This window comes from Dipteris shenzhenensis, chromosome 27 (genome assembly GCF_047967505.1).
Source record: "Dipteris shenzhenensis isolate YYH24624 ecotype China chromosome 27, Dip_SZ_1.0, whole genome shotgun sequence".
Taxonomy (NCBI): Eukaryota; Viridiplantae; Streptophyta; class Polypodiopsida; order Gleicheniales; family Dipteridaceae; genus Dipteris; species Dipteris shenzhenensis.
Genome location: NC_141622.1, coordinates 49,259,318 through 49,403,496, shown reverse-complemented (window position 1 = coordinate 49,403,496; position 144,179 = coordinate 49,259,318). Strand labels below are relative to the sequence as shown.

At 41.4% G+C, this 144,179-nt stretch overlaps 1 protein-coding gene and 2 pseudogenes across 3 annotated transcripts; all 3 read right to left on the bottom strand.

The window, feature by feature from the left end:
- Positions 1 to 30,695: 30,695 nt before the first annotated feature.
- On the bottom strand, positions 30,696 to 31,412 carry LOC147884428 (uncharacterized; annotated as a pseudogene). Its single transcript, XR_015543630.1, has 2 exons — positions 31,264 to 31,412; positions 30,696 to 31,157 (listed from the first exon to the last, which is right to left on the bottom strand). The product of XR_015543630.1 is annotated as an uncharacterized LOC147884428 (transcript).
- Positions 31,413 to 31,888: 476 nt separating this feature from the next.
- On the bottom strand, positions 31,889 to 71,403 carry LOC147884427 (uncharacterized; annotated as a pseudogene).
- A 40,097-nt stretch (positions 71,404 to 111,500) lies between these two features.
- On the bottom strand, positions 111,501 to 114,219 carry LOC147884426 (6-phosphogluconate dehydrogenase, decarboxylating 3, chloroplastic-like). 2 transcript variants are annotated; one of them, XM_087398390.1, is made up of 2 exons: positions 114,054 to 114,219; positions 111,501 to 113,464 (listed from the first exon to the last, which is right to left on the bottom strand). In XM_087398390.1, exon 2 carries the CDS (start codon positions 113,414 to 113,416, stop codon positions 111,935 to 111,937), a length of 1,482 nt encoding a protein of 493 aa, XP_087254516.1. In that variant the 5' UTR covers positions 113,417 to 113,464; positions 114,054 to 114,219; the 3' UTR covers positions 111,501 to 111,934. The 2 variants fall into 2 exon arrangements, with proteins under 2 accessions (XP_087254516.1, XP_087254517.1); XM_087398391.1 differs by having other exon boundaries at positions 111,501 to 113,450.
- Between the last annotated feature and the right edge of the window lie 29,960 nt (positions 114,220 to 144,179).

Genomic DNA, 144,179 nt, shown 5'->3' with positions numbered 1-144,179 from the left:
CAAATCTTGGCGCCCTTTTCGGTATTTCTTTAATTAAGTTAGAGGCCATGAAATCCAGGCTATATAAAGGATACACTCCTTCTTACAACTAGCAACCACATACCCTGCATAGCCCTTACTGTTCACCGCTCTCACTACTCCTGCAGTAGGTCTCCATCCCTAGTCCAGGAAGCTTGCACAGAGCTCGGAACTGTCACTAGAAACCACACTTGGCCATACAATTCCCCTTAGCTGTTACCAGTGCCCAATTAGTCATCCATCTACTCAAAGCAGAGAGAGAAAGCATAGAGGAGCTTTCTCCACTGTCCAAGACTGCCATGACCAATAGTCTCTCACCCTATGGGTCGCACATGTCCTGATACAATAACTTGTTTCCCAAAAGAGATCTAGCATCACAACACAGTAAACAATATGCAGTCACACATGTACCATCCCTCTCGTGGTTCCAGGGATACTTCCCATTCCAAGCATGGATTCCCGACCCCTGCCTACTTAGCAATGAGGTTGTAACAAAGATATGCCGTTTGCCTAGCAACCACTGCATGCATGTGACCCATCTCTTAAACATATTCCCACACGGAACATGTTTCCAGCCAAAGCCTGCAATATGATACACAATGAATTCAAACCCACTTGCATTTAGTGCTCTTCCCACTCACAGTAGGCATCAGTATCACAAACCATTAGCCCTGCGGGGCTCTACTCTCACACCCATGTAACCATAGGCATCCATACTCAGTGCAAACACCTGCATTTAATATATATTTACAGCCCAAGCAAGGCCACTCGCTCCCTGGTCAATCACAAGTGTTCACTGATCCACTGGAATACCCAAACAATGGGTGAAAGCATAACTGAGCTGCCCTCGGTGCTTAGAAGCACAAACAATATGTGCAAGCATACATTGTGATCACCGTGCCAAGCAATTCTCTTGAGAACACTTGTACTCAGCTTAGGACCACTCCCAACAACCAATACTTGGTCACATAATCCCCCACAGTTGCCTCAAGTGACGCTCTAGGCACAAGCCTAGAAATACTTCCCCATGGGTGGGAGTGGTAGGAGGTGGGGAGTAGTCGATAGGGAATAGAGAGGGGGGGGAGGAACAAGGGAGGACATTGAGTCCGAGGGTGCAAGGGAAGGGGGACAAGGCTAGGGGGTACTGGTGCTGAGATGTTTTTACCTTCTACTGGGGATCCTGCTCCCACAATTTAAGGACATCCTTAGGTCTTCAGGCCTTCCATGATTGGTTTTATATTCTAAGGCGAAGCCTTTGATGATCCCAAATCCTTTGCTTCCTTAAAGCTGCCTCACACTTTTGCTCATTGTGTATCCAAATGGTCTTTCGACTTAATATCTGACCCATTCCTCCCTTAGGTGCTTGATTATATTGTCGAGGTTTAGAGGGTCGTCTTGCATTGCACTGGGTTGAAGCCTCAAGTTGTGCTTGGGGGCTGGGGGCAAAAGTGATTAACAGGGGGATGTTCACTAAACTCCCATGCCACGTGGCCACCACAAATGGCACCAATTTCGAACCAATCTTCAATCCCCATTCAATTTTTATTGATGCTGGAGATATGGAGGCTTACATAGGAAGAGATTTCAGAGGGAAGTCAAGAAGTGACATTGTTCTACTATCTATGGCGTTAAGCTAACACGTTCTAGTATATGTTAGGGCCCCCATATCTCTCTCATATTGAGTAGGAAGGCAAGGGTGGTTAACAAAGGATGTTCGCTGACACTCCCTTGCCACATCTAGAGTGTTGCCACTACAAATGACACCAAATTCAAACCAATCTTCAATCCCCGTTCAATATTTACTGCCAATGAAGGAATGGGGGCTTACATAGGAGGAGATTGCAAAGGCAAGCCAAGAAGAGACAATGTTTTACTATATATGGCATGAAGCGAGTGTATATCGGGGCTGTCATATCATCAGTTTTTGCAAGTGCTCTAGGCCATTCAAGTGGGGGTAATTGTCTAGAATACGATCTTCAGAAGATGCAATCTCAGAAAGTGTGAGGCATTTCACGCCTCAGATGGTGAGAACAAGAGGATACCATGCCTTTCGATTGATATTCAGCCTGAGTTGCTCTGCAAAGAGTATAACCGACTTCAAGACTCTGGTTTTTATATGCTGTTCTTGGGTAAAATACCAACTGAAGAAGAGTTCCCATGATGGTTCCTGGCTACTTATCAGGATAAATGTACATTGGTTAACATCTGTTTTGTTGGTAGGGGTTTTTTCCAAGCTTCGGTCAAGTCTATCGGAGAAAGCGAATGTTTGGTGTCTAGTGCAGTTGTTTTTAGAGGTAACCCTGTCTATGCATTTCCATGGATTGCATCTTTCACTTCTGAGGAGGTGTTGCAGCATGAATGTCCTGTCTGGGTCCATTTCCCTATTATCAATGAGCTGTTGGTCAATGAGCTTGAGAAGATTGCTTCTCTGCTCGGGAGAGTTCTGTATATTCCACCTATTCAACCAAAAAAGTCCTCACCTAAAGTCGGTAATATGTATCCTCTGGGATAGAAGAAAAGATCCTCCCGATGGGCTCAAAGTTGGTGCTTCCAAATGATTGGAATCTGTTTGTTGAGGTTCGCTATGGGGTGTTTCCTGATGCATGTTATCTTTGTAGGTCCTGTGGTCATTTTGCAAGAAATCGTCCGTCCAAATTTATGTCAGATGGCGATTTGGCGAAAGTTTCATCGGTTCTGTACGAGGCTGGGGACAGTGATTAAGCCAAAAATGTCTCAAGTTCTGTGGCTATAATCATCAATGAAGGTCTTGGAAGGAAGAAGGCGCAAAGGCGAGGAAAGATCAAACAGAGGTTGTTCCACAACAGGAGAAACTGGTTGTTGACATCAACCGAATGGACAAAGATAGTCCAAAAAGCAGTGGATCAGAGCACAAAGCGCTCAAGCTTAGTGACGAGGCCGTGGAGCCAGTGCAGACCAGAACCCAAAACAAGAAAGCTGACGTGGAGCTCATGCAGAGGGAGTCTTCGGGAACTGCCAGTTCAAAGAGAGAATCCCTTAGAACCGCCAAAGGGAAAGCATGGAGTGTGGTGGTCTCATTAATGTATTTGCACCACTTGCAGAAGAAATGGGGCATGAGGTTTTGGTCACTAATGAATAAACGTGTTGTAACGAGGCCTGAAATCACAATGATGTCGTGGAACATATGTGGCATGTGTGCCAAATGGAAACAAACCATGGTCAGGAGTCTGATTAGGAAGCTTAAAACACACATTTTAGCATTACAGGAACTTAAAACAGGGGTTGATAGTCTAGTTGGATTGCAGTTTGATGGGTATCAATTGTTCTTTAATTGTCCAGTGGCTGGCAGAGGCGGAGTGGCTGTTTTGGCAAGAACAGAGCTCATGGTTTCATCCTCGCACAAAGATAATAGTGATCAGTTCCTTCGGATGGAAATCCTTTATCGTGATTCCCCGTTTCTAGTGGTTTCTGTATATGCGCCGAATAACCCTGCTCAGAGGACTACGCTTTGGGAGAATCTGAGGATATTGATTGAAGGCAAGCATGTGATACTCTTGGGTGACTGGAATAGTGTTATTGACCCTGTCGATTTGATCCCACCCTGGTTTGGAGATGTCTACGATGGAGTCTAATGTTTGGGAAAGTTTTGCTACTGCTTGCAATCTTGCTGACAGGGTATCCTTTGATACCTTGCAGGAGCTGACCTGGCACAACAAGCATGGAGATGATTCATGGAGAGCTGCCTGTCTAGACAGAATTTACGTTTCTGAAAATGGTTGGTGGCTAAAGCCTTTGATGCAAGGTACAAGCTTTACGGAATACTTCCCATTTCCCTCTTCTGGTACATGTGGATGTAGCGTCAATCGAATCAACGAATAAGGGTCCCATACCTTTCAAGTTTAATACATCCTTTCTTGGGTATAAGGATTTTGATGATACAGCGAGGGATGCCTGGGGACGTGCTTCAAGGAAAACTACCTGTCCACTGATTGGATGGAATGCATGCATGTTTGCTATTACTTGAACTGCGAAGCCGTTTGGTGAGGCTAAAGCTAGAGAACAAAGATCTGACGTAGGGGCTGCATCATGGGCCCGTGAATGCCTTATGGAGCGCAGAGAGAGTCGCCTAATGGTTTTGTCCTTCCTGCTTTGTTAAAAGCAACAGAACTTTTTCTGAGAGCTGCCAAACATGCAAGGCTTGCTGCAGCCAAAATTCAGGTGGGGCTTAAGTGGCTTGATGAAGGCGATGGGCCTTCTCCTTTCTTGTTTAGAGCAGATCGTGACAAGAAGCTGAAAGAGCATATTTCTATGGTTGTACATAAAGATGGGATCCCCGTGCACAGTGCAGAAGATTGTAAAAATTTTGGGGGGCTTTGGCGTGGGCTTCTGCAGGATGACACGTATGTTATTCACGAATGCCTTAGATAAAGTTTCACTTAATGGGAATCACTATCATAGTTTTGTTCTTTAATCTCAAAAGGTCTATTCGGCAAGGTTGTCCACTGTTGCCATTATTATTGGTGGCAATTGTAACGGAACCATTATTATGCCAATTAGATTATCACCTGAATCAGGGGCTGATCAAAGGGCTCTTGATGCCTGATTGCTCAACCTGTTGTTCCAAGTTTTTTGCTGATGACAACACGAGTCTATTGGTTGCCACTGAAGCCAACATTAAAAGTCTTCTTAAAATTTTCGAAGAATTTGCTTCTCTGTCCGGTTCTAAGATTAATGAGGACAAGACCACAGCTCTTGACTCCATTGGAGCGACACACCAGATTGGTCGAGATGCTTTAGGTTCAAATGGATTCAATATGGGCATATCTCCAGATATCTTGGCTGTCCAGGTGGGGTTGGAGTGTCATTGAATGCCAAGTTTGAATGGTGTCCAGAGAGATTGGTAGAGAAATTTCAGAGATGAGAGAGCAAAAAGTTAATCTTTTGCTAGCAGACTAGGAATTGCCAAACACATTATGTCATTCTTTGCAGTTTATGTAATGTCAATATTCCCATTTTCAGCAAATGCACTTAAAATATTAGATGGATGCATTCGGAATTTCATCTAACAAGGCCAATGGCATGCTATACCATGGGAACTGTTTATTATGCCGAAAGCGGCGGGTGGTATTGGTCCGGAATCTATGCAGGACAAATTCAGAAATTTGGTAGCCGTGGGCTAGAATAGCCCGTCATTGGATTTGCAGTAATGGCCTGCACGGAATTGCTCTTGGCAAGATTTAATTCTTTCATATTGCTGTATTAAGATTTCTCAGTCACAACTTCTTTCTTAGGCTTTCAAATGTGAATGGAAAGGGCTGAGCATTTCATGGAGATGCATCGTTAGGCATGTCACTTTGGTTGTCCAGCTGGGCATTTGAGGAAGGACCGTCTTTTATTAGTAATCATCCAAGATTGGTAAGAGGATTATTAGTAATCCTATGGGACCCTGGTGGAAATTGATGGATGACAATCCAATCTCTGATTGATAGATACCATCTCATGGGTGGAGAATGTAGACATATGGCTGAGCGGATTAGTAGAATCAAAGAGAACTGGCCAATCAGTAGTCTATGTAAACATGCTGATGATTACCAGGGCTTGTGTTCACTATCAGGTAAACCTCTGTTGAAGTGCTTGCCCAAAGATTTTAAACGAGTGGACTCTATATTACCTGCTATCCTAGCTCGAGCTCACTGGCAGTTGTATGCTCCTAAGTAAGAACATGGAAGGGCACCCCGTCCTTCAAATCAAATCTAATCTTATGGAGAGTATCATGGGAAAGATGCCAGTTAGATCTGGATTATTGAAATGGTGTGATAGAATATCCCTTTTTGCCCAATGTGTAATCTGAAGAAAGAAAATCACATGCACATTCTATGGGAATGTTGGAATAGAGATCTTGAGACACCCCTCCTCAAGTGATATCCTCATATGGGTCCACAAGGGTAGGGACAAGATGGATCTAAAACACAGTCAGATTGATAGACAAATAGACAGACAGACAAGACTAGATAGACAGAAGATTGATTGTAGACAAATAGAAAGACCAAGACACTAGAACCCCTTGACCTACATCATCGGTGGTCAAGGTGGTAGACAAGACATAGAAGTATTCAGAAAGCCCACTTCTCATCATGTGAGGAAGGAACAGCAGGATGAGCTGATGGAGATGTTGCAGCAACATGGGCTGAGGTAGATGCAGGAACTGATGTAGAGGTTTTCGAGTAGCAGTCCTTCTCCTGGTGATTATCACGGCCACAAATGGTGCATGGATTATTATTGGTGGCAATTGTAACGGAACCATTATTATGCCAATTAGATTATCACCTGAATCAGGGGCTGATCAAAGGGCTCTTGATGCCTGATTGCTCAACCTGTTGTTCCAAGTTTTTTGCTGATGACAACACGAGTCTATTGGTTGCCACTGAAGCCAACATTAAAAGTCTTCTTAAAATTTTCGAAGAATTTGCTTCTCTGTCCGGTTCTAAGATTAATGAGGACAAGACCACAGCTCTTGACTCCATTGGAGCGACACACCAGATTGGTCGAGATGCTTTAGGTTCAAATGGATTCAATATGGGCATATCTCCAGATATCTTGGCTGTCCAGGTGGGGTTGGAGTGTCATTGAATGCCAAGTTTGAATGGTGTCCAGAGAGATTGGTAGAGAAATTTCAGAGATGAGAGAGCAAAAAGTTAATCTTTTGCTAGCAGACTAGGAATTGCCAAACACATTATGTCATTCTTTGCAGTTTATGTAATGTCAATATTCCCATTTTCAGCAAATGCACTTAAAATATTAGATGGATGCATTCGGAATTTCATCTAACAAGACCAATGGCATGCTATACCATGGGAACTGTTTATTATGCCGAAAGCGGCGGGTGGTATTGGTCTGGAATCTATGCAGGACAAATTCAGAAATTTGGTAGCCGTGGGCTAGAATAGCCCGTCATTGGATTTGCAGTAATGGCCTGCACGGAATTGCTCTTGGCAAGATTTAATTCTTTCATATTGCTGTATTAAGATTTCTCAGTCACAACTTCTTTCTTAGGCTTTCAAATGTGAATGGAAAGGGCTGAGCATTTCATGGAGATGCATCGTTAGGCATGTCACTTTGGTTGTCCAGCTGGGCATTTGAGGAAGGACCGTCTTTTATTAGTAATCATCCAAGATTGGTAAGAGGATTATTAGTAATCCTATGGGACCCTGGTGGAAATTGATGGATGACAATCCAATCTCTGATTGATAGATACCATCTCATGGGTGGAGAATGTAGACATATGGCTGAGCGGATTAGTAGAATCAAAGAGAACTGGCCAATCAGTAGTCTATGTAAACATGCTGATGATTACCAGGGCTTGTGTTCACTATCAGGTAAACCTCTGTTGAAGTGCTTGCCCAAAGATTTTAAACGAGTGGACTCTATATTACCTGCTATCCTAGCTCGAGCTCACTGGCAGTTGTATGCTCCTAAGTAAGAACATGGAAGGGCACCCCGTCCTTCAAATCAAATCTAATCTTATGGAGAGTATCATGGGAAAGATGCCAGTTAGATCTGGATTATTGAAATGGTGTGATAGAATATCCCTTTTTGCCCAATGTGTAATCTGAAGAAAGAAAATCACATGCACATTCTATGGGAATGTTGGAATAGAGATCTTGAGACACCCCTCCTCAAGTGATATCCTCATATGGGTCCACAAGGGTAGGGACAAGATGGATCTAAAACACAGTCAGATTGATAGACAAATAGACAGACAGACAAGACTAGATAGACAGAAGATTGATTGTAGACAAATAGAAAGACCAAGACACTAGAACCCCTTGACCTACATCATCGGTGGTCAAGGTGGTAGACAAGACATAGAAGTATTCAGAAAGCCCACTTCTCATCATGTGAGGAAGGAACAGCAGGATGAGCTGATGGAGATGTTGCAGCAACATGGGCTGAGGTAGATGCAGGAACTGATGTAGAGGTTTTCGAGTAGCAGTCCTTCTCCTGGTGATTATCACGGCCACAAATGGTGCATGGATTATTATTGGTGGCAATTGTAACGGAACCATTATTATGCCAATTAGATTATCACCTGAATCAGGGGCTGATCAAAGGGCTCTTGATGCCTGATTGCTCAACCTGTTGTTCCAAGTTTTTTGCTGATGACAACACGAGTCTATTGGTTGCCACTGAAGCCAACATTAAAAGTCTTCTTAAAATTTTCGAAGAATTTGCTTCTCTGTCCGGTTCTAAGATTAATGAGGACAAGACCACAGCTCTTGACTCCATTGGAGCGACACACCAGATTGGTCGAGATGCTTTAGGTTCAAATGGATTCAATATGGGCATATCTCCAGATATCTTGGCTGTCCAGGTGGGGTTGGAGTGTCATTGAATGCCAAGTTTGAATGGTGTCCAGAGAGATTGGTAGAGAAATTTCAGAGATGAGAGAGCAAAAAGTTAATCTTTTGCTAGCAGACTAGGAATTGCCAAACACATTATGTCATTCTTTGCAGTTTATGTAATGTCAATATTCCCATTTTCAGCAAATGCACTTAAAATATTAGATGGATGCATTCGGAATTTCATCTAACAAGGCCAATGGCATGCTATACCATGGGAACTGTTTATTATGCCGAAAGCGGCGGGTGGTATTGGTCCGGAATCTATGCAGGACAAATTCAGAAATTTGGTAGCCGTGGGCTAGAATAGCCCGTCATTGGATTTGCAGTAATGGCCTGCACGGAATTGCTCTTGGCAAGATTTAATTCTTTCATATTGCTGTATTAAGATTTCTCAGTCAACTTCTTTCTTAGGCTTTCAAATGTGAATGGAAAGGGCTGAGCATTTCATGGAGATGCATCGTTAGGCATGTCACTTTGGTTGTCCAGCTGGGCATTTGAGGAAGGACCGTCTTTTATTAGTAATCATCCAAGATTGGTAAGAGGATTATTAGTAATCCTATGGGACCCTGGTGGAAATTGATGGATGACAATCCAATCTCTGATTGATAGATACCATCTCATGGGTGGAGAATGTAGACATATGGCTGAGCGGATTAGTAGAATCAAAGAGAACTGGCCAATCAGTAGTCTATGTAAACATGCTGATGATTACCAGGGCTTGTGTTCACTATCAGGTAAACCTATCAGGTAAACCTCTGTTGAAGTTCTTGCCCAAAGATTTTAAACGAGTGGACTCTATATTACCTGCTATCCTAGCTCGAGCTCACTGGCAGTTGTATGCTCCTAAGTAAGAACATGGAAGGGCACCCCGTCCTTCAAATCAAATCTAATCTTATGGAGAGTATCATGGGAAAGATGCCAGTTAGATCTGGATTATTGAAATGGTGTGATAGAATATCCCTTTTTGCCCAATGTGTAATCTGAAGAAAGAAAATCACATGCACATTCTATGGGAATGTTGGAATAGAGATCTTGAGACACCCCTCCTCAAGTGATATCCTCATATGGGTCCACAAGGGTAGGGACAAGATGGATCTAAAACACAGTCAGATTGATAGACAAATAGACAGACAGACAAGACTAGATAGACAGAAGATTGATTGTAGACAAATAGAAAGACCAAGACACTAGAACCCCTTGACCTACATCATCGGTGGTCAAGGTGGTAGACAAGACATAGAAGTATTCAGAAAGCCCACTTCTCATCATGTGAGGAAGGAACAGCAGGATGAGCTCATGGAGATGTTGCAGCAACATGGGCTGAGGTAGATGCAGGAACTGATGTAGAGGTTTTCGAGTAGCAGTCCTTCTCCTGGTGATTATCACGGCCACAAATGGTGCATGGATGAGCCTTGAAACAGTCCTTTTCCACATGATTAGTTTTGCCACAATGGGTGCAAGGCTTTCTTACCTTAGAACTTCCTTTCTTTGCTAAAAATGCAGTGTCAGTTACCTTTCGTTGTTGAGTTCTTTATTCCTCTTGGAGAGCATTGATGATACCCTCAAGAGAAGGATTATTATGATACTTGAAGGTAGTGACAAGAGTATCATAGGAGTCAGGTAAGCTTTTGAGAAGCACAGCAATAGCAATATCTTCGGAGATGGAAGACTTGACTGACGCATGCTGAACCATAAGACTGCGAAGATAATTGACATGAGAGGCTATAGTAGCTCCTTCCTGCATATGTAGATCAAAGAATGAGATCATAAGTGCAATCTTAGAGTTTTTAGATCGGGCTCCAAAAAGAGTATCTAGAGTGATCCATGCTTGAGAAGCACACTGTATGTCGGAGATGTGATGAATGTAATCATCTCCAAGGCCGAGCAATATGATAGCATAGGCTTTGTCGTTCTTGGCAGCGACAACTTGCTCAGATGGACCTTCGGGAGCATCACGGTGAACAATGTCCCAAAGGCCTTCTTTCATAAGATGGCACTTGATTTTGATCTGCCAAGTATGAAAGTTGGACCCATTGAATTTGTCGATAGATATGAGAGAGTGAGAGGAAGAGGCCATGTGGGAAGGTCTTACCTCTTGCTAGGATGCAAGGGCAGTGTCTATTCCCTTACAAAATTGCAGAAATAAATGAGAGTAAGAGATCCCAGAAGCTGGTTCTCTCACCACTTTGTCAAGGCCATAGCATATGACAGCCCATCGAAGCAGGAGGAATCAACAAAAAAAGGAGAGACTGTTCAACACACTGAAAGAGGCAAAAGCTCAGTACCTTAATTCCGGGCAGAAGTAGAAGTGTAAAAATGATGTAGATCTCCGTGAAGATGAAGCTGGAGAAGTCGTCAGTCTGTGCAAGTACAGATTTTGTACAGTCGTACGGATTGTACAGACAGCTGTACGGACGACGGCGAGCAGAGTACGGACGACGGCGCAGAGTACGGACGTACGGACGACGGCAAGCAGAGTACGGACGACGTACGGTCGACGGCGCAGAGCTGTACGGATAGCAGATTTACGTAGATCTGGCGCTCAGATCTGTGGCTGAGCTGCACAGATCTGAAGTGCAGAGACTTGGAGCAGGTGGAGCAGGCATACACGCAGTAGAATCGCGTAGATCTGGAGCGCAATGGCAGGGCAGATCTCGGAGAAGAGGCGGTCAGCAGAAGTGTAGAAGAGGGCGGTGCAGAGGTAGAGGTGCCACGAGAGGCTGAAGAGAGAGATGCCGGAGGGAGAGGTAAACTGAAAGGAGAAGACGAAGCTATGGCTACAGCAGAGTGAGAGGAGAGGAGAGGGGATCTACATGCTCTGATACCATGTTGGAATATGGAAGAAAGAACTAGAACTAGAAACTAGAAATGAGATGACAAGACTGAAAGATAAGAAATACCTTGAGAAGAGTGTAGACAAGACACAAGCTAGACTGACATCTTACAATGATGTGACTTATTGAATATATGGGCCAAAGTACAAGACATAAAGCAAGAGTGCTTATGGGATAATTGTAGAAGTGCCACATGGCACACACTCAAGACATAAAGACTAGACTTAGACTTAGACAAATGTAGACTAGGAAATAGTACACTTAGTGTGCACTTATCTCCAACAGGGAATGCTTGGTGATCTGCCCAATATGGAGAAAGGCCGATACATGGCTTGAGGACATTTCTATTTTTGTCAAACCATCATGGAAACAAGCGCTTCTGGGAGACAAAGGGAAGTTGAATGATTTTATCTATGGGGTATGGCAGCTGGTGAGAGCTCGTGTTATTCAACATATATGGAAGTGTAGGAATAGATTAGTCTTCAAAAGAATTGTTGAGCTATCGCAGGAGGTTATCATCGCTGATATTAAAAGAGCACTAAAGTTTTTTGGCAAGAGATACTCTTTGTATCAGGCTACTTCGGCGTGTATGCTTTCACCTTCCTGTAGCAAGAGGCTGAAATTTTTCCTTTTATACTCCTTTTATAATAAATATTTCCGCCAAAAAAAACAAAAAACCTCGAAATTATTGCATATGGAATATTGAACAAGCCTATGGAGAGAGATATTTTATCTAGGTATACTAGTTGCACATTAAAAGGACATTTAGGATCTACCTCCTCTAATGAGAAGTCACCAGTGATCCCAAAGATGATCCCAAAGAGAAGGGCAACTAAGAAAAAGAAGGCCAAGGTCAAGAATGATAAATCTATTGAAGGATCCAACACAAGTTCGTCCTCATCAGTTTCATCATTGCCATCTCCACACAAGTCTCAAAGAATGTAGAGAAAAGAGTATATGGCACGACCTTCTTTTCTAGGTAGATGAAGAGCACAAGAGAGAAAAATCTCTTTGAAAATTAGATGATCTAGAACGATCAAACATTAAGCTGATCATAGAAGGTTTGAAATCTCCTATGTGCCCTTAAATTTGTAGGAGTGGGATGACAAATGGACATCAATAGAATATGCATGCTAGCATCCCTACCCAAAATGGAGCAAGCTATTTAGAAATATGTTCAAGTCATGAACTATTAAGAAGTAGGCTAGCAATAATGTTTTTTTTGGGGCAAAAATTTGGCACCCCTAAGGAATCTTGGGCGAAGTCATCATGTTTTTGGGCCCTAATAAAAATGTATCTTCCGAAGTTTGAGAAAAATGAGCTTTTAAAGTCATTTCATTATTGAAAATTGTTTGAGACTACACTACATTGCATCATCTTGAGGCATATGGAAAATAGATTAAAACATCTCTAGAAAATATATATGGGTTGTCACCAAATGTTTGAAATTTCGCTAAGGGAAACCTTGAAAATATGACATTGGTTGGCGAATAAGTGTCAAGTAGCACATACCCCTTAGATATTGTGGAGGCTATTGATTAAATAAACTCAAATGAATCGAGTTGCTTAAGGTCCTAACAAATTCTACAATGGCAAGGCACAAAGCCATCTATTGCAACAACCAAAGGTTTATCATGGCAAGGAAAGAAGGGCTCAAGTGTGGGCATACACTAGTCATTTCTAAAGCACAATCACCTACATGCATCTACATGCATAATTGGTTAAGTTAAAAGGGAGAGTTGACTTCCTAATGTTGGATGAGAAGACCATGTTCATTAGAATAGCCAAATCTCTCATGCAAAGTGCTATCTTTCCCAATCTCAAACTCTGTCATACCACAGTAGGAGAGTCTAATTAATTTCAGCTCCCATGGAATAGGGATTCCATAATACCTCAAGCCAATTCTAGATGCATATTTCCCACTGCATTTTTTATGATGTCCATCTTCAAAAATCATCTCATGGGGTCCTCAACGCTCTTGTAGTATACACCCTTCAGGGATCCAAGGGTACTAAGTCAAACCACTTCCCTTCAATGTGGCTATTGGGAACACTTGATAATCATTATTGCACTTTGTCAAGCATGAGACACCTTGACTCCCTCTGGTTTGATTCCTCAATGGGAGAAAACAAAATTTGGCATTGATGCAATTTGTGCTACATAGTTTAGTAATGATCATACATCTAGCTGTTGAAACTAGAATGTTGGTAGTTAATTCATGCTAATTGTATCTCTACTCTTGTGCAATAATGCTAAGATATCCTTATTTAGGATACGCAGATGGCCATGCCTACTAACGTTGGGTTAGCTAGACCTTATCATTTTCAATTAGAAAAAATGCCCAACTAATGTGCCTAATAGCACAAAAACAATGCTTTCTAATACCTAAACCATAAGCTCATAAAGTACGAGTGACCTTAGTCCTAAAGATGTTTTAAAATTCAAGCTATAACCTTATGTAGGATGTCATAAAAGCTCTTTTCTAGTCAATAATCAAGATTGAAAATTTTGCTACTAATTTTATTAATTCCAATGGTGCAGGAAAAGGTTGCAAGTAAAAAAATGTTACATGTATCAAGAAAAGTCTTGAGGAGTTGTAAGGATTAAGGGTAAAGAGTTGTAGGGTTTAGAAAAAGGTTGCAAGTATAAAAGTATTATAGCGTTCAAGAAAAGTCCTACAAAGTTGTAGGGTTCTAGAAAGGTTGTAGGGTTAAGAAGAGGATAGGGTCGATGGGTGGAGAGCTTGTTTCCTTTGTGAATCAAAGCGAGGTTGTTGGAATCCAAATGATGGCATATGTAGCTTTGACATTATGCTCAAAGACTTTTGCACAAAGCCAAGTCTCTAATACCACAGTAGTGTTGAAGGATCAAGGGAGAGAGTGGAACGCACAAGATAGGTAATTGTACATTCACTACATGCTATTGATCATCAGCATGAATCCCCTTAGGATTAAGATTAGAGGTGACCCTATGCCCTTATGGCATGGTGTAATTTACACCATCCTTCATGCCCCCTCAAATTGCATTGGAGGATGCACATCTGAGATATTTTTTGGATTTTGTTTCGTGCATATGATCGCAACCAAAACTGAAAAAGAAAGAGTTAAAAAGTCAGATTAGGATTTGTGTGTCTGAACAAAGTGACTACACAACAAAATTTTGTACAATGAGTGAGCACAGTGACTACGCAACGAAAGTCTATACAATGAATACATGTATGAGAACAAAGTGACTACACAACAAAAATTTGTACAATGAGTGAGCACAATGAATACGCAACGAAAGTCCGTACATTGAATACAACTTAAAAGATCATGCACAAAAATATGCATTCTCCCTCTTAAGTTCTAGTTCATCCTTCACGTTTGAGTACAAAGCCCAGAACAAAGTTCGAAGGAAAGAGGAAATGATGCCAAAGAAAATGTTGTCCGCCTAAATCAAAGTCTAGTCGATAGAAATGTGACTACCATGATAGTTGCATGTATGACTATAAACACATCATATGTCACTTTATACTATGAAGTTTCTCTATCGAACCGAATGGGAAGATCATAGGTGAAGCCTTAAAGAAACATAATCCAAAAGGTTCTCACATACAAGGGTTTCACCAACCCAAATGAAGTGGCAATAATGATGGAGGTATGCTATAATCGAGTAGTTGTTGCATGATACACGATTGTAGAAGAGTGCATATCGATATGGGCAGAGTGATTTAGGGCTACATAAAGCCTCAAGCAGAATATGCAAGTATCATACTATACTCTTCCTGAAGAGGCTCAAAAGACTAATAAAGCATGGAAGCTTGTCAAACTTGTATGCTCAACTATCATGAGTTGAAGATGATCTTATGTGTGCATCACCATACATTTTCTAAATATGATGTAGCATTTGTCATAGGCTCATAGTGGAGGTGACAGTATAAAGGCCTAGAAGCATGAAATACAAGGGAAATTTCATAAGATGTACCTGAGGCATATTGTATGGAAGAGCGATAAGTGCATGATATAAAACTAAGGTTCCTCAAGTTGCTCTATGGGCAAACCTAATAATGTCCATTGTAGTTGGGCAAGATTGCATTGATGCAAAAATGTCCTTGTGTTGAGATATGATCTATTGTTCTAACATGGTGGTGATCCTTGAATCCAAGTGTGGTGCAATGCGACATAACTAGGCCAATGCTAGAATGTCTTGAAGATTGATCTATTGATTTGAAATGTTGATGGAAACTTTGGCCAAGGATGTGACATGCTTTGTGTCAAAGCTGAAAGCATTAGGGATGGATATTGGAATGGAATCACCTGAGGACCTGGATGCACTAAGGTATGCATCTCTGCATGTTGTTGGCCTGTGTGTTCCTCATACTAAGGACTTACTTCTTGTAAATCGGCATGGTCATAGTTGCACGTGCTTGCCCTTCGGCTTCCATGACCACTCCTCCTGTTCCTTCATCGACGTGGTGTCGTGTTTGGCCTTTTTGCACAATTGCTTTGATTTGTCATGTAATATTTGAGTTGTCCACAAATGCATCCATGCCATAAAGTCCAGCGCACAAATGAAGGCGAGGGTGAGTTCCATTGCATGGCTTGATATACGAATGACAAATATGCATTACTTGAGTTGGAACAAGACAAATATAACTTTTTGTAGATTCTTTTCAATGAGAGGGACCTTGTTCATTGAGTAATCTAGCCACCATGGGCATCTCTCCATATATATAAGAGGGCAATGTCCCCCTCCCTCATAAATAGAGGCATGCACTCATTATACCCCTTTCCCCCTTCTTAGTTTACCACTTCTCCCTCCTCCCTTTTTCCACTAATTAATACATTTTTGAATCATTTTCAGCTGGGGGTCCTATGATATAGGATTGTCCTTTGTGCATGATTTTTGTGTGTTGCGCTTTTATTTAATAGAGCTCAAAATATTGTATAGAGTAGGATACTCTCATAGAATTTCTCAAATCAATGATTTCAATCCTTCTATCAAGATTAGACATAATAGTAACCAATACATGTGGCTATCCCACACGTTACCTTGTCATTTATAGATTTGTCCAATAGTGACCCAAAAATCAAGCACAATTGTATACGGCATCCAATAAAGGGGCCTTCAAACTTTTAGTTTGTAGAATTTCCAACAAAATTCATTCCATACATCATTCATTATTCCCAAACTTAAAGTCTTATAGCAAATTTAGGCATGTAACAAAAAACTTTGTTGAAGCTATTAAGCTCTTACAGTGTATCTTAATCATCTAATGTGACAATAGATAGATTCAAATCCATGCATAAATGTGATGGCTATACATTAATAGGATCAAGCTATGCTAATGTAGATGGGTTGCCTCGTGCTAAGGGATTACTTACAAATGTTTATGCTCATAAGCTATGGGCTGATCCATCTTAACATATGATGAATCTACAACCAATATCTTAATATTAATGAGATTTGAGTCTACACGATAAACCAATAAATTTCCTTTAGCACAAAAATGTTCACAATAGATTCTCACTCCCCTCAAAGGTCTCATCTAGAATCATGAATAGAACAATATCTAAGTGGTGTGAATAGCTTCATGTTGGATATTGTCTAGTGCTTTGTGCTAAAGAATTATCCATGTACTGCCATGTTTGTCTATCCATGGTGTGGGAACTACCAATGTGGGGCTTATGCTGCATATCAAGCTACAATACTGTAATGTAACTCCCTCTTAAAACATAGCGTTTTGCATGAATGGTGTGAGAGCTACCAATGTGGGGCTTATGATGAATATCAAGCTACAATATAGAGAGAGAGAGAGAGAGAGAGAGAGAGAGGGTCAATGTTTGCTTGGGTGTAGCCATTTTTTGTGAGGTTCAAGGCATTTTATGCATATGGGTATGTTGCCTGACCCATAACCTATGCATTGCTCAGTGGAATTTGACAAACTTTGTCTTCAAGTTGTAATACACATTCCAATCTTAAACATGAGACCAAAAACATATGGAATAAATGAGAGCATTAAAGGATTACAAGTGCTATGTTGCATATGAAGCATGCATCTTGAGAAGTAAAGGATATAACAATTTCTTCAAAAATATTAGAAATTTGTTCTACATATACATGCAACCAAGTAACCATTCAAAAGTACACTATGTGAGCTTCTTCTAAAGCAAAGGACACACCTAATTGAAAACCTTAGATGTCGTTTAAGGGTCCTTAATGTTGTGCAAAAATTATGCACACCCATTCGAGCACAGGCTCCATAACTTTTTCATGTTTTGTTGAAAACAAAAACCAATTTAAAAAATGGAAGACAAACTAGTAGGACTATTGCATGGTGGTCTTAAAACATTGATATTTGGTGATATTAGTATCTAGATTCACCCTAGATTGGAAGAATTCAAAATGGTGCAATTTGTGCATGTATAAAGCTCTTTTAATAAATCCAACACTATTTACAATTTTGTATTATTATTTCCTTGCCTCACAAGCTCGCTGGCCTATGTTGAGCCCATGACTCACTATGTTATGTTGAGTCATTGCTTGTTACTGTTGCTGGCTATTTGTTGTAACACTAGTAGTAGTTGTACATTAGGGGTGGTTTGGGGTCCCAAAAGGGATTCATACGGAATCGATTAGGAAAGGGATTAAGAAAAGGCCAAGAGACCTACTAGGGCATGGGCTAAGGCTATTCTAGCATTTACTCAACCAACATGGGTATCTTTCTTTGAAAGTGATCAACTTGGCTTGGATGGAGGTGGATGGTAGATGGATAAAAGGTTTAGGATGCCCAAAACGGTGTGCAGGTAAAGGGAGGCACCTTTGGTGGGATCCAATTGCAAAAATTTAACAAAATGGCGGTATATTAATGAGGAAGAAGGTGCCTTCCTTCTAAACCACCATTGGATCTTGGATAGTGTTGAGATATGGTGCCATGAGCACATAATTACAGGCTAAGGTATGGTATATGAAATAATTAAAGTAGCCACCTAAGGATGTGGACTACATGATGTAGAGATGTGGATCACAGGACCCCACAAGTGTTAACTATTCAAAAGGCTCTCTCTATAAGAAGCCTATCTCTTGTATTGCAGATGCATAGATTTGAAATACATTGATTCATAGTTGCACAACATCTCTTTCATGGAGTTTCTTCTATGCTTTGTGCCTCCGTAGTTCTTATGCTCATCTAGTTGCACTAGGTTTAGCACGATCTTACATTCTTTGACATGGTATTAGAGTTAGTTAGCTAAGCCTAGAATAGCTTAGATTGAGAGTCCTAGAGAAATCTTTGTTGTACATTTCCATTCATTAGAGATTTTCGTTTCTGCCCACTCTTCTTCTTAGAGAGTTTGAGAGTGTGGAAGAGAGATTTGTTTCTTCTTTGTAAAGGAGAGAGAGAGAAAGATTCTTTGAGTTGTTCATTCAAGTCAATGCATTTTAGAGAGAGGGACTTCGGGCTACAACATATTCTGCCTCCTTTAAGCTCCTTCCTACCAAGACCAAGCTCACAGACAACTCGGCCTCCATCTACAAGCCTCCAACTTAAAGATCCCTCTATGCCTACAGTCGTACAATGGCCCAACAACAAGCAGTGCACTTAGCAGCTGCCATCAACTAAGGCAACAACCTCCAATCGGCCTCTACAAACTATCTAACGAGACGAACTATCCAGCACGGGCTACCACCAACCAACCTTCCCAAAGCTACTCCTATGACCTGTAACACAGGCTCCAACTCATAGTTAGACCCGCGACTATGTCTCCTGGCGACTCAGCTTCTACATTTATGCAAATCTCCACGGCAGCTTCAAAGTTAGCCAACAACAGATAGGTAAAGCCATGAACTCAGCAGCACTAGTCAACTCCTCAACAACTCCTCTAACGACCAACTAGTGCACACCACCAATAGTAGCGCTCTAGCCCAACAAAGCTACAAGCTCCAAGCCAACCACCTGGGTAACCACCACATCTCCTGCACAATCCAACAAGCGGTTGCACGTAAAGCCCCAAACGCTCTATGAGCACCATCTCCGAACAGCCAGCCCATAAAACAGCTTTATCTCCAACAAAACCTCTGATTTGGACATCCCATACAGTATCGCATGATGGGTGGATTTGGATTGAAGCTTCAGTGACCTGACTCTCAAGCAAAGCCTCCCACAGAGAGCTCTATCTCTCTCTAAACATCTATCTCTAAACCTCCCTCTGACACATGGTAGATAAGGTTGGATAAGCATATGGTCAAGTTAAACCTTGGTTAAGCTGATGGTTAGGTTCAATTGGACCATGGTAAACTTAATGTAACCTTGGGTTAACCTAGTTGGGTTAGAAGATTGCCATGTGGCATAGTGCCACCTCAGCATAGTAACCCCTTGCCAAGCACAGCCTGCAAGTAGCATGTGAACAGCCAAGCCACATCATCAAAGGCCCCTCTTCTTCACAAAACCTTCGACAAGGCATAACTTACAATCCAACAAGAATTTGCACATGCTCCAAAAAGGAAAAGTGATCCCCTTTTTGAACTCTACGCGCCTCTCAAGTCAAAATCATTGTTAGCAATTAGACACTGCCATTGAAGCAAAATGAAGCTCATAGTAAGACCTTTGTAACAAACGATAAATCAACGCATGAATGTACACATCATTGTCATAAGAATGCCAAAAGCACAAGTGCATGAGATGACCATAGCACAGAACATGGCATCCACACATAAAGCCTTAAGGCACATGGAAGAACAAAGCATCATGCATCAAGGTACATCAAGCAAAGAAGCGAACGCCATCGACAGCAAGCATTGAGAAGCAAAAGCCTTGCCACCTTCAGCCCACACGTTTGTAAATCAAACCTAACCACCTGAGAGTAGCTATGAAAGCACCTAGGGGAGGTATTGACATGTAAAAGCCACACTTGACCACCTTAAGTAGCAATGCATGCACTAAGGGGAGTTGATGGAATGTAAACTCACATTTGACCACCTTACGGTAGCCAATGGATCATGGCACCAAGGGGAGGTGTTGACATATGGTGCCATGAGCACATAATTAGAGGCTAAGCTATAGTATAGGAAAGAATTAAAGTAGCCACCCAAGGATGTGGACTACATGATGTAGAGATGTGGATCAGAGGATCCCACAAGGTTGACTATTCAAAAGGCTTTCTCTATAAGAAGCCTATCTCTTGTATTGTAGATGCATAGATTTGAAATACATTGATTCATAGTTTCTCATCATCTCTTTCATGGAGTTTCTTCTATGATTTGAGCCTCTGTAGTTCTTATGCTCATCTAGTTGCACTACGTTTAGCATGATCTTACATTCTTTAACAGATAGATCCATGGTGGAGATGGAAGATTGAAGTGGGGGGTTGACATTAAGGTGCTTAATGGAGGGTGGAGATCAAGGTGCATAATGGAGATCTAAGATTGAAGTACCTTCTCCTTTGATATCCTCCCTTGGATTCTCTTGCAAATCCATGGCTAGATTAAAGTGCTTCCTCCTTTGATCTCCTCCCTTGTATCTAGTGCTTCACAAATGATTGAAATTGAGCCACCTTCTCTTTTGATCTCATCCATAATATTTTTGCATTGATAAAGGGTATATAATTGATCCCTCTATGCTTTGATGATATCCCTTAGATCTCCACATTCATTTAATGGTTGGGAGTGTTTGGCCACAGATTTGAATGCATCGTTTGGATGGAGATAAAATCAACGGTTGAAGATTAGCTCATGGTTCTAAATTATGGGTAGAGTTCTCCATACTATAAATGTTTTTGGACATCTTAATATGGCATTTATCCCTTAATAATTATGAAAAAAACCTTTCTAAGGACAATACAAAGAAAAAAATCTCATATCTCTAATAGCCTCGTAAAGAACACTCATTAAGAATACTCATAATGAACAAGAACATAAGAGCAACACTCAAATAAAGCTAACTTGATCTCAAACTGAATCAAAGAGGATGATGAGATCTACATAAGAGATAGGTGAGAGAAGAAGATGCCTTAAGAAGGAGGTCTTGTACCTTGATGGAGCATAGGCTTATGCCTTGACAAAGCAAAAGGCTTACACTCTCTCACAATGGATAAAGCATTAGTGGCTTTGATACTTCTTTGGAGGATCGAGGGCAAATGAGTGGAGTGCATAAGATAGGTAATTTTACACTACATTGTATTGATCATAAGCACCAATATACATGAAAACCCATTAGGGTTAGGGTTTGACCATGTGCCCTTATGGTATGATGCAATTTACACCATTCTTAATAGGTAGGAAATCAATTTGTCATGTACCATGTTTCTAGACCCTGTCATAGAGAAGAATGACAACTCAACACTCTCAAATGAAGTTCAATAAGCTCTTTTACTTCATGGGGTGATTCCCAGGATGAAAGTCTCTTTGATCCTACACTCAACTTACTAAATATGATACAAGAATTCACACTAAGATGCAAATTGTCGAATTAATTAACCACAAAGGAAACCACTTCAATCTTTGAATACACATAGCTATCACGGATCTCTTGACTTCACACACCCATCAGTATTTATTACAATAGTAGCAATTTGATTGCACCATTGAACAGTTATTGTAGATATTTTTTGCCTTTTTATACGGACTCAATAGGATCTTGTGTGCTCACTTAGCTTTGCAACTCCTTGAGTTGCACTGACTTGGGTTGTGCAAGCCCTAAGATTGGCATAGCACCTTTGGATATGGAGCTTTTCTTGTGGTTACTTTATAACACAAGGCTTTGTCTTATTCTTAACATCATCTTGCAACATTCTTTTCTAATTGACAAACATGTGGCTAAGTTTTCTTTCAAGTTTTTTTCTTCAATAACTCCTAGCAATAGCACCAATGATTAAACACCAGCAATAATGCTACTCCAAGTAAGAATGTCCTCTGATTGGCTTCAGCAATAGCCTTAGCAATCAACATTGATTTTGCAGTAGTCAGTGGTCTTTTATAGAGAGTCAAGATCCCTCAAATGGATGTTGTGGTAACATAAGAAATGCTCTTAGGTGCATTGGTGGGAGCACATAAGACAAGGAAGAGAAAGTGGAGAACCTTCATGATGAAAACAAAGCTCTATTTTGGAAGATTTAATGCTTGGAAAGCACAATGATAGATCAAGTTACACTCAGCCAAAGGGTCCTTAACAAATCCCTCCAATATATCTTTTTTTGTATATTTGAATATATTTCATCTATATATTTCTCATAGAGAAATTCACTTACTCCACCCAAGGGTCCTCAATATAGCCCACCGACATTGCACCCAACACTTGGCACTCTCAATGGAACGAGAAATCATTGACTCAAACCCAAAATGACTTGAAAGTTGTTTGAATTTATTTAAAGGATATTTTTTGAAAGTTTGAGTATACCTTCCTAACTCATCTTGCCTCCTTGCCAGCTTGTTTTGGTGAAATCAACTAGCTCCAAGCCAAAAGCAAATAGCTCCTCAACACGTCTATAGTAACAATGAGCTAACCTCAAATTATTCCATTGAGGGCAAGTTCGATTCACCGAGTTCGTCATCCGAGGGTCCATTAGGAAGAGCAAGTGCAGGAGTAGGTTGGACAAGTTGTAGAGGCTAGAGTTGAGGCATGGGCTACATGAAGTTTGAGAAGGCTCTATACCATGGCGGTTGTGGTATTTAGTGTGCAACCATTATATTTGTAAGGTGTTGGATGCCCAAGCATGCTCGATGGATTGTTGAAGCTCATGACCCTGTTGCATTGGCTCTCTATCAGACCTTGCACAAGGCTGGCCCAGTCTCGAGAAAGTTCTTTAACTTTTTGTTGCAAGTCATATACCTCCACTTGCAACTACACCTTTTCAACCACCAAATTAACTTCTTCCCCAAGCTAACCTAGGGTGGTTCTCAAGGTTGGGGTTGATCTAGAGAGGTTGGGCATGCAATAGCAGAAGTATGGTGGGTTGTTGGAGTCAGACCTAGGGGAAAACTATAAAAAGTAAAAGGGCTATTGGGGGATTTGAGTTGTCTGGCACCTTATGTCTATGGGTTTGGAGGTGATTGTGTAGGACATTGATCTTGTTGAGAGACTCTAGATCTCTAGCCATTATTTCTCAACTTGTTCGCTATTGGCCTTGTGCTCTTCCTTGTAGGCTAAGGTCATTGCCACCACTTGGTTGTTTGCAACATTGTGTCTTTGTTGGAGGGTGACCAATTGCTCCTTAAGGATCTGGATGGTTGGATCTTTCATTGAGGGTCCCTAGGCCAAATTTGTCAATAGTTTACAACATCCATGGGAATGGGTTCACGCCTTGCACAATTGGTTGCTTCCTTTTTATTTTGTGTTTTGTAGCTCGACTTCCAACTCGTTAATGTGCTAGATCATGGCAAGTGTTTGTTTTTTGGCTGGCATGGTGATGCTAGTGACTTCTACTACTTTGGCCCTTATTGTCTTTGCTACTACTGGGCAAGTGGGTGGGAGTGGGAGAGAGCTCCTATTATGTAGTGTGGCACTCCTTGCATTTGTGTCGGGGTCATCTTCAATGTTCTTGATAACCACTTCTATTTTATAGCTTGGTTTGAGGATCAACCCTAGCCATTCAATGTGCCCCACCATGTCTTAGTGAGATGTTGTTGGACCATGTCTAACAACTCCATTAATGTTTTGATATCGAGCATTTGGGAGTTGGCCATTGGATCCATGTAAGCTCAAAGCTGGGCCTCTAGGAACTGTGTTTGGGCATGGATTTCCACTATTGCATATTGCATGCCTTCCAGTAGGCTGGAGATGCTCGATTGTGGCCACCACATGAGAGTCTCTTAGAGTTGTGAGGTTGTTTGTCAGCTATTCCACCTGGTCTTTCCATTTTCTTGTTTTTTGCATTGATGTTCTTGGTTAGTATTGTAGGTGCCAAATTGAGGCATGCGAGATTGACCTTGAGCTACTCAATCTAAGAAGGTTACTACTTAGATTTTCAAAATAGCATAGGCTAGCAAAGAGAGGATATTTGGCATTAGTGTCAACACCCCCCAAATTTAGGAATTGTTGGCACAATTGTATAGGAAGTTTGGCACAAGTGACAATAGTTAAGTTTGATAGGTCCAATGCTTCCCATAGGTCATATCTAGACCCGAAAGATGACTCTCTCTCCAAATTGGGCTTCACCACTATATACTCAACCTTGTCTTAGGGAGTGAACTTGCCACACTTAGCATCAATTGGTCAGGATCCTACACATGGCCACTTGAGACTGCCTTTCTTGGACCCACTCCATAATTGTGGCTCAAATGATTTCTTGTTCTTGCCAATTAATCGATTTCTTAGCCTTCTATTGGAATATGTATTGGGCGATGCGAGACTCGATGGAGTATTATTTTTCCTTGTTACCTTTTCTTGGCACTTATCATCTTTACCTTTTCTTGGCACTTATCATCGCCATCATCTAAACTACTACTATTTGAGGGAGAGGATGTGGACTTATCAAAAGATTTAACTTTTCTCGATTTCATTTTGCAAGTGTCGAGTCTTGTGGACCAACACTTGTTTAGCTCTACTCATGGAGTAAACCACTTGCACTAGCATAAGACTAGCTATATCTACAAAAGCAAAAAAACCTTATATGTGTTTTTAATAAACCATGTACAAAATAAGTGTTTCAAACTTCCCATGTGTCCTTCCTTACCAAGGCATCCATCTCCTCATCCATAGCATGTTCCCAATCCTTGTCTCCAATTGCTTCTTCAAAGCTCCCAGTTTCAACATGGTGTACTCTAGAAACCATGTAGGCTTTGGCTCACTTTGTGCTACTTTCTATGCATGTGGTGGTAAATACTTTCCTATAGTCTTCTCAACACTTGGACTAGTAACGAATGGTAATCCATTCTCTTCATCAAGGTTCTCATCACTAGAGTTATCTACATGCACATCCTCATACACCTTCTCCTTTCCTTTGTTTTTAGCATTGTTTCTTAATCTTCCTGACCATAGGCTAACATTAGTGCTCTCTTCCATCATCTCTGTTGGTCCAGACATATCTTGACTCACTAGTCTCAAAGTCTCATACACAAGCACATGCTCATGTGTTTCCTCTCTTTCATCAAGAATGATTGCCTTTGGCTTGTACCATGATTCCTCCTCATCAAATACAACATCTCTACTGATGAAAACTTCTCTAGTGTGAGGATTAAAGCACTTGTATCCTTTCTTCTCCTTAGGATAGTCAATGAACACACATTTCGCCACACAAGTATCCATCTTTTTTCCTTGTCTCCTCAAGCACATGCAAATACCATACACATCCAAATACTTTGCAGTATGCAACAATGGGCTTTCTCCCCACACTTTTTGATATGGTGTCACACTTTTTGATATGGTGTCGCACAATGTGCAAGTGTGGTAGGCATCGTGTTCATAATGTGGACTATTGTATGTACTACCTCATCCCATTAATACAATGGTGTATGCTTCTCATTCTTCATCGCTCTTGCTATCTCGGGAATTACTCTATTTTTTCTCTCTACAACACCATTTTGTTGTTGTGTGTACATGCATGTGACATATCTTCTAAAGCCATCCAACTCATCCGATAGGTTCTATCCCCCTCCATCCATCCTTAGACATTTTATATATAAAATAACATCCTGTTTGTTTCTCAACCATAGCTTTAAATCCCACAAATGTCTAAAATGCATCACTCTTATTCTCCAAGAAATATACCCATGTATACCTGCTGAAATCATCAATGAATATGATATAAAACCGTATATCACTCATGGATGCATTCTCACACATGGCTCCAAATGTAACTGTGCACCACTCTAAAGGATAATGACATTTTTTATCTCTTGGGAAACAGGAGCCTTGTTTGTTTGCCAAATGACAAGCCTCGTACACATGACTAAAATCCAAGTCCCAAACATAGGTAGGCCTGTTACGATCTCTTTTCTTTGCATGTCCTTCAACCACCTGTAATTAACATGGCCAATTCTCTTATGCCACAACTCAGCATCAAACATCTTGCTTAGTTCCCTTGGCATACATAGGATCATGATGTATCACTTGCATCGAATGTGAACAAGCTATCTCTCGCAGCAGCAGCACTTTTAGTCTCTTAACAGGCGTCACAGGGTAAGCTCCGATACCACAATGTGCAATGCGAGTACAATCAAGCAACAGTTCAGTCAACCATCTTCTTCATTTCCCTTCATCTACCTCCATACAAAGGTTTCCTATCTCTTCTCTTATCACGCTCATACATCCCATATATATCTCACACATACATAACCATCTTATATATGTATCAACATATAAATGTCATATGTATCAACAAATGCTCAATGAGAGTGTCCTTTAAACTGAAGTTTGCAGTCAAATTATATATGTTGATGACTGATCATTCACTTCTTGAATCTTATTGTATAGTTGAGCAAACAATGAGCATGTCCTTGAAATTGAATTTTGAAGCCGATGTTTCAATGTCGATGATTGATCATTGACTCTTTGGATCTTATGCTACAAATTAAGCACAAGTCAGCTCAACAAGTTGGTATACTGAGCCTTAACTTGTGCCTCCTAGAGAATCTGAAAGCCCCAAATGAGCTAGAATCCATCCAGTGGAAGCCAAAGCAAGATAATCCGGACAAGATCACTACTGAAGAGCAATTAATGTTGCAAATCACTAATACGCACTAGTGAAATGATATTTATGAATTCTCCAAAGATGATGAGTTGATAGTACAACACACTAAACAATTCTAGATTACACAAGATGGAAATCATTGGCTCCAATGCAGAGCTCAGCAGGAGGCTAAGCAGGAAGATGCAAGTGAGGAGGTCAGCTGATGCAGCAGGTGTTGGAAAGGTCACCTCCCCATCTGTAAGCCCCCATATGAGGAGAGCATTGGGGGGGTGAACCTAGGGTTTGAGAGACTGACACATGAGCAGCAGCATGGCTACCATGTGGGCAAGAATCAAAGAGATGGAAGGTACCAGGAGCTAGGATGGATCTGCAGCAGCAAAAGGCGAAGCAGTAGCCAGCACAAGGGACCCAGAATAAGAGGCAATCACATGGTGCTGACATCTGCAAGGTGTACGGCTCTGTATGGCGCTGGAGAAGGGCCTGGGAGAGGCGCAATTATGGCGGGATTCACAGGATGGATAAGAGCAGATGTGGAGCAGGTTTTGGGCCTGTCTGGAGGCCCTGGTTTAGGGCTGGAGAGTGGGCACCTAGGTGGGCAGGATCAGCAGCAAGGAGGGCTGCAATGGATGACCCTGGGGGGCATATTTATAGCCCACACAGGACAGCCAGGCAGGCCTGCAAAGGGGCTGTACCCCTGCCTTGAAGTGTGGTCCGAAAGGCCCTGGAAAAGAGAACCCCAAAGGGGCATTTATGGCAGACTAGGTCCGCCAATCTGCCCAGCCAGATTAGGTCTGCCTGGTTGGTTTTTGCAGCCCCTTGAAGGGCCTATAAAAGGAGGGCCTCCAGGCCCTCATCTCGTGCCATTTGGTCTTGATGGTACTAAGGAGGCTACCTCGAAGTTTCAAAAGCTTTGTAACGACTGTGATAGTAGGACAGAGGACCAAACCTCTGACAATTGAGGACTTGGGTCCATAACTACTACATAAAGAAGCTAGGGAGAAGCTCTACAAGAACGACAAAGACGACAAAGCGTTGTTGGCGAAGGATTACGATGGCAAAGGAAAGGGCAAGCCTAACAATGGCAAGTCCAAGAAGGATGACTCTGATGACAAGGACACTTCCAAGAGGAAGAAGCAGAAGAAATGCTTCTATTGTGACACGCCAGGTCATTTTGCGAAGGATTGCAGAAAGAAGGTGGCGGATCAAAAAAACAAGAGGAAGGAATCCAATTCACATTCAGAGGGTGACACAAAAGCCAAAGCTAATGTGGTAATCGAAGAGCTGTTCTTGGTGACATCTCCGTTTGTTACTGAGGTCAGATATGCCGTTCTAGAAACCACAGTGATGATGTCTAACATTGAGATATGGGTCGACGAGGAGTCAAAAACCTTTGTGAAGGTGAAGGACAGCATGGAGTGCTTGGTGTCTGCTAGGTGCGTGGCTGTTGATACTGACACGAGGGTGGCTTCCATGGAGAGCCCTAGGGTTTCATGTTCAGATGGATGTTGTACTTCAGAAGGATACAATACAGGATTACACAGGCTATTAGTATGTGCCTCGATGAGGTTCATGGTTTGCTTTCAAAGCAAGCACACAAGCAATACGATGGTCTGGTATGTACTCGATGTTCTTAAAATGAGCCTTCATAGCATGTTGTGGACAGACTCTACTCTTCATTTATCTCAGGTAATGCGAGATTGGAAGGAATGGGCCTTCTTCGAAGGCAGAAGGGTAAGTGTGGGTGCTTCTTCAAATCTCAGACACAGATTGCTGGAAGGTGATGGACAAGGTGTACTGAAGCTAGAAGAGTACCTGCTTGAGAGCTCAGTGAGAGTTCGTGGTCCAGGTTATCTGGAGATATTCATTTGGTGCAGACCTTGCCAAAGGAAGGATGGGTTGAAACAGACCCTCAGAGCATGGTGCCTGGAAGACTCCAAGTTGTTCACTCATTATGAGGGGGACAACAGGAACTGCAAGGTCGTGGCGGTTGGATTGCTCGAGTTTGAAGGCGGGAACGTAACTGAAGGTGGTGCCAGGAGGTGCTACCAAAGATGGACCTATGTACCAGGATGGTGTGCGGAAGCGGAACCAGACCTGGTGGAGCGGATGAAAAGCTAGGAAAAGATTTCGCAATCGAAGTGTTCCAAAGGACTATGACCTGGGGCTGGAGCATCGTCATCGACGTGTTGGGGCCGAGATGTGTCGGTGAGAGGGGGTGTTGGAAAGGTCAGCTCCCAATCTGTAAGCCCCCTTATGAGGAGAGCATGGGGGGGTGAACCTAGGGTTTGAGAGACTGACACATGAGCCGCAGCATGGCTGCCATGTGGGCAAGAATCAAAGAGATGGAAGGTACCCGTAGCTAGGATGGATCTGCAGCAGCAAAAGGCGAAGCAGTAGTTCGGCACAAGGGACCCATAATAAGAGGCAATCACATGGCGCTGACATCTGCAGGGTGTATGGCTCTGTACAGCGTTGGAGAAGGGCCTAACAGAGACGCAATTATGGCAAGATGTGCAGGATGGATAAGTGCAGATGTGGAGCAGGTTTTGGGCTTGTTTGGAGGCCCTGGTTTAGGGCTGGAGAGTGGGCACGCAAGTGGGCAGGAGTAGCAGCAAGGAGGGCTGCAAGGGACTGAACCTGGGGGGCATATTTATAGCCCACACAAGACAGCCAGGCAGGCCTGCATAGGGGCTGTACCCCTGCCTTGAAGTGTGGTCCAAAAGGCCTTGGAAAAGAGAACCCCAAAGGGGCATTTATGGCAGACCAGGTCGGCCAGTCTGGCCGGCCAGATTAGGTCTGCCTGGTCGGTTTTTGCAGCCCCTTGAAGGGCCTATAAAAGGAGGGCCTCCAGGCCCTCATCACTCATTCTCTGAAGCAGCCTTCACACAAGCAGCAGGAGAATTCTTCTACCCATCTTGGAGCCTATACTTTGGACGACCAAGAGACCTAGAGAAGCTGCAGACGGAGCTTGAAGGGTTGCCCACCTAGGCTGATCTATAGGCAGCAAGGTGGAGAGGATCATTCTGGACACAGTCTACAGATGCTCGAGGTGGAGCACGCGGGCTCGAGTCTAGAGATATCCGGCAGATAGTAGAAGGACCTTGTGGTAAGATCAGAGGACCACACCATTGGTGGGACTTTGGATCTATCTCTCTTGTATTGTGTCCATAGCTTTGGGCGGAAATATATTATTTTGGTGGTTTCTATATCTTGCTAGTTCATTGTCTACTGATGAGTCTGCATATCTATCTGATGCACATTAAGTTAAGGAGTCTGTGAATCCACTCATGGTTGTCAGAAACATTAGGTACGAAACGTTAGGTACATTTTAGGGTCGAGTACCTAAAGTACCTAAGAAACTTTAGAAACATATAAATTTAAACAAATATATATATATAAGATATCTTATTAGTTATAGTAGATACTGAGATGCATCATGCTGCATGTGACATGGCCCATGCACATTGCACTTATTACTAGAACATACATGATACATCATACAATATACTACACGGAAAATTTCAAAGTTCAATCCTTTTTACAAATTAAATTTAGAACTTCAAAGTATTGCAACTAATAATGAATGATGAATCATAAATCTACTTAGAAGTTAGTACTTACAACTATCAACATTCAAAGTAAAAACTTAAAACTGAAAAGTAAATAGACTGTAGTACCATGAATCATACATGCAGCATGATGCATAATAAAGAGTAAAGTTAAAAGTATCAATATGAATCATGACTTAGAACTCAAAAGACATGTGTTAGACTCGAGTCCTAACAATGAGAAGAGAAGTCTCAAGCTGAAAAATAAGTAGTGCCAAGTAATACACACTACTAGTAACTACTCATGACTCAAGGCTCATCCTCATCAAATGATTCACTGGATCTAAAATCCCCATTTGTGATAGTATTGCCCTCACTATCATATTGTGGCTCCACTACAGCCACATCAATGTCATCTTGCTTTGAGTCTAACTCACCCAGAAACAACGCCTCATCATCTAGCAAGGAGACCTCCCCATCTGTCAAGGACTGTGAAGTACTGGCTCTCTGCTCGTTGCCTTGACGAGAATAAGTCCTCACTCCTCCTTGAGATCCTCCTAAACCACGTCGAAGAGTACATCCACGTCCTCGTCCACGACCTCTACCTAAGCCTTTGCCTCTCAATGCTGTAACTACAGCTCTATGACGTGAACGAGTGACATGCTTGTCAATGGTCTCAAGCTCCCTATGGAGCTGTGCGTATATCTGCTCATCATCTTGCAATGGAGTATACGCACGTTACTTGTTGATGTCAATCGTAGTGGGATATACCTGCAAACAGATTCCAATTCAAAAATTGATGGATTACATACTCTATTTTCTTGAACATTGTTCAAACTGTAACCATTTTTTGCTTAACTAATAACATTTACTATACCTGCATAGAAACTTCCAATGCCTTCAACTTTCTGACAAGCTTCAAGTTGGCACGACGGTATACAAGTCGCTCAAGCTGGCTCGTGGTCAACTTGTTTCTTATGTTTGTATGGATGAGGGAGTAAGAGCTCCAGTTTCTTCACATGCCCCTGCTGAGTACTCCTATTGCCATGGACATTAATGTTGAATCTTGATCAATGCAAAGTGCCAAAGGCTAAAGCAATAACTATTAACCATACTATAGTTACATAAAATAATATTATAAAAGTATTGTAAAACAATTGAAGATCCTAAATTCTAATCCCCACCTGTGACAAAACAAGAAGAGCACAAACTCGCCAATTGAGGAGTGAGAGTACCCGTACGTCTCCCACCACTCGAACGGTTTCACACAAAACTCCTTTCTTCTCGAAGTGGGTCGAGAGAAGGAAACACCCATACTGTTTATGTACTGCATCAACTGCGAGTCAGACTCCAACTGCACGGTCGTCATTATAGACACGGAAAAAGTATGCATCTTTGTCTGCAAGCAATGTGGGCTTCTTGAATAGCTCCGTGAGACGTGAAGAGTGGATGCAACATATTTGCAAGGCCATGGATAGGCCTTCACATCCACCTCCATCTACTCTCAACAAGGTCTCTTATCTCTTGCAGCCTATAATTGTCAATACCCCATCCAGCATTAGTAAACCCTAAGATTCAGCTTTCAAAAAGCATAAAACTATAATACTATTAATATAGGGAAAAAACATGAAACGCTTACCTCGAAGGTGTGAGTGTGTCACATTGCTCTAGGGAGGCTCGCAACTGATCCATAAAGTGAGTAACAAGGCTAAGAGTGCTTCCCTCCATGTCAGATATCCGCAAGACAACAAAGAGAGGATGAAGGGCTTTCACTATGGCTTGCATATCACTCCAAAATGCATGATCCAAGCACATCCTTTGAACTGCCATGCTCTCTGACCGAAGAAGTCATTCCACTCCAACCACATTTGTGACACAACTATCTGTCGGAGGGCTGCATGTATGGCAAGAAGACGCTCCAACACAATGTGCATATAGGCAAAGCGTGTCTTCGATGGCCGAATGATATCAAGAGTACAATGCTCTCTGAAAATAGTCAATGCCTTCGGTTTTTCTTCTTAAAGGAGGTAATGGTAGTAGCATCCTGCATGACAGTAGCAATCCATGGAAGCTTGCCTATGTCCTCCATGAGGAGATCTAGGCAATGTGAAGCACAAGGTGTCCATATTATTAGAAATGACCCAACAGAGGGTATGCACAGCAGAAGACTGATAGTAATGCCCAGGAGCTCACACAATGTAGTGTGGGGTGTGGAATCACAGACTTCTTAACTTAATGTGCATAGATGTGCAAGCCAGTAAATGGACAATGGTCAGAAACAAATATAGAAGCAACTCTTTATATCTCCATCCGTCCACAAAGTAACAGGCTACAATACCAACAGGTTCTCCTACTAGATGCCAAGCACTTATAGATCTCTGAGCCCGCGTGCTCCACCTCAAGCATATGTAGACTCTGTCTAGATCGTTTCCACCTTGCTGTCCGGAAGCCAGCCTAGGTGGGCAGCACCTTGAGCTCAGTCTGCAGCCCTATGTCAGCCTCCTTCTCCTCCTGTGTGTAGGTCCAAGGGTGGGCTTGCTGCTGCTGCTGTCTGCTCCCCAACTGCTGCTCCAAGTGATGATGATCTCAGCAACCTTCTGCCCTAGAAGACAGTCTAGGTTCAGCCTCTCCCTGGAGCTAAGTCTGCAGCAACACCTCTCTCCTTCACTTCCTGTGTAGAGGCCCAAGGATGGTGGATATGCTGCTCCTTTCTGCTCCTCCCAAAGCTGCTTGGCTGGATGATAACTGAGGGCTGAATGCCCTCCTTATATAGGCCTAGAGGGCTGGTATTTGGACCGACCCAGCATGCCCAAAATGGCCGACTGCTGGTTGGTTTTCTGCTCCCTCTTTGGCCGACTTTCCTGGCCCCTCCTGGAGCTCAAAACCATGGCAAGAGCCCTTTGTTTTATTGTGCAGGGCCCAGCCCTTTTGACCAGCCTTTCCACGGCCTGGTTGGTTGGCTCAACCAGCCCCAACCAGCCTTATCACTTGGCTGATCCAAGGTGATCCCTGCCCCATCATATTACACAACGTATAAGGCCTGTTGCAGGCCCATCAGCCTGTCCACAAATCCCGCCATGCTGCAGCCCTTTGCCGGCTCCATGTCCACCCCGTACATGTCCATACTATTGTTGACATCATCGCGCCCTTTACAGGGCCCTGTTGCAGTCCATACGCCTGCTCTGTAATTCCGTCTTGCCAGGTCAGATCCAGGGCTTCATGCCCCTGCCATCTCTCCTGCACAAGGTCTCTTGTGCTGTCCACATGACAGCTCATGTGCTTCCCATGTGGCAGCCCCATTATCTCCAGGTCTACTGCCCCCATGCTCTCCTCATATGGGGGCTTACAGATGGGGAGGTGACCATTCCAACACATACAATGGATGGAAACTCTTGCTCAACAAGCTCGCCCATCCTCACATTGTTACTTGCATTATCTGTTATGACTTGGACCACATTCTCAGGACCCACCTCAATAAAAGCCTCGCGGATGTGAAGAAAGCCTCTCCTGTAGTGCTAACACCGCACTTCCCTGTGTCTACAGCCTTCAAGAAGTATGTGCCAAGGCATGAGAGGACTAATATGTTGAGAATGCCCCTCCTCCGAACGTCACTCCGACCATCAGAGAGAATGCTACAACCAAACTTTTTCCATCCCTCCTTAATGGGATCAATTGCTTTGTTGATCCTAGCTATCTCCTCATCAAGCATAGTGGTGCGCATCACCTTGTAGGGAACCCCTGTCCATGTGTCTGAAGGCCCCACAGCTGCAACTGCCTTAATCATTCTCTTCCACTGTGGAGTGTTCAAAACATTGAAAGCAAAATTACATTCAATGATTGTCCTGCCAATCTCAAAATCTGCAATGCATTGTCGCTCTTTCTGCCAACTCTTTGAAGTCAATGAACCTGGTATAGTTGTAGTGTGACCTCTAGATGAAGATGGAACAGACTGAGGACTAGGAGCTGTGCTAGCCCTCTTCTCTACCTGAGAAGACTCACCACAAGCCCTCCTCTCTACTGGAGAAGACTCCCCACAAGCTGTGGAATCTGCAGCCTCGTCATCCAGACCCTCTATCAAACTCTCCTCTTGTGCAGCTCTATCCAAGGAATTAGGCTCACGAAAATGGAGTGGATTGTCTGTAATAATTTTGTGCAAGATTGGGGCGAACTTTAGGACATCCGCCAATGCCTCTGCCACCAAGGCCCGATAGATGGCGAATCGATTGTGTCACCGAGCTCGTGGCAGGCTCTCCACAATAATTACATCTCCACTCCTTTGCACCTGTCCCCATTAAAGGATTTGGGTCTAGTATAGTGGTGTGGGCGCTCCATAGGGGATTCACAGGTTTCGGCATGCTGCTGAGCTGCAATAGAATTTTAAAAGAGGGAATTAGATGATTATTGATAGTGGTAGGCTGGTAGCTGCTGTTCAAACTTGAGTTGGAAAAAATATATAAAAGAAAACAATGGCAGCAGCACAAAAAATAAAACACATTACATTGCAGAAGTGTGCACGACAGCATAGTTTCCAAGGCTGCTGGATAGCAAATGCCAGAAACTTGTCACCCTCAGAAAAAGTCTGCTAGACAGCAGATTCCAATTCAAGAAGCCCTCACCTGCATGCAACATCATGCATGGAAGTGAACAGTGGTACATGAGAGCAGCCCTCTACCAATAAATGAGAGAAGCCAACTCAGCCAATAGAGCAGTCCCAAACCAGCCCAACAGAGCAGCCCCAAACGAACACAAAACAGCAAGTGACGCAATAGCAGCCATGTGTGACGAGAAACGTATTCAGGGGGTGATACTTTGTATCGAAATTACCTGTGAAGGTTGTGACTTGAAGCTTCCCTCCAATGTCCACGCAAAAGGGCCAAGGCTGAAGCGTTGAAATCAGACGCAACTTGCAGAAGATTGCGTTGAAATTTGACGTAGCTTGCAGGGCTCTCCACGCAGGTCTCCACAAAATCCAAGGCAAGTACTCAACTTTGCTGAGGACACAGGCTGAAAGCACACAGGGCTCCAAGATCAACACACGTTGCAGGTTTCATGCATCGAGCAGCTTGTGGCGTCGGAAATGGCGCTGTACGACGTACGTTCTAACGTTTCTAACCTTTAGAAACACGTATCTATCCAACCATAATTCCACTCCCCACACACCACACCATGTGATCTCCTAGGCTATTCTATCAGTCTTCCGCTATGCGTACCCTCTGTTGGTCGATTTCTAACAGGAGGGTCGGCTTGAAGGGAAGTAGATTGGAAATGTGAGAGCCATTCATTACCAGCACTAGGACGTTTTTTCAAATTCTGAAATCCTGTGCTTCCACATGGCACAATATACACCCTTAGATTTAAATTCTGAAAGCCCAAAAGCTTTGAAAGCTTTTGAAAAGCCATCTGCGTAAAAAGCCAAGCTTTGAAAGCTTTTGAAAAGCCATCGGTAAAAAGCCAACTGCACCTTTAAATATAGGCGAAACATACTGCTTGTCTATTAAATCCCGGTTATGGTCTTCCTTCGTTTCTCAGCTTCATAGCCTGTGTTGGCTTCGTGTTGCTCGGGTGAGCTCGTGAGATGGAGTCGTTCGGAGGCACTCTGTAGTTCTATGCGTATTTGTGTGTTGTAGCAGTGCGTACCCTCGGCTTGGTCAGCGGCTGGCTATTGGGCAAGGTTCTCCTGGCTGCGCGGTTCTGGAGGCGAGGTAGTGGATCTCAGCCCTATGGTATCTCCTTCGTAGGTGCCTGCCTCAGTAGTTTATGCTTCGGGCGGTCTCTTTGGACGTGCATAGTTCGATGGAGTCGTTCGGTGGCACTCTGGAGTTCTACGCGTATTTGTATGTTGTAGCAGTGCGTACCCTCGGCTTGGTCAGCGGCTGGCTATTGAGCAAGGTTCTCTTGGCTGCGCGGTTCGATCATCATCCTCTCCCTTTAGTTATTAGTTTTTCTTTAGTTTTTATGCTATCAATCCTTCTTTCTCCCTGCTACTCTCTCGACCTTCTTCTGCGGCTGGTTTGATTTATGATTCCAAGCCGAGCTGGGCTTCGTATAGCCAAGCCAAAACTTTGATATACGCTCTGAGGGCATGATAGCATCGCAGGTTTCATGCACGGAGAGCTGGAGTGAGACTGCCCGGTAGACTCTAGTGCCCTTTTCCCTACCTCTACCTCCTCTTTTCAACTAAGGCATACTACTGATTTCGGCGATGAGCGTTTTGGCTTTCTTCGCGACAGTCTTCTTCATTCCTGTAGTTTTGACTCCGAACACAAGAACTTCCTTATGTTTCAATCAACCAATTCTGCAAAGAGTTTCCTCTTCGAGCTTTCCTCACAGTGAGTGATAGAAGAGACTTTAAGTAGCTCACATAAAGATACGATAGAAGAGCTTGAGCTCAGTCCCAACATAATGATGCGAAACCAACAACATGAACATATATATCTGCGAGTTCCTACATCCCAGCAGACTGGATTAACCAAGTCCAAGAAGAATGTTCCACGTCTTACTAGGATGCCCGGAAGTGTGGCTATGCCTCTACCTGTTCCAAGATTTTAAGCCTTCCCATAGACAATCTAGAACTAGAGCCGCTTCCGATCTGGAAACTTATTCAGCCATTTTCATTAGATTATAGAAGGGGAGCGGGAGTTAAGCAGAGCAGCCTTGTGTTGTATTGAATCGTTTCTTGAGAGAAAATTTGCAAGTCCTAATATTATCAATGTTTACGAGCTCTTTCTAATCCAAATGGTCATTTAGCTTGGGAGTTCAGAATAACGCACTTATGTTATGCGTGACGCTTAAAGTTCAATCTGTTCTCCTCCATCTCTCAAAGTTGGCACAGTTCACTTCATTTTCCTTCTACATTCTCCTAATGAAGCTTCGTTGGCAGTTCTACCTTATCTCTTGATGGAACTTGATGCAATGGAGGAGGTATGGCGGCAACCTTCTAGGGAGAGTTGCCTATTTAATTCATTTTCCTGATGTTTCTTCAAACGAATTCCTTGTCGTCTTTCTGTAGTCCCGCAACTCAAGGACGCGATCAATTCCAAGCATCTTGGGCTATGTGATCAACTATAGCTCATGATCCACGGCTATATGCTTAATTGTGCAGGGCTTTTACTGTGTGATCAATTGTAGCGGATAATGTCCAACAGTCCAACGTTGTCTCATCAATTACAGCTAATGATCTTTATCAGCTACATAATCAACTTCAGCGGATGATGTTCTTCAGCCTATTCCATTATTTATTAGCAAAACAGAGAATGTTGCTGGTAGTGGAACTGAGCCTCCGAGAGATAGATATCAGCACACGGACGATGTCTGACGTTGGATTGTGTATAGCTTTTGTGCTAGAATTTATCATCTTTAGGAAATTGCACATATGCTAACCAACATATCCAAACATGCAAAACACGAGGAATGCATATTGACTAATCATATTTGTTTTTCAGATTCCAACATTCCAGCAAAGAACTAGGCAACTTCTCGTCGAGCTGTGGACGTCACAAAGGACACTCCACGTAAGTAGAATGTACGGTCATTTCAATTCTGAAATATTTCTGCACCGTCTGTTGCTCTGGTCCGCATTAATGCGCTACACCTCCAACACTGGAGGTGACTATTCGAAACGAGGGGATGGCACGTTCCCCTATGATATATAATTTTTGGAGAGACATGTGTCGGCTCTCCACCATACATTACGTATGGTATTTTTTTTAAAACACCTCATCTTGAGCATGCACACTTCTTTGCACATTCTGTTTTCGCAAGGGAACATTACATTTGCTTGGTTCGACCAACATACTAATCATGTCTACAACACTTTTGTTTTGGAGATGTTTGCAGCCTCCAAACGAGTATCTTCTCCTAAAGGTACGCACAACAAAATATATTTGCTTGATTCAAGTTATTTTATCAATTCTCTCACCTTCTAAAGATAGAGGTTCAGTCCATTTTGTTTTTCCTGTTGCGTTTAGACAAAACCACGTGAGTGAAATTGTAGCAAAGTTTCGGATGCTTTTTATTATTAATCCCTGTAGGTGTTTAAACCCGAATATAAGACATCGATTCATGTCACGATGTAGAAATGACCACCGGAAACTCCTTCGAACATGACCATTCGTCAACGCTCAGAGCAGCCAGAGGTCGAGCTATTCAACTTGATATAACATCAAGAAAGATGTCCTTGAGGCCAGCTACGTCATCGTGGTTGACCATTGCAGATAGATACAAGCAATGGGTTAGTAATTGCGCGGCTATTTTCTCTAGCCTTCAAATCTGCGGTGTCTGTGGCATAACCACGCTACTGTCTGCAAACCAAAGGATCGTTTCTTCGCAAGGCATAGGCATCTCGAGCCACAGCGCCGCACTCGGAAACATGATACTTTTGGATGCCTGCGAGAATATGGGCATGCAAGTGACTTACTGGAAATGCCAAAGCTGCACACGAGATGCCCAGCGGAGCAGATACATTGTGCGGTTGATGCCACAGTACTCTCGGCAGTTGCTTAAAACAAACCACCTCCACATGCAACTGCTAAGCATCATAGATGTATCCATTTCAGTTACCACGACTGCAAATGCGATTGCTCGTGGCACACTCGATAGAAGGTCACTTCTAGACAATCCTCTGATATCTTGGCGAAACGTCCCACTAAGCTCGGCTCAAGAAATCGTGACGAACGAGCTGTCAGGTGTGCTCGCATACAACATCGAGAACAATCCAATATTGCGTAAGTACAATTCTTTAGCAGAGCGTGCGGACATCAAGATGGGTATGTGCATCTTGAGTCCTCAAACCATTGCAGGTATCTTGGAACTACACGATGAGACAACTCCCTTCGAGTTAATGTCAATAGCGGAATCTCAGCCTGAGCTCCTGCTTTTGCAAAACATGGTGGACCCCGCGAACTGTCGCGCCTTTGATGCAAGGGACAAGCATGAGTTTGCCTCCATACAGCTATGGGGTACAGAAATGCTTTCAGAGAGGGTCGCTTCATTCCACGTCGACGGAGTAGCAGCAGCTGGCAGTGCGTGCGTTGACATAACCATGGAGTCAGCAGTGTTCCCGTTCCTGTTCCCTTTCGGACGGGGCTACTATGATGGCTGCATACAGTTCAGCAACTATGTGAAAATGAGAATATGCACCTTATTCTCTATCTACACGCTCTACAAGCCGTACCTGTTGATCATGTTCCAGTTAAAACAGGCAGTGATGATTGCCAATTCAAGCAACTCTACATGCTTGCAACGAGACATCGACCAATATAGGAAAGCCAACCCTGCCACGACCGATGAAGACGCAATGAGACACGTGCTTTGCTACAGCATGCCAACAACAATGCCGGGGTCCCCATCGTGGCATCGACGGCAACTGAAGGACCTCATAACGATGGTCGATGCTTGGGGCCTCCCAGATTTCTTTCTGACATTCACCGCAGACGAGGTCACCGATACACGGTGGCAAGAAATTAATGTGATCGAGAGCATCACAACACATTATAATGCACAATTCACTTGGAAGGACTGTCCTGTTGAATGCGTGGCACTTTTCCACGCACGCTTCCACATGTTCATGCGCAAGCATTTGCTTTCATCCGACGGTCTGCTTGGCCGAATACAACACCATGTCGTTCGTTATGAGATACAAAACAGGGGCTCCCTACACGCCCATGTCATATTGTGGGTCCACCATGATGACCGTCAGCGAATCGCAAATGAGATTGCGGCTTACGTCCCCAGGGACGAGGCCCTGGATCCTCGAAACACAAGGCTACGAGAACTAGTTCTCAGGAAGCAATTGCACGTATGCAGGAAAGCGTGCTACGTCGGACCGTCACACCACAGTTGCAAGCACGGCTTCCCTTTCGCAACATAGCCAGAATATGAACCCATCCTCGACCCTCTGACGCAACGTTGGTTGTATTACCGGCCGGGACATGAGCACCGAAACGTCGTCCCTTACCGCCCTTCCGTGTTACTGTTGTGGGGTGTGCACATGAACATACAGCGGGTGACAAACTCTTCAATCTCTCACTACCTCCTCAAGTACGCGATGAAATCTGAACCAATGGGCAAACTGAACATCCGTTCAGAAGACGCCTCACGTTTGGGGTTGCAACATCTCGACGAAGTAAAGCTGAAACTCATCGCCGCGAGCCTCCTATCAAAACCAACCTCTCCAACAGAGGCCGCGCTAAACTGCATGCAGATACCAACAATCACAAGGAGCGAGACCGTTCACTATGTCGACTCCTCGCCACCATCTCTAAGACAACGCATCGTCTCACGAAACAACAACGTCACCCTGCACTCGGTCGACATATATTGCGGGAGACCGAGCGTCATCGAGGAGAGCACATTCTACGATTACCATAGGCAGTATGTGATACGAAAGCCCAAGGAAACGCAACGTGGAACGGTCGGTCTTGACCTCTTCGGCAACAGGATCGCAAAATGTGAGCGAGTAGTCAGATTCACTGACTACCACCCTGGACATCAACCAGAGGGGTACTTCTACAACGTGCTCTTGCGAAAACTCAACTTCAGGAATGAAACGGAGCTCATATCACCTGCCAACACAGCTGGATCCTACTTTGTCGAATGCCAAATGCGCGGCCTCATATTGAGCAACGAGGACCTCGAGATGTATGTGACCGATTACACGCAAAGGAACTTGCTAGCGACTGACCACACGGACCAGTTGATCAATATGATATTGCAAAAGGTTGCGATCATCCGAGACTGCCCGATGGAAGCGCCTAACATCGACCAGCAAACCGTCGAAGGGCCAACACGCGCGAGGATGTTGCAAAAAATGGCCGAGTTTCGCACCGTCGCCAATGCCGCATTGACAGTAGAACAACAAAGAGTCTTCGAAAGCCTGGCTTCAACAAGCTCGGGGCTGCACGTTGTCTGTGGAACACTAGGTAGCGGCAAAAGCTTCTTGATACGGTACTATGTTTCGCATCTGGTAGCGCAAAACAAAACGGCAATACTCTGTGCATCAACAGGGGCGGCTGCGACGCGGCTGAGCGGGATTGCAACCACTGTACACTACCAATTCAAGATCCCGGTGCGCAGCAGTCAGTACCCACTGAACATCCATGAGACGGATGAGCGACACCTCGCAATCAAGGAAGCCAACGCGATCATCATTGATGAGATGTCCATGCTAACAAGGATGACTTTCGATCTCGTGGTAAGACAAATCGTCAATGTCACTAATGGCACATTGCATGAGCCATTCAGACACAAAATGCTCATAATTTTTGGTGACCTGGCGCAATTACCGCCAGTCTGCAAACACCGCGAGGATCTCTGCGAGCCGTGCCACATCACGTCCTCCGCGCACTGGCCTGCAGCAAAAATGTACCACATGCAATTCTCGGTGCGACATGCACGAGACATGCCGTTCCTGGCATTCTTGCATACCATAAGACTCAGGACGCCCACAACTGACGAGATTTCCGACTGTTTGGGGCAGTGCATTGTCGACAAGGAAGGTGCATGCCACTTCATCGATGCCGAAACAACCATCATTTGCACACACAGAGTCGATGTCGCTACCTTCAACGATGAGCTTGTGGAGAAATTCAACACTCCCGAGATGATTGTGCATGTTCAAATACATAGTAACGCCGCGAGCGAACCAGCTCTCAAAGAATGGTTGGAGGACAAAAGCTTCAACGAGATAGGAAAAATTTGCGTGGGGGCGAAGGCAATGATAACGGAAAACATCGACCTCGCAATAGGTGCCGCAAATGGAGCAATGTGCAAAATCAAGAGCATCAATGCAACTAGCAGGGGGGGAAATCAACGGTATCACTGTCGTCGTGGACACAACGGCGGCCGTGCTCACATTACGATGCTCGAAGCATCAGCGAAAGGCAATAAATGGAAAATGGTTCCACAAGTCCACATTTCCACTGACCCTAGCATACGCTATCACGGGACACAAATCCCAAGGCATATCCAACAAAGCGCTGCTCATATTCCGAGGAGTGTTTGCCCCTGGCCTGGCATACGTGATGTTGTCCAGAGTGACTGAGAGAACGAGGCTGCGCATACTACATTGCCCACATCCAGACATATTCAGACCAATTCCACGACAGTTCTCACAGCCGACAACACAACCACGCGCATAAAGGTATTCACTACCAGAGATTGAAAAAGGCAGAGGCAAGTCATGAATATGTTGCGTCAAACATGCGTGCAAGGAAAATGGTTTTAATATCTTGTCTGTTGTCGAGAACAAGTGCAGAGAATCATAAAGCTCGGGACATTGCAGCATAAGACATGGACGCAGACAAGGTAAATTCCACCAGCATGAAAGAATCTTTTTTTCTTGAAGATTTAAAAAGACGGCTCATTTGAAAAGACGGTGTAATAAGTCGTGCCTGCAAGCAACTATTTGCGCTATACAAAAGCAACGCGAAGGCAACAAAACCTCCACCAGCAAAGAGGAGGTTCTTCCTAACCACAAAGCAATTCCGGCTAGCAAACAATGCAGGAGAACGTCCGGGAGCTTACATCAATGGCTTCAACACGTATGCGGAACTACGCGACTTCATTGACAACTGCAATAGGCGTTTGCCAGCTAAAAGAGAGCCGGGAGGCTTGAGATTCGCAAATGGTGCGTAATGCTTCCGAAAATTAAAAAAAACCGCAACAGTTGAGAAAAAGAATTAACGAGTTGCAAGAACAACAAACTCATCCTGGATTGCACTTCTCCTGCAGGACTCCTCAAAGAGATCCTTGTCGAGCTTGACATTGAGTTCGATGAGACCGATAGGATGATGGAAAGTTTGGAGGGGCAGAAGCTACTAGACACGAAGACGAAAGGGATCACAGCGTATGCATGCGAGCTGCTGCATTACGAGTACAACGTATCCTTGGAGTTGCTGAGGGACACGACGCGCGATCAAGCAACGGCTATACTCGAACAATTCATGGAACAATTTGGAGGGACGCACGACGCGACACACCCGGTGACGACAATGGAGAAGCTTACGTATATTTTCGATTGGGACTTATATGAGGAGCGCTTCGGTATTGGAAACGATCCTTTCACGGCAACAGAGAAAAACCAGGGCAAGTAAATAAATGCATTCTATTATGGACGTCAAACGGAAAAAAAAAGACCGAAAACCTCGATGACTAACATAACTGTCAATGTTTACGCAGGTATGACATTGAAAGACGCGAGCCTCGAGATGGAGGAGCCTCCACTGAAGCGCCCGCGCAAGGGAATCGCGCGAGCCTTAGAGCAGTACTACATAAGGAGCCACAACACAGTAGGTCCATTAGGTTACAACACGCTCGAGGGCCATCCGGCCAGAGCGCGGAAGTACTATTTCCTAAAGCGTAGGAACATAATTTGACCCAAAAAATAAACATTTGTGCCTTCGAAAAAAGGGATCCAATGAAGTTGCAAATGGTGCTGGAACTTTTGTCGTACATGCAATGCAGCTTTGGGTTTGGATTTTTCCTGTCATAGTTGCATGCTTCTGGCTCAATTTCGTTTTGATTTATTATTTATACATTTCTGAAATACATCTCCTCGTCGTTCGCTCGAAGTGGAATGACAATAGATTTGCTTACAGTGCAAAGAATAGGAATTTGTCTTCCTCTCAAAAAAAGAAAAACTACGTTTTACTGTCGACATGAACAACATCTCTAAAAAGGTTGCATGCAATTGAACATCAATCTTCTGCATCATTTCTGACAATGTGACTCATGTGAACCTCAACAAGATAGCAAAAGAGAGAAGTATTCATCAAGAGCCCAGCTGGCCAAGCACTCTAGTTGATGAGAAGGGTGAAAAAGGAGAAAGAGTATAGGTCTAAACGATAGTGCAGGCAATGAGGATGCTCTTGGAATAGAAGGGACATTGCCCCACCCATGAGCTCCCATATCAAGAGAGCAACAACGAAGGACAATTGATTAGACGGGGGAGGATAAGAGGTTACCCTGGGGCACATGGTTTAGGTGACAGATGGGCAGATCGATGTGGAAATGGCCCTCGGCTGGCAAATAGGCACACATGGGTAGCAGCAGAAGATAGGACTGAGATCTACGAGTAGATCGGTTGCCACATGACACAAGGATAGCAAGAAGATATGGAGCATTGGTTGGCTAGATCTGGAGGAGAAAGTTTGCCCTCATGGGCTATCTATTCAAGCCAGATGGAATGGCATAGATCTGGCCTTGGAAGAGGGCAGCAGACCTGATGCAAACCTGGGGAGCATCATCCATGGTTGGGCAGGCTGGACAAGTGGACTAGGAGAGCCTTATATAGCCCAAAAACTAGCCGTCCAGTTCGACTGGTCGACTAGTCTTTGGTAGATTAGGGCTGACCTAGGTTGGCAATTAGGGCACGTTGGCCTGCCCACAGACTGGCTGGTCCACTAGATCTGGAGGGTGGGGGGCAGCAAGCCACTCCCCTGTATATAGGGGGCCTTGGGCCCTTCTTGTGGCATCTAATCCTACTAAGCTACTGAAGCCTTAAGCTAGGGCACGAAACAAAGGAAGGTACAATAGCATAGGGCAGAAACTATACAAATGTTGCTACTATAACTACACACTCAGCTCTTTCTCTCTGCTATCTACTTGTGATCACATGTACTCATGCCACACATTATGTACTCTGCAAAACTCAAACGCCTCACCAACTAACAACAATAGCACTCAACAACACCACCTAAGGGATCCACCCCTCGCAATTATGAGGACTCCACCCGTCAATGCCTGGTATTTCGCCACTGATGTAGCCAACTGTTACTGAAGATCCTCACTGCAAAATTCTCACTACGACTATTGGTAGAATCCCTCCAAGAGCTTTTGGCCACCCACCCATTCAGTGTGCCAGCTCCATTGCTTGTGAGACCTTATTGTGGTTCGGTCTACATAATTTGGACTTCAGGTGCCCTTCATTCACTTTGCCTTCACCTTCACCTTTGACTTTGCTTCATTATTGGACCCCGTTGGTGGGGCTTCAACATGGCCCCCCATTGTTGCTAAGGCCCTATCCTCACAGCTTATTTGTTGGGTCATTATCCGCTGCCTGATATTTTGTTCCACCTTGGGATTGGCAAAAAGATCGATAGCCCCTTCGTATCAGATGGAGGATGCTCTCCATTTGCTATCCAAGCCTTGTGCCAATCACATTCCTTCAAAGAAGGTGGTTTAGGACGACAAACCCCGAATGTGCAAGATGATCGCATAGGAGTTATTGAGTATGAACTTCATAAACAAATTTTTTTAGATGTTTGGAATGCCATGCCTGTCATGGGGAGGTGTTGGTGATGGTGAAGTGTCTAAACTAACTGTCACGGGGACGTGTTGGTGATGGTGAAGTGTTTAAACTAACTATCACTGAATTTAGCCTAGGGGTGCCAGGCTAGGGGCCTTAGTTAATGCCCAAAAGGTACCTAAGATTTCATGTGCAATAAGTGCAACTCCTAGTGCTATTAACGTGGTTCCAATTTCTAAGGTCATTGGTTTGGTTCATTGGGGTCATCCTTTAAAAATTTACCCCCTAGAAATCCTACAAACTAGGGTCATTGGTTCCAAGCATTAGGGTCATGGTTTGCCAACTGACCCCCCTAGGGGCATTAAATTCCCACGCCCCATTTGCCATGTGTCTGTGTGTGGAGCTTGTGTGGCCTTCCTGCTTGCCTTGTGGCACCTAGGTGTCACCTCTGGAAGCCCCTGGAAGGCCCTAGGGCCCTTCCTTTCCCTTCCTTGTTGTTTTGAGTCTTCTCCCCTACCAGAGGTCTCTCATTTTGAAGATGGCAAATTTTTGCTGCTCCTCTCTTACTGGCTAAAGTGGATTTTGGAGCTTTCTTTGCAATAGTTCTCCTCCCCTTGGTGCTCTCTGCTGCTGGCATGCTCCCTAGACCTCAACGCCTCCATTTTGGGCCTTTTCCGAGGGTCTTCTTTACTTTCTTCGCGACAAAGTCTTCCTTTCTTGCATCTGAGGCCATATTCCTGGATGCCTCACTCCTAGCTCCTATCTCGTGCAAGGCGCACTAAGATCTAAGGTGTTTGTGAGCTGGATCCTTATTCTGGTGGGTGCAATCATGGCAAATTTGCTACAACTTGCTGGACGCTCTTTCTTTTGACCTCCACTGGTGCTAGAAGTCAGTCAAGGGCAGCTCCCTCCTACCAAAGTCTGTTGTCTGCTATTCAACCATCTTCTGGAGCTGTTTCGGGCTGAAACAGGCTCTTTCTGTTGGCTCTACTTTGTGCTACTGTCATTCTTGCTGAGCTTCTACGAGGTTGGATGCCCTGCCATTGGCTAGGCTGAGGATTGGGACACTGGTTGTGATACTCTCTTCCTGGGGGTGCAGTGGCAAGCCTTGGGCTCAGTAATGGCTGTGATCTATGTGAATGCATTGCTTGGCATGCTATTGAGTTGTTCTCTTTGTGTTATGCATGGCTATTGAAGGTAACCGAGAGAATAGCACTGGGAGTTGGTCACGGCACAGCCACGGGTTGGCATTGTATTGGGTTGCACCTGCGGGTGAGCTCTTGAAGGGAGTCCCTTGTATTTGAGCTAACCAGTAATTAAATAAATACCGCAAGGGGCGCCAAGTGTTGGGGCCAACAGGTGTCACTTCACATGTTTTTGAGTAGGGGCATTCTAGCCTCCCTTGTTAAATGGTACAGTGATGTGAAATTATATGCTCTATGTATTGCGCTTATGGGCAATGGCAATGGTTCATGTTGGCTGTATTTCAGATTTGTAAGATAATAGTGTCACTTGCACCACCCTTTATCAGTCAAAGGCCGGTTGCAAAGCCTCCAAATGATCACCACAAATAGGGCAAGCATGGTATCCATGTGTTTGAAGACATACATGATATGATCTCATTATCTATAATGGTCTTGACAGATGGCCCGCATCAAGTGGCTTCACTTGCTTTCCACATGGGGGAGGCTTCAGTGTTGTGGACTACATCATGGGATCCCCTGCCTTCACATCTCGTATCACTGACTTTACCATGGCACCTCTCCCTGCAAGGCCTGACCATAGCTATCTTTTCTTTAGTATTTCTACCCCCTGCCGCACAACACTTTCTACCCCGTTGAGCTCTTACTCCATTTATCATGATACACGCTTTGATCGCAATCACTTACCTACTTTGGTCGTTTGCACATTCTTCTCGCATACATTGACTTCATACTCTTACTAGAAGACCGTGCTGTCCTAGTCACTCGCTCACTACATGAGGCTGCTCCACACCTTTCCCCACACCACCTGGTCCACCCATCCACCACCCCTTGGGACCGTACCCTGTACTAGCTGGTACGATGATGAGTGTAAGGCTTTACGTCGTCAGCTCAAATTTGAAACAAAAAACAGCCTTTCGAGCGAATCAGCGACGCTACGTGAGTACCGCCGTCTGATACGCAAGAAGAAACTTAACTTCGTGCGATGGAACGAGGAGGAGCTACTGAACATTTTGTTCCGTAACAACTCTAAGGACTTCTAGTGGAGATTTCTAGAGGGACGGTCCCCCCCACCACTCACTGACACTCAGGTGTGGTCTAATTATGCACGCACGCTCTATGATATCCCAAATCAACCAGCCCCTAATCTATCACATATGCCACGCCCCACATCTTGCACCCTCTTCACTAGGGGGGGTTAAAGGATGTCGTAATGAAACTTTATAATGGCCAACAGAAGGATCATGAGGGACTATGCACTAAGTTCATTGCATATGGGATTAACCTCCTAGCCCCGATCTTAGCCAAGCTAATTAATGAAGCCGTTTGCTTGGGGTTTCTGCGCACCTGGACCATCAACACTATCACTCCCATCCACAAGGTAGGGGATCCCATGAACCCGGAGAACTACAAGACCATCATGATTGGACATGTCATGTCCAAGATTTATGCATCAGTACTTGATTCTAAGGTCAGCAGATTTGCAAAGTATCGAGGGCTCAGAGCAGCAGGACAGGCTGATTTCAAGTGGGATCATGGGACCATGGACCACATTCTCGTGCTCAGATGTATCATCGAGGAGGCAAGGGTACAGAAGCAAAGGTTTATTATTGCTTTGTGGACTTCCGCAAAGCATTTGACACCGTTCCGAGAGCCCATTAGGGAAAAAGGGAACTCATTTTGGGGCCCTGTAAGAAATTCACTATTTTTTGATTTATTTCTCTCCTAAAAGACCTCAAAAATAGTAAAATACGGAAACGTGGCTCAGATTTGTCAGTAAGGACTACAGAACTGTCAATTCAAAAAGGAATAAGATAATCTTTTGTCTGACTAACACGATTTTGTATTAAATATCCTCTTAGATTTTTTTTTGTTTACCAAAGATTCCGCATCTCTTTGGCCGACGTGTGCAGGTCTTTCATTAAGAGTCCATCACTGAACTTAGTGATTGCAAGTTTTCAAAATATTCACATGGATACTGCCACACTTCCACGATTCATGTTACAAAACGACTATGAGATTGAAAAACAAACTTCGCAACCTGAGGAGCACAAAAAATGGCCGATACTAGTGAGTCACTATCTGAGAAGAAGCGATTACACCATCTTCACATCGACTTGGAAGAACAATATGCTCCAGCACAAAAAAGACGAAAGGATACGGTGCTGAATGCTCAACAGCGGGAAAATATGAGAAGAGAAGGGCTTCAACATATTGACTTATGGTGCGACGGAAGCATATATCCAAAATGTCAAGTAAAAAACTCTACACCTCCATTTGTCAATCCCACCACATTACTGAGGTTTGCCGGCGATGGACAAAATGGACTTCTTGGTTATATTTCAGCGCAATCTGCATTTGCGGAAACGTATAAAATGATGTACCTACAAGAAAAGGGGGCCAAGATGGAGGAGATAGCCATTCGTGCAAAATTGGAGCAGCAGTTGCAGAATGAAATCGAGGAGCATTCAAAGAGTAAAAAAGAATTGACAAGAGCAAGAAAGAAGAGAACCGTGCTTGGAGACAGACAACGTAGCAGGAAGATTAAAAACATTGCAAATTTGAAGGCTGGGACTGGTGGATGCAAGCGACGAATTCAGGAAGCAAGGTTAGATTGAAATTTATCATTTTGTATACTCAAAAAGGCTCTCTTCCAGACTATATCTATTTCGTTGATTGTCGCAAAATAAGAATGGAGGTGCTGAATAATATAGTCATATAATGTTGTTATTACTGGAAATTATTGGAGCCTGCAAAAGAAAATATGGACCCGAACCTTCTTCCTGTTAAACAAATGAAAGGATTGCTTTCTTGCGGTGTAGCAAAAGGTTTGATTGAGGAAAAAAAATACAAAACAGTCAAACGCAATGTTGTAGAGGACTTTGTATCCAATAATCAAGTTGATGGCACTATAATCCAAGAGGCTCTTGATGTTAGTGGAGTTAGCAGGAAGGGATATAGTTCGATTTTCCATGCGATATCCTCAACTTTGAAAGATCAAAGGATTAAACGAGTTTTACTGCCAAATCCAGCAACCGTGTGGAGGATAAGAGGTCATTTGAATGAAAGTATAGATGAATTTATTGGGCAGTATATCCATATTGAAGAAATATTTCATGGTGTTAAAGGAACCACTGTGTATGATCCTTGGAACAATATATTTTTAGATCTGCAACAACTTCAAAAAAGAATGGTCGAGTTTTATGGAATAACATTTGAGGAGTGCAAAGGCATTTTGAAATTTGTTATCAAACTGGATGAGTGTGAGGTTGTAAAGGAAAAGAAAATGGAAAGAGTTACTATTACATTGATGAATGGAGCGATTGATACATCATTGACTGAAGCGAGTTCGAAGTATTTTAGTGTGCAGTCAGAGAAACACATATGGTGGTTAGGCTCGTTCCAGGTATGATCATGGGCTGTTTTATACTTGATTTTGGTCATTGTTTTCAAATCTGATATAGTAATACTTTTGTTTTCTATAATCTCACAGGTGAAGACCGAAGACCATGAAACACTAGATTGGGTGTTTCATCACACGGAAATACCAACAATAATCAAAAGACAAGTGCAAGGCGAGAATCTCCATGTTGCAGGAAAAGGTGATTTTCAAGTAGAGTGGCACATGGCCGGGGATCTTAAAACACTTAAGTGCATGTATAACATTAGTAAAGGAGGCAACTCAAAGTCTCCTTGTCTTTACTGCAAAGAATCAGCTCAAGTAATGGATTCAAAATGGTGGAAGAGAGCACCTAATAGAGATAAAGTTGACCCTGACTTCAAGGCCATTCTGGACATTCCACTATGTAATGTTCACATCTGCACATTGCATGGTCTATGTCGAATTATTGAGAAATTGGTATTTTTATATATTGGATTTGCTTGGAAACTCCGTCCCGAAAAAAATAGAAAGGATGCTCTTCAAGCATTGGAAAAAGTGTTATCCGATATAGGTCTGCATGGAGGAGATGTTCAAATCACAAAGGATTTTAAAAAGTCTACCAATGGCAAGGAGGTACCAATCAAGCCCTCTATTGGTGGTGTTAAGGCAAGAAGATTCTTGTCTCGACCCAAACACAGTAAGCAAGTAAGGCAAGGTAGAGCAGTTTCAAAGATTAATTATGGATTGTGGAAGCAAGTCCATAATGCTGTGAAAGATCATGAGGCAGATGGGGAAGCACGAAATAGGAAGGCAGAGGTGTGGAGGTCTCTTGATCAACTCTTCATGTTCTGTGACAAAGTAACATGGACAAAGAGTGATTACAAGAACTTTGAGGAGGCAATTAAACATTTTGGGAAGTCAATGAAAGACGCGTGGACAGCCTGCAATATAACTCACTACATGGTAAGGTTCTGTCTTTTTCTTTTACTTAAGTGTGATCCTCTTTTTTTTATTACTTACTATGCATTCTTATGTCTTACAGCATATCATATACAACCACCTTCCCTATTTTGTCAAAAAGTATGGATGCCCAGCTATTTGGTCTACCCAAGGCATGGAGAAGTCTCACTACATGGCACGTAATGCATTTTTTAGACACACACAACACTATGGAGGGAGTCAGAAGGCGAATAGTCTGAAGGAAGTCTTCCAATGGTTTTACCGAGGCATACTACAAAGGCTGCATGCTAAAAGAAAAGTTGCTAGCTCCAAAATCAAGCTTGCTTTTCTTCTAGCCCAAAAGCAAAGACGAAGACAAGCTCTAGACAATTCAATTGCAGCAGAGAGACATAGACAGTGGAGGGAATCGAAGATATTTAGAAACCATAAATGGACAAGTAAACATGAATAGGACTCATCTGTAACTTATTGGGGTTATGTCCACATGTTTTCAAACTCATTCAATAGAAATTTTTTTAGTGGAACAAGTGACTCTTGGTGTTATGCATGAAAAAAATTTCAATGTGAAACATATGATCTGAACTTAATACAATTTGTTTACAATTTCAATATATTGTTCATTTAATATTTAACGGCACCACTCTATGTAAATGTACAAATCATTTCATCATCAACTTATTAATCATTTATACAAGATCATACCAGATATCAAAGACTTTATACAAATCAGTTCAAATTTAATATAATGTTTGTGCTATATTCGATGACTAAATCCTATTTCTCCCAGGGCCTGTTCATCGGAACTCTCTTTTTGATCTTGATTGGAGTCTTTTTCTTCTTTATTGGCTTGATGTCGACTGTCTCTTTATCCTTTTCTTCAGCTCTCTCCACCTGTTCCTCTTCTTGGACTGTGTGGCCTGATGCAATCATGGGTGGCTCTCGAAACCTTACAAGCTGGTGTTTTCCATAGCCCTCCAGATATTTGGGGTCCTTAACACCACATGCTAATGCATAAGAAGTGTAAGACAAAAAGTAAGCGGCCCTAGAGGCCTGCTTATTCACATAATCTCCAAATATATCTATGGCAGACAACCTCTCTATCAAAATGATCTTTTCCTTTTGCCATGAAAGAGCATGTCCACCTAAAGCCCTGGACAAACATTTTAGGAAGTAAACAATGGCTTCTCCATTGTTGCTCAACTGCCTATGGTAAATCAAGATCTTGGCACTGCCTAGATCATGAATATAATGAGCTAGGCCTGACATTTTGCGAAACCCAACCTGCCTGCTTCCACTTGATCTCTGGAGGAATGTGTCATCCTCAATTTGTAGCTGCAACATATCAAAGGATTGGAGTGAGACAATACACAACCTACAAAACTAAAGTTAAGCAGAAGTCAAAGTATATGATTTGAAGTACCTTCTCATTTTCATCAGCAACAAGCAGTTCATCTTTCCAAAGATTTATCCCTCTCCCTTCTTGTACAGCCTCTTCTCTAGTCTTTTCTGTGTATAGAGCTGAGAGATTCATAGCTTCCTGTGTGAGCTGGAAGGCAGCTTCATCTGGCTCTTGGAACTTTTCAGCCTCTTTGAAACAAAATGAAAGGGCCTCTACAGGATCAAACATTGTTTCCAAAGCCAGAAGTGATTGGTCATCCTCTATGCCAACCTCCTTGTCAAGCCTTGAAGCCTGGGCAATAAGGGAAATGGCATAGTCCTCCCTCAAATCAAACATACACTCTATATCATGGAGGAAAACATAATCCTTTCCACCAATCAACACACCTGGAAGCATGGGCACTGCATAGTTGCTACTCTGAACATCAAAATCTTCAACTGGCTCTGCTCCCCTCAGAGTTTTATTCCTCAGTTGAACAAGGTCAAGAGCAGCCACTTGCAGCCCCTCATCCTGAAGGTTGATATCTTCTTCTTGCTCTGCCATTTCAGAGCCCAAAGAAACATCCTCCTTTTCAGAAGCTTCAGATGTGTCTTCTTCTTCTGTTTCCTGCCCTTGTTCATCCAAAGACTCCTGACTGAAGACAATGTACATGAGAAATGCCATGCTCTCCTCCAGCACTCTGCACTTTCTGGTGTGCAAAGTACAGTTGAATTTATAGTGATCAGGCAGGCTGTCAAATCTTCTGCTCACATGGTACCTCAGCCTGTCATTGGAGACAATATGATTAATGTGCACAAAAACCTTTTCACCTCCCACAATTCTTCCTGCCTCTGTCAGTTCTTTGAAGGCATCCCAATAGTCTGAAAGAAAATCTTTGTGTTGCTCCAGTACAGAGCTCATTGAGAACTCCATGTTGAAAATATTGTGGTATAAATGGAAGTTACTCTGAGCCTTGCATTTGTGAAGAAACTCAAATAGGAGCAAATCTGGAGAACTGTCCTCTTCTGGTTCCATTTGTTTTTTGATGGAAGAATCAGCACTCTGCTCCAGCCTCTTCTTTTTGCCTGTTCAAAAACTTATATACTATGAATTCTATATGCTGACATATGCAATCAGTGAATGCATTGTATATCACCAGATAATTCCTTCATGACATCTCATCACTCACCTGGTGATTGCTGTGGTTTTATTATAGCAGCAGAAAAGTCCAGCTTCCTCTTGAAAGGTGGGGCCTGGGAGCCAGCTGTTCCAAAACAAAAACATTTCTCATCATCAAGGAAGATCTCCACAGGGCTAAAGATAGCAAATTAATGAGGTAGAAGTGAGAAACAAATAATACACAGGAATTTGCAGCAAAATGCGATATGGGCTGTTTAGAGAATTGTAAACCACTCTCCTCGCATTTTGTTGCAAATTCTCAAATTCTGGTCATGTGCATGTCAAATCAAGAACTTGGTTCATCTCAGTGATTCCTGGACACTATGATCTCATTTGCAAGAGAAATAATGGAATGAGTGATACTATTCATGAGGAATGTGTCAACAATAGGAATTTGCAGCAAAATGCGATATGGGCTGTTTAGAGAACTATAAACCACTCTCCTCGCATTTTGTTGCAAATTCTCAAGTTCTGTTCATGTGCATGTCAAATCAAGCACTTGGTTTATTTCAGTGATTCCTGGACACTATGATCTCATATGCAAGAGAAAAAATGGAATGAATGAAAATTTTCATGAGCAAGGAGTCCACAATAGGAATTTGCAGCAAAATGCGATATGGGCTGTTTAGAGAATTCCAAACCACTCTCCTCGCATTTTGTTGCAAATTTCTTGTTTCTGTTCATATCAACCTACAATCTAATTTCTGGGTGATTTACCACATTGTGGAAGAAGGATGGAGCTGAGTGAAGACATTGGGACATAAAAAATCCAATGGATGGAAGAAATAAATGTTGAAAAACATTGAAACCAAACTAGAACTCTGACCTTTTTTTTCCTTTTCCATGCTGATTGAGTTGCACTGGTAAATCTCCTGCTCTTTCTCTAGCTTGAACCTTGCACTCTAGGTAACCTGGAGATCTGGCAGTACTGTCTTCAGGCAGGTTGCAGTCTGGATGGAGTGTGCTGGGTAGGAAAGAATCAGAGAAAAAGGATCAGGAGAGAGTCGTGGCAGGGATGAGAGATTGAAATCCAGGGGAGGGAAAAGTGGTTGTGGTATTCATGATGAAATAATGAATGGCACAAGTTCCAAGGAATAAAGTGTACTTTCACACGTGCCAGATTTCAAACTCCAAGAGATTTGGGTCCCATCCACACGTGTGAAAAACGACTAGATTCCACACGTGTGGGATTTAGTGATTCTTTAATTCTATTTGCACTTCTTTGTGGTATCCTGTTTTAAAACTCTTGCCCTCCAGTCTCTGCTCTCTTGCCTCCCTACCTCCATACTCTGCAGCATCAGCATCTTGTCCAGCAGCACAGAATCATCCTCAGCACAGATTACTCCTCAGCAGCACAGCACATCCACAGATAGACTCCAGGTCAGCCAGGAACAATGGGTTCTCCCCTTAGTCTCTGCAATCTTTTTGCCTAAAATAGAAAAAATACATACTGTATGGAAATGCATAGACTCAAACCAAGACAGAGAAATCACTGTAGGAAAGCAGATCTTAAAGTGTGATATTTGCATGTGATCTTCTTGCATAACCTCCATTCATACTGTATTTGGTTGGAGAAACATAGAAATCACTGTAGGAGTGCACCAACATGTCATTTAGAAAATTTGCAGCAAAATGCGATGTGGACCTGTTTGAAATTCCAAACTGCTCATATCGCATTTTATTGCAAATTTCTCTATTTGGCTTCTTCCACCCCTGTGATTGCCTTCTCTTTGTGAGAACATGTTCTGGTTTTTTGACTTCCATAGCTGTAGTCTTCTTGCATAAACTCCATTCATACTGTATTTGGCTGGAGAGACAAAGAAATCACTGTAGAAGTTCACCAGCATGTCATTTCAGAAATTTGCAGCAAAATGCGATGTGGACCTGTTTGAAATTCCAAACTGCTCATATCGCATTTTATTGCAAATTTGTCTATTTGGCTTCTTCCACCTCTGTGATTACCTTTTCTTAATGAGAACATGTCTGGTTTTGTGACTCCTCTTAGTCTCTGCAATCTTCTTGCCTAAAACAGAAAAATTACATCCTGTATGGAAATGCATAGACTCAAACCAAGACAGAGAAATAACTGAAGGAATGCAGATCTTCAAGTGTGATATTTGCATGTGATCTTCTTGCATGACCTCCATTCATACTGTATTTGGTTGGAGAAACATAGAAATCACTGTAGGAGTGCACCAGCATTTCATTTAAAAAATTTGCAGCAAAATGCGATGTGGACCTGTTTGAAATTCCAAACTGCTCATATCGCATTTTATTGCAAATTTCTCTATTTGGCTTCTACCACCCCTGTGATTGCCTTTTCTTTGTTAGAACATGTTCTTCATGTCTTTGATCTCTTTCCAATCCTTTGTATGCAGTTTTTCAGAGTGATGGCAAGAACCAAATCAACTGCAAGGCAAGTTGGCAAAGGACCAGGTCTTGCAGCAACAGCAGCTGGGACAGGTTCCAAGAAGTTTAGTGTGCCTCCAAAGGGAAGAGCTTCACATGGCAGGAAGGGTAAGCCAATGAGCTTGCTCAAGCAAAAGGCCAAAAGATTGAATAAGGGTGCAGGTGTGCTTAGGGAAATAAGGAGGCAACAGAAAGCCATAGGTTTTGCAATACCCAAAGCACCCTTTCAAAGACTGGTGAGAGAAATTTGTGACAGTTGGAACCTTGGGTTCAGGTGGAATAGAACTGCCATTCTTTCCTTGCAGGAAATGGCAGAGGATTACCTGGAGAAATATTTTGAGGATGCAATGCTTGTAGCAGCCCATGCTCACAGGGTGACTTTGATGGCCAAAGATTTCAACACTTTGTCTAGAGTGAGATGGAGATATGACAAGCTGGTTCATCCTGTGGAATGGCAGGACATCAAAATGAGAGATATATTGCTAATTCCACCTACAAGGAAGGTCAAGGTTGATGAGGTAAAGGTTGTTGAGGTAACACACTCAAAGAACACCAGAGGGAAGGCTACTTATGAGGACTCACTGAAGCAGCAAGTAAAAGAAACAAAATCTGTTATAGATGTGGAAACTGGAAAGAAGGAGCTACACATACATAGAAGGTTGAAGGAGCTGGGCCCTGATGTAGTTGTACATATTGAGGATGAAGTTTCAGTCAATGATTTTGATTTGACAAAACAATGCTTAGCAGCATTGGCTAACAAGAATGAGTATTGCTCAGATACTATCATTCTTGCAATGCTCTAGTAAGTGTCTTTAAATTTTACATTTTTTGCAAATCAATCCTCCTTGTAACTCTTTTATAACCTACCCTAATTATGTTCTGATCCTATGCAGCATGATGAGAAGCTGGCTTCATCCCTCTGTACAACATACAGTCCATATTGTTGATCCAGCCATTTCTTCTAGATTAAGAGATGCAAAAGAGACTCCCATGAGTATTTCCAGCTGGTTCAAACACTGCAATTTTGAAGTAATTGACATTTTGCTACTTCCATATCATAGCAGGTATGTGGGTGACTACTTCTTTTAAGATTCTTCTTTAATATTGGGAACTCTTGTAGCCTTTCATTTGCTTATGCTTTTTTCCTTATGCAGTGACCACTGGAGTTTTGTGTCTATTGACATCTAGCAGAAGCAATGCTTTCTATTCAACTCTCTAAAAAACACACACAGAGAGCTGAAATTGTAAGTACTGTGTGTGCTTTTTGAACTCAAAACTTCATTATTTTGATACCATACTAACTAAATTATACATATTGCAGTTGTATTAGAAGGCTATTAGATGCATTGGATCATTGTCCTCCAAATGTCTCTCTGTTGGATTCAATAGAGCCATTAAGTCTAGAGGTAAAAAGTCTATTAAATGCTATGTCTTTGAACTTATTGAATAATTTTGTTTTGTGCTGATGCTCACAGTTTCTAACATTTTTTTCTAACTGTACAGACACCACAACAAAATGATTCAAGTAGTTGTGGATGGAGGGTGCTGATCAATGCAAAATATATACTTTCAAGCTACTTTGAAAAGGAACAGCCAGATCTGGTAAGGAAAAATACTTTTCATTTAGCTTGAAGATAATTCATAATGATACAAAGTGTTCTAAATTATCCTCTGCCATTGCAGATGAAAGAGGATAGCTTCAGCCCCAACTATGTACATAATTTTAGAGCTCATACAATTTTGAGGTTTTTGAGCTATGCCTCCCCCAAACCTATCGTAGCAGCTACTGTGGAGCTGGGTGAAAGCTCTAAAGTACAAGAAGGTGTCATACACCTTGATCCCACATATGAAGCACCTGATGTTGAGGACCAGAAGCCACAGGAGCAATCACAGAGTGCTGAGGAGGAGCAGACACAGGAGCAAAGACCTACTGCTGATGTTGAGGAGAAGGTGGAGAAGCAGCAAAGAGAGGCTTCTGGGGCAGTGGAGGAGACAGGATGGAACACGGACAGGATGGAGCAGCAGAGAGAAGATCCTCCAGAAAATGTAGAGCAGCCTCTGGATGAAACTGTACATAAATAGAAAATGGATGTTAGAAATATGTTCTACAGATTCAGCTAAACAATTCTGTACAAAATCTTACTTGATTGAATACAAAACCTTTCTTTATGGAGTATGTGTGATCTCAATTTTAAAATTTTCTATGTCTTTGCATTTAACTGAGCTCTCTCTTCTTCTGAGTAACTGCAAAAAAGCAATATGAATTAGAGTGGTAAATTAAACTAATAGCAATGCTTATAGAGACTAGGATAAATCAGATGGTGTACCTTTCTGTTCTTGTAGATAAATAAAAAGTCGTTTGAGATAGAACCTTCAGTCTCAAACAGAATGTCACTGCGTAATTGAGCTAGGGAGCAACATTCTCTTAACGAGATACTGGCTACCACATCACCATTCTCAAGAACATCAATATCAATAAGTTTATTTTGTGCACCAAACGACTCTTCATCTTGGTCCATTAGGACAAGCTTTGAGCCTAGCATTCGACTACTGCGCTTGTAATAAAAAGAGAAAATAAAATTTTGTGATGCAACCATGTACTTCAGTTGCATAGAAGGTTGGACCACCTCACAAAACACTGAACTACATGTCTTCTTATCCCAACCTTTATCCAAAAATTGTGGCATGCATGCCGAATTTGTTGCTTTAACTGTGAGCATTATTTTTGAAACCTTTACTGGAAAGGTATTAAACAAGTCTACAAAAACTGTGAGAGGCATGCACAAAGAAATTTTTACTATCCTAGTGGCAATATTGGGCCTCAGAGCTTTCTGTACTTCTGTAAAAAGCTTCGCCCTATATGCCTCTGTAACACTAGAATGTGGGTGAGGCCAATCCACCGAATTCCACGCCGGAAGGTCTTGTTTTATTAATACACCATGTGTGTTAGCTTTGTCCAGCAACTGATAAAAATGATCAGTAAAAAATATACCCGATTGAGCTAGCTCTGTTGCACATCGACCTTGGTATTGTTGTTCTCCTATCGATCCATGCAGAACATCTATAAATCCCAGAATACAATCGATGTTTTGCCATGTCTCATACGATGAAGGATATAAATCTGAAATAAAACAACACAAGAATGTCAATAAGTTAAAAAGCTTCATCTTAAAAATCCATACACCTCATGAAGGAAAAAACCACAATAGAAAAATATACAATTAGGCCTGTGTTGCGGAAGATTTTTTGGATAGTCTCGCAAGACAAGTTCTTTATGCATGTACACGTGCTGAATCAAAACTTCTTTCACGGATATCTTCCCTTTGGTGATTTTAAAATCTCGTACTCTTCCCTTCCACGATGCCAAGAAAACGTTTTTTGTCTGGGGTCTTTTTCTTTTGCTAGGTTGCATGAGCACCCATGCTCCTTTCGAAACACTAAACCTTTCCCAAGTTCCTTCTGTTTTGACTGTACTTGAATTCTCTACCGACGAAATAGAAGAAGCAGGTCGACGGGGTAAGGATGTTTGGTATAATTCTGCCTTCGTAGCATTATCATCCACAGAGCGTCTTGCACAAGAACGGCCGTGGTTTTGGTTCACCATGGAGATTTTCTGAATCTGTAACAATAACAAAGTAATGTAACTAAGATAACAATTTGAAGTTTCAAGAAAGAGAAAGTGGGCAAACAGACAGTTGACGAGAAACATCTTACTCTACGCCAAACAGGATCAAGGGAGCAGTTTTGGAAAAGGAAGGCAGTTGCACAATGAGGCAATGGTGTAGAATGGTAGACCTTTCGCACGAAAGGCGGCACAATATTTGAAAATTCAAAGGAAGGTGGAAGCGGGAAGGATCTTGTCAGATAAAATGTCAGTTTAGATTCTATCTTCTTGTCCAAAGATCTTCTACGAATAAAAAACCAATCTCCTCATTAATGTAGCACGCTTGTACTTACATAAAGTATTGTTTCTTTTTTCTATTTTCTCTTATTTTCGTGAATTTTCAACGTTACGTTGGCCTTCTATTGATTGGTTGAGAGCTTATTTTTCCAAACCGTAAAAGGCCCCAAAATGAGCTCCCTTTTTTCCTAATGTGTCTCTTACGACACCTATAGGATATGAGTACGACTAGGAGATCATTTGGGCTATCATGGCACTTTATGAGCGAGCTTCAGGCAGAGTCTGGACAGGATTTGGATGGACAGACGAGATTATGAGCACTATCGGGGTCAAACAAGGATGCCCATTATCACCTACCTTGTTTGGCCTCTACATCGACGAGCTCGAGACAGTGATGAAGGCTCAGGGTGGGATAGGTTGCTCTCTCGCGAGCACACTGATCTAGATATTACTTTATGCAAATGATGTGGCTCTCTTGTCGTCCTCAACAGAGGGGCTCTAGAGACACCTTGACGCACTACAGTCCTTTTGTAAGTCTCATGATTTGAAGGTCAACTTGGGTAAAACCAAGGTTATGGTCTTTAATACATCCCGAGTCGTCATGCGCAATGAGCATTTCACTTTTGAGGGGTCCCCTATTGATGTAGTTTTATCATACATTTATCTGGGGGGCGTCTTTTCCAGACCCACCTTCACCATGAGACCTGCCATCATGCAAGTGCACCTGAGCAGAGGATATGCTTCATTGGCGAGACTTAAGAGATAGTGCTTCTGCTTTCATTTTCAGGATCCACGGACCAAAGGGTTGCTTTTTGATTCCTTGGTCTGTCCTGCAGGGATGTATGGCAGCCCATGTTGGGGGCTAGATTTGTTGGATACAGAGTGGGCCAAGGTGGAGCAGCTACAGGTTCTCATGTTATCATGGATGATCCGTGGTAAGCCATCCGTCCCTCACCAGATCATTCGGGCGGAGTTTGGGTCACCCCCATTACAGCTAGATGCTGCATTTCAGGTAATTACATATCTGTACTAAGTCAAGGAGTATGGGGATTACACATCCGGACGAAGCAGGATACCATGGCTAGCACTGTCCTCTTCTATGGCACTTGTAGCAAGGGGAGATCAGAGGTGTTGGTATGCACGCACAGAGAGATGGTTTGCAGGACTAGGGCTCCACATGGACAGACTACCCCCTTTCCAGTACAGCATGGATGCTCCTTTCTCCAGCTCTTGGTTGATTGTGGGAATGCGCTATGCAAGACTGATACAAAGGATTGACCTTCCATGGGAGCAATTTTAACAGAAATGCATAGTTTCAATGTAAATGAGGATGTGGCAATGCGACCCATTCAAGAAATGAAGACATGTTAGTGAATATAAGCTACATCTTTTTTAAGCTTGACCCATATGATCACACTATGATTGCCGAAGTTGTAATGTCTTTGAAAAATGTAAATGTGGGTTTAAAAATTAGGGCCACATGTATCTCCAAAACAAATGTAACAATTTGTCAGAGTTTTTCCTTTCTATTTGTAAAATATAGTCGATTGTAGTCAATCCACAATCCTGTTAGTTGGATAAATTCTTAGATGGTGTGATTTGCATGAGCATGTTATAATTAAATGTTTCAATAACATGTCACTCACTCAACTTCTCATGCTTGTTAGATCTTCTCTTGCTCTCTCACTCGCCATGGCATCCATGTCACAATGATCAACGCAAGCTAGATATGCATTCCAGGATCCAAACGTGACGGGAAAGCATGCCATGAACCACATAATGGATGTGGCTGACGCTACCCTCCTATCGACAAGAAGAGATGAGGCACGCTCAATTGCCAATGCAAGCGTCTTCCATGATCTGAACAGTTGGAAGTACGACTGCATCAAAGTAGTGGTCTCCAACAACGACATTGCAGTGATATGGGATCCCATTGATGCCGCACGTGGATGGTGGTCCATTAAGAATTATCACCACCCTGCTATGAGGGAGAATGCATACTACATTCATTGCATGATCAAATCTTATAAGCCTCATAGCGGAGCCATGCCACTTTACTTTTCAAATATGTTATATGCAAAGTTCATGCTAGATGTGCCCATAAACTTTGCATCCCAACCCAAGACACGTAGCAGAAAGCCAGCACCACCAAAGACAGTCGGTGCCACTATTGTCCCCATCATTGCAACACCACTTGCTAGTGCATGATGCTATGTCAGAGTATCGGTGGATGATGAGTGAGAACGAGTGCCTGCAAGCTGAAGTCAATTGCCTAAATGCCATGCTCCAACAAGCCGGTGAGAGGCAAGACCTCGAAAATGCTCACGAGGAGAAATACCGCATCTCCACTGCTTGTTCTCAAGCAAGCGCGAGATGCATAAGCTGCCCTCCAACACATTGAAGACGGAGGCCATGTTTGCACCTTGGATCCAAATTTTGTGGGCTTGGATGCCAGAAAACCATCTGGCACCCTTCTATCGCATATCACATTTGTGAATGATGGGCCTTTATGTCCAATATGCCAAGACCATTTTGATATGATGACTGGATACTATGCGCTATCGTGTCACCATTGGTTTCACCTCGTATGCCTGGCAAATACGTTGAAGGTCAGGAGTGCCTATCCAACTTGTAATGCTCCCCAGGCCAAGAAATTGTACAATGTTCTTGGCATTGGAGCAACATTTTTAGCGCATCCTTGGTTGCGAACATTATAGGCCCCATATATTGTAATGCCATATTGTAATGACATATACAAATTTTGTTAATGGAGTTTGGAGTTAATATGAAGGATACTCGTTAGCATATTAAAATATTATTTGATCATGATTATTGCTTTTGTGTCTCTTTTTAATTATTTTGAAATACTTAAGTAAATGCTCCATGATTTTAATTGCTGGGTTTTTTCAAATCAATTTTCTTCATAGGTGTATTTTAATTATTTTGAAATGTAAGTAAATGTTGTGTGATTTTAATGCTTGGGTTTTTTCAAATCGTTTTTCTTTAGACCTCCAAGAATCTAGCAAGCATGCTAGTCATACTCCTCTCCATCCTGTCCCACCTTCGTGATGGTGGTGCTACTGCGCAGCTTGTTTATCATTTTATTGAACGGTTGCACACATTGCGATTGTACATGTGAACCTCAAAATTGACACCAGCACGTGAACATGACAAAACAATGTTTATTTAATGCTCTAAATTTTTGAAAAATGGGCAAATCACTGTATTTTTTTGGCCACCACAAATACAACTCTAAATTTTGCAAACTAAGCATAGATATAATTTCCTCCTATAGATTGTGGCTTCAAATGTAAACTTTGCCCAAAATCTACAACTACTATCGTGTACACTATGCACTTTTATAATATGACAATAAGCCGTTATTATGTTTATTGATGTGAAAATTGGCATGTTTGGCGACTTGTAAGTTGTTGTGTTCGATGAAATGAAAATTATCATAGATTAGCCATCATTAAAATTATAAAACTTTCACAAACACTTTGATGGGGTTTATGCTCCCTCTGCAAATTGTGCTTTGAAAGATTTATAATTTCATCAAGGGCTTGCACGCATCACTCCAGCCACCATCAGCACCATCTTTGCATATCAAATAAATTACAGTTTAAGTAAATTGCATTTTTAAAGTTTGCATCGTGAAAGAATTGCATTTTAAGTGGATTGCATTATAATTGCATTTAAAAGGCTCTCATTTTAAAAGAATTGCATTTCAGAAGGATTGCATGTTAAAATAATTACAATTGCAACATTTATCAGACACAACCATATATCACACCAACGTCTCTTCTTTTGAGTCACTAGAATTTAGTTTTGGGTGTATCAGTATAGCAACGGACCTGGAAGATCTGTGTGTACCCACTTTGGTATATCACCATCACTGCATACCCCTTTCACATCGTCCAACACTCTACTATTTGCATAGATGTAAACTAGCTTCTCTGATCTTTCCGATGTTAAGTGGTTCCTTGTGACAGAATGCACAAACTTATAGTTACTCAACCTTTGTTTGCTAGAGGAGTTGCTACAAGGTTGCGATAACACCTTCATGTCCAAGGCTTGCAAATGAGGCATGGATGCTCCACACTCTTCCCACCATCTCCATGTTGGCATATCTTTTGCTAATTCTTTGATTCTTGGATAAGCAAACAGTCCTTCTCTATTTCAAAAAGTTGAAAGTTCCCTAACAGCAGAGGCATACTCTGTCCTATCCTCAAAGAAACATCTAAGAAGATCATGCCATGACTGCATAATCTGTACATATGTTTTTGTGCGATAATCACACCATTGCGGATCTAATATATGGGCAGCATAGTGCAAAGATTTGTGAGCTTGATTCCATCATTTTCACACCATCTTTTGCAATGCGGTTCATTTAGTCATGCTATATCCACCTTTGCCTGGCCTTGCATCTTCCTTCAAAAAACATCCCTCTCAATAGTCCACCACGCCATATAAGCACTTCCCATGCTTGGCCCTTTCACATCCAACCTATGGATTGCAAACCAAATTGTCTTCATAGCTTTCACTGCATCGGATACCCTCTTCCAAAGCATCATATTATTAACCACAACGCCTTTAGGTCTCCAAATTCATTATAAGAGTTGTTTGAGCATGCCATCTATGGCTTTTGTGCTGAATAGCATCTTGGTCTGCTGCCTTAACACTAGTTCAGTAGCATAACAGAACATAAAAGTGTCCTTTTGATATTTTGGCAAAAAAAATCACTTGTTGTAGATGTGTTTTCTGGTGATTTCCTCTCTTGAGCTTAAGGTAGACTCATAGGATTATTATCTAAAAATATCAAGACTATTATTAAAAATATAAGGAGCACAAAAAACTATTACATGTGATTACAAAATGCTCACAAATGTATGGTAACACAGTCTTTCACCCAAACATCACTCAAATTTGAAACTTTATCTAGCATGCCTGAAAATAAAATTGATTTCAAGGAGCTAGCATTTTTTACAAAAGTGTTTATAAGTATATCAAACACCTAAGAGTGACAAAACTTTGTTTAAAAATCATTTTGGCAAGATTAATTTATCAATTAAGAAAAGTGGTTAGCCTAGTAGTTTGCATTATAAGTCACATTTCATAAATAAGCATATTTATATTCTACACATAATAGCCACAAAGCATCATATCTTTAGAATAACAATATTATATCATAAGGGAAAGTCACCACATCATGATAAAGGCTAAAACTAAAAGAGATTAAGTGCTCCTAATATCAACTACCAAAATAGGTTCTGCATTAAATCTCACTTTATAGCTTTGAATTATCATGTATATAAGTGTTCTACATATAACATTTTTCAATCGGTATCACTCATTCATGATTAGAGGCACTTTATAGGTATAATTTATACTCACGCTACTCCATAATATCCTATTGAAGACATATACGAAGTATGGCTAAATTTGGAATTTGTTAGACATGTCAAAGAATTTGTAAAAGATCAAAATTTGCCTCACCATTAGCATTCACTAAAATTACATTTAAGGTCATAGACCTGGGGTTCCAACTCAATATGTAATATGTTACTACCCTTGTCCAAAATCCAAGGTATGGGGGGACTAGGTCCATATATAATATGCATGGATTTTCTTTAAAAAATTCAAATATGCAAGGGAAAAATATGAAAATTTCATGTCCCCCCTCCCACAAAATACAAGGTAGATACCTTGGAAAATGTGCAAGATTTGAAGATTTGTACATTTTTTTAATAATATGTGAGGCCCAAGGGGAGGGGTCTTTTGGATGGGGGTACACAAAAATATGAAAACCCATGTCCTTCCAAATTAATGCAACTTTTTCATGTGTTACCCAAATTTCAACGTGTAGGGACATATTTGAAGCTCTTTTAGTGTAGAACACAACCATGTTAATTTGAATAATTCCTACTCATGGCATATTGTTAATTTCATCTCATACTCAAGATTTTGATAGGTTTTCTTACTAAAGGGAGTTGGCGCCCCAGGGCCATAGATCATAATGAATATGAATATGTAGCTCCAAGGAAATATAAACATATGTGTTATAGTTATCCTTAGACTCAAGGACTTAAAAAATTTCAAAAAAAGGCATTCTAAGTAAGAAGTATGGCCATTTTATCTAAAACCTAAGAAAACAACTTGAAATATCGGTGCCAAGGTTGACCTTAAAACTTTAGGTAGAACTCAAAGTAATAGATGCAAGTTCCAATCCATAATAATTCCAAGTTTTTTCAGCATGTAAGCTATTATGATAAATATTCAAAGACCCAAAATACCTTATCGATGCTTTTGAATAATTATAGGAATGGCTCATTTAACAGGAAATTAAATGTCCTAGGACATTTTTATGTCCTTCTACTAAACTAATGTTAACAACTGCTCCATCATTATATAGTTTGTGCCAAAACACATTTCACCTAGCTTCAGAAGCTCTAGCGAGTGATTTGCAGTCTGAGGATTCCTGAATATGCCTAGTAATTGCTCATGGCTAAGAAAGTACAACACGACCTTCGAGCCTCATCGCAACTTTGAAGAAGTTTATCTCAAGCTTTTATACCAGTCCTTTGAGACTATAGGTCCAGACAGTGGAACGAGCATGGCGATGCCCAAATACGTTGATATCTGTGATTTATAATTTTCCCAGCCTTTTGAAAATTCTTAGCATTATCAATAATCAGCTGAATAATATTGTCCAGACCAATATCTTCAATACATCTACCTAACTTGTTTGCAATGAATTCTCCCATCTTAGCCTCATCGCTTGTATCAATCGACTATCGAAAAGCCTCCCCTTTGAACGTCACAACCATGACATTAATCAAGGGCCGCTTGCAGACATTAATCAAGGGCCGCTTGCTAACATTCTTCCATCCATCTAATATGATGGTGCAAGTAGTTTTCTCAATGCCATCATAACCACTTGCTGCATCTCCTCTTTCATCCTATTGTAGTATGCATCCAACATGCTGTTTCCAACGGCATCGTAACTAGGCATTGTGAAACCGTGAAATAGGCCATGGCTTTTTTCCAATGTGGGCTTTGCACCATGATCAATGAATATTCCGTGTGACAAATAGCTTCAAACATATCTTGTTGCGCCTTCTCAATATGTTGTGCTTTGAAGGAAGCTTCCAAGGATTGTTGTTGCACATGTACACAGGCATTCGAATGAGGCACATTACTGCATGGTCCTCTTTCCATATGCACATTCTAGCAACTTGCTGACTGTCAAGGGATCCCGTGCCACTACTGTTTGTGTTTGCACTTTGCGAACAACTTTCCATAGTCACTGATTGCTTGCCCGGGGTTTCAAGACCCATGGTTCTTTCTTTTTTCAATTACAAGTTGAGACTCATGGCCTACAACTATTTCATCCACAATCGTGTCTGCACTTGTGGCTATCTGACCACCCAAAATGGCTACCACCCTTTCAGCTCCAGGACGCTTGCACTTTCCAATCTGTCTTTGAGGGTCACCTAAGAAATGTTTGTGCATACAAGTTCTTGAACCCGTGTACTCTTCGTGGCAGATTTTATATCTCCACTTTGTGGCAATTATGAGCGTAACATCGTCACGAGCTTTTGCAGGGTTTCATCCTCGTTTCTCTGGAGCCATGTTCACATCTGTATGCAAATACTAATAGATCAATAATGTGCAAAAGTTTTAGAAGCAAAATTATCAATTGCCACGTATCAAACCATTTCTCTGGTCTTGAACAATTTTATTTCCCAAATATGTGTTGCATGGAACAATCATTTCACTCACTCTTATTCCATCAATGCTCAGTAAGTGTGCTAGACCCTGAGACGAAGCAACCATCCAATCGTCTTGCCCCCTCCTAACATAATTGGATGGTTATAGACATGGTAATCTACCTAGGGACCTAGGCATGGGATGGAAAAATTATCTTTTTCCACATCTCGCTCTTTCTCGTGTAAGCATCTATCTACACTGTGATCTTTTGCGACATCATGCTCTGTACGCAAAAGTCGATATTTCACACACACTAGTGCAGTAGCTAGCACTGCTTACATGCACGTGGCGGCTCTTTCTCTCACACCTTTTACTTTTCAATCCCAAGCATTCGACACAATTATTCAAAAGATTTTAAATGCATTCGTTCATGCTACAAGCAATCTAAAATATCTGGAGTCAAATAAATACGTAAGGAACCAGCAATTGATTGATTAATCCAAATCAATGTCAAAGTTCATTAGAATAGTTCCACATAGTAAATGTTCACCCATTTACATCTTTAGCGTGTACATGGGTGACTCTACTTTCTACATGGTTAATGCCTTGCAGGATGCTAGCACAGGATTTGACTCTACATCTATTTATTAGTTTATCTTCATTGCCAATCAAATGTTTTCTTATTCTCATGGGCAATCCTATAAAGACTTGGTTGCAAAAGTTGCACTTCCACTTTTGATGCCCTAACATTGTAACAAAATCCTGCGGTTTTGCAACATTTTGGCCTCTTCCTTGAGTCTCGTTTGGCGGTTGATGTTGGCCTACCCTATCTTCTCTGTCTACCATGATTGCTTTACATGTAAAAGAGAAAAACCATCTCAGTTCATTAATATGTTTTCAGCAACTTAAGATAATGTCACTAACATGTCATCAAAATCAAACGTAAGTTTTCTAGACCTCAAGAGAGAGCAACCATCCAATTGTCTTGCCCCCTACCAACATAACTGGATGGTTATAGACGTGGTAATCTACATATAGAAATAGGCATGGGATTGCAAGTTGCCTTTTCCCATGTCCCGCTCTTTCTCAAGTAAGCATCTATCTGCACTATGATCATTCGCATCATGCTCTATATGCGAATGTCGGTATTTCACACACACTAATGCAGTAGCCAGCAATACCTACATCAAGACCTTTGTTTGAATCTATAAAGTGAAGGATGCTACCTAGGTTAGACATATTTAATGTAAGTTTAGACATACATATCATACCTATATAGGATCAACTTTTCAAAAGTGGCACTTTTGAAGGTGTTTCTTAACACCATACAATCCTATTACAAGAATTAACAACTTCTAAATCTTATCTTTTGGTGTAACCTATATGTGCCACGTTAAATTTTCTAACTTTGATTTCATCTCCTTTAAAAATCTCTTAAAAATTGCTTGTTTTAATGTTTTCATATGTGCTTAGAAGAGTGGGTTTAAATTTTAGCCAAAACTACTCCAAAAGTATCTGTAAAAATGAATTTGTACATTGACAAGTCTAAAATTAATGAAATAAGTGTTAACAAATCTTTCTGTATGACAGATACCTTCCTTGGATCAATAGTCATTCCATCCTTAAATATAATGTGCCCTAATGACACACCTCTTTCCACAACAAAAGCACATTTACTTGGATTCAAGCTCAAATGAGCCATCCGACATTTTTCAAAACATAATCTGAGATGATCCAAATGATCAGATCTCTTACCAAAGATTGTAAAGTCGTCTAGGAATACTCTCATGAAGTAAGGTAATCTGCAAACACCTCTTGAATCCACTTCTGGAAAGTTGGTGCCGCATTCTTCAAACCAAAAGTCATTACATTGTTTGCAAGTACTCCCCATTCCATGACAAATGCAGTTTTGTCTTTATCATCCTAAGCCATTCTTAATTGATTGTAACCACTAAATCCATCCAAAAAGCTATAAAACTCATGGCCTACCACAGCATCCAACATGGCATCACAAAAAGGTAAAGGGAATGGATCAGTAATAGTTGTTGCATTCAGTTTCCTATAGTCCACGCATATTCTTAGCTTGCCATTCTTTTTTCGAACTATAACAATACGTGACACCCATGTAACTCTATCCAAAGAATATATAAACCCAACTTTCAAAAGTTTATTCAAGTCTTCTTTAACTTGCTTAGCATAATTAGGATTCATTCTATATCTTTGTTGAATAATTGGGACTGCATCTTTTTTAAGATTTATCTTATGTTGACAAAAAGAAGGATCAACTCCCTTCATATCTATATAATGATATGCAAAGATTTCTTTGAACTCCAGTAATAGCTCCCTCAATTTCCCTTTGAAAGGTTCTTTCAATTCAGTGCTGACACAAACCATCTTTGGGTCTTTCTTGTCACCAAGATTCATGTCTTCAAGCTCATCTTCTTTCACTCTAGCACTCTTGCTCATATGTTTATCAAAGGCCTAGATCACTGCTTGAATATATGTCTTCAAACCTCCTTCCACTGTTTCTTCATCAGCATTAGAGTCATCTGACTTCTTTTGGTCATTCTGGTTGGAACTGCCTGACTTGCTGCTCTACACAGTCGGATCTGTATCCAAATCAGTCTACTTATCATTTGTGTATTTTTGTAAAATTCCTACCACATCTACTTCAAACAATGGTACCAATGAAGGGTTTCTCCTTAGAAAATAATCCTCTTCTACCTCTACTACCATATTAAATCCCTCTGCCTCTATGGGTTGCATGAGTCTAGGAAGAGTTCTCTTTGAGATTAGACATATCTTATACTTTTCCTTTCCCTTCCTGACAGTAATCCTTTCAGCTCCCCAATCTTGCTTAGCTTTTGCAGCACAGAACCAAGGCCTACCCAATAGCATAGAGTATGAACTTTCTTTTTCCTCCATTCTTAGTACCACAAAACTTATTGTAAATGCTAGTCCCCATATATTAATTTTTTGACCTCTCACTATACCCAATGGTTGGATTCTTCTCTGATTAGCCATCCTGACCTGAAAAGGTACTGGGACCAATTTATTCTCACAAAAGCGCTTATACAACTCTTCTGATAGTATATTAACACCATATCCCCCATCAATGGATACTTATGGAATTATTTGTCTTTTGTATTCCACATCCACTGTAGGTACTTTATAATCAACATCTTCCACCATAGATGTATAGGTTTCCATGTCTTCCTCATCTTCCATTCTTACTCCCACTTCAGCTATAGAAGGTTGTTCCTTATGTGAGCAACTGTTCTTTAAAAGTAGGTACTAGGTTGAGCAATTGATCAAGTGTTATGTGGATCTTTGAGTGTAGTGATTCTTTGAAAAATTCCTCTTGACCCCCATTATTTTTTGGCTTTACTTTAAATCATTGTACTTCCTCCTTGCTCAGCAACTACTGCTCCCTTTTAGGTGCATCCTTTTCTTCTTTCTTACCTTCAACTTTCTGTTTATTGCTTCCAACTGTATTCAGGTTATTATTTGAACCAGTCTTGCTAGGTGTCAAATTTTCCTTCTTTATTGTGTCACTCTCACTAGCATCTTCTTGAAATTGGACTTGTTGTTTTATTTGTTTGATTTCTGCCATTGTAGCATTGCTCTTATCAGTATCATCATCTTCCTTCATCCGAGATCTACATCTAACCGCTTTTGGGCTGTCTTCTGGCTATTCTCCCCTATCAGATCCTTGTTTCCTTTACTGAACTCCTCTTTTCTATCTTTATTTGCTTCATTTGCTTTGTATATATCCCTTAAGGCTGCATCCTTGACCTCTTGTTGTTCCTCCCAATCCACCAATTGTTTCATATCAGATTCCAATGGATGTTTTGCTTGAACTTGAGCCTTAGCTCCCACTCTTGTGATTACTAATGCCTCAGTATTCAACCATGGACACATCATCTTCCTTCTGATACTCTGAACAATCACACTCACATTCAGGATACTTAATATCATGTTTACTATGAATCTTTGTAACTATTCTCTTCTTGGAAGATCTCTTTCGACTCCTCCACAATTGTCTCCAAAATGACTACATTTACCCTTGCCGGTGGTTGTGGTGGAGGGTGTGCATTAAGTCTCGAGGTGAAATTCACAATGGGTATGCCTCTTTCATTTTTGTGTTTACACCGCAGTTCACACCGAGGGCCTTGACAATGTCCATCCTCAAGCCCACAATAAGTGCATGCTTGATTGTTTTGTCTTTGCTACGTATTCCAGTTCTGATTCTGTTGTCTTCTAGATGCTGCCATTGTTATATCTTGGGTTAGCTTGTGCTCCCACTTGATTAACAACTACTATTTGTGCATCTTGTGTTGTTGGGCTATAGATGAAGAGGTAACCTCCCTCTATAGCTTGGATTATACCAACACTTTTCTTTATCATGATTATCTTTTCCACAGTACTCACATGGTACCTTTTCTTTCTTTGATTCTACTCCCATACTCTTCAGTTGTTCCTTAGTTATCTTCTCAAGTTTAGAGTCTCCTTTAGGACTCCTTTCCTCTTTTTTCTTGGTTTTGGTTTTAACCTTTGTTTTAAAGTTCTTGTCTTTTCCTTTTTTCTTCCTCTTCTTTCCTTGTCCTTCGTCAACCGAATCTTCATCAAAACCGTCATCTTTTGAACTATCACTTTCCTCACTATTTGAGTCAAAGTCTTATTAGAGTCATTGTACTTTTTCTTATTTACCTTCTTTTATTTGTTCTTTGATGCTCCAGATCTTGTTTCTGCCCTTTGAGCGGCTTCCACCAGATTATTGAAATTATTTGCTTCATCAAGTTGGTCACGGCCTGCTACTATAGTCTGCAACTCCCTATTAAGCCCTTTGCAAAAATAGCCTCCCAACTGTTCTTCCGAAGGCCTATGCAGTGTTTCCATCCTTTGATACAAAGTTCTAAATTTTTGTCATAATCTTCCACTAACAAATATTTCTACTTCATGTTGCAAAGCCTTTTAAGCACTGCCTCCGGTGTTTTCTGCTTATGAAATCTTCCCAAGAAATATCCCTTCAACTCCTCATATGTAGCAAAGTGTGGTAGCCCATACTGCATGAACCAGCTCATTGCTCTCCCTTCCATTGTGGCTGCAGACTATGATTTCTTTACTCCATCTAATAATCCCTGGAAACCACTTACAATCCATCGGGTTTCAAACTACCCTACACGACTGTCAGGCTCTTGTCCTTTTTTCCCTTTGAACTTTGTAGCTTTTACCAGTGGATTTGGATTTGCCATGATGATAGGTGGTTGACCAGTTTGTCTCCTTCTTGGTTGAGGTGGCAATGGATTGAAAAAAATTCTTCGGGCTACAACATAAACTCTTGCTGCTATATATGATCCATAGGTCATTTTGATAAGGACTTCTAATGGTGACTCTAGGGTCAGAGGCTTGGATTTTCTTCCTCCACTTCTAAATACTCTAAACTCTGAGTAGAATCTATAGAGGATCCTTCCCTACTCAGAACATAGTCGACATCGTCACTGCTTTCTCCATCTTGTTGTTGGATATCGGTTTGACTTGAGGCTTCAAACTTGACTCTCGCCCTGGTAAAATAAGTGTGATCTCTTTGGGTAGGAGTCTCCTTTTCTCCTGTGTCCAACATTCGCTACCCAATCCTCCATGAAGGTAATGATCACACCCTCGGTCGGTAGTCGGAACTTCTGATCTTCTTTATGTACTATCTTTCACATTACTTGCTTGTAGATTATTCCATACTTTATGACCATAGGATTCTTGCTTTCGATCGTCTTCTTCCAGAATGAAAACGACTTCTTCCTCCTTCAATCGCACCCAGTCGTCTTTCTTACATCATCGTTCTCCTTTGAAAATTGCATCAAGATCTTCACCAACACTTCCTTGATGTGTATCCTCCTTATTGCATTGTCCCACCTTGCGCTGGGATCCAAATTTCCCTCTTGTTCCTTCGTTCATTCTTCCTTGATGTGTTTACAGAATTTTCTTGACTGCAAAAACTTTTTGTTGAAGACAAACTAGACGTCAATTGGCTTGGACTTGGAAGACGGAAAAGAGAATATCCATATCACCGACACATGGTCTGAGAGGCTTGTTTGACACGTATTCTCCCTCCATGGGTGCATGCATCCACCACCCTCCTTCGTTTGCCGCATAGAAGCGATTAAGCCTTCCTGGTTTGAATTTAGCACCAAGTCTATGATTTGACCAAGTGAAGCCCTGCAGCCCTTCCTGATCGAACTCAATGCAATCAATTAGCCCTTTGTTGAGCACGAGTTCATCCCAGGACTCACGTTCTTGCAAGGTGGAGTAGGTTGTGGCATGGGATCTATCTTCCACACCTTCAATGAAATTCCAGTCTCCTCCCACCAACGAGTGTTCACCCTCCAACTTAGAATTAAGGTCAAACGAGCATCTAGCTCTCTCCACAGGGGCGTTTGGAGCCTATACACATGCAAACCCTACTTGGAAGTCATCAATTAAGGCTGAGACTGCAACAAGATAGCCATCCTCATCCTTGAACTCATCCTTCACCTTAAGATATTGGTGCAAGAGGATAGTTGTGCCTCCTCGACCTCTAAACGGGAAATTCACAAACACATTGAATCCCAACTTCTTACATGCAAACCAAAAATCGTCATTCAACCCAAATTTGATCTCCTGAAGAATTACCACATGCGGTTTGAATTTTTTGACTACCTCCAGGCATCCTCTTTTTTTAAATTTCCACAGCACCCTCTCACATTCCACGACATCACTTTGATCCTGTCCTTGCATCTCTCACCCCCCTTAACTTACGAACATCTTTCAAGAAGTTAAATATGTTGTCCCTGGTCATCCTGGCACTCCTTGCCATGTCCTTGAGCCTCTTAGTGAGGCTATGTGTGGTTGGAATTTTATGCAGCCCATTACCTTCACCTTGACCTTTCTCCTCGTTCTTCTTATCGTCATGCACTCTCTTTTTGTGGTTTGTATCGGGAAGGGTCTCCTCTTCATCATTGGAAGAGGCTTGTGAAGAGATTGGCACCAGTTGTGGGATGGTCGAGTGTCCAGAAGCATCCCCGCCGAGGGATAAGGATCCATATTTTCTTCTTTAACTTTCTTCTTAAGGACTCTATGCATGGGAAGAGCATCCCGGACAAAATTACCTTTCTTTCCGACAATTCCATTCGTTAACTGACGGAACGACCTCCATGACATCCTCTGAATCGACCTCTCAATCGCTTGATGGAACCGCCGGTGTGTCCTAAGAGGTCTTAAGGTCACTTGCAGTATCTTTGCCTTCGTCCTTCGTGGATGGGTCTTGGACCGTCTTGTCACCTTTTGCCAAGGCCATTTTTGCTGGTTTATCTAGGCAAGGTCTAGCAAAATGGCCAACTTTCCTACAGATAAAACATGCATCAGGAAAGAGGCCAAACTTAACCTGGATTGGGAGCTTGAGGCCTCCCAGGAGTTGGGCTTCGATGAAGTCAAGCATTGGCTATGCCCTATCCCATGAAATTTATACCCTTTTTTTGCCAAATAGATCTCTAGCTGCTCCAGGTGGAATAAGCAGGATTCTACCTAGCGTTGTTGCCAACTTTTCAATGGTTTCTTTCTTGTCCACTGTCTGTCGAAACTAGTGTGCAACGATATGTTGGGGAGGCCCTTCATGTACGCGGGAGCAGCGGTTTTGGCAATCCCTTGGAGCCCTCTTTCTCCATTGATAAATTTTCATTAGCATTAACCACTACAATCATACAGCTCATCAAAAAAATTGTGCATAAAATGAAAGAGGGAGGCCTCTATGGTTTCAACAAACATTGAAGCTCTTATTTCTTATGTCCATACTTGTAGATTTTCAAAAAACATAGACACATATCAATCCAATTGCTCCATATACAACTAGAACCTTACACAAATACAAAATACAGTGGATGCAAGTTGGACTAGCACTTAGATTTAACAATAAAGTTGAAAATCCCTTACCGCAATGCCACAACCACAACACTCTCTCCCTCACCCTCATCCTCTCATGACTCAAATGTGGTCCACCTTACACCAAAACGCTAGGTGTAGGAACTATGTACTTCAATATTTCTGAAGGAAGAGCTCGTGCAGTTTTTGCAAGCCTTGTAAGAAGGGAACTAGTAGGAAACCAAGAAATATTCCCATTGATAAATGTCATACTACTTTCAATATTCTCATTCGCTAAAGGTATTTTTACCATTATTTTCAGTAATGGTTAAATAGAGCGCCAATATAAATCCTATTGCCACTAATTATCCTATCAATATCACAAATAATGTTGAAATTACCAGTGGTATATTTACTAGTATTTTTTTGATTACAAATGTCATGATATTATTCTCATACTAATTTGGATCAAATTTGATTTTTTGAATGATGCATTAATGTAAACGTGGGAAAAAATTAAATACAAGGCAATTTATAAGCAAAAGTAATATTAACAAGAGTAACACAAACCCAATGCAAATACCATGAACTAAGAAGAAAGTCTACATGGAGGAGCATACTACCAACTTCCCTTTGCTTAAGAAAAGGAAAAAAATATAATATCTTTATGATTAAATTATAAGAAAAGAAAGTCTCTAAGAGATGGGTGACCCCATTGGTTCAAACTTCAACCATTTATTGGATCTCCTAATTTACAAAAACAAGATGAATTTCATTCATGTGGCTTGCCAAAGAGGAAGAAGAAGAAGAGGAGGAGGAGGAAGAAGAAGAAGAAGAAGAAGGAGAGAGAGAGAAAGAGAGAGAGAGAGAGAGAGAGAGAGGGCCAAAGAAGACGTAGTCAATGAATGCATGCATTAAAAGCCCCTTACAACAGCCTACAAACAATTCAATGGAGCATAATTGGACCAATCACCTTAAAATAAAAAGAAATGTCTAAAAAAATACCCATTTTTCCCTTCTTATCACACATCTTCACTAAGGCCTTCAGGTGGGCAGGCCAACAAAGGTTTGAATAGTTTTTTTTTTTTTGAAATCACCCAACTCACACTTGGTTGAGGCTATCGAGGGACACCCTATCCTGCCTCTGGATTGGAAGAGGGCGGCATGTCCTGCCACTTGGATCGGAAGAGGGCCGTCGCCCTGGTTTGAACAGTTACATCTAGACCTTCCTAGCGCAAATTTTGTAAGGGAAAGTTATTAGCAGATGTGCCCAACCATAATTGGAGGAAGAAAGTCCTCGAGATCCTGTACGCCCAATTTTAAATGAATCTCGCGAGCCCCACGTTTCTTACAACTCCACCATAAATTTTCATGATGAAAGATATCTTGTGGAGCCTTAGGAAAGGTGCAATGATCTTCGAATATGAACACATCAGAGCTTGCTGAAACAGCCGTCAAGTTGAGCCTAAAATACTCACTCTCACTACAAGGTTGCATTGATGCCCTTCAGCCCTTCTTCATCGACAGAAATCTGCACTACTACTACTACTATTACTGTGTTGCATCTGTGGGAGGCTCGAAGCATAGAGTCAGCTCGCAATTGGCTGTCGCTGGTAGCTCCAGCCACTCCCACTTGTCTTCCCGCAAATTGAACTTGATTGCGCGCTGCGCTCCGCAGGCCATCACAAGAATAAGCTCTCCTTCGCCCACATATCTGATCGGCATCAAAACAGATTTTCGGTATTCCTTGGCTTCCTCCAGCATGCCTTTCCACATCTGCAAAGGAGCCCTTGCCACCTCCTTCCACTCTTTCCTAGCCGCGTCCAGTTCCCACACCACTCCTATCGATTGGATCGCCTCATCTGATGAGTATGCTCCCACCAATAGAGTTCGCCCCTTTGGTCCTTGCACGAACTTAGGAGGAGTGTCCAGCAGATGTTCCTCTTGCGCAATCTCAAAGGTCAACCCGGGAGGTAGCCCTGCTTCAACACGCTTCCAAACATCACGCCTTACGTCAAATGTTAGGAGCGATCTAGTTTCACCCTGGACGGAATAAACGAGCTCGCCGATGCAGGAAGCGCTTTTGGAAAATATCAAATCCATAGCCGTCCGACCTTCTCCAAGTATAGACCGGGGGAGGGGCTTCTGCATCCATCGCTCGGACCGCGAGCTGTAAATTTGCAGAGTCGCGGACGTCCTGTTGAGAAGAACAATCCAATAATCCGTGCGCGATGCATCCGTGATCACGGCCCAAATCTTGAGGACGCAAGAGTCGATGGGGTCGGGCAAAGTCTTCCAAGCGCCGGTGAAGGGGTCACCGACGAGGTAGCCATTGGAAAGGAGGTGGGAACGGAGGCAGACGAGGCCACGGGAGCCAGACCAGTCACGAACGTAGGAGGCGGGGAGGGAGAGGTGATGCCAGAGGCAATCGGAGGGGCTCCAGGAGGAGATAGAGACGGAGTGGTTATAGAGGAAGAGGCGAGGGTGGAGGGGAGGGTGGAGGTGAAGGTGGAGGAGGCGGAAGTGGGGGGAAGAGATGGAGGAGAGCCAGGAACGGGAGACAGATAGCAAAGGCGGAAGGGAAGAGGACGGGAGGTGAGCAAGGATAAGCTCAGAGAGCTCGGGGGGGAGGCAGCTCCACGAGGCTGCCAGGCCCTTCGAAGAAGAAGAAGAGTTTGCCATGGACCTCGTTTACACCACGTTCACGCCTTCTAAGTATTTGTAAATGTACCTCTCTTGACTCGGTCCTTCCCTCAAGGAGAATGGGTGTGTTACAACTCTCGAGACATTGGGCACGCTTCACTACACCTCCACACTACAACTTGTCCATGCTTACACACACTTTTCACCCTCTTGCTTCTTGAACTTTAACACGAAGCACGTACAATGGGGCCCCTATATATAATTTATGATGGCATCGGCACCTTTGCCAATGCTGGAGTAAAGTTGCAGGGACACGGAAAATGGCAACCAAGAGGTCTCTGTCACCCTCCTAGGTCTAAACCCCAACGATAGCACTATGCTAACATGAAGCAAGTACTATGGGGCACCTATATATAAGATTGCATGATCACCTTTGCAAATGCTAGCCTAGCTTATAGCAAAGTTGAAGGGACATGGAAAAATGGCAGCCAACCATAGCACTAGACTATATCAATGCTAACACGAAGCAAATACGATGGAGCACCTAATATGTAAGATAGCATCGACATCTTTGCAAATGTTAGCCTAGTTGATAGCAAGTTGAAGGGCCACGGAAAAATCAACCAAGAGGTCTCCCTCACCCTCCTAGACCTAAACCCCAACCATAGCATTAGATTAGAATTGCCATGCTTAATGTAATCAATAGGAAAGGTCATAGGGACAATCACATGCCCCTAGTGTTGGTGTTCACCAAACTCCACTAGATTTGTACAATGAGCCACTATTAAGAGCTGAACAATGGCATTAAGGAAACCCAATGGAGACTTTGTTGTTTTTGCTAAAAACCCCAGGAGTAGGGGACCTTAACATAAACATTTGCACTGTAAAATTTGCCGAGGAGAACTCAAGCTACGCAGCCCAATGGCAACACCTGGGGATGGTGGGAAGATCGTTGGACTCTTCCACTTACTCTCCCTCAAGCCACCATCACCTACACTCCAATGCTATAGCTATAGCTACCTCTGAGAAAGATTGGAAGAGCCACTCTCCCACAAGCCCACAAGCATACAAGTAGCCAACCCCTTTAAGGTTTATGTCTCTCAAAGAATTGGCACTATGAGACATGATGTATGTAATCTTGTCCAAGGGCCCTCCGTACTTGACACAAGCAGAAATATGTGCTTTTATAATGACAAGCCATGTCTATTGAGGGTCTATTTAGTGTGTCGGTGACACTTCAATACAACTATAAGAAGTAGAATGAGACATTTGTACTTGTCTATCTTTGTTAGAGTAAAACTTTATTAATTTGTACTTGTCTATCTTTGTTTAAGCAAAACTTTATTAATTTATGCAACTAGAGAAAATTTATTCAACTAATAAGCCTCTTGAACATAGACTTCATGCAAATCTTCCCTTAAGTGACAAAGGTGGTCCCACCTCCACACATCATTAAAAAGTCTTGAAAGGTCATCCACTATGTGTGACTTTAATCACGCTTAAGGTCACCTTTTTACCATACTGTTCTTGCCTATTATCTGTCCTACAATTTTCCCATCATTTCCACGTGAGACATTGTCATTTTTTACTATCATCCCAATAAGATATCAAGTAGGTATATTATATTCAAGGCCTTCCTTTCACGTGAGACATTGTCATTCTTACCAACTATCATCCCAATGAAATATATACAAGTTCTATTATACTCAAGGCCTTCCAAATAAGATAGATACTAAACCTATCATATTCAAGGCCATTCCATAAAATAAAAATAGTGGAGGATAGTTAAGTTCGTTTTATGCCCCCCATAGATGTATGCGTCCCCTGCAATGGCTTTGTGATCATGAAGAAAAAATTTTGAAAACTTTAAACAATGATTTTGTAATATTGTATACATAGATGTATGAATACATGCTTCTTTCATATTGCTAAGAAAACTCGGTGTCTATATGTTACCAATGAATGTACATTGCTCTATGTTTTAGGTCCTCCCATTGGGGATGCCCATCATCTATATCACAGGATTGCATAAGTAATTGATACACTCAAGCTTCTCAATAGAGAGCTGATTGAGAGGTTAAGCACAACACCAAATTCTTGGTTTAGCTTGTTGATGATCTATAAAAACATGCTATAACCTCACAAGAAGTAAAGTAACTCCTTTATTAACAAATACATATTATAGCATCACAAGAAGTAATGACATGTTCCTTTTTAATATTACACAATTGCTTTTTGCATTGTCCTCCAAATGACATAGTCATTAGGAAAACTGGGAGCTCACTATGTGTTTAGCTCCTTTGCAAGACCACATAATTAATCATGGCATATCTTTGTTATTTAAACTTTCCAAAGCTTATTGCCATAATCAATGCGTCATTTTATAAAAAGGTGATGAGATTTCAAAGCGATTGGACAACATTGCTCAAAAAATGACATTGCGTAACCACGCCACTCTAGAAGAAGCAAACAAGAGATGGCTCCACCATCTCCATTTTGATTTAGAAGAATAGCATACGCTTGTGCAAAAATGACAGAACAAGCAACATGTAGGTTCCATGCAAAGAGTGAACATAAGGAGGGAAAGCTTACAATATATCAACTTATGGTGTGATGAAGGCATTTATTTGAAATGTGTAATTAAAAACTATACTCCTCCATTTTCTAATCCAACAAGATTTGCTGGCCATTTGTTCTTTGCTCCACATTTCTTGGAGATCTTTGTGGTGGGGAGTTTGGGCATAGTGGAGGCCAACTTCTGAGTTCCAAGAGAGTATGGATGAGAAAAATGAGCCCAGATTCTTGGGAATGATTATGTAGTGAGATGCTTAGGGTTCCTTTCCGCATCTTCCCATTGCTTGCTAGCTCACTGCCTCCTTTACTCCCATCCTTTTTATCATAGATTCGACCTTGTTGTGGAATCATGACCATATAATGTTGCACACATTTTTGGGAATTTGTGGACTGACTCGGTGCTTCCTCTAATCGTGATCTCACTTAACTATGGCAAAAATCCTGATTTGACATGTAACAAACCCTTGGAATTTGCATCCATGTGGTGTCGCATCGTGGCTATCTGAGTGAATTCTATACTAATGAATTGTTATTGTGGCAAAAAAAGTTGTTTCCCCTTCTAGGTTTTCCGAGGTGGTGGTCTCATCATCAAAGCGCTTCTTGACTTGGTAAAGTCTGACCATATACATGATGGATGAAAAACCATATACATGATGGACGATTTTTCTTCATTGCTCCCAATGGTGCATTATATAGTAGCATTACGCATTCAAAGAAGGGATGCTCTTTTCTTGATGTGGTGGTTATTCCATTCCTTTCTCCTCCATTGGATCACACTTTGCAACTAGGCTATACTTTGTTGATCTTGACTTCTTCTTGTCCATTTGAATGCTAGATAAAACGGAGTGTGATTTGCCATGACCTTGAATTGTTGAGATATGGTGCCATGTGCACATAGATTAGAGGCTAAGGTATGGTGTAGGAATGTATTGAAGTAGCCATCCTAGGGTGTGGACTACATGATGTGAGGATGTGGATCAAGGACATCCACAAAGAGAGATGTGGATCAGAGGATCCCACTAAGTGTTGACTATTCTAAAGGCTCTCTCTATATAAGAATCCTATCATGTATTGTTGATTACACACATTGCAATAGATTTAGTATTTCCAACTTGGTGTCTCTTTCCTCATGATTTTCAATATATGGTTTGAGCCTCCATAATCTTTATGTTATTGAGTGTTAGACTAGGATTAGCATGATCCCAAACTCTTGTCATGGTATGAGAGCTTAGGTCTCATTGTCCTAGAATAATTTTAGAGTGAGATTGATTCTAGTGATTTTCATAGACTTCCATTCATTACCATTAAAGAGGTTTCAATCCATAGGTCTCCTATGATTTCCATTATTCCTATGAGAAAACTATGAGAGGGGTTCTTAGAGCACATTCTTCCTATTCTCCTTGAAAATTTTCAAGAAGCTTCCATTTTGAGAGAAAGAGAGACTCTTCCTGTTTTTGCTCCTCTACGCAATCGACCCAACAATTAGTCAATCCATGCAATGGATGACCTGAGTGTTTGAGCGGTCCCAATTTTTGGAGGCTTTGGCCCCGTGCATTCCCTACTCACAGAGATTCCTGAGCACCAACTGTCTATCCATAACGACTTATCCAATCTACTACTATTTTAGCACCACAGTGGCCAGTATCTCCTACAATGGCTACATGCAATGGCTACATGCAATAGAGAACTAGCACATTGATGCCTCTAGACCTATGAGCAGTGCCTTCCAAAACCACATCTAGCAACTTTCTACCTCTCCAATGGAATGTCAACAACAGTGAGCCCTTCTATAACTTTAGCAACCCACAAGATGGGATAGCAAGCAGCACTCTCGCAGCACTGGACTTAGCAAAAAAAAACATTAACATCAAGCAAGCTTCAACATTACACTAGACTCAAGCAGCTTGCAATGACAAACATCTCAGCTAGACTCAAGCAGCTTGCAACGACAAACAGCTCAATGATTGACGTTCAACAATGCAACTGACGAATTTCACGCACAGAAGAAACAACCCTCCAATGACTACACGAGCCAAGGTAGATTTGTAGGCATTCACGGGACGACGATTAAGAATTGCAAGCATTTGCAGGACTATCGCCGCTTCATCCTCAAGCTTCACAACGCCATCGCCATTCATTCGCAGATTTCCACAAGCCCAAGTTTCATAACCTTAGGCCACATGGAAATGCCACATGGTAGATAGGGATTAATTGTGGTTAGCTTCAATCTTATCAGTGGTTTGGCACACCTGCTTATCCTGCCATGCCATCTAACATGTGTCAATATGCCACATTAGTAGGCAAGCCAGCTAAGCACACATCTTCTTACTAAGCACAATTTGTAAGCTTCATGTGAACAATCTCTGCCACATAATCAAAGGCCTCTTCTCTTCATAAAAACTTCGACAAGCCATAACTTGCAATCTAAAAAGAATTTGCACTCATGCTCCAAAAAGGAAAAGTGGTTGCCTTTTCAAGCTCTACGCGCTTTATCAAGTATGTTTTGTTGTATGCAATTAGACACTTCCAGATTTGAAAGTTTCTTCAACTGGTAAGACCTTTGCAATGGCAATACACACCCCAACTGTTGCTGAGAAGTTACCGGGGAAGGATTCCACACCTGGTCTATAACAAATGAGGTATCTCCTGATGCACCAAAAGCTTTGGAAGACTATAAAAGAAGATATACCCACTACACAAAATGAATCTTGGAAGGAAAAAGACGAAGCAGCACTATCACTCATTGGCTTGCACTTGGGTCCCAACATAATTCATCAGATAGACTCTAAGGATCATGCCAAAGATGCATGGGATGACTTGAACACAGTTTTTGGTGCAAAAGCCAAAAACCAAGAAATTCATATTAAGATTGAAATGGTTCACAATGAGCTTCAATGAATCCATGGAACAATTATCAACAAGATCAAAAGCATTATGACCCAACTAAAGGCATAAATGCAAAAGTAGGAGAAAAGGATGAAATCCTCCTTAAAAGCATGCCTGAAGAGTATAGCGCATTGACAACCACTTTGAAGAATATTCCAGATCCAAAGTTTGAGGAATGTGTATCCTCTCTTCTTGAGAAAGAAAGAGAGTTGAAGACATCGACATCAACATCTACATCAACACGTAGCAACAATAATGAAGAACAGGCATTGTTCAGTAAAACATCAATGAAGTGTTACCATTGCGAAAGGATGGGTCACTATCAAAGTGACTGCAGACTGAAGAACAAACCAAAGTGTCACCATTGCAAGAAGCTAGGACACAAAGAAGAAGACTACAGATTGAAGAACCAGCAGGTCAACTACGTGGAGTCATCATCAAGCCTTGAGCTAAATGACAACAACAACATGTATTGAGAAGCAAAAGCCTTCCACCTTCAGCCTATATTCTTGTAATCAAACCTGACCACCTGCAAGTAGCCATGCAAGCACTCAAGGGAGGTATTGACATGTAAAAACCACGCTTAACCACCTTAAGTAGAAATGTATGCACTAAGGGGAGGTGATGGATTTGCAACTCACATCTAACCACCTTGCAATAGCTAATGGATCATGGCACCAAGGGGAGGTGTTGAGATATAGTGCCATGTGCACATAGATTAGAGGCTAAGGTATGGTGTAGGAATGTATTATAGTAGCCACCCTAGAATGTGGACTACATGATGTGAGGATGTGGATCACGGACATCCACAAGGAGATGTGGATCAGAGGATCCCACAAGTGTTGATTGTTCTAAAGGCTTTCTCTATATAAGAAGCCAAACATGTATTGTCGATTACACACATTGCAATAGATTGAGTATTTCCTACTTGGTGTCTCTTTCTTCATGGTTTTCAGTATATGGTTTGAGCCTCTGGAATCTTTATGCTCATTGAGTGTTAGAATAGATTTGCACAATCCCAAACTCTTGTCATGAATGCCATTTGGTAGGCCCATAGTGCCATGTGGAGCTTGTGGTCCCAATAATTTAGGTTCTTGCTCACTGTTTTTTAGAAAATCATTTTCAATACCTTATTTGTTGCTTTGGCTTAACCATTTTCCCTTGGGTAGTATGTTGTCGATTTCTTGTGCCAGATTATGAATTCCTTTTTAATGATCTCAATTACCGAATTGGTGAAGTGAATTCCTTGATTTGACATGATTTGAATGGTGCATCCAAATCTACATATGGTATTTTCAAATATGAACACCTTGCTATGCCTTGGGTTGTGTAGTCCTACAAGGTTTTTTCTTTGTCCCACTTGGTGACATAACTGATTGCTACCATGATATGCTTATTTCTCCCTAGATGTGTTGGGATTCCCTTTTTTTAGAAAGCTTCCCATGATTAGGTTGATTGCATTGGAATTTGATCTTGGAACAATAGCCTCCCTACCCATTGGTATCCATTAAATATTTATAATTAATATTTATAATTGCGAGCATTTACATAATTTTAAAAACATAATACAATAATGAAGTAGTGCACCTAGGACGAGGTGATAAACGAGGCCTCTAATGATGTGAAAGTTTCAATTATGGAGGGAAATTCAATTGTGCTTATCTCAAGACAATTGCCCTTCGGGGATATCGGTGTCAACAAACTAGAACATTTTGTCATACCAACTGGGCACAAACATTGGAATGTCATCTTGCATATCTACCTTGATTTCAAACAAGCTAGTATCTGAGAAGTCATCAAACAAACAAGTTGGTCCTTTCTCCACTCTCCAGTCGAGACAAATAGTCACAGTAATCACATGCATGGAACTTGGAATATGGACAACTAAGGAATCAAATTCTTCCAATAATAACATCTGATGAGCTAACTTACCCATGATATTTGGTTTGTTGATGAGGTATAGTGGCACTAAATGGGAGCTAAATGGTCCACATGAAAGTGAACTTTTTGCCGAGGAGGTAGTGCCAAAACTTCTTCATAGCATAGATCATGCCAAGTGGCTCTATTTCAATTAGACCATGGGATAATGACTGTGAGATTGTAAAGTTTTGGGTTGCCAAATTGGACATGAAGAGGGATGGTCATGGAAGAGATTTGACATTTACAAAAGTATGGCATGATCCAAAAGGTAGGTTAAATACTATGGATTACAACACATTGTATACCTGTTGTATACTACTTGTATGAAAAAGAATGGGTCCCAAACAATGAACTACCTTTAGAGCAACCCACACAAATAGTCATAGTTTCTTTGATGTCAAAGACAAACAAAACTAAGAAGCACATGAAGGAGTATTTAGTAGAACCAAAAATAAGAGTAGTGAAAACAAGTATTATGCATACACAACAATTTTTAAGGATGCTCGCCAAGGAGAAAGTAGAAAGAGATAGTGCAAAGGAAAAGTTGTCATGATAATGGTGGGGACCGTGGTGGTTAGATGAGAGTTATTATAGATGCCAACCAAGTTGCAGTTGATGAGACATGGGATAAATAATCATGATAATCAAACCACATCTTGTAATGGGCATTGGGAATGTGTAATTTATACTTCAATCTTTGTAAAGCTGAAATCAATGATTGTGCTAGTATGCATTTTACTCGGGCGCTTGTCAAAAAGCAACTATTGTAGAGACAAAATTCAATCATTAGAAAGGCCATGGGTAGTGCTCCTTAACTCAAGCATCAAAATCTCTTGTTCAAAAATTCATTGAATGTAAATTCCATTTTGCATATATGTCAATAGATATAAAATTACAAGCATAGCTATTGCTATTCTTTGAAACGTGAATGAGTCTTTTCATGTTGCTTTTGTATTTAAAGGTTTTTAATTTGTGCATGTCAATATTGTGAGCATCATTGTTCTTTACACTGAAGTTCACATTCAAAGAGGTTATTCTCAAAGGTGGGAAAAAAAGAAGGAGAAGGAAAAGGACAAGAGAACAAAAAGGAAAAATGAAAGAAGCTATTTGGAGTGTAGCAAAAAAGGAGGAGAAAGACAAGGACAAAAGAGAGAGAAAGGAAAAATTAAAGAAGAGAAATAAAATTGGCAAAAATGGCACATCATGCATGCAATTGTTAATTGTTTCTTATATATGCTAAATTAAATAGTGATTGTCCTCCCTAGATTTTAATTATTTGATTTATGGTTTTCCAACATCGTCAAAAGTTGGTCAATTTTTTTGGTATGAGGATATTTAAGACATATGAACTTTTTGTATAGCAATACAACCAAAAACCATACATGCACTCTCACTTTGTGAGTTAATCCTCTTATGTATGAACACCAACAGTTCCAGCATGACCAAGGTCATTGTCATCGTTGGATGATAGTGGATGATCAATCCTCCTTGGCACTATCAAGAAGAACATTGTCTTAATCCCTGTGAAGACCTAACACTTCTTCCATTTGCAAAAACTACATGAGTCTAGAGGAGTATCCAACAAGATGTGTGGCATAGAATGGAACAATTTCTTAGTACAACATTCCTAACATTCTACCTTGAATATATCTTCTGAAACTGAACATTCATAAGATCTAAAGTCTCTACCAAAATGAAAGCATCATTTCTTCTAAGCTTTTTAAAGAGTTTATTAAACATTGATCTCTTTGATCAAGAATATGCCCAACCAAGATGAATCCAAGTTTGATCTTATCAACAATTCCCTTCTGTACAAGAATACACATGTACATGAGGAATGTGTGATAATTATTTTCTCTTTCCATATCATTGAGCTAGACATACATTGTTATTGGAAGAGGACCTTCCCATTATGTGATAGTGTGATGCATTTATTGTGGCTGATAGATTTTGAACATTGTGTAATTTGGATAATTGAAAAATGCCTTGGCTCGGAGTATTTGTGATTGATAGGCAGATATTACTCAAATATTATTTTAGATATATTTTAGCATAGCTTAATGCTTACAAATGTGAAGGGTCACGACCTATCGGACGTACCTCTTCAATCCACGCTTAGAAACATATGAGAGCCAAAATGTGACGTTCTAGGATTGTGAGTGTGCAGCTAGCTTTTTGATCTACTATTATAAGAATTTTGCATTCTGAAATGGATATTACTTCTTCTGTATCTGTTGATCTATTTCGAGCAATTCAGATGGTATTGTTATTTTTTTATTCCAATAATGTATTCTCTGCATTATCCGTATAACGTCTTGCATTCCGTATACTAGTTGTACATTGTACTTTGAGTTTCTGTTATTTTGGAATACTTTTGTGAGTTCTAGATGAACCCCAAAACATTGGCAATCATGATGTTTGTGTACCCTACCAAGTCCAAGCCTGTAGTTGCCAAAGAAATAAAGGTTTTGGGTAGACGATGAAGGTTAATAGGCATAGTTCTACAGCGAAATAATTTCTATTATGAAATTGATAAAGATTTGATACTGGAGAAAGGAGAACCATCCGAGAAGGGAAGTTCAAAATACGGTGGAATGGAAAGTAATTGGTGATGATCTGCATGTCAAATTTGATGGATAAGTCAGGACCCATTGCTTCCCGTACGCAATTACACCAACGGCGATTGCAAGAACCAGATGGACAATGTGTACTATTGAAATGAAAGAAAGAGGAGAAGAACTCTCAAGGGCAAGTGGTGGAAATGAAAGTAAGAGGAGAAGAACCCTCCAGGGCAAGCGGTGAAAACATCCCAATGTCATCTCAGGATGATGCTGGTATGGCTTTGCCAAACGAACAATTGTAGCACAATTTGGTTTTGGTAATCGAAACTACGACCGTTGCTTATGGTACGGCCCACTCCAGCCACAAAATTTGTAGATGATGAAATTCATATGCAAGTAATAGAGGGATTAAAACCCATAGCCAAGGAAGCAATCAAAGAATCCAATGATGATTAACAGTTTAGAAGCACCCATAGTAGTCCATGGTATCCAAATACGATAGATCGGGCCAAACAAAGGAGAAAGGGAGAGGCTCGTGCAAAATCTAGCATACGTAGGACCGAAAGACTTAGTAGGACCCAGCACTGAACTCAATCTATTTAAGGAGTTCACTTCAAATGCTGCAAATTTATTTAATCTACACAAGTAGAAAGATCAGGTAAGTCAATTCTTCTCTCCAACATTTTTTAATCCGATACTAGTAATCCCAGCATGTGTAGAAAACTCGGTTGCTCTATGGAATACAAAAGCTTATCTAAACCCAAAAATACCAATTAATCCAACCCTCTAGCCATAAGTTCTGGTAGACTAAGTACTAGCAATGCCACAAGTTACAGAAGTGCCACAAGTGCCAGCAGTGGCAATAGTGGCCATAGTGCCAACAATGCCAGTGGTGACAACAAGAGCAGTAGCACCACCGATTCCGTCGACTAACCTAATGAATTTGAATGCAGCAAGTTTGAAGTGCAATTCAGCGAGTTTAGGGGTTGAAAGAAGGATGACCCAGATAGCCACGTAGCGCAATTTCAGACCCGATGGTGGGCGAGTGGTTTCGACACAATATTTGGGGATCCAAAAATATACAAGAGTTTGTAGGTACCTTGAGTGGTAGGGCGATGAGTTAGTTCAACCCATATGGCCTAGCACAGTTTGCAAATTATACAAAATTGAAGATAGCTTTCCTATGTAGGTTTCATAAACAAAAAACATACAGCAAAAGAAATTGATAGTGAAAGATTATGCATAAAAATTCTAGAATCTCAATGCCAGGTTGGATGCAGCGGAAAGACCCATAGTTGACATATTGGCAGCAAGTGAATTGGAAATCCAAGGTGTTAACAGCTTCAATGATTTGATAGACACATCTAAAAGAGTGGAACGGAGATGCAGATCATTTAAAAGTCAATCCAAGAGTGATGACTCAAACAGTGAGTCTGATTCTGACACAAATGAATTCGGAAGTGATGCAAATGAGGGTACAGATTCCAAAAGTGAGGATTCAAAAAGTGATTCAGATGATGAGGACGATAAGTCCAAAAAGAAGAGGAAACATAAGGAAAAAAAGTCTAGCAAGAAAGAGACAAACAAGTCAAGAAAGGAGAAGAAGAAAACAAGTCATATAGAGAAACTCCTAGAGGAAATACTGAAGGGTTTACACTAACATTAGCGGCTTAGCTAACGTGCGAGATATCTATGAAGAATCATCCAATTGGGGTAACAAAATATGAAGAGGAGAGAGGAGAAGCATGGAGATAAGAAGAGAGGCCACAGCTAGAGAGCACACCACAAATGACTAACTGTACACTAGATTTAGTTGAAAATGTAGAATATATACAAACCCATTTAGCGTTAGGGCATCTAAACCTTTCCTTTATAGCACTCTATATGTGTTAGTGCTATGCACATGTAATCACAAGATGCGTGATCTCTCAACACCTTCCCTCAAGATCAACATCATGAAGTAGGCCTTCCCTCAAGATGGTGATTTCGGGGAATCGAACAAGGACTGATCATTACATTCCATCACACCCCTTTAATGGGAATGTCCTTCCTCTGTCTCAAACTAAGATCTTGTCTGTGTTCCTCGAAAAGTTCTTTACCAAGTGGTTTGGTAAAGATGTCTACAACATTCTCTTTCCTATCACAATGTTCTAGTGTGATGTCACCAAGTCTACCTAGACTTCATCGTCTAGTTAACCATTGAGAAAAGCATTCTTGACATCAAGCTGGTACACATTCCATCTCTTGAGCATCGCTAGTGATGTTAGGAACCGTATGGAATCCATCTTTTCTACTGGAGCATAAGTCTCATCATAATCTTGACCATATTGATGTGGAAATCCTTTTGCAACTAGTCTGGCTTTGTATCTTTTACTACTTCCATCTGCATTGTACTTCACTTTGTATACCCATTTGTTTGCTATGGCCTTATTTCCTGGTGGAAGGTCGCATAATTGCTAAGTATTATTCTTGTACAAAGAATCCATTTCTTCATTCATAGCAGTTTGCCATTCTGGCTTGTTTACTGCATCTTCAAAGTACACTGGCTCTTTTGTAGCCATGATAGTAGTCATAAGAGCATAGACCATCTGAGTTGATGTGGCTATGCTTGGGGTGTTTCTGGCAATTCTTGCTCTTTTTCATCAACCTGTTCTATAGATGACTATGAAATCGATGTGTCTATCTCCTGTGTATTTGAGGTTTTCCATTCTGATTCCTCATCAAAGATTACATCTCTAGAGATAATGACCTTGCGATTAATGGGATCATACAACTTGTATGCTTTGCTTTCTTCACTGTAGCCAACCATGATGCATTTACGTGACTCCGCATCCAATTTCCTACAATGATCATCATGTATGTGGGCATATAATATGCAACCAAATATGCGGAGATGCCCAGTGTGTGGCTTATGTCCAGTGAATGCTTCATAAGGTGTCATACCTCGAATCACTTCAGTCGAAAGCCGATTAAGCAAGTAGTTTGAAGTGGCTATTGCTTCTGGCCAATATTGATTCAAAAGATGTTTCTCAATAAGCATTGCTCTAGCACTGTCTGGTAAAGTATCATTCTTCCTTTCAACTCTTGCATTTTGCTGAGGAGTATCTACACAAGTGAATTGTCTTTGAATGCCATGACTTATGCAAAAGTTCATGAATGATGAAGACATGTATTCACCTCCTCTATCTGATCTCATGACTTTCATCTTTCTGTTTGTCTATTCTCTACCATGGCTTTGAATTCTTGAAATCTGGAAAAGACTTCAGATTTCTCTTTCAGAAAGTAGACCGAACAATATTTGCCATAGTCGTCGATGAAAGTCAACTAGTAAAGTGAACCATTGATGCTGCGGGTCTGGGCATAACCCCATACATCTATATGTATCAAATCAATAATACCTCTTGCTCGAGAGGTGCTTTGGTTCACTTTTGTTTGCCGAAGCAGCATGCTTTGCAAACTTTTCCAAGAAACAGTAGCTTAGGAATCCCGATTGCCATTTTTTGATTCTTGAGATCTAGCAAGCTCTTGAAATTGACATGAGCATATCTCTTGTGCCATTTTGCGGATAGTGGCATGTGTTGCAGTTCAGTTGACATGGCATGCAAATCTGCTACTATAGCTAGCATTCTGTACAAGCGTCATTCCTTGACTCTTTTTCCTACTAGCTAAAATTTTCTAGATTTGTCTTTGATGGTGTATTCATCTTCGTTGAAGATGACTCGTAGTTGTGTTCTATCATTTCACCTAGTGACAAGAGGTTCTTGCTGAGCTTCGAAACATAGAGTACATCTTTCACCAATCCTTTCGTACTAGTGAAATTGTTCATAGGGATAATGAATGTCCCTTGATTTGGATTTGGTGTATTTCTGCTATGTAAATGACATCCTTTTGACCTTCTAATGGTTTCATCTATGTGAACCATTCCTGATGATTTATCATATGAGATGATGCACCGCTATCAATGTACCAAGGATCCTGGTCTGCTTTGTCGACTTAATAGCTGAAATCCTCTTTTGAAATGCAATCAATGTCTAGATACACTACATCAGTCTTATGCATTTCCTCGTTTGCAAGAAACATATTCCCATGTTCATTTGCATAATGACTGTGACCAGAATGTCCACCACGATGATTTTCTCTTCCATGGAAATTCCCTCAATTTGTGCTGGATTGCCTGCCTTGGTTGAACTGCTTCTTGCGGCAATCTCTTTCATAGTGTCCAAACTTATGATAGTAGTTGCACTGAATGTTTGACACGTTGGTGGATGCATTCCCTCATCCCTGGAATCTTCCTCGGTTGGAATGATTTCCTCTTTGCTGATGTTGATGTTGCTGAGGATGATGCTAATGATGATTCTGACTTTGCTTATGACTTTGTTGTTGATGATGACCACTTCTGTGGAATGATCTACCTCTGCCTCTACCTTTGCCTCTGCTTCTGTCTGAAGCTGTGAATGCCTGATCATTAGGATGACCTTTGCGTGCATGAATGGCTTGAGTCTCGAGTTCTTCACCAAGTAAAACTTGCTAAAGTTCTTTCAATGTCGGAATTTGCCGTTGGATGGCAATACTTTGGACTAGATTCTTGAATCCCTCTCCTAGTCATTCAGGATGACTTGAACCATTTATGCTGGATTCATGGTCTCTCATGCTGCTGATGTGAGTTGATTGTTGTAGTCTTTGATCCGCAGTACATAAGCATGACCGGTTTCATTGCTGTTGTGGAAACTCTGGTTGATTTGGTTTCTCAGTGTGAGAATCTTGGAAGTGTTCTTGGACTTGTAGAGAGCTGTGAACGTATCCCATGCTTCTTCTGATATCTTGACGGTGTTGAGTTGTGCTAGCATGACATCTTGCACATTCTGCGCTTGATCAGATGATATGCATACTTATCTTTCTTATCCCATTCTGCATGCTGTCCTCAAATAATGGCAGGATCTGCTACAAGTGCTGAAACTGTTGGTGCAGCTAGAGGTCCCACTGCTGGTGTTGTGAGACAACAGGTGGAGTAGAGCTACTACTGGCTGGATCGTCCAATGGTCTAGGTGTAGATCCATCGACATACTCCCATTTGTCCTGAAGTACAAGAATGGTCTTCATTCGGTATTTCCATGTGCCATAATTGGAGTTGTCTAGCTTAGCAGATGCCTCCAGATTGAGTTTGCTAGTCATAGACATGGTGCAAGAAATGTACTCAAAGTGTCGTGAAAATCATTGTACTGCAAACATTGATTGTGGTAAGTAAAATCTGAAAAACTGTCGATGAAGGTAGAACTATAATATATATAATCTGATCTGAATTACAAGGCTTGTGGCAAATGATATAGGGAATAGCCAAGAGGCTTTACACGGCTTGAAATGATGTGAACAATGCCGTGAAATAGCCAAATAGGCTTTACAATGATGGCATGTGTGTGTCAAATCAACTCATGTGCTATTTGCCCACACTGATCAATCGGTCAATGCCTCTGCACACTTTGAAGTCTGCTCACTGAACTGATGAACATCAAGTTTCAAGTAGTGTGATGATGTGAAACCGTATGTGAGCGTAGGGACTGAGGAACTAGTCGGGAATTTTGCACATGGCTTAGATTGGCAACTTGGCGAAATTCAAAGTGTCTCCTCTATGGCGATATAGTCTACTCGAATCTAGATCTATACCAACCGTCGATCGATGAAAGAACATCAAATAATTCTTTTCTTTGGTTCTTTTAAGTGCTGGGTTAGATGCGTCGATGTAGAGACTGATGTGCGTGTAGGAAGCAGATTTTTTGGCGAGCTCAAAAGTAAGTGATACTTGCACCAAAATGTGTGCATGATGTGACGAGCGCATAGAGCATGAAAAATCAAGTGATTTTCCTTTTTAGAGCGGTCTCAAATTCTTCCTGGATCAAGAGATACGGCTTGATCTAGGTGGAGGGGCAGTCAGGGGGTCACATGTAGTGACTATGCCTATCAAGGGGTGTGCCAATGGAACATTGCGTGATGATGTGGCAAGAGGATTCACATGCAGTGCACGTTGTGCCTACAGAGGGGTCAGAGTGCTTGATAGGGGACTGCCACTAAGCAGTGCTAACTAATTGACTTAACCCAAGGTCAGATTGATTTAATCATGGTCAAGTTAACTAACCCAAGGTCAAGTCGACCTAATCCAAGGTCAAGTTGACCTAACCTGGGTTATAGGTCAACCTTGATGATGTGGCCTTGCTAACTTGGTAATGTTGATGTGGCATGATGCCACATGTTGATGTTGATGTGGCACAGCTGAGGTGTCTCTGATGATGTGGCCTGATGACATGGCCTAGTGATGGCAAGGATAAGACTGACGTGGTGGTGCCATGGCAAGATCACTGCAAGGAGATGATGTGGTAGAAGTACCCAAATCTACCACATGGCAGATTCTAAACCAAGGGTCAGGATAATGTGGGCCAGAGTCACCGAGATTTTGATGGAATCGTCATATGATTTCGTCGACGGACAAATCGCCATCGTCTTCTCCGTTGAGAAGATCTCGAGAAGCCGTGCGCACTTGAGGGAGTCGCTTGGAGTCAGTTTGCAAAGTCCGTTGGCCCGTTGATGGCTGTTGTTAAGCAAGAGGTCCTGGGCTGTCGGCGATGGCGCTGTGGCATCGTAGAGGAGCTTTGGAGGAGATTTGTGGGTGCTGTCAGTGAGCCGAGGGCTAAGGCGGTGCTATTGTGGTAGCTCATGTGTGGAGCGGCTGTGAGATTGAAGGCTATTGGAGATCCATTTGAAGATTGAGTTTCCTGTGGACTGGAGCAAGGAAGCCGCTCTGGTAGTTGGCTGTGTTGTAGGAGTTATGTCCGTCAGTGGAGATCCGTGAACAAATATGGCATGGTTTTGGCCGTGGAGTAGTCCGTCGTGCAGGGGTACGTGAGCCCGTGAGTCACCATTGTCTGCTAGATAAGCTTGTTGTTGTGTACTTTGCAGTCATTCAATCGGCTACTAGCAGCCCATTTGCTAGTAGTCCGTCGTGCAGGGGTACGTGAGCTATGGTGGTGCTGTGAGCTATTGTTGGTCTATCGTTCTATGCGTTGCCTATTGCATGCGAGTCATTGAGGTCGTTAATATAGTGGTGCATGTGTCGCTTGGTCTGCTAGCCGTTTGTGTAGATAGGCTGAGTGTATTTTGTTGTGAAGCTTGGAGTCGCGATTGCTTGTTGCGTTTGCGTGAGCACTAGGCTGTAGGTCTTTTCTGCATTCTTGCATGAGCACTAGGCTGTAGGTCTTTTCTGCATTCTAGCTCACCAAGAGATCGTTTGCTTGCTGGCAAGTGGAGAGAGCCACTATGGAAGCTTGTGGTTGCCTCTATGCTTGTTGCGAGTCTTTGCTTGTGATTGAGTAGGAGCCTTTAGATCTACCTAAGCTTATAGCCAGCACTCGACAAGTCGACAAGGCACGTTGGAGCTTGTCGTCTTGATAGGCTTTATGGAGGTTTTTCCTTGTAGACTCGAGCTTTTACCTGTTTCTTAGATTCGATTTAGTTTGCATCTTAGAAGCTGCTTGCACTACAGGTCTGTTGTAGTTGGACAAGATATAAAAGGTATTTGTTGTTCTCACAACACAAATCAAGGAGATCTCTCTATCTCTTGAATGAAACAAAATGGAGCCTATGTGATGCCCTAAACCTAACCCTAAATGGGTTTGTATATATTCTACATTTTCAACTAAATCTAGTGTATAGTTAGTCATTTGTGGTGTGCTCTCTAGCTGTGCCCTCTCTCCTCATCTCCCACTCTTCTCCTCTCCCCTCTTCATATTTTGTTATGGTATCAAAGCATGGTTCCGCCTTTCGCTGAGGCACCGTCCCTCTTGTGAGAGTGTGAGAGAGTGATCGAGAGATTGAGATTTCTTTCACTTCCTTTGAGTGATATAGAAAATTTCATCCATTTCAAAAGATATTTCCGTTCATCTCCTTCGAGAGATTTGTGAGAGTTTCTTAAAGAGAGGTCCCTTTGTTCATTTGGTTCATTGCTTCTTGTGAGAGAAAAGATCTCAGCTCTTACAAGAGCTTGTGTGAGAGAGATTCTAGGTCGATTGAGAGAAACAAAGGTACTTTTGAGCTTATGAGGGAGAAAGAGATCTTTTGAAACTGCTTGACTACAGCTCCCGAAAGCTTCCTACAACCGTGACAATAGCAACTTCAGGCGAGTGGTCCAAGCCTCTAACTGAGGCAAATCGACTTTTCAGCTGCCATAGCCTAATCCTAGGATGCCAACTCAATATGTAATATGTTACTACCCTCGTCCAAAATCTAGGGTATGGGGGGACAAGGTCCATATATAATATGCATGGATTTCCTTTAAAATTTTCAAATATGCAAGGGAAAAATATGAAAATTTCATGTCCCCCCACCCTCAAAATATAAGGTATATACCTTGAAAAATATGCAAGATTTTAAGATTTGTACATATTTTTCATAATATGTGAGGCCCAAGGGGGGGGGGTATTTTGAATGAGGGGGGGTAAAACAAAAAATACACTAGAATATGAAAACCCATCTCCTTTCAAATTAATGTAACTTTTTCATGTGTTACCCAAATTTCAAGGTGTTAAGACACATTTGAAGCTCTTTTTGTGTAGTACACAACCATGCTAATTTGAATAATTTCTACGCATGGCATATTGTTGAATTCATCTCATACTCAAGATTTAGATGGGTTTTCTTACTAAAGGGAGTTGGCACCCTAGGAGCCTAATCTGCGACCTCCTACCTACTTTGACCTTCTACAGCTTCAAAGGCAGTTGAGCATCTATGGCCAGCTCTTAATCAAAGACTACTCTATCTACAGCTCAGTCTCCTACAAGCACCTTACCTCCAATGACCCTCTCAGCGCCAAAGTAGCTCTCCAAATGGCTGAATAGGTGACTACACAATGCTCCAATGACCCTTTAACTACAACAATAGTCACTCCTACGATAGCGACTCCTCCATCTGTGCACCGCTCAAGGGGCTAGGGGCTTTCGCGACGATGAACTCTACACTGCACTAGTCACACCTCCAGACTGTAGGTTGTGCCATAGATGAGCTACGTACCAGCACTATCGTCTTCTACCTCCAATGACTCCTACATGCACCTCTAGCCATTGGTGACTCACAAACGGACTCCCGCAAAATGGCCTCACAACCTACTTTGGGTTCTTGGCACTCAGCTCCCGTGACTCCCATTGAGGTAGCAACCGCGATCATCTACCTACCTCAGCAATGCGGTTGGACTTTACACCTGTTAGGAGCACCACAAACAACTCATCCATGGGCATCAACCTCAACGAATGGGCTACGCCATCTATAATCTATAGCTGCCATAAATGAAAGAGATGACCCTCCACACCGATAACTCTTCAATGCCCAACCTCTAAGCATTTCCAAAGTGCACGACTCGACCAACAACAGTACTACTAGGATGTCCAAACGCCTCCGTAGTCGACTCTAGCACGCTGACTGACAGAGATGACCTTCTGCTTCCTCCAACGATGGAAATTTGCAGCTTCCACAAAATTTTGAAAGATTTTGGAGCATCTCCTTAAGATTTTGAGTGCCCACGAGCTGACACATGGCACGCCTTAGTCACCTTGTCCATAGGACCTTCAGCCCTTAGTCAAAGACTTGACACGTGGTAGCCTCTCTACCACATGGTAAACCTTATCTGCCACATCACCCAGGGTTACGTAACCCTAGGTAGACCTAACTACACCACGTGCCACATCAGTAGTCATTAGACATCTGCCACATCATCATTGTCCAGGGACCAGCCATGTCAGTTGCCACATCATCTACCACGGTGGCAGCTACATCATCAGTGACATGTCATATGCCACATCATCAGAAAAATGTCATGTACCATGTCATCATTGCTGACATCATTAGTGCCACATCAACAACCTACCACCCCATCAATCTAGTCAGTTGCCACATCATCACTGCCATGTGAGTTCGCCCTTTGACCCTTGCTTGGCACACTTGCCATTTTCCATGTGACCACTCCTGCCACCTCAGCACAGGCTCCATAGGCACAGTCCTTGCTAGGCACAGTAACTGCATGTGACCCCCTGACTGCCACATCATCATTGAGCACATTTGCACTCCTTTTGCCCCTCCACCAAGATCAAGTCATATCTCTTCATCCAGGAAGAATTTGAGGGCACTCCAAAAAGAAAAATCGCTCGATTTTTTGTGCTCTACGCGGTTGTCACATCATGTGTACATTTTGGTGCAAGTATCACTCGCTTTTGAGCCTCGCTAAACAAATCCACTTCCCACATGCACATTAGCCTCTACATCGATGCATCTGACCCAACACTTAAAAACAACCAAAGAAGAGAAATTATTTAATGTTCTTTCATCAATCGATGGTTGGTATAGATCTAGATCAAAGTAGACTAGATCGCCATAAAGGGGACGCTTTGAACTTCCCCAAGTTGCCAATCTAAGCCATGCTCGAAATTCCCAACTAGTTCCTACTCGGAGTCAGTCCCTATGCTCACATACGGTTTCACATCATCACATTACCTAAAAGCTCATGTTCATCAGTTCAATGAGAAGACTTTAGAGTGTTCAGAGGCATTGCCAATTAATCAGTGGGTAGATAGCACATGATTTGATTTCACACACACATGCCATCATTGTAAAGCTTACTTTGCTATTTCACGGTATTGTGCACTTCATTTCAGTGATGTAAAGCCTCTTGGCTATTCCTAGCATCATTTGCCACAAGCCTAGTAATTCAAATCGGATTATATATATTGCAGTTCTATCTTCACCGATAGTTCAGATTTCACTTACCACAGTCAATGTTTTACAATTAATTCAGCCAGTGATTTTCACGACACTTTGAGTACATTTCTTGCACCATGTCTACGACTAGCAACCTCAATCTGGAGGCATTTGGTAAGCTAGACAACTCCAATTATTGCAAATGGAAATAATGAATGGAGACCATTCTTGCACTTTAGGACAAATGGGAGTATGTCGATGGTTCTATGCCTAGACCATTGGATGGTCCAGCCAGCAATAGCTCTACTCCACCTGTTGTCACAGCACCAGTAGCGGGATCTATAGTGGGATCTCTAGCTACACAAATAGTTTTTGCACCCATAGCGGATCCTGCCATTGCCTGAGTACAGGCAGAATGGGATAAGAAAGATAAGTATGCATATCATCTGATCAAGTAGAATGTGCAAGATGTCATGCTAGGATAGCTCAACACCATCAAGACATCAAAAGAAGCATGGGATATGTTCACAACTCTTTGCGAGTAGATTCTCACGCTAACAAACCAAATCAACCAAAGTTTTCGCAACAGCAACGAAACCGATCATGCTTATGTACTTCGAATCAAAGACTACAACAATCAACTCGCAGCAACAAGAGAGACTATGAATCTAGTAGAGGGATATGAGAATCTAGTCTAGAGTATTGCCATTCAATGGCAAATTTCAACACTGGAAGAACTTCAATCAGTCTTACATGGTGAAGAACTCAGGCCATTCATGCACGTAAAGGTCATTCTAATGATCAGGCATTCACAACTTCGGACACAAGCAGAGGCAGAGGTAGATCATTCCACAGAAGTGGTCATCATCACCAATAGAGTGATCAGTAAAATCAGCATCAGCATCTCATCCTCAACAACATTAGAATCATCACAGAGGAAATCATTCTAATCAAGGAAGATTCCAAGGACGAGGGAATGCATCCACCAACATGGCAAACATCCAGTGCAAAAACTGTCATAAGTTTGGACACTATGACATAGATTCTCACAAGAAGCAGTACGACCAAGGCGGTCAATCTAGTAGCAATCGAGGGAATTTCTATGGCAGAGGAAATCATCATGGTGGACAATCTAGTCACAGTCATTTTGCAAATGAACATGGGAATATGTTTCTTGCCAACGAGGAAATGTAGAAGACTAATACAGTGTACCTAGACACTTATTGCAATCCAAAAGAGGATTTCAGCTATCAAGTCGACCAAGCAGAACAGGATCCTTGGTACATCGATAGCGGTGCATCATCTCACATGACAAATCATCAGGAATGGTTCACAGAGATGAAACCATTAAAAGGTCAAAAGAATGTCATCTACACAGCAGACAATACACCAAATCCAATTCAAGGGACAGGAATTATCCCTATGAACAATTTCACTGGTTCAAAAGGATTGGTGAAAGATGTACTCTATGTTTCGAAGCTCAACAAGAACCTCTTGTCAGTAGGTCAAATCACATAACACAACTACCGAGTCATCTTTGACGAGACGAATGCACTATCAGAGATAAATCCAAAAGATTTCAACTAGTAGGATGTCAAGGAAGGACGCTTGTATAGAATGCTAGCTACAATACCAGATACGCATGCCATGTCAGCTCAATCGCAACAGATGCCACTATCTGCAAAATGGCACAAGAGATATGGTCATGTCAATTTCAAGAGCTTGCTAGATCTCAAGAATCAAAATATGGCAATTGGGATTCCAAAGCTACTATTTCTTGGAAAAGTTAGCGAAGCATGCTGCTTTGGCAAACAAAAGAGAACCAATTTCGGGAGAAGTGCCTCTCGAGCACGAGGTATTCTTGATTTGATACATACAGATGTATGGGGTTATGCCCAGACCCGCAGCATCAATGGTTCACTTTACTAATTGACTTTCATCGACGACTACAACAGATATTGTTGGGTCCACTTTATGAAAGAGAAATCTGATGTCTTTTCCAGATTTCAAGAATTCAAAGCCATGGTAGAAAACCAAACAAGCAGAAAGATCAAAGTCATGAGATCAAATAGAGGAGATGAATACATGTCTTCAGCATTCATGAACTTTTGCAAAAGTCACGACATTCAAAGACAATTCACTTGTGTAGATACTCCTTAGCAGAATGCAAGAGTTGAAAGGAAGAATGGTACTTTAGCAGCAGACAGTGCTAGAGCAATGCTTAGTGAGAGGCATCTTCCGAATAAGTATTGGGTAGAAGCAATAACCACTACAAACTATTTGCTTAATCGGCTTCCTACCAAACCGATTCAAGGTATGACACCTTATGAAGCATTCATTGGACACAAGCCACACATTGGGCATCTCTGCATATTTGGTTGCATAGCATATGCCCACACAAATGATGATCATCGTAGAAAATTTTATGTGAAGTCACACAAATGCATCATGGTTGGCTATAGTGAAGAAAGCAAAGCATATTAATGAGGAATCAGAATGGAAAACCTCAAATACATAGGAGATAGACGCACTGATTTCACAGTCATCTACATAAATGGTTGATGAAAAAGAGAAAAAATTGCCAGAAACAGCCCAAGCAGAGCCACAGCAGCTCAGACGGTCTACTAGGGAAAGCATACCTCTAGCCAAATTGACATATGCTCAAAAACGCAAAGTAATTCAAGTTGAAACCACCAACTATGCTCTTATGATGAGTACCATCATGGCTACAGAAGAGCCAATGTACTTTGAAGATGTAGTAGACAAGCCAGAATGGCAAACTACTATGAATGAAGAAATGGATGCTTTGTATAAGAATAATACTTGGGAATTATGCGACCTTCCACCAGAAAAGGTCATATCAAACAAATGGGTACACAAATTGAAGTACAGTCCAAATGGAAGTATTCAAAGATATAAAGCCAAACTAGTTGCAAAAGGATTTGCACGGCAATATGGTCTAGAGTATGATGAGACTTATGCTCTAGTAGCCAAGATGGATTCCATACGTTTTGTGATATCACTAGCGATGCTCAGCAGATGGAATGTGTACCAGCTTGATGTCAAGAATGCTTTTCTCAATGGTTACCTAGACGAGGAAGTCTACACACAACAACCAAAAGGTTATGTTGAGCTAGGAAAGGAGAATAATGTTTGCCATCTCAAGAAAAGTCTCTATGGCTTAAAGCAAGCACCCAGAATTTGGTACAGTAGAATCGACAAGTATTTTGCTGATCTAGGATACATGAAGTGCAATGCAGATCATACTCTATACTACAAAGTTCAAGGGGAAGACATTATTATTGCACTTTTGAATGTAGATGATATGATTGTAACCAGAAGCAAGGATAGCTTCATCAGAAAGCTAAACAAGAATTATCTGCAGAGTTCGACATGAAAGATCTTGGACTTATGCACTATTGTCTTGGGATTGAGTTTTGGAGAGATTCAGATGGCGCATTGATGAGTCAGCTCAAATATGTTGATAGTCTCCTAAAGAAGTTTCATATGGCAGATTGTAAGATTGCAGCCACTCCCATGGAACAGAGTTTGAAACTTACAAAAGATATTCAGAAAAGCCTACAGTCAATGACAAGTACTATAGGTAGCTCATTGGATCTCTTATATATCTATCATACGGCTAGATATTTGTTATGCAATAAGCTCACTAGCACAGTTTATGGCAAATCCAAAACAATCTCACTAGAATGCAGCCAAAAGAGTATTGAGATACATCAGAGGTACAAGACAGTTTGGGATAGAATACAGAGGAAGTCATCCATGGTTGCATAAATACTATGACAGTGACTATGCCGGAGATCATGAAACCAGGAGATCCACACAAGCATATGCATTTTTCCTTGGTCAAGGTGCTATATCATGGTTGTCAAACAAACAACCAACTGTTTCTTTGTCTTTTACTGAAGCAGAATATAGAGCACTCGCTACAAGCACAAGTGAGGCTATATGGCTCAGAACACTATTGTCGGAAACAGATTACTTTGATGAGTCAAAGCCATGAGTCAAAGCCAACAACAATATACTATGATAACCAATCGGCTCAAGCATTGGCCAAGAATCTAGTATATCACTCCAGGACAAAGCACATTGATGTCAAAGAGCACTTCATCAAAGAAACAGTGTTACTTGGTCGCATCACATTGTAGCATTGTGATAGCAAAGAGAATGTTGCAGACATCTTTACCAAACCACTCAGTAAAGAGATTTTTGAAAAACACCGACAAGCTCTTGGTTTGACGCAGAGGAAGGACATTTCCATTAAAAGGGTGTGATGGAATGTAATGCTCAGTCCTTCTTCCATTCCCCAGAATCATCATCTTGAGGGAAGGTCTACTTCATGATGTTGATCTTGAGGGAAGGTGTTGAGAGATCACGCTCAACATCATGTGATCATATGTGCATAACACACCATCATGTGATCATATGTGCATAGCACACCATCATGTGATCATATGTGCATAGCACTAACCCAATAGAGTTCTATAAAGAAAAGGGTTAGATGCCCTAAACCTAACCCTAAATGGGTTTGTATATATTCTACATTTTCAACTAAATCTAGTGTAAAGTTAGTCACTTGTTGTGTGCTCTCTAGCTATGCCCACTCTCCTCATCTCCACTCTTCTCCTCTCTTCTCCTCTCCCCTCTTCATATCTTGTCAGGGTTAGGGCATCTAACCCTTTCCTTTATAGCACTCTATATGTGTTAGTGCTATGCACATGTAATCACAGGATGTTGAGCGTGATCTTTCAACATGCAGTCTTTTGGTATAACCCCAACACTCAAATTAATCTAGCACAACAGGTACCCCGACCACTGGCAACCACAGCACTAATCAAGTGGCTCTTGACCCAGCAGCAGTGGGCAAAACGTGGCTTAGATTTAGTAAAGGAATAATTGGAATCAAAGAGGCAACTAGAACCAGAGGGGGAATTGGAACCCGCAAACAGTCTGGGGCCAACAAAATTCTAGCATAGATAAAGACTACAGGTACTTTTTGGAGAACAGACACAGACAGGACCCGAACTACCCATTGTGGTGCAAACATAGAATGGAGCAAGGTTTGGAGATCACACACTAGACACTAAGGTGGGGACCGCCTCCACAAGACCAACCACTAGTACAAACAAATGTATTACTTATTGAAGAATGGGGGATAGATCCGTGTGTCGAACCAAATCCACAGCACATGTTTATGAATGGCAGGAGTACGGCTGCTCAACATGCTCAAAGCAGGGAGAATTTCCGTGGAAGAAACCAAAAAAGTTCAATGTGTATTTTGTAACACAATCCAAGGGGCCAGTTTGAGAACCTGTAGAGGAAGTGCAACCAAAGAAGGAGAAATGTCTAAAGTGGAAGGACCAAGAGGAGGTCCAAATGACGACATTGAAAAAATTTGAGAAAATGCAAGCAGATGCGCAACAAGTGGAACAATAATCAATCACATCAAAATGGAAACCCGGATGCTCTTCCCCCAGAGTCAATGCAAAGCCAGAGGAGGATACAGAAGTAAACCCTATAGTTTGGAATCAATACAAAACTCCTGGATTGGAGAATTTTTTGGAAGGACTGTTGATGGCCCTCAAGAAGGCAAAAGTAAAGATTCCAGTGGAGCACCTATTAGGGATGGTCTTGAATTAAGGAAGAGGCTGGTGGTAGATTTGATGTGACCCCACCCAGATTTCCAACCTCATGAATTTATACCACCAAGTCAGTTAGAGTGGGAGGCACCAATATGCTGGGCAAGACCCGAGGATGTAGATTACATGCTGCAAGCAGTAAAAGTTAAATACTAGTGTCAAAATCTAACTGGTGTGTTAATAGATGGAGGAAGCGGCGTCAACATTCTACCATAATACATATTCAAGCGGTTGGGACTTTTTGGATTAGAACCTACCCCATTTCAGGTTCACATGGTAGGCTAGAGGAGAATTCAGCAAGAACACGAATAATACAGAACTAGTTGATATGCATGCAAGGTATGGTGTTCCGTATTAATGTTGTAATCCTACAGATGGAGGAAGAGGACGTGCATTACCCTATGTTGCTGGGAAGGCCATGGTTCAAGGAAGCCAGGGAAAAAGAGGGTTGGGGATCTTCCATAATCACAATACGGAATGGGAAAAAGAAACTGAAAATGTAGATGATTTATAGCACCACCCTACAGAAGAAACAATGATCGCCGGTAATGGCCCAAGGGGTGAATATGGGAACAGCACTGAGTTTGCGGATTTTGGCCAAAAAAAATGACCCAAGAAGAATTTTTACAGTTTTGGTAAGAACAATTACTTCGATTAGAGGAAGACTGAATTCAGAGTCAATATACGGTTCAAGTCATTCAAGAACGGTGCAAAGCATGGGTGAAGATTCTCGAGCAAGCTTAAATTGAGATACAAGGACTTATACCAAATTGTGGAGGACCTGAAACAAGGACTTTTCAGATCCTGGATCTGCATGGCAATGGGTTCCCAACACCAGTTAGCGGATTTTGCATGAAGGCATTTAGAGGTGTACGCAAACTGACAGTTCAATTGGAGGATTTGGAAGCAAAAATCTTGGTCGGGGCAATATCCAGGTATGATATAAAAGAGGCAACGGCATGTATTCAGTGTAGTGATAGTTTGCATGTGTGTGTCAAATCTAAGGGATGGCTTAATATCACACGATTGATTCCCTATATCAATTCACCATCATCTTGGTTTTACAAATCGGTGGTAGCATGTGTAAAATTGACTTCATTGATTCAAAACTCAACATGCGACGCCTACTACACACAAATAGACTGTTGCCTACAATAGACACCGCAAGCGCCACTTCACAAGCCCAAGCAAACTCCGATTCTCAGACACAGTCAAAAAGTATGGAAAAAAGAAAGGCGTCTTTGGGACCATCCAAAACATTGCATTCCAAATCCCATAAGCTGAAAGAGCTTGAGAAGCAAGTGGTAGAGTCAGACCGGGCGAAGCAAGTAAGTCAGTATGTTGTCATCAAGTCATCTCCATTTGTAGATTTTAAATTTTATCTAGATGACAATGTATCCAAAATCTAGTATGGTTAAAGAAGATGGAGCTGGAAGGCTATCACAACTGCCATTGGTGGAGGTGGCAGATTAACATGCAATCTAACAAGCAGTTTGCTCGCTTACTAGAATCGGGGGTTATGTAGCACCAGGAGTACAAGTGACTGAGTAGGTGTTGTCGTAAGTATTTAACTTACCATGGTATCACCTACAAAGTCAAAAATGAAATGCACTTCACAGTAGATGGTTGCAGAATTTGGGATGCCTCAGACCACCAAATTTTTCTACATGATTAAAAATTGCAAAAACACTGTAAGACAAAAGCATTTTTTATGGTTTCTGGAGTGCATAATGTTTCTTACAAAATACAACTACATGTCAAAATCCAACTACTCACTCATTCTTTCGGCAAGAAGTGGATGGAAGTACATTGGGCGGGGATAGTGCATGCCAAAATAATGGGAGAAGTTCTAGGTAAGGAAAACACAAAAGTGTTACATAGGCAAAGCTCAGACAGATGCTAGCTGGATTTTTTGAGTATGCAAATATAGTTACATAGCCGAAATGACCTTTAAAAGAAGGGGATGATGCAACCATCCTAAACAAAATTCCACTCATGGAAGAGGAAAGGGCCATCGGATACACAGACAGGGATATTGATGAATCCTACAAGCGGGTTAAAATTGTTGAAGATGTGTCACCATCTCCACCCCAGAGTACTAATCCTACAAGAAGATTAATTAAGTTGAGATTCAAATAGGGGAATGCTAAATCAGAAACCAAGGAGGATAAGGGGTTGGAAATCCCAGAGTCATTAATCAGAGAGAAGTATACATTATTGTTAGAGCAAGGGAATGACAAAGAGAATGCCGATCCAAATGAAGAGAAACCTTTGGGAATAATGGGACAAGAGCAGCCAGTCAAGTGCCAAGAGTTTATCATAATCCCATCACCAGGAAGGGAAGAAGTGCAGCATCAACAAATTCCAATTTTGAATCTTCCCAAGGTGAATGTTCAGAGTATGCCTTCAGCATCAGGGGTACCTGAAGCAATTTCTGGGCAACGGGTGGATGGGGAAGTAAGTCAAATTGTATCTTCTGTTAATGTTTTGACCACATTTCATCAATAGCAAAGGCTAAGATCTTAGCATGAACAGATGTTGCTAGAAGACTTAGAAACAAAAAGATAGATGTATAAGAGCTACATGGAAGGTCATGAGAAATTTACAAAACATATGCATATTAAGGTGACAAGATTGCAAACTCAGATTAAACATATTGCAGATGAAAAGGTAGGGCTAACTCAAGAGAAAAATCAATTGCTAAACAACAAAAGGAGACCCAGGAGAGAGAAACAGCTAATATGTTAATGATGGGAGAACTGCAACAACAAAATGCATAGATTAGGGAGAAGAAAGAGAAGTTGCAAAGTTAGCTGATTGTAAAAACTGGCATAGTGGAAGATACACAAAAGTGGCTAGTAGAGGTCAAAAGTACCCTAATTAAACATTTAAATATCTTGATGGAGGGAAATTTAAAACTATCCACTCTGAGAGTACAATTTTACAAGCAAGGTTGGATGCATTGACAAAGGTAGAGGATCAGATCAAGGTCATGAATGATGAGGATACCCTTAAGGTAGAAGGCGAGTTGTAGAGAAGATTGATTACATGACTAAATGTGGTTAATCATAAAACAGAAATAGTTAGTTACACTTGAGCAACCATTTGGAGAACATATTAAAACTACAGAGTCGATCCGGGTGAATATACTACAAGAGCAGTTGGAGGTCTTGCAGGAAAGAGTTATATGAAGACAAGAAGTCAAAACATATAATATTAGCAGCATCTATGTCTGAGTTGAGAGAGGACTAATCCATAGAAGAAGAATTTAGAACAGAAACTGTAGAGTCAATCCAGGTGAATATACTACAAGAGCAATTGGAGGTCTCGCAGAAAGAGTTATGTGAAGAGAAGAAGTCAAAACACATAATATTAGCAGCCTCTATGTCTTAGTTGGGAGAGTCCTGATCCACAGAAGAAGAATTTAGAACATTTAAAGAACAAGAGGTAGTCAAAACACGAGCTGCTAATTTGGGGGTAGACTTGCAATTGAAGAAGAAGGGAATGTGCTAACTGAGCTAACAATGCATACTCAAGTCAATGATGAGCAGGAAGAGTTGGGCCTGCAATAATTTGCAGCACAGATACTCTCAAAATTGGTAGACATAATCTATGATATATCAGAACAAAGGAACCAAGTAGGATTAGTGGGAACACAGGGAAGGCTAGAAAGAGATGTAGATGATGGGCCAGTTCCTTTGAATAGAAAATTGAAAAACTAATAGCTTGAACTCATTTGAATTCAAGTTATGTGAATTGTTTTTAAGCAACGTCATATCTTATTTTTTGCTATATAAACCTTTCATTTCTATTTTGAGGTTACACTTTTAACACTAAGCGAGATTACTCAATCCTAACCATCCAAAATGTCAAGTTGAAAGAAGGCAAAATTAAAAGATTAGGGCCTCATTTATTCCATTAAGTTGTAGGGTTTTGAGACTAAAACATCAAACAAGTTCAAAGGGAGGGTAGGTCTAAGTTTAAAGATGTAGAGATTGGAAAAGCAAACATACAAGCTACTAGTAATGTGGATTTAGGAACATCAAGGACCGTGAGTAGGATAGTTGGAATAATGTCTAATGAAATACACTATTCATTGAGAGGGCAACTTTAATCCAAATTTTTTATGCTTCCCACCCAAAAAGCCAAGCCATATCCCTCCCCCCCCAACCCAACGGCAGAAAGGTGACCCAAAACAAATCAAGGTCTACTAGGTAAATGCTCGCCCCCCTTCAATCTAGCAATGTGTGGGTGTGGGTTTCGAGGCTTAGGACTTGAGATCTTTGCCATTTGATCATGACATGCCAACAATATCTCAAAAAGAGAGAAGCAATGGATGCGAGCAGCACAAGACCACCTTTCCTTACAGAAAGAGGGGCTGCATGAGGGGTAACCACACAAAACATAGGAATTTTTTCCATTTAACCGTTTCTTACAAGTGGACAAACATGCATTAAGAAGGCTTCAAACATCCAACCCAATTCAAAAGGCAAAAACAAATCTATAATGGTGAGTTGTTTTCAAATGTAGTCATATTCCTTCGCAAATAATGAAGATTTTCAGAGTCCATTTGTGATGTAGGAAGGTACAAAGCAGACTCAAGGATTTAAGTGGGCAATCTTCTTTGAGGAGAAGCATTTAAAGGAAGAGGGGATCATGTACTCATTTGTGAAGGAAGCATCTTGCCAAGAATGCCGGCATTGCATGCTCGCACAATGGTACAAGTGTCAGCATGTTCATCGGTGTACACTCCAAACACAATGATATGACTATAGCAAGTCTACAACTAGCAAATAGACCTTAATGGCTGTCTCCATAATCAATCCACATGGGATTCCCCTCTACATTTTGGGAAAACTAAATCAATGAAGCAATCACTAGCTGCAGCACCATCAAACCAAACTTAGTACTATTCCTAGGGCACTGCCATTCCTACAATTGAAGACAGCTCATTTCCGTGATTGTCTTTAAGACACAAGTGAAGCAGACACAAATGCTTATTCAAAAAACCCTGCCTTCCCACAGGAGTAGCAAAGGGTTCTATGCTAGATTCCCTTGTCTGTCAGCATGAACCTCAGGTTCAGTCCAAGCAATCCAATAATGCCATAATGCATTAAGGCCAGCCAGTGGCAATCTATGGAAGCTGACACAACTGGGACTCAGGGGCTAGGCAGAGACACTCTGCAGCTCCTTCAAACGTCCCACTGCTACATGCATCTACAAATCTCGTGAAGGAGTGTGCCATCCAGGGCCATTTTAATTAGCCTTTTCAAGAGTGGGTTTACTACCTATTCTGATCTACAAAACTGCGCTGTGCTGTTAGGCTACAAGCTGGAGTTGATCTAGCTAGCATCACAACCAAATTTTTCTTTGAAAACAATACAACGAAGAAATAATCTGGGCTGTTTTGAAAAGCTGGAAAGACGACGCACGATGCCCCGAGTTTTCACCATCTCCAAAACCTTAGGCATGAATCCAAAAGTCATCCACTCAAATAAAATAAACAGTGCCATTTCAAACTATCGACCCTCACCCACGAGGTCAAGCACATTAATTTCACAAGGCCTAGCTAGTCCAACTTCAAAACCAATGTCATCAGTGCCCAATGGTAGGAGTAAACCATCTCCATAATGACTAGCTACAATGACACCTGTGCAAGGGTAGAAGTGGGCCATTGTATAAACATATCTGCATGCAAGTACAAGTGCAAGCATCCATATACAAAGGCCTTGATACTGACTTCCTGGCTTATCCAGAGGTGAAAAGCATGTGCAAGTAGCAAGGACTGTGCAGTTTGAAATCTCATGATAGTTAGCCACAGGTTGAAAATTGTGGACTCCGTCACGGATATATAGATTATGACCTCACAATCCCCCCTGACGGCATACTCTTTTGCTAGAACATATGTGTCATACATGCAAACATACCGACACACATACACAAAGAGAATTCATTTATGCTAAGGTCTACAAACTGCGTCTCCATCAGAATTACACAGGTGAAAGGCAACAACACTAGCACTTGAGAATGTTGATCAAACATAGTCCACATTCTGTTCATCCTGCTTGTAAAGGCATTATCTCAGGCTCCAAAAAAACAGTTTTGAGCAAAAAAGCTTAGAAAACCAAGAATCAACCCCCATCTATACATCAAAAGTATTGATAAGCCACATCAGTGTGCGTGTATATTGGACAATGTGGTGGGATTCAGTCACTCTACAAATAAAGTTAAAACATCACAGAAAAGATATAAACCAGTTCAGTAAGCCAACAGTGATGGCCCTTAGTCACAATGCCTACATAGTAGTACATGTCAGATATTCAGCATTGCGTTATGGCTTCGATTTTCTAGAAACCAGATGCTGCATCTACACAATGGTATATGCCTCCCATAGGTCGTGACACAGGAAGCTATGCCTTATACACATCAGAGAGCAAAAAGTGCCCTAGTATCCATTTCATATTTTTGTGAAGCATTCAAGTGCAGTCACCTATCTGCAGGCTCTTGGTCTTGTAAAGCATTGAAGTACGGTCACCTAGGTGTGGTCTACCTTAGTTTTGGGAGACTCAAAGCGTGCTCCTCTTCATCATTTGAAACACCACAAAACTCTTCTATTAGAGAGCGCTACTCAAGTTGTGCCCCACCCTAAAACTTTCACACACATGCTTAATAGTGGAAACTTTTTCAGTCCCTTTCTTAACTGGAAGTAGACATACCTGAAAAGAGGGGCCCAAAGATGTTTCCTGATTCGTTAATAGACCATCCTTGGCAAAGAACAATGGCAACCGTGTGCCACTTCAGAACTTCAAAAACTATGCCTGTCCTAAAAACTTTTCGAAAGGCATAAACCAGCAGAGACATTATCACTACATTCAAAAAATGAAGACTATTCCTTTCAAAGGTATCATTGCCACTCAGAGTGCTGAGTTTGACAGACATTCATAGGGCAACAATTACCCCAATATATATGCAGGTTCTTAAGAGTCCTACTGAAGTATTGCATCATTCTCTTGGGCATTATTCAGCAAAATCAATCCAGCACAAATCATGCCAGTAGCACATTTGAGCTAATTTATTATGAACTTGTCCTCTCTGCTGATGAACTAATGAGAAGCCTTTGCCTCGAATTTTAGGCAGAGTTTCATACCTTACCTTTTCAAATTGAAAAAACTAATTAGTCCTTAAAATGTTCAAGGCAAAATGCAGGCCTTTCACTTGAAAAAATTTAAGGAGCCAGTTGCTCCAATTTTCCAGAAAAGGGTGCTGACTTGCAAGAAAACTCAACTCAGATTGCTGTGCAAGACTAAATCCCTCAATCTAATCAAACATGCACCTTGACACCTGTTTTAGATTTTCTGGCAAGCTTGGCCCATTCGGTATGGTATGAGCCAGCCCGATCAACTCTCTCATAAGTATGAGCACCAAAGTAATCACGCTGTGCCTGTACCAGATTTGCAGGAAGCCGAGATCGCCGGTATGTATCAAAGTACGCCAGGCTTGAACTCATGCCTGGAGTGCTTATGCCCATGGTTATGGCAAGACCCACAACTCTTCTCCATGCCGCTTGCCTTTCAACCATCTCTTTGGCAAATTCCGGATCAACCAAAAGACTGGCCAGTTTTGGGTTGCGATCATAGGCCTTTTTAATGCGATCCAGAAAAACTGCTCGTATGATGCAGCCACCCTTCCAAATCCGAGCAAGTTCTCCCAAGTTCAAGTTCCATCCCTTCTCAATACTCTTTGCCCTGATGAGATTCATACCTTGTGCATAACTACAAATCTTGGAGGCATACAAGGCCTTTCTCACGTCATCTACAAGCTGCTTCTTGTCCACAGTTTTGACGCCCAAGACATCACTTAGCCCATGTTCTTTGAAGATTTCAGCTGCGATCTCTCGTTCTTCCTTTAGGCCACTCAAGAACCGAGAATCCAGGGACGCAGCAATAGTCGGTGCTGCTATTGAGAGCTCTGCAGCTTGTTGCACTGTCCACTTGCCAGTACCCTTCATCCCAGTCTTGTCCAGGATCTTGTCCACCAGCTCACCTTCACCCTGGTCATCCTTGACAGTAAAAATGTCTGCCGTGATCTCTACAAGAAAGCTTTCAAGCTCCCCTTTGTTCCACTCTGCAAACGTTTCAGCTATCTCCTTGTTGGACAACCCTCCTACTGACTTGAGCACATCATATGCCTCCGATATCAACTGCATATCGCCATACTCAATTCCATTGTGCACCATCTTTACAAAGTTACCAGCACCGCCTTGGCCTACATACGTCACACAAGGCCCGTCGTCAACCTGGGCTGCTACTTTCGTGACAACGTCTTCAATATACTTGTAAGCCTCTGGCGTCCCTCCCGGCATAAGTGACGGCCCATAGCGGGCACCTTCCTCACCTCCAGAAACTCCCATTCCAAGATAAAGAAGCCCCTTCTCCGCAACTTGCTTTGCCCTGCGTTCTGTGTTCTCGTACCATTCGTTGCCTCCATCTACAATGCAATCTCCGGGTTCCATGAAGCTTGAAAGTGTCGCAATTGTTTGATCCACAGGAGCCCCTGCCTTGACGAGAAGAATTACAGCTCTGGGCTTCTGAATTGACAGCACGAAATCCTTCGGGTCATAGTATCCCGTCAAGGGGAGGTTGCCTTCTTCCTTTGCCCTTTCTACAGTATCATCTACTTTGTTACTGGAACGATTATAAACGGAGATAGGAAAACCCTTTTCAGCGATGTTAAGAGCCAGATTTTGGCCCATCACAGCTAGGCCTGCAAGACCAATTCGAGACAAAGAATCCGCGGCCTCCATTGCAGGGTCGTAGGGAACGGTCCACTTGCTAAACCTGCAAAGCAACCACTAGCACAGGCAAGAAAATCAGTAATGCATGCATGCATGCTCCGATAATTGTTCAATTCGCGTTCAAACAAAAAGATCACACTGAAAATGGGCCATTTGCTTGGATCAGAAGTGCATCAAGCAGACTAGAAAGGTCAAACATGCGGGGTGCCTCTCTAAAAAAGGCACCCTGCAAAGCTGGGATGCAGTTAAAAGGCGCGAGAGAAGCCAAATGACGTACTAAAGACCGAAGCTTGATGTGCCAAAGAAGATAACAAGGACTAAGATTAAGAAGATTTCGTCGTAGCGACGATCGGATCAAAACAAGAAGCGCCGTGCGCCGTGAGATTTCATGCAGATGGAAGAACTCCAAAAACAGAGAAGCTAGAGGGGCAAAGAGTTCTCCTGTTCTCGAAGAAGCGGTTCTAGGCAAGAAGCAAGCATGCGAAGTTTTTAAAACAAGGCTGAAAAAGGTCAAGCTGCGGTACGAAGGTCGATCCAAAACGGAAATCCGCAACCGAAACATGTGCGGGGAAGACTAAAAAGACCAAACTCGAGCGATAAGTCTAAGGAAGCACGGAGGCAAAGAGGAAGGAGAGGGAAAACTCACGGGAAGGAAGAGAGATCGATGGGAGGAGGAGCCTGGGAGCGTCGCCAAGAAGCAGGACGGGGAAGAATCCTGCAAAAATGAAGAAGAAGAAGAAGAAGAAGAATGTGTAGAAAATGAAGAAGAAGAAGTGTGTACACAAAAATGAAGATGGATCCAAGATGCAGAGGAGAAGCATCCAACGCTCTCTCCAAAAAGACAAGGCCTCTTTTGCCCAACGGTCCCTCTTCCTATCCCTTGGTTATCTTCATCTACCTCACAGATTCCTCTTTGTCTTTTCCTTTTTCTGTCCGATGGATCTTCGCCTCCCCTCCTTCGGACCTTTGGTCCGTGTTTTATACCGCTCGATTGAAATGTAAATTCAGATCCGGCTTTGTTTTATTTTTTCCATTTTGGCTTAATTTGCGTCTGTGTTTTGCCCGCCCTTTTTTCCCCCCATTTATTATTTACAACCCACGTGCCCACTACTCCTTTATTTGCTGCCAAATATCACCACTACCACGATTTTGTTGCTGACTTTCAAAGAGAGAGAGAGAGAGAGAGAGAGAGAGAGAGAGAGCACATGTCTCCCGGAGATTGCATTCCGATAGTCATGTTGCCTATAAGATGCTATCGGATTTACGTGTACATGGCTACCAGAAGCTAGGAATCCGACAATTGGAGGGCTCTTTGTAGTGCGTGCTGGAGTGGGGTGGCAACCATCCCATTGGTTGTCGGATGACCTGCCTATGCACTCCGATAAGCACAGTTAAGAACTGATTGCACATAGCTACTAAAAGGGCTCACAATCGGAGGTTTTTCAACTCATGTGCCCAAGCTAAGGGGAAAGAGAGAGAGAGAGAGAGAGAGCTTCATAGAGAAACTTATTTCGAGAGAGCTTCAATAGAGTAACTTAACCCTTGTATGAGCCCTTGTCATGCGAAATGTATGGAAGGCTAGGAACAAGCAACATTCGAGTCCCATCTAATTTTTCTCATCGGCTACAACTTGAGGTGCTGGCCATGTTGCAATACTATGCACCTCGATAACCCGACTTATGGTGGCCACATCAATTCTTAATGCTACCCTATACCGTGTGATGTATTTATTATTTCTTTTCTCTTAATAAAAGGTCAGGAAAAAAAACGTCCAAAGGGAGGTGCAACTTGGGATAGTGGTCCTCCTTCCTCCAAAGAGGTTTCCCTTGCTCTAGTAGGAAAAGCTATAAATGTTGCTTTTTAGAAGCTGTATCAAAATTTCATTATACTTTTTCTAAATTATAATATAATATAATATTTCCTTAACAAGTTTCATTTCTCTAAAGGAGGGTGGTGGCTCTGCACTCTTATGGGAGGTAGATTTTATCTTGACTCTGGGTTGTGTTTTTGGCTGTGAAGAAGAAGCATCGATAGAGACTATTGATCATGTGGAAGACCTCCCGAAGGTAATGTTGTGACTGAGTTTTGGCATGTTACCAATGTTATTAAAAAGGAATTGGCTAGTATTATGGGTAACTCTAGGGAAGGAGAATTCTAAATGGAGTAACAATGTGGAAGACGTCTTGGGGGTATTATCCCTAGAGTGACTGCAAGCCAATGGTTCGTTTAGAGAGAATCTAACTGAGAAAGAGCTTTGGGAAGCTCTGGATGTGTTGGAGAATGACAAGGCTCCACGGCTAGATGACCTGGCTATAGAGTTTTATGTTAATTTCTCGAATTTAGTCAAGAAAGACTTTGTGGAAATGGATAATAAGGCGATGACTATGGGCAAGCTGTCTAAAAGTAAATGTGGGTCTAATAAAATTGTTCCCCAAAATATAGAACAGATTGAGGGTCAGAGATTGGAGACCTAAGTAGAAAAATTCCAATTCGTGATTTGAAAATTTTGGGAATTTAGGACGAATGATACGTAGGGGCAAAAAATCAGGCTAAAAGTCGGAGCAATGTCAGGTTGTTTTTTATGTGATCAAATGGTATTCGTTTGAATAAAACTGATTCACACAAATAAATCTGGCAAGTGACTGTCATATGCTTATCTTGCACTTGGTTCTCTAGTCGAGCAAAAGATTCAAAAAAGGAATAGAAAATAAGGAAGGCCTATTAGGTTGCTCTAGCAAAAGAAATCCTAAAGGTTTGAACTAAAATGGAATTTGTTTTATTGTTTCTATGAGTTGTAAGGGTCTCTTTTAGACTCTTAGATCTCTTGTGTGAAATGTGATTTTTGTTCTTGTCAATGTATTTAGTTTGTATGAATTCTACGAATCTCATTAAAGATTCACAGATCTATTGTGTGAATATTGCTTTTTGTAATTTGATAGAGTTCTTAGGATCTTATTTGAGTTCTTAAGATCCCTAAGATAGGCTAATTTGTGAATAGTGCTTTTTGTAATTTGATAGAGTTCTTAGGATCTCATTTTTTAGTTCTTAAGATCTCTAAGATAGGCTAATTTGTGAATAGTGCTTTTTGTAATTTGATAGAGTTCTTAGGATCTCATTTTTTAGTGCTTAAGATCGCTACGATAAGCTATATAAATTAAGTTTTTTGTGGTTTGATAGACTTCTAAGAATTTCTCTGAATTTCGCTTTTTTTTAGTTTATAAATTTGCTTTCTAAAGTTAGTATTGAAATATGGTAATTTCTCATATAAGTCTTTAGCATGTCGCAGGGTAGGTCTTAGTGGAGGCATTGCATTAGAAGAGAAAATGGGCCTTTTCTTTTTCTTGCTAATTCTATAATTCATGGATGGGTCCAAGTTTCTCTCTCTCTCTCTCTCTCTCTCTCTCTCTCTCTCTCTCTCTCTCTCTCTCTCTCTCTCTCTCAGCGCACGCACACACACACACACATGCTTTCTCATCACTCACAATCTTTCCTCCTCCCTCTCTTCTACTAGTGTCTTTTGCTTCAGCTTTTGGTTCCACCAACCTTTTGGGCAGGCCTTATGAATGATAAAAGTCATTCACCTTGTTATAGTATTGAGAGAAAACATTATTCTTTCAATACTATGTGAATGAATGTTCTGCAACCTTGTGAAACATGGTAAATTTTTAAAATATAGTATTGAGAGAAAGCATTATTCTTTCAATACTATGTGAATGAATGTTCTACAACCTTGTGAATATATGGTAAAATTTTAAAATATAGATAATCATAACTTGCATCCTTACACTTATTATTGAGAGTATTTCATTCTCTCAATATTAAGTGAATTAATGTGTCGTATCTTTATAAAATTAGAGTTCTTACTCTTGAAAGAATTGTTGAGAGATCATGCTCAACATCATGTAATCATATGCATAGCACTAACCCAATAGAGTGCTATAAAGGAAAGGGTTAGATACCCTAACCCTAACCCTAAATGGGTTTGTATATATTGTACATTTTCAACTAAATCTAGTGTACACTTAGTCATTTGTGGTGTCCTCTCTAGCTGTGTCCTCTCTCCTCATCTCCACTCTTCTCCTCTCCCCTCTTAATATTTTGTCATGGTATCAAAGCTCCCTTGCCTTCCGTTGAGGCATTGTGATCCGCTTATGAGAGTGTGAGAAAGTGATTGAGAGATTGAGTGTTCTTGAATGTTCTCTTCCGTGAGAGACTTCCGTTCATGTGAAGAATTTCCATCCATTGGTAAGAGATTTCTGTCATAGAGAGATTTAGATTCATTCTTGACTTCATTCCGTTGAGAGACTGTGAGAGTGAGATCCTTTGAAAGAAATATAGGGAGAGTTTGAGAGTGATTCTGAGAGATAATTCCGAGAATTCCTTCTTCTCCAATTCAGAAGGAGAGAGAGATTATAGATATATGCTCCTTCTTCTTGAGAGATTTGTGAGTAAAATCGGGATAATCCCTACTTTGCTTCAAAGGCTATCTACAGTAGCGACACCGATTCCTGCAACATGGGTTGCTTGTAAACGACCTTCAGCAACTCCAAAGCTCACGAGTTGCCACAGCAAAGAGGAGACTCCATTTACCAACATCCCCAACAAACACTTGGCTGCCTACATGACCAATGGCTCCTATCAATACAACACAGCCTCTTCAACCAGCTCGCTTCAATGGCCCCTTCTATCTCACAACAGCCCACCATAGCTCCAATCAACCTGCAGACATCGTTACAAGCAATGCACACCTTTTCTTCGCTGAGGCTTCCACAAGCTCTATGCTCAGCCAACCACACTAAGCTCTTCCATGGGTGACCATCTCAAAGCCTCTCTGAGATAACCTCTCCAAATGTAGCCCCAAAACAAAGATCCACCCACAAGCTGGCTCCTCTTCTCCAAGGGACTCCAGCGGCAGTCAGCCGACTTGAACTGTGCAATAGCAAACAGGCTCTCCATAGGCTCCAATCACAGCTCTCAGTGATGGTCCGGTGCACCGGCATAGTAGCCACTCCACCATCCCAAACTAACGACTCAGTCAACCTTTCCACAACGGGCCTCCATCCACCGAGCCACTTCTCCAACCACCTACCTAAGCATCTCCAACTCACGGGAAGCTCTAGCGCCTCCTTCATATGCGATGCCATCGACTATAACTCCAAAACTAGCCTCCAAATAGCTGCCCCACCAATGATCAGTCCATAGCACTCCTGTTGCAATTGGCTCACATGCCCCATCAATGACAACTGACCTACAGATACGAGTTCCGCCTCCATAGCCCATGGCTCGACGGAATTTTTCCACAAACGAAATCTTACTGGAAATTTTGCATAATCTCAGAATATTTCAATGGCTAGTTAGGTGACACATCTCCTCTACCATCTTATCTTAAGGCTTATCAACTTCTGACATGTGGCAACCCAATCTACCACATCATCATCGTGACACGTTAGCACACCGGGTCCTAGGGCCACATCATCCATGTCACCTTGTCACATCAGCTACCACATCATCCATCTCAGTGATAGGTCATCAGCTCCCACATCATCCAGCTTTGACTAGTCAACTACCAAGCCAGCAAGTCAAAGTCAAAGCCTTTGACCAGTCAAAATGCCACGTGGTAGTCCCCTGACAAGCACTCTTACCCCCTAGAAAGCACACACAGTCCACTGCATGTGAACACAAGTGCCACCTCACACAGTGCTCCACCAGCACTATCCCTTCACAAGCACAGTTCATCATCACTGCATGTGACTCACAATGCCACATCATCACTACACATTTTCACTCTTTTTTGCCCCTCCACCTAGATCAAGTCGTATCTCTTGATCCAGGAGGAATTTGAGGGTGCTACAAAAAAGTGAAACGATTCATTTTTTGCGCTCTATGCACTCCTCACATCATGCACACATTTTAGCACAAGTATCACTCACCTTTGAGCCTCATCTCGACAAATCCACTTCCTACACGCACATCAGCCTCTACATTGGCATATCTGACCCAGCACATAAAAAGAACTATTTGATGTTATTTCATTGATCGACGGTTGGTATAGATCTAGATCAGAGTAGACTAGATTGCCATAGATGAGCTGCTTTGAACTTCTCCAAGTTGCCAATCTAAGCCATGCCTGAAATTCTCGACTAGTTCCTGCTCGGGGTCAGTTCCTACTCGGAGTCAGTCCCTATGCTCACATACAGTTTCACATCATCACATTACCTGAAACCTGATGTTCATTAGTTTAGTGAGCAGACTTCAAAGTGTTCAGAGGCATTGCCGATTGTTTAGTGGGCAGATAGCACATGATTTGATTTCACATACACATGCCATCATTGTAAAGCCTATTTAGCTATTTCATGGCATTGTGCACTTTATTTCAGCCTCGTAAAGCCTCTTGGCTATTCCCAACATCATTTGCTCCACAAGCCTTGTATTTCATATCGGATTATATATATTACAGTTCTACCTTCACCGACAGTTCAGATTTCACTTGCTACAGTCATTGTTTTGCAGTTGATTCAAACAATGATTTTGACGACACTTTGAGTGCATTTCTTGCACCTTGTCTATGACTAGCAACCTCAATCTGGAGGCATCTGCTAAGCTACACAACTCCAATTATGGCACATGGAAATACCGAATGGAGACCATTCTTGCACTTCAAGATAAATGGGAGTATGTCGATGGATCTACACCTAGACCATTGGATGATCCAGCTAGTAGTAGCTCTACTCCACCTGTTGTCACAGCACCAGCAGTGGGATCTACAGTGGGATCTCTATCTACACAAACTGTTTTTGCACTTGTAGCACATCCTGCCATTGCGCAAGCACAGGCAGAATGGGATAAGAAAGATAAGTATGCATATCATCTGATCAAGAAGAATGTGCAAGATGTCATGCTAGGATAGCAGCTCAACACCGTCAAAAGATTAAAAGAAGCATGGGATATGTTCGCAGCTCTCTATGAGTCCAAGAACACTTCCAGGATTCTCACACTGAGAAATCAAATCAACCAGAGTTTTCGCAAACAGTAGCAAAACCGGTCATGCTTACGTACTCAAGATCAAAGACTACAACAATTAACTCACAGCAACAAAAGAGACTATGAATCCAGCGGAAATGGTTCAAGTCATCCTGAATGGACTAGGAGAGGGATACGAGAATCTAGTCTAGAGTATTGCCATCCAATGACAAATTCTGACACTGGAAGAACTTCAGTCAATCTTACTTGGTGAAGAACTCAGAACTCAGGCCATTCATGCATGCAAAGGTCATTCTAATGATCAGGCATTCACACCTTCAGACAGAAGTAGAGGTAGAGGCAGAGGTAGATCATTCAAGTGAAGTGGTCATCATCAGCAAAGTCAGAATCAACATCAGCATCAGCATCAACCTCAACAACATCAAAATCAACAAAGAGGTCATTCCAAGCGAGGAAGATTCCAAGGATGGGGGAATGCGTCCACCAACATGTCAAACATCCAGTGCAACTACTGTCATAAGTTTGGACACTATGAAAGAGATTGCCGCAAGAAGCAGTATGACCAAGGCGATCAATCGAGGAAATTTCCGCGATGAAAAAGGAAATCATCATGGTGGACATTCTAGTTACAGTCAGTTTACAAATGAACATGGGAATATGTTTCTTGCAAACGAGGAAATGCATAAGAATGGTACAATGTACCTAGACACTGATTGCAATCCAAAAGAGGATTTCTGCTATCAAGTCAACGAAGCAGATCAAGATCCTTGGTACATTCACAGCGGTGCATCATCTCACATGACAAATCATCAGGAATGGTTCATAGAGTTGAAACCATTAGAAGGTCAAAAGAATGTAATCTACACAGCAAATAATACACAGAGACTATGAATCCCATAGAAATGGTTCAAGTTATCTTGAATGGATAAGGAGAGGGATACGGGAATCTATTCCAGAGTATTGTCATTCAATAGCAAATTCCAACACTTGAAAGACTCCAGTCAGTTTTGCTTGGTGAAGAACTCGAGATGCAAGCCATTCATACACGCAAAGTTCATTCCAATGATCAAGAATTCATAGCTTTAGATAGAAGTAGAGGTAGATCATTTCAGTGAAGTGGTCATTATCAACAACAAAGTCATCAAAGTCAAAGTCAACATCAGCATCATCCTCAGCAACATCATCAAAATCCAAGAGGAAATCATTCCAGTCAAGGAAGATTCCAAGGACAAGGGAATGCATCCACCAATGTGTCAAACATTCAGTGCAACTACTATCATAAGTTTGGACACTATGAAAGAGATTGCCGCAAGAAGCAATACGACTAAAGCGGTCAATCCATAGCAATCGAGGGAAATTCCAAGGAAGAGGAAATCATCGCGATGGACATTCAAGTCATAGTCACTATGCCAATGAACCTGAGAACATGTCTCTTGCAAGTAAGGAGATGCAGAGGACTAAAACAATGTATCTTGACATTGACTACATTTCTTAAAGGGATCGCAGTTATCAAGTCGATCAGTGCATCATCTCATATGACAAAGCAACAGGAATGGTTCACAGAAATGAAACCTTTAGAAAGATAGAAGAATGTTATTTACACTGCAGAAGATAACACACCAAATCCAGTTCAAAGGAAAGGCATTGTCCCTATGAGCAATTTTACTGGTACAAAAGGATTGATGAAAGATGTTCTCTATGTTCTGAAGCTCAACAAGAACCTCTTGTCAGTTGGAAAAATGACTAAACACAACTATCAAGTAATATTTGATGGAGGTGAATGCATAATCAGAGACAACTCCAGTGGATATTAGCTAGTAGGAAAAGTAGTTAAGGAAGGATGCTCATTCAGAATACTTGCTTCAATACCATATTTTCATGCCATGTTAGCTCAACTACAATAGATGCCACTTCTACAGTATGGCACAAGAGATATGGACATGTCATTTTCAAAATCCTGATAGAGCTTAGAAATCAAAATATGGCAACTGGAATTCCAAAACTACAGTTTCTTGGAAAAGTTTGCAAAGCATGCTACTTCAGTAAACAAAAGCAAACCAATTTCAGTAGAATCACCTCTTAAGTAAGATGTATACTTGATTGGATGCATACATCTATATATGGGGTTATGCCTAGACTCATGCCCAGACTCGCAACATCAATGGTTCACTTTACTACTTGACTTTCATCGATGACTACAGCAGACACTATTGGGTCTACTTTCTGAAAGAAAAATCTGAAGTATTTTTTAGATTTAAAGAATTCAAAGCCATGGTAGAAAACCAGGCAAGCAAAAAGATCAAAGTCATGAGATCAGACAGAGGAGGTGAATACATGTCTTCAAGATTCATGAAATTTTGTAGAAGTAATAGCATACGAAGACAATTGACTTGTGCAGATACTCCTCAGCAGAATACAAGAGCTGAAAGGAAGAATGGTACTTTCGCAGACAATGCTAGAGCAATGCTCAATGAGAAGCATCCTCTGAATCACTATTGGGCAGAAGCAGTTGCCACTGCAAACTACTTGCTTAATTCACTTCCGACCGACGAACCGATTCAGGGTATGACACGTGATGAACCATTCACTGAACACAAGCCATGCATTGGGAATCTCTGCATATTTTGGTTGCATAGCATATGCCCACACACATGACGATCATCATAGAAAATTGGATGTGGAGTCACATAAATGGATCATGGTTGGCTACAGTGAAGAAAGCAAAGCATACAAGTTGTATGATCCCATCAACTGGAAGGTCATTATCTCCAGAGATGTAATCTTTGATGAAGATCAGAATGGAAAACCTCAAATAGACTGGAGATAGACGCACTGATTACTCAATCATCTATAAAAATGGTTGATGAAGAAGAGCAAGAATTGCCAGAAACACCCTCGAAACACCCCAAGCAGAGCCACAACAACTCAGATGGTCTACTAGGGAAAGCAAACCTCCAACCAGATTGACATATGCTCAGAAAGGCAAAGCAATTCAGGTTGAAACCACCAACTATGCTGTTATGACTACCATCATGGCTATAGAAGAGCCAATGTACTTCGAACATGCAATAGACAAGCTAGAATGGCAAACTACTATGAATGAAGAAATGGATGCTTTGTACAAGAACAATACTTGGGAATTATGCGACCTTCCACTAGGAAAGAAGGTCTTAGCAAACAAATGGGTATATAAAGTGAAGTACAATCCAGATGGCAGTATTCAAAGATAAAAAGCCAGACTAGTTGCAAAAGGATTTGCACATCAATATGGTCATGATTATGATGAGACTTATGCTCCAATCACAAATATGGATTCCATATGATTCTTGATATCACTAGTGACACTTAGCAAATGGAATGTGTATCATCTCAATGTCAAGAATGCATTTCTCAATGGTTACCTAGATAAGGAAGTCTACATGCAACAACCATCAGGTCATGTTGAACCAGGAAAGGAGAATAAGGTTTGTCATCTAAAGAAAAGTCTCTACGGCTTAAAGCAAGCACCCAAAAGTTGGTACAGTAGACTCTGATAAGTATTTTTCTGATCTGGGATACATGAAATCCAATGCAGATCATACTTTTTATTACAAAGTTCAAGGGGAAAACATTACTATTGCACTTTTGTACGTAGATGATCTGATTGTGACCAGAAGGAAGGATAGCTTCATCAAAAAGCTAAAACAAGACTTATTTGTAGAGTTCAACATGAAAGATCTTGGACTTATGCAGTATTGTCTTGGAATTGAGTTTTGCAGAGATTCAGACATCACCTTTATCAGTCAGCTCAAATATGTTGACAGTCTCTTGAAGAAGTTTCATATAACAGATTGCAAAATTGCAGCCACTCCCATGGAACAAAGTTTGAAACTTAAAAAGATTCAGAATAGCCTACAGTCAATGGTAGGTACTACAAGTAGCTCATCGGATCTGTTATATATCTAACTATCACACGGCCAGATATTTGTTATGCAGTAAGTTCACTTGTACAGTTTATGGCAAATCCAAAATACTCTCACTAGAATGCAGCCAAACGAGTCTTGAGATACATCAAAGGTACAAGACCGTTTGGGATAGAATACACAGGAAGTCATCCATGGTTGCATGGATACTGTGATAGTGACTATGCCGGAGATTATGAGACCAAGAGATCGACATACAAATATGCATTTTTCCTTGGTCAAGGTGCTATATCATGGTTTTCAAACAAACAGCCAATTGTTTCTTTGTCTTTGACTTGAGCAAAATATAGGGCACTCACTACAGGAGCATGTGAGTCTATATGGCTCAGAAGACTATTGTCAGAAATAGATTACTTTGATGAATCAAAGCCAACAACAATATACTGTGATAATCAGTTGGCTCAAGCATTGATCAAGAATCCAATATACCACTCCAGGAAAAGCTTTTCGAGAAACATCAACAAGCTCTTGGTTCAATGCAGAGGAAGGGCATCTCCACTCTTCTCCTCTCCCCTCTTAATATTTTGTCATGAATTCTTTCAATTTTATCTTAATGAACTTTTAACTAGTGCATTCTTACACTCCATTTTAAATCAATATTTTTTTATTCTTTCAATTGGATGTGAATGAATGCATAACTATTTGAAATATTCACTCTTAATTAGAGTTCCTATCTTTATTATTGAAATAATATACATGTGTTCTTACTACTATTTTTTAAGGAAAGAATCCACCTGGCGCCCTGTCGAGGTTTGCAGAGAGTGAGAAGGGAGCTTTGCGGGAGGTTAGGGAAGTGGAGAAGGAAGTTGTAGGCTTAGAGGAGATCTTTTAGGTTCGGGGAGGAGCCACATTGGGGAATGTGGGAGGGGAGTGCCGCGTGGCTCAGGGAGAGCCTCTGAACACATAAGGAGAGAACCAGACGGTAGAGGAGCAAAGTGGTAAATAGCAGATGACAAACTGGCAGAGGGCAGAGAGCAATAGATGGCGAACTGGTCAAGGGCAAAGAGCAGCAGATGGCAAACTAGCAGTTCAAACTCACACAACTCGATGATGTGGCGGGCACTGGGACAGACTGTGTACACGAACGAGATGATGTGGTGGGCAATGGAACAAACGATGCACACGAACCCGATGATGTGGTAGGTAGCAGGACAGAGGGCATGTGCATGGACACGTGGTGCGATTAGACATCCGTAGAGGGCTAGGGGCAGACGTGCGGGTGGTGACATGGCGTAGAGTGATGGTGTGTCATAGGATATAGTCTTGCAAAGCAGAGAGGTGGCAGTCTTGCAGGTAGCACAGCCACACATAGGGAGAGACGTGGCATGGTCGTGATGGAGATCCAACGATGAATGATGTGGTGTGGTGCCGACATGATGTGGCAACTGGGCAGACTTGCACATAGATATATATTTGTTTAATTTAATAATATATAAAAATAATATAAATTTTATTATTTATTTATTAAAAAATATATATTAACATAATATAATCTCTCTCTAAGAAATCATATATATATATGAATATAATAAATATTTTTATATATTATATTTATATTTATATATATATTTGCATATTTAGATTTTATATATATATATATGTGTGTGTGTGTGTGTGTGTGTGTGTGTGTGTGTGTGTATGTGTGTGTGTGTGTGTGTGTGTGTGTATGTATTATATTATATTATATATATATATGTATATGTATGTATGTATGTATGTATGTATGTGTCACACACACACACACACACATATATAGATTTATATATAATTATATATATATAATATCTATAAATAATCCTTTTTAAAATACCTTTTAGTTAATATTATATATCTTACCATAATATACATATAAATATTATAAATAAATAAATAGATGAATATATATGTATACAAAGTTTTGATTTCATAAAGAGAGAGAGAGAGAGAGAGAGAGAGAGAGAGAGATTTTGTATGTATGTAAATATATATTTATATTTGTTTATTTATTATTACACACTCAAACATGCCCAAAGAACCAACACACATGTACAGCATGTAGACACACATCATGACCTATGTGCACACATAGGCAAACACACACATATATGCATACACATGTACATGAGCATACATACAATTGAGCATGTGCACACGAGTGATATTCAAACATAGATGTGTGTGTATACACATGAATACATATGAATATAGTAGGTGGTTTCCACACACACACACACACACACACACACATAGAGAGAGAGAGAGAGAGAGAGAGAGAGAGGGAAAGAGTATTGGTATAAATTCGATTTTTTCTAAACAAAGGTACTATTAGGGCTTCATTGGATTTGATTCAAAAATTTGTTGAGATTTGCAAACTTTCAATGGAGAGAGAGAGAGAGAGAGAGAGAGAGAGAGAGAGAGAGAGAGAGATGTATGCAACACTATAAAAAACGTTTTTCCAAATAAAAGTGATGTGACATATCCAATTAGAAATTTCCTTTAAAATCATTCAAATACCAAGATGTGTAAATTAAGCCTAAAATTTTATTCATTGAAATTAAAATAACCCTAAGATCCCAACCTTGAGACCCAACAGAGCGGGTCTCTAACCGTCATAGAAGGGTCATGCTACTCGTTTAATTTTATGTGAATGAATGTTGAGTAAACATTCTTACACTTAGTTTTGAATGAATATTTTATATTCTTTCAATAGTATGTGAATGAATGTTTCAGAATTTGTTTTTTTGTATGTGTCAAGGTTATATACTTACACTTACTTGAGAATATATTTATTCTCTGAATTGGATGTGAATGAATGCACAACTATTTGGACTCCTAATTAGAGTTCTTACACTTGCAATTGAAAGAATAAATATGTATTCTTTCAAGTGTATGTGGATGAACTTTTAAGTAATACTATTCTTGCACTTACTTTTGAATGAATATTCTCTATTCTTTCAAAAGTGTGTCAATGAATAGAGATAAAAGTAATAACATTCATATACTTACTTTTGAATGAATACTCTTAGTATGTTAATGAATGGATGTATGTTCTAAAAATTTAGTACACTTTGAGTGTATCTTTATATTCTTTGAATAGTATACTTTGAATGTATGTATGATTATTTACACTCTTATACTCTAGAAAGAATATATATAATTTTGGATGTACAATCTTTTATCAATTGCATTCTCACATGTGTGTTTAACTATGTATGATTTATTAATAGTTAATGAATTAAAGTATAATAATTTCTATTATTATCCTTGAAACTTATGATCTTGTTTATGTTTTGGTTTACTACTCTTAAGTATGGTGCATGGTAAAATCTGGTGATACTATATAGAAATACAAAAAGTGCATGCCTTAGTCTTGTATGTATAGACACGTGTCATACATGGATTCGCTATATCATCTCCACTAGATATCAATACTGCATGCCAACTTGACTGCAACATTCGTTCTCATACTATTCTAAATCAACTTGCCTCTAATAGGAGATCACCACACATCATCTTACATGCAACGGCCTTTCTCACTACCATTTTAAGGGGCATTTTAAACAACCGCTAGGCTTTCTTGACTATTTTCAGTAGACCACACATGCATTCGCTTCCTTGGGTCCTACCTTCCACCTCCCGCTTCCTTGCTACTGAGTGATCTCTCACTTTCTGGGCTCCTGCTTCCTCACTTTTGAGTCATCTCCCACTTGACCAAGCTTGGATCCTCCTTCAGGCAGATGGTCATTGTAGCAACCATGTTTGGGAGATGCAGTCATGCAGCTGAAGATGGCTACTACAAATATCTTCCTTCTAGAAGAGGATTCAAACTAGTTCACTCTCTTTCTAGAGCTATGTGACATAACTCGAGATGAATTGCTCTCGTGCATGCCCATGTTTGCAAGCCTAACATTTGTTTTGGCCTCTGTCGATTTATGGCGCATTTAAGCCTCTTCCCTTGCTTTTCCAAAGTACATTTACAATAACATCACTACAACATATGCTATGCTTTTTCTATTGTTTTCCTTGCACCTCTATCTCACTTACTTAGCTTCGGCCTCCCACTTCCTCGCTTTCAAGTCATCTCCTCCTATTCATCTCCTGCTTCTTCACTTCTGAGTCATCTCTTGTTTCCTCCTAGACTCTCGATTTCTTTCTTCCTGGGCTCGATGTTCGAGCATACGTAGCTTTGGTAAGATCTATTCCATTAATTTTGGCCTATTGTATCAGTCATTCTTTCAAAGTATCTTCTAGCTTAGCTGTGCAATCTTCTTCATTTGTTGTATCATCTTGGTTGGTCTAGAAATTGTGCAATCTTGCCTGATCTCTACTTCATAGCACTTTTAAGTGGCTCTCCACATTGCATTGCGGTGATTTGGTTTGAGAACTTGCATTTATTTCTTTAAAGTTGTTCTATTTGTCATTTGTAAATCCTAAATGGACATGTCCAACACTCTTCCTTTGCAATAAATCTTTAATGGACATCTCCAAGCTTTGCAATCTTCTCGAAGAGGCTATATACATCGATGATTTGCTCTTCAAAAGTACAATTACTATTCTTGTATCTACTTCATTCATTGGTGTCCTCTTGGTTTCTCATCAAATTGTACCTTATGCATGCAAATCACTACAACGCAATATGGTACTAGTAACCTCACATGGCCACCCACGTTATGTTGTGATGATTTGCTCTTCAGAAGTCCAATTTTTGTCATTGTATCTATTTCATTCGTTATTTCATCTTGTTTTCTCATCAAATTGTAGCTTACACGTGCAATCTGCTTCATAGAATTTTCAAATCACTACAATGCAATATGGCACTTCTGATCTCACGTGGCCACCTGTGATTAAGATTCTACTCTAAATTGGCTATGGAGCTATTTAGAGAATAGTGCATTGATCATATCATCAACAAAGTCCAAATTCGTCCCAATCGATGCCCCTCCTGATTCGGTACACCCTCCTCGACGAGTGTGGAGACCACCCCCTGCCCCATTTAATTTTGAAAAGGAATTTGGTGAAAATTTTGTAAGCATACCTCCTGGCTAGTCTCCATCGGCCATCTGTTTAGATAGGATTAGCATTGTACAAAATTTTTCAATGTAAATTCATTCTTTACACTTCTCCATGTATCTTTCTATATTTTTTAATTCCATATTTTTCAATGTAACCACAATTGTTAAGATATATATATATATATATATACATACATATGATAATAAGTTATATATATATATATATATATATATATCCAATATTAAAATATTTCCAAAGTGATTGAAATGATGTTTTCTCAGCTATGTGATTAGATAGAGTCCTTTGATAGGCCAAGGACCATAATGTGAGATGAAAGATTTCAATTAAAATGAGTTAAAGATTTGAAATAAAATGGTTGGATAATGCTAATGAGAGAGGAAGAGATATCAATATGATGACGGTAGCACTTAGTACAGTAGGAGAATGCTCTGAGTCTCGATAGTGTCCTTTGACAAGCCAAGGACTGTAATGTCAGACGCAAGATTCTAAAGATATATATGTCAGTATATATCCAATATTATAAATACTTTCAAAGTGATTGAAGTGATGTACAAAGATTGTTGAAATTTGCATGCTCTTTAATAAAAACTAGTGAAGGAACAACAAAGGAACAGAGATGGAAAGCCATGACAACGAACGACATTTCTTCAGCCTATTATCCTATGAAAGATGAAGCGTTTTGCAATGGGTACCTTGGCAACTTGCAATTGTCATACATGAGATTTATCACTTGGAGGAGTAACTTAGTATTCCACAATGTCGACCCAAGATTGTTGCCATTTGGAAGATGGATCGATTGTAGGAACTGTGGGAAGGCCTTCAATATAATAACTCCAATAACCAGCATGGTGGGAGCATGGTGGTTGCAAGGAAACTATCATAAATTGCAAATGTTTACATTTTCCTTAGCTTAGAACTAAAATAGCTCCAAGAACATGTGCGGTGGTTGGGAAATTGTTACACAAGGAGTAATATGACTAAGACTATTTTCCTTGGTTTAGAACTAAAATAGCTCCAACATCCAACAGGTGGTTGCAGATATGGACCTTGAGGGGTCCCCTTTAGAGATTGACATGCCATGGTGTTCTTCATGCCAACGTGGTGGTAGCTTCATGCCAACATCATTGCTCAAACCAGCGCGGTGGTCAGGGTAACAAAAGATTGTGTTACATAGCGATAAATGGCGAAGCTACAAAATGACAAGTGGCAAGACAAAAGTTTTGTGCTGTAGTTAGGCCAACGTGGTTGTGCTCGAACCAGCATGGTGGCCAATGCAACAAAAGATTGTGTTGCATAGTGAAGATGCACAATGACAGATGGCAAGGCAAACACTGTGTGATGTAGTCAGGCTAGGGGCAGAGCAACAATCTATGTGCTCATGAGTAAATGCATATAATGCCATGTGTCGAGCTCTGCACTGCTAACAATGATAAGATTGTGTCTCATTATTATGCCAGTGTAACAATCATAATGTCGAAAAAACTTCCGACGAGAGTGCGGGTTTGTGCAAAATTCAAAATCTTACCCACCAACATGTCGCATCGCGGCCCCAAAATGGCCCCGAAAATAGTTTCGTGATTGGCTACACCCAAGCAAATGTTGACCCATGACTGTGAACATCCTAATGGAATTAGTTATGATGAGAATCTTTGTTGTTTTTGGCTTCATATCCCAATTCTTGAGATTCGTAATAAATTTAAGGGTTAAAATTTCTTGATTTTGTAGATGATCACGTTCAAGAAATCATCAGGTGGCGATATAATACAAATTCATGTGTAAAACAGTCATGTATTGATCACTACAACTGGAGCAACTTGAAGAATACTATTAAGGGAAGGCAAATCAATAGAGCTATAGCAAAAGGACTACGTCCATCAAATTACGCGCTTAACATGCTTGCAGGTTACCTTAATTCAATTCCAATACGTACGATTATGAAAAGACGAAGATATATATGTGAGGGCTTGGTCCTTGCAATATACTTGATAGCATGATCATAGCACCTTTTTGCACAGATCCAAGATAGAAGCTATTCCAATCAATCCAGATGCTTCTAGTCAAAGTGTAAAGCCCCTGAGACCCCGTTTTGTCAACCAAACGCAAGAAAGACATCAAATAGCTTCACCCGAATACTAGTATGGGTGCTGAGCTCGTCAACTACATCTTCGAGAAGCGATTTCAACTTCCTCTATTAGGTAGGGATCGGATGCCTCACTTGAGGCGTAGTTTTGGCTACCACAAACTTCAAGCCATGATTAATGGAAATGCAGAATTCGAGGAAAAGGATGGAACCTGCAAGAGCTTTGATCAATACGAGAGCTTTGTGCATTTTAAATCGAACTTTACAAGCTTTTATCTCATGTTTAAAGCGAGCAATGATCTTGTTGAGAAGACACACATGAGAGCATGTACCTTGCAGAAAGTAATAGCTATGACACTAGAGATACAGATCTACATGAACTAATACTACTAAGATGCTAATAACAATGCAATACAACAACGATAGTCATGTGCAATGCTTAATAAATTGTGATTGCAAGCAAGTTTTGAATGTACCTCAAGATAGAGAGCTAATCTTCAAAAAGCTTTGCTTTTGTCATTGTGCTTTCAAGAGCTTTTTTAGATCTTGGATTTTTGGCCTACTTAAAAGGTAGCCTTAGTAATGAAACTCGTCTTCAAAAGTGATATTACGAATTTTCATATTCAAAAGTTCTTTCTTGTCTACTTAGTCAAGATTGGACACATTCCAATGCAACTACAGTCTTAATTAACTTGGACATAATCTTCTCTCTCTCTCTCTCTCTCTCTCTCTCTCTCTCTCTCTTCTTTCTGCTTTCCGTCCTCTTGCTCTCTTCTTTCTGCTTTTCGCCCTCTCTTCCACACTGCACATCTTATTCACCTTGTTTTAACACCTACTAAAATCATGACATGTTCCTTCTTCTATTTCCAAATTTCTCAAACTTGCTCTAGGCTGGTTAATGAATAACGAATGAATGCATGTCAAGTAGTGTGAAATATACGGAGCGCTTAATGAATAAATAAATGCCAAGCAGTAACTAAGATAAGAAGATTTAATATGTAACCATTTCTCAAGGCACCATGCTACTCAAAATCCATTTAAAGAAATATAATCTTGGAACACTATATATAGTCTTTCCTCTTTACTTTGGCCAGCACTAGAGCGTTTTATAAAACTCTAAAATCCTATGAAACCATGTGGTACATTCTAAGCCATTAGATGAACTCACCTATTATTAGCTAATTACATTATACTTAGCAATCGGCCAAGCATTCTAGTTCTTGTTTATCTAGTCTTCACTTTTGCCTACCCAACCCTAGCTAAAAGTGGGGGCTGCGAAGGCTGAGGACTACGAAGTAGAGAAGGGAAGCAAGACACAAAAGGCCTCTATTGGGTTTGATGGAAGGGCGTCAAGAACTAAGCTCCATCCGAAAACCTTCATCGTCTCATCTTATCGCACTCATGCCATTTCTAACCTCAACGTCCTCAGCTCCATGTCGCGCTTGCTACTTGCCAGCTTCCTCGATCTCTTTTCGTATTACTGCAGCTCCCTGCAATATGCTGGTCCGTTGTCTTTCAACCGAATGTGGTAACCTTGCTACTTGCTGGATGTTTTGGTCAGCGTCCTGGGCTGTATGTCTTCTTGGAATAGGCGTAGAGAACAACATTTACATGCAGGCCTTTGTACTACCGGAATGTTTTCTTGTGCTGAGCTTAAACTGCCAACCCGGTTGTTTCAGCTTTTTTTGGGGGTGGGGGAGGAGAGAGAGAGAGGTAAAGAAGGAAGAGTACGTTTTCTCAACCATCTTTGTATGAGAAGCGATTATACAGAGGCTGCAAGACTCTTGGATCCAACTGGGATGGTCAATCTGCAGAAAAATCAAGCTCTTCACAAAGCTCTTCTTTGTCTACAAAATACGGTCGTGCAGTTCCTGTGCCTTCGATGATTATTCTATTGCAATCATGAAATTCTGAGTTTCTGACTACGTGTTTTGTTGCAAAGTCTCACGTGAGCTTCCCCACCAATGGCACACCAGCAGCCCACAGTCTCTTGTTCAACGCGACCAAAGATGTGGTTACTTCCTACTACAATACCTGTGTCCCTTGTATTAAGGCTTCCGGTTTGAGGATGATTCAACCCTCGAGGATGTCCGGCGGACTTTGGTAGATGGTTGTCTTGAAGCAAAAGGTGAGCGCACGCAAAGATTTCATCTACGTGCCGACAGCTTGGTAAATTCTAATGATTTGAAATTGGGTGTGTTTTTAGCTGGTCAAGATTAGGATTGGTCTTATAGGCTCGGGTTTGATTTTCATTCCAACTAGCTCACCACTAGATCTTAATTTTGGTGTCCAACAAACTCAATATGTGTTAGTTTGAGTGTCAACTCATTTAGTACTCAAGAATACAGTCACCACTGCTACCTCTGTCCTCTTCAATTCGACAACGCATGTGACAAAAAACTTTGCGGGAGTGGCCATTACACCCAAATCAATGCTCATCATACCCATGGCAGTTATTGCTTGTACTTACTTTTCATGTAGAGTGAGATTGATCACATGGCCCTATTATTTTCCAATATGAATGTTTGTATATTTAATATACATAATTTCCTGGTTATTGGGTATCTCCTAAGGTAGCCATGAAAACTAAATTTGTGTTCAAACTACATAGTAGACTATGTTTCCTTGAAAGTTGAGGAAAATAAGTTGATTAATACACATTTGTGCATGTTCTTATATTCACTGCATGTTAGAATGTTATAAGTACAGTCATACACTGTTGTGACTAATGTTGCATGTTCTCATGCAAACTTATGGGTGAGTGGGTCTTCACTAAGGCCCATGAGGGAAAGGAATGGTCAACCAAATATGCGCGTAATAGTGAAAAAAAAAGTCAATGATCAAGATTTGGTTGAGGAGGGTCAAACTATAATGCCAATGGCCAAGCTTTGATTGCTATTGGGTTCACACGAGACAATGGCCATGTTTTTGTTATACAGGGTTAACACTAGACCGACTCCAAATAAACAAAAGAGTAATAAAACCATGATGTTATTCTTTGAGTGATTGTCTTCAAGCCTTACGTGATGTTGTAAATAAAGAATGTATTACGAGTAGATCAAAGCTACAAATGGCTCTATTTGTTAACACTACCTTACTAAAGCAGAGCTAAAGAATAGTACTTTATCAAGGATTGACAAGTGTTTAGTGTATATTTCTAATTATTTGTGCTTTTGGAGGGTTGTAGGAAAACCTTTGTACCTTAGTTATGGGAGTGCCAGCTATAGTCGGCTATTTCTCTTTTTTACTCTCTTCTAAACACCTCTTCTGGAGGTTGGCATTTTACATCTCCAGCTCTGCAATTTCCTCCTACTCGACCATAGGGCATCCTTGGATGTCTTACCACTCTCTATGTGTTGAGGGTTCTCCAACTCGGTTGTGCCCATCTTTATAGGTTTAGTGAGACCCTAGGATTGTGGCTTTGACTAGGGCATTCTGCCTTTGTCACCATTGTAGGAAGTTTGTGATTATAAGGTCGTCCTTATGAGGAGCTAATCAACTCTGAGGTTGATGTAGGGGTCGAAATGGACAAGCCATGTGGTAGTCTTACATGCACTGTTCTACATAGTTCTTTTGAGGTGAGCTTTGGTCACCTTGAGAAGCTCTCTTCCCCAGTTGGCTCATCAGTTCTTGCCTCTCCCATGAGAGTCAGTTGTGATGCCTCTTGGCAATGACGATTCAGCAAGTTGGAGGTGACTCTTGGTGGACTCGGCTTGGGTATGTTGCTGCTGGCGAGCATGAGAAGGCGGTAGTTCTCTCCAACTCTTATATTGTCATCTCTGTGTGTGTGAGTTAGTCTTTTGTAGAGAGTCTATGTGGCAAAGATTCGAGGTGTTTGTCACCCATAGCAGAGTCTTTTTTATAAGCCTTTGTGGCTTAACATGTTGTCTTTTAAGCTAAAACAAACCTGGTAGGGGTGAATAGCATTATCTTGCAATACCAAGTCTTTTGTCACTTGTCTTTGGCTTCTTGTTTGTAATTTTATGTGGAGACTTCTAGTTGCATGCAATATCCAACATATGGTATCAGAGCAGGCCGTTTTCTAAGAGTCTAAGAGAATTCGAGAGAGGTGCTGTGGTTCCTACATGTCAAGTAGGGATCCGTCAATAGAAAGTCAAGTGTTCCAGTTGTGAGAAGACATAGGAACAGTCGAGATCGTAAATCGAGATCATCTCTTGATATTTTAGCTAATGCTTGCTTTTGAATTCTCCTCAATCCTAGAAGGTTCTAACAATGGATACGTCAAAGAAGGACAGTCGATACTGGTGACCTTTAATGGTCACATTTTTCCTTCATAGCAGCTAGCAACATGCTTGTTATTTATGCAAAAAGGACTTTGGGGAGTGGGCTCTGGATCAAAAAAGAAACCAAAGAGCATTCTCATGATGCTGAGAAGTTTCCTGCATGGGAAGCCAAGTATGAGAAGGCCCTAGCATATTTGGGTTGTACTCTAGGTCCCAAATATGTCCATCATCTCGATGTGAAGGCCACCACTACTGAGAATTGGAAGATGCTAGACACCCTCTTTGGTGTACGCATGAAGCACTCAAAGTCCAATTTGAAACAGGATTGCTCGACCTCCAGATAAATGAGTCAAAGACTCTTGGAGTGTTTTTAAACCACATGCAAGCTCTTTTGAGGCAGCTGAGTGATGTAGGAGTGCAAGTTGAGGATGAAGATAAGAATGCTTTCTTGCTTAGAAGCTTATCTATGGAACAATTTGGTGAAATAGTTTGAATATTGTGCCTTGATGATGATCTAGAGTTCCTAGACTATGTACGGATGTTGCTAAGTGAGGAGAAACATACTTGTTCATCTATTTATGAATCAAGAGTTTATTCGTCCATCGACAAGAAGAAGAAAACTACTCATGACACTCGAAAATGCTCTTACTGTGGTAAAGATGGTCACATAGATAAGCTCTTCTATGTAAAGAAACGTGATGTGATTCTAAAAGTGGAGAAAAGTAAAGACAAAGCACTCGTAGTCGATAGCAAGGAGGAAGCAATTATGCTGGTTCAAGATAATCTTCTCAAAGATCAAGATTGGGCCTTCTGATGAATGCATGCTCTTCATGAGCAGTCGGATATCATGTTCTTTATGAGCAGTCCTACATTTTAAGCTCTTTGTGAGCTACTAGTTCTTTGTGAACGTTATCACTGAAATGCTCTTGTTGTGAGCGCATGATTATATTGTGATTGCTCTTTGTGAGCATTAGTAGATTTAGTATTATGGTTTTATGCTTCTCCCCATTTTGGCCGAGGGAGGACTTGTAGGAAGTTTGTGATTATAAGGTCATCCTTATGAGGAGCTAATCAACTCTAAGGTTGATGGAGGGGTCGAAATGGATGAGCCATGTGGCAGTCTTGCATGCACTAATCTACGTAGTTCTTTTGAGGTGCGCTTTGGTCACCTTGAGAAGCTCTCTTCCCCAGTCAGCTTGCGAGTTCTTGCCTCTCCCATGAGAGACGGTTGTGATGCCTCTTAGCAATGACAATTGAACAAGCTGGAGGTGGCTCTTGGTGGACTTTGATTGGTACGTTGTTGCTAGTGAGCTTGAGAAGGCGGTGATTCTCTCCAGCTCTTAGGTTGTCGTCTCTATGTGTACAAGTTAGCCTTTTAAGAGAGTCTATGTGGTAGAGATTCGGGGTGTTTGTCACCCATAGCAAAGTCTTTTTAATAAGCCTTTGTGGCTTAACATATTGTCTTGTCAGCTACAACAAACTCAATAGGGGTGAGTAGCATTATCTTGCAATACCAAGTCTTTTGTAGCTTGTCTTTGGATGCTTGTTTGTCATTTTATGTGGAGACTTCTAGTTTCATGCAATATCCAACAACCATGGCTCAAGGCTTTGCCATCCTTCCCTTGTTGCCCACAACACACTATTGCCCAACCATTGGTGTAGTGGGCAGAGCTTCAAGATATGGTGACCCTTATCTATATATCGTTGGTCTCCATGGAGGGTTCCATCGATTTGGTTGCTGTAGAAATGTATGATTGTAGGACTCTAGCCCACTAGGAATTCGTATTGTGAATTAATCTTGGTTAGTATTGATGGGTTGCGCTAAAGGTCCTCTTGAAAATGGCATATTCACCCCAGGCATAGGCCTATAAGGGGTAGTTGTTAGATTGTCTTGGTCTGTAAAAACTCAACTAACCTAGACGAGGCCAATTGGCCCACATAATTGCCAATTGATCTTGTCCAATTTCCTAGGACAATAGGTCTATGGCCTACTGACTTACCCATATCCACACTTATCAAGGGAAAAATATCAAACTTTTCTATTTATATGGGTGGCCCATGTGGTTGCCCACAATCCAAACTAAGATGGAGATCTATATGTGTTGCTCATGTGGTAGCTAGATTGCTACCCACATGGTATCCTCAATCCAATCCCCTTCATCCCTTGCTATGTTGTATGACAACCTCCCCCATATCCTTCTAATATGGAATAACACAGTTGGATACTCTAAAGCATGGTTTTCTCCAACTTGACCACATACCAGCACAATTTTCAATCAAGTCCATTTCACCTTTCATATTGGAATCCCTAAGGCTACTACATATACATACCCATTGGAAAAAATCTCTCTAGCTATCTTTGGAAAAATATAGTCACTCACTAGTCCTCCACCATCATAATCATCCTCCCAACTTGTCAAATCCCAAATCTCCATAAGAAAGCTTTGATAGGATCATCATTTGGTCCTTCCAACATCATATAATTGGGAAAACCTAGGGTTCACTATGTATAAACCCTATATTTCATGTGTGTTCAAGGCCTATATGTGAGCCCCTTGTCTGTGGATGTTTTAGACTTATTAAAGTCTATACTGCCAACTCCAACTTATTAATGCTAGTAGCAGAAGTGAGAGAGGGAGAGAGAGAGGAGTGCACATGATATAGCTACTTGTACACTAAGTGTATTGCCAATGAACATGAAGATATACATGGGAACCCCTTAGGGTTAGGGTTAGGGTTTGCCCCTATGCCCTATGTGGATAGTACAAATTTACACTGTGTTTAGCACCCCCTCTTAAATTGCACTAGGTAAGTAGAAGGTGCATGTATAAGACTTGTTTGTGGATTTCGTTTGGTGCATATGATAGCATCCAAAATTGAAAAAGAAATTAGAGTAGTATGTGCATGTGTGAGCATGGTGACTACATATCGGAAGCATGCACAATGAGTATAACTTATGAGATCCTGTACAAGATGTGCATTTCCCCCTCTTAAGTTATGGGTCTTCCTTCACCTTTGGGAATAAAGCCTTGAAGATAGGCCAAAAGGGAAAGGAAGGAAATATGCAAAAAGTCAAGTCCCCCTCGATCAAAGACTGGTCAATCCAAAGATGACTGTGTGTATGGCTGCGTGCTGAACATGTCAAGGTTGAACATGTCATAAGTCGCCGTGGACTCTACAACTACTCTATGGAAGAGGCATCCAGATGTGAAGCTAGTTGATGTAGCTATGGCGATGTGATCTAGTAGGTTGTGACATATGAGAGTGTCACCAACCCAAAAGAACTTACAGCAATGGTGAAGGTGCATATGCTACAGTAGAACTATAATCTATGTCGAATGATGCGGGGTCGAAGAAGATCACATATTCATGATCCAAGGGCTGAAAATATGGGGCCGAAGGTGCAGGTATGATATGCTACTCTGTTGATGAAGAGGCCCATACAAATGACAAGGTATGGCAACCTGTTAAACCTGTGTGCTCAATTGTCTTGACCTAAAGGTCATCTACTGTGTGCATGGCTAAACATCCATTGGCATGGGATGTAGCATCTGTCATACGCTCATCAAGAAGGAGCTGACAATATAAAGGCCTAGAAGCCTGAAATACAACTAAAAGTGCATAATATGTCCCTGAGGCATATGAGGTGCCAAATGTTGATGTAGGGACCGATCTGAAGTCATGGATCCAACCACTAATCTGCATCAAGTATGGACTGTATGCGATAGCCATAAGTGCATGATGAAACATTGAGGTTCCCAGGTTGCACTATGGCTAAAACTAATGATGTCCATTGCACTAGGTCATGACTGCACTAATTCATAGGTATCCTCATGCTAAGGAATGATTTGTTGATCAAAAGTGGTGGTGGTGATAACTGGATCCAAGGATGCAATGCGGCATGAGTGAGATGATCCTAGAATTTCCTGAAGACTTATGTGTTGATCTGTATGTGTTGATCTGTACTGCTGAAGGGAATTGAGCCCAAAGTATGCTATGTGTCAAAGGTGAAAGCATCACTGATGGATGCTGGAATGGAATCACCTGAAGAGTTGGATGCACTATGGCATAAATCTCCGCATGCAGCTGGAGATGTGAGTGCCTCGTACTGAGGACTTACCTGCTCAATGATTGTATGATCATTGGTGAGCTCTTGTTGAGGATCTACATCTGATGTGATAGTAGATGGAGTCGGATCCATACATGAATGTGATGGCTGTACATTACTAGAATCAGACTATGTTGATGTAGATGAAAGTGCCTTGTATTGAGGACTTAATGTCAAATATGCCTCATGCTAAGGGCTTACTACTGAATCTGCCTCATGCTGAGGGATTATCGAGGAATGTGCATGATCAAAAATTGCGGGCTGATCCATGCTAACATATGAAGCATCTACATCTGATCTATCAAGGACAATGAGGCTCGAGTCAGCATCATACACTGGAACATACCCTATGGCAGTGAATGGTCCAAGAAGGTTCTCTTTCCACTCATGGATCTCGTCTAGAGTCATGACTAGTGTATCATCAATGGTGTGATATGGATAACTCCATGATGGAGATGGTTCGGTGCTCTATGCAAGAGGCTTATCAGTGTACCAATGAGAGTGTCTACCCATGAGAACACTGTATGCGAGTTGCCACTGGGGGGCTTGTGCTAAACTATCAAAACCTAGTCATGTGAGAACTATGTATGCCAAGGATCAAGCCTATAATCAAATAATGACAACTCTGTGTCGAGATAGCCAAAAGGCTATACAAGGCTGATGTATGTGTGTAGGAACCAATGCCAAAAAATAGTCAACAAATGTGATTGTACATGGGTGGCATGTTTGCATGCAAAGGTGTAACAATCCTGAATCTGAGGAAGATCACTTTGCCAAGTGTCACACTGAGGTGCTGAAGTGCTAAATGCCAAGAGAACTGAACCGGTGTCAGTGTGTGAATGTGTATACCAATGATAGATCCGATTGGACTGATGCCATTGGGAACTAATCAAGAAATGCGGAAATGGTTTACTTGGCTTGGTGGAGTTGGATCTCCTCTATGACGATGCTAGTCTACAACTAGAATACACATTGATATGCAAAATACATCAAATGAATTTTATCTTAGTTCATTTTAAGTGCTGGGTACGCCACAATGGATTAGGAGGTGGTTCCAATGATGAGTTTTTGATAATGATGGCCTATGGAAAAGTCAAATGTGAAATTTGATATAACAGCTATGTAGAGCGTGAGCTGGCAAACAATTTTTCTTTTTGGAGCTCTATGAAATTCCCTTAGGATCAAAAGATACGGCCCCTAGAAGGATAGGAAGATTTTGATCACAAGAGAGGGTGATGCTGGCACATGATGATGTGGTAGACTGAGGTGAGGTGGCAGTGAGGTCACATGTATAAATGCACTGTGTGCCTGTGGAGAGGGCACAGTGTGTAGAAGGAGGGTGTGCCATGTGGCACGGGCCTACTGATGATCTGGTGCAATGTTGAATCCTGATGACATGGCAAAAGGTGGTACGAATGATATGTCACATCTGTGTGGATTAGCTATGCCACAGTGGTAGATAAGCCTATGTGGCTTTGTGCCATGTGTCACATAGGGCTTTGTGCCACATGTCACTCTCCTCACCACACCTTGGTGTGTGGTAATCAGGGAGATAAGGAATCAGGAGGCAACGGAATTCGAATAGATTCTAGTGGAATTAGGAAGATTTTGTCACCTCTTGGCTATGTGTGGAAGAGCTGGGGAGCCAGTTAGATGTGGTTGCAGAAGCTCTTAGGAGCATTGCATGGGCGCCTGGCCATGGATGCAAGTCTGAGTTGACACCGTTGCTAAGCATCTATTTGTGTGTGGCTGTTGAAGTCCACAGGTCATTGCAAAAGCCAATTTGGTTGTGGAGAGCATTGCTGCCCATAAACTTGTAGAAGGTGTGGCGAGGTGTGCGAGTCAGAGGCTTGAGCCTTTTCCTGTGGGTGTTGCTACATGCATAGGCTGTTCAGTCAATTACAAGAGCCGCTTAAGGCTTAGAGGTCCCATGAGTGCCTACTAGATCGTTGCAATTGGGTTTCCACCGAGAAGAAGGGGGTGAGAATGAGAGAGGGGAGAGGAAGGCAGGAAGGGAAGGGGATGGAGAAGGAGAAGAAGGTGAAGGGGAATCAAGGCAAACAAGGAGAGTAAGAAAACCTGAATCTCAACACCTAAGTAGCAAGAAGAGAGCATGTATTTCTCAAAGGTTGCATACAACAATGAAGACCAAAGTGAATCACTTGGCCTTTTATACATGTCACCTTTTGAAGGGAGGGCCAACCCTATTCCTTGTATCACTCTCTCTCTTTTATTACACTCACTTGTGCCGATATGGTACCAAGGCATATGCTGATTCTCTCAACCTTCTCTTGACCTTCAAATGGCTCTTGTGTTATCCATATATGAGATCCAAATGGCTCTTGTGTTATACTTGCCAATTGGGGCGATCCCCGTAACTACTTCAAAACTGAGCCATTTGTGGCTCAAAACTAGTAGGCTTTGGATGGTCGGGCCAAATCTATTAGCATGCTTAATGGTTGTGAACAGCTCCAAACATGCACTTGCAACAACTGAGCTCTACTTCCAAATGACTCCAACCACGAGGGAATATTTTATAGATTTCAGATGTATCGAGGATCTTATCCATAGAGGTTCACCACATACCTAAGGTCTATTCTACAGTTGACACATGGCATCATCCATCTTAAGGCTTATCTATGATGTCAGTAGAGTTGGCTCTACTGACACATCACCCTATCTTATCCTCCACGTGGCATGGTTGCCACATCAATAATGCATGCTCTCTACCATGTCACCTTATATGCCATGTCATCATTGCTGACTCACCTACCACATCAGCACTAGGGTCCATAAAGACACATCATCATCCATGTCATCTACCACATCATCATTGACATGTGGCATAGAGTTCCCTTAGAGGCACAGTTACCTCTCCACATGAACTACATGTGTTATTGCCTAGAACATGCTTGTGAAAGGAGCTTGTAGAAGGTAGAGTTCTTGTTTACCATGAAAGGAGTGGTCCACAGGCACAGTTCTCCATGTGACTCCAACTACCAAATCATCATTTTTCTCCTTTTTGGCCCCTCACCTTGATCAAGCCATATCTCTTGATCTAGGAAGAATTTGATGGCGTTCCAAAAAAAAAAAAAGCACATCATGCGCACATTTTGGTGCATATATCACATACATTTTGGCCTCATCATCAAAATCACTTCTTGCACCCACAAAACCCTTTACATCGATGCATCTAACATGGCCCTAAAAGGAACCAAAGAAAAGGAATTATTTATTGTTGTTTCATCACTCAACAATTGGTTTAGATCTATATCTGAGTAGATTAGCTCATCCTTGGAGGAGAGAACTCCAAACTAGCCAATCCTAGAAACTCCCAAAAAGCTCCTAATCAGATTCAATCCCTATGCTCACATGGGGTTTCACATCATCACATGTCCTCAAAACCCAACATTCCACACATTAAGAAGTAGAGTTCAGAGTTTTTAGAGGCATTGGCCAATTGTTCAGTGGTGGGCAAATTGCACATCATTTGATTTCACACTTACATGCCTTCATTGTGTAATGCCTATTGGCTATTTTTTTGGCATTGTACACATCATTTCAGCCTTGGATATTCCTGGGATCATTTGCCACATGCCTTGTAACAGATTGGAATATATTATAGTTCTATCTTCACCAAAAATTTAGGTTTCAATGGACATAGACAATGTTTCTGCAGTTGATTTAGATAGTATTTCCACAGCACTTTGAGTACTATCTTGCACCATGTCTACCACTAGCAACCTCAATTTGGAAGCATCTGCTAAGATTGACAATTCTAACTATGACACATGGTAATACCGAACGGAGACCATTCTTGTACTTTAAGAGAAATGGGAGTATGTCGCAATGGGTCTAGACCATCTGATGGTTAGGAATCAACTCCCACCATTTCTACAACACAAGCAAAAGTTTCTACACCTACACCAATGGTGTTTACATCTGTAATAGATCCTGCCATTGCCAGAGCACATGCAGAATGGGACAAGAAACACAAATACGCATATCATTTGATCAAGCAGAATGTGCAAGATGTCATGCTAGGATAGCTCAACATAGTGAAGACATCCAAAGAAGCATGGGATATGTTTGTAGCTCTTTAAGAGTCCAAGAACATGTCCAGGATTCTCACACCGAGAAACCAGATCAACCAGAGTTTTTGCAATAGCAATGAAACAGTTCATGCTTACATACTCAGCATCAAGGACAACTCGGAGCAGTAGAAGAGACTATGAAACCCACAGAAATGGTTCAAGTCAACCTAAATGGGCTAGGAGAGGGATACAAGAACTCATATAAAGTATTACCATTCAACAACAAATCCCAATACTATAAGAGCTACAATCACTGTTACTTAGTGAAGAACTCAGGACTCAAGCCATTC

What these genes read in the sequence shown, in the direction of transcription:
- LOC147884426 (XM_087398390.1), bottom strand. Translation starts at nt 113,416, where the DNA reads ATGGAGGCCGCGGATTCTTTGTCTCGAATTGGTCTTGCAGGCCTAGCT.